The 144,179-nt window shown below is 42.7% G+C and overlaps 1 protein-coding gene across 1 annotated transcript; it reads right to left on the bottom strand.

Annotated features, from left to right (window-relative positions):
• Window positions 1-40,487: 40,487 nt before the first annotated feature.
• On the bottom strand, window positions 40,488-129,090 carry LOC126426509 (uncharacterized). Its single transcript, XM_050088415.1, has 5 exons — window positions 128,922-129,090; window positions 105,524-105,791; window positions 89,145-89,323; window positions 73,748-73,875; window positions 40,488-40,615 (listed from the first exon to the last, which is right to left on the bottom strand). The coding sequence occupies exons 1-5, from the start codon at window positions 129,088-129,090 to the stop codon at window positions 40,598-40,600; spliced, it is 762 nt and encodes a 253-aa protein (XP_049944372.1). The 3' UTR covers window positions 40,488-40,597.
• Window positions 129,091-144,179: the final 15,089 nt, after the last annotated feature.

Genomic DNA, 144,179 nt, shown 5'->3' with positions numbered 1-144,179 from the left:
TAGGTATTTTGCACGAAGCCCATAGTGAGACACACAAGATGTAAGCTACAAACCATGTCGCGCCATACATTTAGTAGCTTATGTGGAGTCACCGACGCATCAGAAATGTGCGATTTGTGCTCTGGAATGGTTTTCGGCAAATGTGGCATATACGCAAGGTATTTCGCAAAACCCCACGAAAAGAAATATGTGGGTGTCAGGCCCGGAGGTCTAGCTGGCTCAGAACACAATGCCGCCATGGCAAGGATGACCGATTCAACGTTTTGGGAGATGCTGATTCAAAAGTGTGCAGTGCTTTCCGATTCACTGCTCTTCTACAACGATGGAAATTCTGAACCACACTTTCCGTTTTTCGATCTGTTTATCGACAAATCGGGATGTGTCGTCTACAGCCACGTGTCACCACTACAGTGATTTTGGGTCGGGCCGTACGCCGGGCCCCCTACTGCGTGGACTCGGCCCGTGTCCCCCGCTGGCCTCCCTCGCCCTGTGTTGCTGTGACGCCCGCAGCCGAACTGGCGGAAGTGGGAAGCGGCTCAGACCACAAACGGGATGTTAGCTGGCCGCTAACCGCTAACCGCATGCCTTTACAGCAATGATATGACGCACTTTTCACTCACACACACACACACACACACACACACACACACACACACACACGTAAACGAGTGGAGTATTTCTGGTGCACATCTGCAGTGGTCCACTTACGCAAATAAAACTTGGAGGCGACAAATCACCTTCCTGCGATCGTAGTTTCCCACTAATCTAAAGATTTATATCAAATATATTAATAAGAAACGGCACTATTTTCCTATAGCGCACAAAACAGGTCACCGTTGAAGAAGAAACGATACAAAATTATGGGAAACTGAAAACAACGTAATATCACCGAGATGGGCGATGTTTTATAAAAACTCAAAATTTGGAGCGGACTTCATTGCGGCATGCTTTTAATAGTTTCCACAACGGAACTTTGTGTCCACATCTCACAGAAAACCCAAAGAGATTCTGGTCGAATGTGAAGAACGCCAGCGACAAGACACAATTAATACCTTCTCTGCACGATGGCGGTGCTAACGTTACTCATCAAAGTGTCGCTAACGAGGAGTTACTAAACGCGGTAAATACACTACTGGCCATTAAAATTGCTACACCAAGAAGAAATGCAGATGATAGATGCGTATTCATAGGACAAATATATTATACTATAACTGACATGTGATTACATTTTGACGCAATTTGGGTGCATAGATCCTGAGAAATCAGTGCCCAGAACAATAACCTCTGGCCGTAATAACGGCCTTGATACGCCTGGGCATTGAGTCAAACAGAGTTTGGATGGCAAGTACAGGTACAGCTACCCATGCAGCTTCAACAGGATACCACAGTTTGTCAAGAGTAGTGACTGGCGTATTGTGACGAGCCAGTTGCTCGGCCACCATTGACCAGACGTTTTCAATTGGTGAGAGATCTGGAGAACGTGCTGGCCAGGGCAGCAGTCGAACATTTTCTGTATCCAGAAAGGCCCTGCAGAAATGTAGGGTTTCGCAGGGATCGAATGAAGGGTAGGGCCACGGGTCGTAACAAATCTGAAATATAACGTCCACTGTTCAAAGTGCCGTCAGTATGAACAAGAGGTGACCAACACGTGTAAACAATGGCACCCCATACCATCACGCCGGGTGATACGCCAGTATGGCGATGACGAATACATGCTTCCAATGTGCGTTCACCGCGATGTCGCCAAACACGGATGCGACCGTCACCATGCTGTAAACAGAACCTGCATTCATCCGAAAAAATGACGTTTTGCCATTTGTGCACCGAGGTTCGTCGTCGAGTACACCATCGCAGGCGCTCCTGTCTGTGATGCAGAGTCAAGGGTAACCGCAGCCACGGTCTCCGAGCTGATAGTCCATGCTGCCTTAAACGTCGTCGAACTATTCGTGCAGTTGGTTGTTGCCTTGCAAAAGTCCCCATCTGTTGAGTCAGGGATCGAGTCGTGGCTACACTATCCGTTACAGCCATGCGGATAAGATGCCTGTCATCTCGACTGCTAGTGATACGAGGCCGTTGGGATCCAGCACATCGTTCCGTATTACCCTCCTGAACACACCGATTCCATATTCTGCTAACAGTCATTGGATCTCGACCAACGTGAGCAGTAATGTCGCGATACGATAAACTGCAACCGCGAGAGGCTATAATCCGACCTTTATCAAAGTCGGAAACGTGATGGTACGCATTTCTCCTCCTTACACGAGGCATCACAACAACGTTTCACCAGGCAGCGCCGGTCAACTGCTGTTTGTGTAGGAGAAATCAGTTGGAAAATTTCCTCGTGTCAACACGTTGTAGGTGTCACCTTATGTGAATGCTCTGAAATGCTAATGATTTGCATATCACAGCATCTTCTTCCTGTCGGTTAAATTTCGCGTCTGCAGCACGTCATCCACATGGTGATGAAATTTTAATGGCGAGTAATGTATTATACAATTCGAATTAATAACAGGTGCTGACGTGAGTAACTTACAAATAGATACCCTCGATGTAGAGGATCAACTTAAACCACTTAATAGAGGCAACTTTTTCTGCCAAATTGTATACCAGTCAGGTGCCGTAACGAGTATGACCCACACCAGTATCGCCGATTTGCAGTAAGATTTCGAACATACAGTGGGTCCCAACATTATGAATTATCTCGAAGAAAACGGTCTATTGAGAAGTACTCAGCACTGATTCAGTAAATATCTTTCTTGTGAAACACAACTAGTTCCTTACTCATTTAATGAGTGCTTAAATTGATTCCTTTCTAGATTTCCAGAAAACTTTTGATACCGTTCCACAGAAACGGCTTGTAATTATATTGCGTTCCTATGGAGTTTATTTCCAGTTTCGCGACTGGGTTCGTCTTTCCTCTCGGAAAGGTCACAGGGCGTACTAATTGACTGAAAGTCATGGAGTAAAACAGAAATGACATTTGGCGTACGAAAGAGATTTGTTATAAACCGTCTGCAGTTCCCAACTTTGATCAACGATATAAGAGACAATTTGAACAGCCCTCGCAGACAGTTTGCACATTACGCTGTCAATTACCTTCAAGTAAAGTTACCGTAATATCAAAATCAATTTCCAAATACCAAATTATTTAGCCAAAAGTGAAAAATGACTGTAAACATCGCACATGAATAAAAAAAAGACCTTTACGTACCAGATACACGATAAATCACACAAATCTAGACACTGTTAATTCACCTAAGTACCTAGGAAAAACAGTTGGGAAATATTTGACTTTGAACGATCTTACAGATAAGGATGTGGGGAAGGCGAACCAAAGACTGCGGTTTATGGGCAGAATACTTAGAAGACGCAACAAATCCACTAAAGAGACTGCATGCACTACGCTTGTCCGTCGTCTTCTGCAGTTTTCCTGTGTGGTATGGGACCCTTACCCGACTGAGTTGGTGAAAGACATCAAAAAGTTCTAAGGAGGGCAGTTCGTTCTTTACTGTCGCGAAATAGGAGAGAGAGTGTCATGGATATGTTCTGCGAGATGGGATGGCAGTAATTTAAACAAAGATGATTTGTGTTACGGCGAGAACATCTCACGAAATTTCAGTCACCGACTTTCTCCTCCGACTGCAGAAATATTTTATTAATGTCTACCTACACAGGGAGAAATGATCATTGTAATAGACTAAGTGAAATCGGAGCTAGCATGGAAAGATGTAAGTGTCGTTCCTCCTGCACGATGTTTAGGAGTGGAACTGTACAGAAATTGGCTGGAGATGCTCTACTAACCCTCTGCCAGGCACTTAATATGAATTACCCAACACCCTTCCTCGTGGTCAACAGCGTAATAGGGAGATTGGTCTGATGAAGCTCTCCTCGCTGGTACATCTTCTTCCTCTGTACAGCCACTGCCATGATATGCATTTCAACCTCCTTACGGTAATCGGGCATTGGTAACCCCCGCCCAACAATTTTAACCTGCAGTAATTCCCTTCTTTAAAAACTCTACGATTCCTCGACGTCTCTGTGCGACCTCTCAACCCAAACTTTGTTTTAGGTAACTCAGCACATAAGTTTCTGTTTTTCCCATTGCAGTTTGTTCCGGTACCTCCTCATTAGTTACTCGATCAACGCATCTAATATACTGCAATCTTCTGTAGCGCCATTTTTAAAAAGCTTCTCTTTTCTTCTTGCCTGAATCGCTGGTCGACACAACTGCCTACCGGAAATGTTCGTAACATTTCTATATACATTCGCTGTTAAATATTCCTGTTCTTAGAAACACTTTTCTCTTTTTCATAAACTTGTTTTTTGCTACTGCGTGTATATTTCACAACCCCTCCATTTCGTCCGTCGTCAGTTACTCTACTGCGCATCAGCAATTCTTGACCTAAATGGGCTATGTTCTATTATCGTTCATTTCCTTTGATTGAAACTCATTCATAAACGTTTTTCGAGATATTATCAATTCGGTTAACTGCTGTCCCATTGTTTTGGCGTCCCTGGCGGAATTACAGTGCCATATAAAAAATCTTGAAGATTTTACTTTTTCTCGCTGAACATTCATTTCCTCGCTAATCTCCTCATCCTACTCATTTACGTTTTGCTCAATGTACAGGCTGAATGGCATTGGGGTAGGCTACAATTTTGCCTCACTCCCTTCATCGTATTCGACTCTTGTAACTTCAGTCATGTTTCTCGTTTACGTGCGAGTAGTAGATAATTGAAAGACATTGTTACAGTCAATGTGGTCAAAAGCACCTCTCCCACATCCGCTGCATAGAAAATTCCCTTTCCCCAGTGCGAGGTGGAGACGCTATTGGCCTCCTCAAGCATATCCTTCTCTGGGCACAACCTCTGCTCCATGTCCTGACCGAACACCTCACCCTGCTGACATCAATAATTCAAAAACAGTATTAATCGCATTTATTATTGTTACTATACCGCCAACTGGTTTCAACCCGACGTAGGGGTCATCTTCTGGGGTCATCTTCACGAAACTGCCGTTATGTAGACGGGAGTGACACCACCAGCAGTCGACCAATGGTGTAAACGCCCAGAGGATGACGCCTACGTCGCGTTGAAACCGGTTGGCTGTATAATAATAATAATAATAAATGCGATTAAGACTGTTTTTGAATTATTGATTAATCATACTAATCGCTGCTTCTCTCCACAATCGTGTTGTCCAAAAATCTGCTGACATCAGCCATGCCTCGTCCTTCCTCCAGAAGATTGTCACTGACACCATGGAAGCCCACATTCCTACCAAACTTATCCATACACACCGCCCTACTCTTCCTCTACAGGCCATCCTTCTTCTCCACAAATCCCACAGGCACCACCTTCTACATGATGACTACTCCTTCCCTGACAATCTCAGTAAGGTTAACCATATTCCTTCCCACCTCTCCAATGTCTTCTCAATTCCAGAAGACCCCCACTCTGATTACTCCCTCTTCCCTACAGTCCTTCAAGGATCTCTCTCCTGTCACTCGCCCACAGTTTCCAGTAATTGGATCAGGTATCCCCCCCCCCCCCCCCCCCCCCCGATTTAAACACTCCCATTACAGCACACAACTTCTTGCTCATATTGTGCTCCAAAATCAACACCACCCCTGGTCAAAATTGTAAGCTATCGCCATCTTAAGGAATCCTCTCCCTCCTTCCTGGCTGTCCTGTCTATGTTGTATAATGTCATCTTCTCCACTGGCTTTCACCCTGATCTTTGGAAGACTTCCCACATCCTGATGTTCCCTGAATCCAAGAAACCCTCTTTGACGCCTCTTCCTATCATCCTATCTGCCTCATCTCCACGTTTATTGTGTTCTTCAAGTCCATCCTCCCCTGACCTCAATCAGCACCACCTTCTTCCCCTTACCCAGTGTGGCTTTCGACACTCCTTCTTTACTGACAACCAGCTCCTCAACCTGACCAGTGTTCTTTCCCTCCAGCTTAACACCTGCTGACCACTATGTTTCCCTCGACCTACATGGTGCCTATGACCATTTCTGGCATCCCAGGGTCCTGTTTAAAGTCCAGACCTACGCCCTTCCTATTAATTTTGTGCATCTCGTTGCTTCATTCCTCTCTCACCGTCCCTCCTATGTCACTATCCATAAAATACTATCTCCCGTACATTTCATCCAACCACAGGCATGCCCCTAGACTGTCCTTTCCCATCTCCTCTATCTTCTCTATACTGCAGACAAACCCAAACTTCTAGTGCATGTTCACCTCCTCCAGTTTGCTGATGAAAACTCCGTCCTAGCCCTCTATCCTACCCTTCAACTGTCTCAATGTACCCTTCAAACCCACTTCTACCAGATCACCACTTGGTGAAACCAGTGGCTCCTTCTCATCAACTGTTCAAAGACCCAGGAAATCATCATAGGTGGTGTCACCCCCTCCTCCTGGCCCCACGATTTTTACGCTACCATTTATGCTCTTCCTGACCATCTCACTCCTACCCTGAAATGCCTTGGTCTCACCCTCAACGATCATCAAACCTGGACTCTCCATCTCCTTACAGTGCAACACAAAGTCTACAATAGACTACACCTCCTGGAACTCCTGTTTGGCGGGAAATGGAGACTGCATCCATCCACCATCCTTCACACCCACAAATCCTTCATACATTCCATACTTCTGTATGCTAGCATAACCTGGATTTCTATCCCACTGAGGTTCTACAAAGCCCTTCACGTTCTCGAATGCCATGCACTCTGCCTTGTATTCCATATCTGCCTGCCATCTCCCACACAGATCCTATATGACCTCATCCCCTTCCCACATCTTTTCCTTCTCCTCAAACACATCTGCGCCCTGAACATTGTCTGCAGACTCGATCCTCTCCACATGCTGGCGTCTCGTATCATCTCTGTCCCACATCCATTTTTCCACCATTACTGCACCCTCCACCCTCTTTATTACCATACCTTCTAATGGCTGACCCTCCTATATGATGAGCTCTGCCCCTCCTACCAACTCTAATCCCACCTTCCTTCCTCCTCAGTGTTCGCTCTCCCCTCCTTTTCCCTTCTCCTGAGCTGCATTTTCCTCCCTCCTACACCCTCTCCATTTCCAGCACACTCCTTCTGCATTTCAGCAGCTTCCTCCTGGCTTGCTTTCCCTCAACCTTTCGCACCCTGCCAATCACCTGCCCCTTTGTGGACCACCCAACCCAATTATTTTCATCCCATCCTCTCCAGCCCCTCCTCCCCCACTGCCCCCCCTCTCTGCCCCCCCTCCATCAGCAGGTCCCTCCCAGTAAATTTTACTCTTTGTCATGTGTTGTCCATCTCGTGCAGTGGGTTTAATAATGTCACCGTTCTAGTGAAGCCAACTTTTATCTTGTAGTTTTAATACTGTTAATTACTTTTAACTTGTATTTGTGATTTTGGTGTACTTAAGTGCTATGCAGATCACCAACTATGCTTTTATCTTCATATGGACATTTTTAACTGTCTCTTCCAATGAACAACATGTAAATGTATGTTTTAACTGCCATTGTCTCTCCCTTTATTATGTTCTTATTTATATCGCCTTTTTATATGTCACACCGATAACTATTTATTAGTGTTCTTTGCTATAACCCTTTTTACCACTCTTTCAAACCGACCTACTAATCAGCCCAGCAAATGGTGTTACTCCTTCATCCACACACTGCTGCCCACCAGCTGTCTTCATTTCCCTGGTCCTCTGATTTTACGTTGATATAAATGTCTCTTGGCACAGTACTTGAAATTAAAAAGCATATACATGTACGACTTTATGACATCTGTTTAAAATTAGATTATGTCACATAACATAAATCATATTAATTAACAAAATATAAACATAAAGAATTGCGCAACGAATAATTCCGTCTCACCCTGCAGCTTAATGTGGAACAGTGAGAGAACTTTCTGGTTAACGAAGCCTTGAGAGAGGTGAAAATCATGTATAGCTGCCTGAAAAAGATGATTCGTAGGATCAATAGAAGATCGAATCTCCGGCTGTTCAGTGTGGAGTGAGACCCCTGACGAGGCACGATTGTGCGATTAATAATCAACCAAATGATCATGTAGTTTTAAATTTAGAGGTCTGTTAGAAGCTACATATGAATCAAGGGAAAGCAGAAAACTTCCGCTAAATGCACTGTAACTGTACGTTTTCGTGCCTACACATTAGAGAACTATAATTAAAATGATTTGCCTCAGACAGTACTTGCACTGTTTTCCTCTTTGGCATGTGTGAACTATTATAAAATGTTGTTGTTTACATTTTGGAGTTCTTCATTAATGTTTCATCATATAACTGAGGAAAAGGAGTAGGGTAAGAACTTCCCTTTTATTATCATACAGTTTCAATTTTAGTAAGTAATTGCTAAATCTCATTGCATTAACGTATGTAGACAGAGGATACTATGCACAAATACTCACGCGATTATAGATAAAAAATAAATTAGAAAACTGAGGCACTCTTTTCACGATGTATCTTTCAGTTAATGTTGCCACATCAGCTGCATTCTATGTTGAAGTGTGATCACAGACTTCAGTACACAGTACAATGAAGATGGTCTGTGACAGAGATTTTTCTCCGTAATAAAAGTATATAATACTTTCATTCATGACTTAAGATTTTAATGCAGAATTCAGTGTAATGCATGTTTTATATTTCTAACACAAATCTCAGATGGCAACATTAATATAATTGTAAACAGTTATAAAGTAACATTTAAACATGTGTATTGTTGTATGAAATGTTTCCTCCACCGGTTACTAACAGTAAGTGGAAAGTGCTTTCATCTGTTAGGTAAAAACTTACCTCCGTAATTTTATCGGAAAAGAAGAGGCAGTTGACGAGAGGAATCTGGATTCGAAAGATGGACAGATAGGACATGCCCGAGATATGAATTGTGTTTGAGGAAGGGAAGTTGTTTCCTTAGAGTAATGGTGGGATGGTGAGGAGCGGAGAGGAGAGGGAATTTATGGAAATAGTGAGAGACGCTTTTGGAAGACTGGCTATGAGCAGAATGAAGGAGTTGTCAGAACTGGGTGATGGTGTCATTGTTGTGATGAATTACTAGATTTTACGACTAAACATTAACGTTTTACAAATTTCGTGCTAACAACGACATGGGACGAAAAATAATTTAGCGGTTTTGGTCAAAGAGCTGCGAGTATGTGGAACAATCAATGACTAAGTATGGAGTACATAAGAGCCATTGTTTTGACTGAAAAAAGTGATGACGATGTGAACTATAGTGGAGTAGTGGGCTGACTAAACGGGGAGGACAAGTGCGAGAACTTTGCGCCAGGGAAGGCGATTTTGAAACTGTGTACTTTTTATCCCAGCGTTATTGTGAGGGTCAAACACAGAATTAGTCCCAGAGTCAGAGCCTTCAATAAACTAACATCATGTCACTAAATAAACTGTTATGTGAGTGTCAATTGTTAAATTAAATGCTGTGTGTTCATGAAGTAACTCAACAAATGCCATTAAATTAGCCCATCTGAAGTCTTTAAAGGCGTTCCAGCAGCTGGACAGTAGGAAGAAGCCATAGTTCGAAGCATCACCATTTTCGGATAATTAATTCAATTACGGAATTTCTCATGGCCACTTTGTAAACTTCAGAGGGCAGTGGGGACATTTGCATCACCAGAATTCAGCTGTCATCTTCAGTCACTGTCACAGCTACAAACTCAGGTGATGAGAAGACAAACTATGCGTCTTTAGATTAGCCACTTTTATTACAAACAGACGTGTTTACACAAATTTAACCCAACTCTGATTACTGTATTTCAGTATAGTCAACAGCAAATTGCATCAGAACTGCCTTAGTAATTCCAAAAATTAATAATAGAACTAAGTAATTTCTATCAGGTGCATCATGGAGAAGTTAAAGACCTCACCCACAGTGAGACACTTTACATTGCTGTATAACTCGAGTAGGAAAATTTTGTTTTCCTGAAGAAGAAGTGTAAAATAATTCACAGCTGGTTAGTTTCTCCAAGATAACATCGTTTGGAAGTCGGCTCGATTGTGACACTACATTGCTATATTAATGAAAGATTGAATTTGCAAAATTACATACATTGCAATGAAAACATTGTCAAAACTGTTCTAAAATACAGTTTCAATTCAGTTATAATTGTTTAAACGGCAAATAGTTTGACACAGTTTCAATAAATCTAAAACAGATAAAACATTAATAACATCACATAAGTGTGTTTGTGGTAATGACGATATTACTCAGTGGCTTTGCATGAGTTCAAGTCCAGTCCACTTTACATAATCATGTACTAAACACTATAGCAAATTTTACACATATATCTGCTAATGTATGAGTGGCTAGATGTCTAAGAGTGGACTTTATTTTATTTGTGACTCGAGATATGAGACATTATCACTTATCAGCTCGGAGTAAGCATTTAGTAAATTCTGATTTCTTTCGATAAAACACTAGGAATGATGGAGGTCTTAGAAGTATCAGATACAAAAAGTGACTAGTAAGGGAACTGTATTCCAGCTGTAGGTAGTCATTCATTCGTATTATCGTTATATGTTGTGGGCGTTTTCAGTCCTCTGAAAAGAAACATTACGGAGATCACAGTGAAGATTCTGCAGCCAGGGTTTGCTCGTGGAGTCTCTTCGCCATATTTCTCTCAGCTGATGAACACAGCTCTCTCTCAGCAACGAAAGCGTCCGGACTCCACCAGGCCAGTACTTTGCAGGTGAGCAGAGGCAGCGTGGTTTCGTTACAAATGAAAAAAACAAACAGCAGTGGTCCCTGCGCCATCGTAGCTATATGGACGTAGTACACAAACTGTGCTATGCCCTGAACCTGGTGGAACCCAATTCTAATAATAATCCCTATTCCACTCAAGATAACAGTTTTAACCGACATGAAAAGGAGTTCTTTCTTTGAGGCAAATTTCTTCTGACTGTAAACTCTGAGATGCTGCATGGCGTTCCGAGCACGTAGGTACATATATCCCACGAGTCCAAGAGAAACCAAATTAAAAGCTATCGATAGCGAAATACTCACAAGGAATATTATTCGACTGTGGATCAGATAACGTTTGCTCGTTTTTTGCAAAGTGAAGCACGTTGTGCATACTACACTCCAGGCTATTAATGCATACAGCAGCTGACGGCAGAATAGCTTGCTTACTTCAGTAGGTAGTAGGTCGTTCGGAAGCCTGAGATGACGAACACAGGCGTACATTTGGTAGCAGAACATGTTTAGCCAGATACAGCTGAGCAGTGTGAGGGCGCTATCGATCAGTACTGTAGTGGATAAGTCGGGGACACCTGCCATACGATACACGACCTCAGAACACAGGATCTGGACCAGACACGTGACCTGAAAGCACAAGAATATCTTTCCAGGGAAATTGCGTAACTGGGGAAGATACACGTATACTCCGGCAGTCAAGATGCGGAAAATAATGTTTACTGCTATAAATGATATTTCTAACGGTTTTAAAGTGTCGATTTTGAAATTCTTATATTTTAATGTGGCGCTGTTTAGACTGTCTTTGTAGTTCAGTGTTCTTTCGGTTGGCTTTGTATATCCTTTGAGGCCGCCTCGCCACGTTACATTGAACGTCATCGAGTGTGATCCATCTGCGTAGAAATTGACGCCACACACCTCCGGAGGTTTTTGGAAGGAAAAGTCGCGGCACTTTAGCAATAGCACTGCTCTGGAAACAGAACACAAGGCGTCGGAAGCGTTTGATGCCAGACACGACTGGTCATCAGGACTGTCGAAATAGCAGCGAGCGTCGTGCACGGACCGCATGATACTGAAGGGCACATCCTGACAAATGCCGAGCGAGTTGACCGCCATCCAGGCCAGCAGGCAGAGGTTGACGTCCACCCTCTCCGTGTAGGCCAGGTAGCTGGTGACGGGTATGTGGGGCGACCTCTGCACCACGTCGTCCCACAGCTGCTCGCGGCACTGCTCGCGTTGCTTAAGGGCTTCCACTGGCAGGTCTTCCAGCGGACACGTGCGGTGGTCCAGGGCGTTCGCCAGCAGCTGCACGCAGTCAGTGTCCACGGAGAGCGTAGCGTTGCTTTTGTCCTCCAGCTGCCACTCCCCACCTGCAAAAAAAGATGACAGCAAGTAGATGATACTCATACACTGAACGTCGTTGAACTCCACGGCTGCTCTGGATGTTAAGAATCGGTGTTGTTTGTGAGCCGTGGCGGGAATGGTGCCAGGGCTATCTTGGCTTAGGCACCATCGATTCCCTCTGGCAGACGTTTCTCTTTGGAGCCTGAGCCGGCTCAGGATACAGCGGGCAGTACGGAGTGGAAAGCAACAACAAGGTTGGGCACGGCACCCAGAAGTGCGCGGATTAGCGAGACGTTGGAGAGGCGACAGCGAGTACGGTGTGCTTGAGTGCGGGCGGCAGGTGGCGTTTGGTCGTACTGGGGTCAGTAACGGCCGGCCGGCGCTGTGGCTTCTTGGCAACCTCGTGATGCTATGCATTTGCTCGCTTCCATGAAGAAACACGCTGTTACTATCGGACTAAGCAACGTCTGGCGTCTTCGCCACATCGATACAGCAACTGGCATCAAGTTAAGTAATTCAAGTCCTACCAAAGATTAGTGAAATATAATGATGGTTCCTCTTGAGGCAGCAAAGCGTTGCAAGGCCTGTGATGCGATATTTCATGCCATTTACACTAATGGCCATTAGAATTGCTACACCAAGAAGAAATGCAGATGTAAATGGGTATTCATTGGACAAATACATTATACTAGAACTGACATGTCATTATATTTTCACGCAATTTGGGTGCATAGATCCTGAGAAATCAGTACCCAGAACAACCACCTCTCCCTGTAATAACGACCTTGATACGCCTGGGCATTGAGTCAAACAGAGCTTGGATGGCGTGTACAGGTACAGCTGCCCATGCAGCTTCAACACCACAGTTCACCAATAGTAGTGACTGGCGTATTGTGACGAGCCAGTTGCTCGGCCACCATTGACCAGACGTTTTCAGTTGGTGAGAGATCTGGAGAATGTGCTGGCCACGGCAGCAGTCGAACATTTTCTGTATCCAGAAAGGCCCGTACAGGATCAGCATCATGCAGTCGTGCATTATCCTGCTGAAATGGAGGGTTTCGCAGGGATCAAATGAAGCGTAGAGCCACGTGTCGTAACCCACCTGAAACGTAATGTCCATTGTTTAAATTGCCGTCAATGCGAACAAGAGGTGACCGAGACGTGTAACCAATGGCACCCCATACCATCACGCTGGGTGATATGCCAGTATGGCGATGACGCATACACGCTGCCAATGTGCGTTCACCACGATGTCGCCAAACACGGATGCGACCATCATGATGCTGTAAACAGAACCTGGATTCATCCGAAAAAATGACGTTTTGCCATTCGTGCACCCAGGTTCGTCGTTGAGTAGACCATCACAGGCGCTCCTGTCTGTGATGCAGCGTCAGGGGTAACCGCAGCCACGGCCTCCGAGCTGATAGTCCATACTGCTGGAAACGTCGTCGAACTGTTCGTGCAGATAGTTGTCTTACAAACGTCCCCATTTGTTGACACAGAGATCGAGACGTGGCTGCACGATCCGTTACAGCCATGTGGATAAGATGCCTGTCATCTCGACTGCTAGTGATACGAGGCTGTTGGGATCCAGCACGGCGTTCCGTATTACCCTCCTGAACCCACCGATTCCATATTCTGCTAACAGTCATTGGATCCTGACTAACGCGAGCAGCAATGTCGCGATACGATAAACCGCAATCGCGATAGGGTACACTCTGACTTTTATGAAAGTCGGAAACGTGATGGTACGCATTTCTCCTCCTTACACGAGGCATCACAACAACGTTTGACCAGGCAACGCCGGTCAACTGCTGTTTGTGTAAGAGAAGTCGGTTGGAAACTTTCCTCAAGTCAGCACGTTGTATGTGTCGCCACCAGCGCCAACCTTGTGTGAATGCTCTGAAAAGCTAAATATTTGCATATCACAGCATCTTCTACCTGTCGGTTAAATTTCGCGTCTGTAGCATCCCATCTTCGTGGTGTAGCAATTTTAATGGCCAGTAGTGTATTAAGTGTGTGTTTCGCTCCTTAATAGTATTGTTCTTACATCACCTGGCAAGTGTCTAAAACATTGACGCTTGTGCACAGCCTTACCGAACGATCTATATTCCGCGTCTAAATATTGCCGTGTGGTACCTTACAGGCCCACATAAAGTGCTCCATGTGATGCTTGGGTTTTAATGAGCCAGTTCCGTTTGCATCATCCGTGTACGTGTTTCTGCTTAAAGAAATGAAATCAGTTTTATTATTGTCAATTGCATCTTAGTAGTTTTCTGTATAAGTTTGAGTATTAAGGTGAAGGAAGGGTTGTTTGGTTCCCTGTTGCCGCTTCTGATTTATGTTTCACACATCGGAAGCAGTGGGCCACCGAAGTGCAGAGCCTTCCCTTTTAAATTACTAGCTGGCGTATGAGCGGTGGACTTGGCCTGAGCTCGCGTGTGCCGTTTGGTTCCGATTTCGGTGTTCTGAACGGTGTGGAAGTACAAACGGAGTCCACACCTTAATTCGAAGATGAGTACTCAGTCGCCTCCACCGTCCGTGGCCAAGTCGCGGCCTCACAATCTTACGCCTCAGTTATTGTACAAGCTGCAGCCTTCTAAAACTTGTGGTGGATCTGCAAGGTTGCCCAGGTCAAATGTTTTAAATATTTGTCTTAAGAATATTAAGGGATTTCTAGAAGAATGTGTCTTAATTGAAAACGTTTTCTAAAATTGCTGTGGAGTTCAGCCTTAGTGGCGTATGTCAGTTTTGATGGGGAAATAACTGGGTTGTTATTTTGATCAAACTGTCTATAATGCTGTAAAGTTGTTTGCTAATATCTCGCCTGGGAGGGGCGGTTCTTCAATCTATGTGGAAATAATAATTGATTTCCTGGTTATTTGATGTAAAGTTTATTTTAAATTATTTACTTGGCCAGAGTGGCGGTTTATTTAAATATTTGCAAAGAGATTAATTCATTTACGGTTTTATATAACAAGCAGTTTGTAAAGTTTGCTTGAATGGCGTTTCTTAATGAAATCATTATCTGATTTATGATTGTAATTCTGTTAATGATTTATCTATGATGCAAAAAATTTGTTGAAATGAAATGGTCACTGTATGGGTCAAGTCATTCCACTCCCTGTATAGTAAAGGTTAAGCAATTTGCAATTCAAAAAGGAAAAACCTTCCACTTTGTTTAAATCGTCGACGATCAACGATGAGAACAGGCCACAAGCAACAACTATCCAAGGGCAATCACCCGGTAGGTGCAAGCCGAAATGTAAAGATCCGTTTTAGTATTCAGACAGACAGATGTCACAGATCCACTGAATGAATACTACACTAGTGTGCCTCAGCAGCTTGATGTCCGAAAAGTCCCTGTACGAACCCTGATAGTGTAGAATTTGGGAATAATCTCTGCTGTGAAGTGACAATTGCATTGTTTACGCTGTGAATCTGTGCCGAAACAGTTACAGGCTAATGGAGCGAATGGTGGCTTGTGTGTGGGTGCACGAACGTTCACACACAGGTCAACCACTGACAGACAGAATGTGAGCATTGGCCATGTTTCTCCTCGCCAAGTAACGCTGCTGTATTGAGAGAAATGTGCTGTTTTTGGAGGCAGTGCCACACATGAGGTGATTACTGGACGTAACAGAACGTGAGGGGAAGCGTATATCTTCGTCCTTCAATGATCTGAGCAGTCTCCAATGGAACCCATTGGCCAAAGACTAGCTGTACTGCAGTCACCGCTGTGAAAATGTAAGGATGTAGGCCAATGTTTATGAATGAATTATCTCACAGCGACATGGAGCAAGTAGTTGTATGTCATGCTTTGTTGGTACAATTTCTGCCACATTCAGCATGAGATTATTATGTAATAATAAACGTGCGATACATCCTATTTCATGCAGGACGAATATTGTTTTCTGGTCAAAGGAACACCCTCCTTACATGTAGGAATTGGAAAGGAACCGGCATCTTCTTACATGGACTGGTATGTCATACGGACCACACTATTTAGAAGGATACAGGAATGAACATTTTTTTTATTGCTTGAACAAGAGAAAGCAATCATGGACTGTGCGTAGTTACAGTAGAGCACAGCTACATTATACATTGACAAGCAGGTGCACGAGTTCCTTAACGAACAATGCTGCTCTGGATTGGGCGTGGCTCCACATCTACATCCATACTCCGCATGCCACGTGACGGTGTGTTACGGAGGGTACCTTGAGTACCTCTATCAGTCCTCCCTTCTATTCCAGTGTCGTATTGTTCGTGGAAATAAAGATTGTCGGTATGCCTCTGTGTCGGCTCTAATCTCTCTGAAATTATCCTCATGGTCTCTTCGCGAGATATACGTAGGAGGGAGCAACATACTGCTTGACTCCTCGGTGGAGGTATGTTCTCGAAACTTCAATAAAAGCTCGTACCGACCAACTGAGCGTCTATCTTGCAGACTCTTCCACTCCAATGTCTCTATCATCTCCGTAACGCTTTCGCGATTACTAAATGATCCTGTAACGAAGCGCGCTGCTCTCCATTGGATCTTCTCTATCTCTTCTATCAACCCTATGTGGCATGGATCCCACACTGCTGAGCAGTATTCAAGCAGTGGGCGAACAAGTGTACTGTACCCTACTTCCTTTGTTTTCGGACTGCATTTCCTTAGGATTCTTCCAATGAATCTCAGTCTGGCATCTGCATTACCGACGATTAATTTTATATGGTCATTCCATTTTAAATCACTCCTAATGCGTACTGCCAATAATTTATGGAATTAACTGCTTCCAATTGATAACCTGCTATTTTCTAGCTAAATGATAAAGGATCTTTCTTTCTATGTATTCGTAGCACGTTACACTTAGCGCACTGTTGCCTATATTACTCAGGACTAGAAGCCAGCACTGGGGTGATGGTGTTCTGTGGTCTGGTACACCCCATCCTACATTTGTTACCAGTTGGTTCGAACAACACGTACATGTTACGGAAGTCCACTGGGAATCCCTGGAGGGAAGGCGACGTTCTTTTTTTGAAAAACACTACCGAGAAAATTTAGAGAATCGGCATTTAAAGTTGACTGCTTGACTTCTGCTACTGGCAACATAAATTGTGTGTGAGGACCACGATAATCAACCTTCAAAGCAAGGCTCCCAGTATGAGATCAGCAGCCAACTGCAGACCATTAACGAATATATCAGCATATGGATTAGGTTCCAAAATGTGTGAGTGGCGAAAACTTCATAAGTGCATGTAAGGACAGTAGTATGAAAGGCAAATAGTTCAATTGATTGGGAAAATTTTACGAAAGTGTCGTTCATCTCTAAAGGAGGCTGCGACCAAATCTTGAGTACTGTTGGAGTATTTGGGATTAATAGAAGCAGTTCGGAGGCGAGCTGCTACATACTTTAGCGGCAGGCTCGACCAACGCGAGAGTTACGGAGATGTTTCGGGAATTGCGATAGGAATACCTCGAATGAAGTCGAAGTTCTTTTCGTGGAATGCTAGTGAGAAAATTTAGACAACGGAATTTGAATATAACTGCAAAAAGATTCCACTGCCACCAAAACAGATTTCGCGTAAGTGCCACAAAGATAAGAGGTACCAGGACTCATGTGGAGGTATACATACAATCGTTTTTTCCTCGCTCGAGTTGCGAAGTGGAACCTTTCTGCATATTTCTCCAGATTTAAATGCTGGGGTATCAACAAGTGTCAGCGTGCAAGCCATTCAACAAAACATCACGATGTAGTCTTTCAGAGCCGAAGACCCACTCCTGTACCTTTGATTACTGCACAACATAAAGCTTTATGTCTCACGTGGGCCTGTCAATAGTTTTTTTTTCTTTGGACTATTGATGACTGGAAACAACATGTTGCCTTGTCGGAAGAGTCTCGCTTCAAATTCTGTCGAGCGGATGTACGTGTACGGGTATGGAGACAACTTCATCAATCCATGGATCTTGCATGTCAGCAGCGGACTGTTCAAGCTGGTGGAGGCTCTGCAGTGGTGTGGGACGTGTGCAGTGCGAGTGATATGGGACCTCTGATACGTCTAGATACTACTCTTAAGGGTGACACGTACGTAAGCATCTTGTCTGATCACCTGAATCCATTCATGTCCACTGCGCATTCTGACGGACTTGCGTAATTCCAGCAGGACGATGCGACACCCCACACGTCCAGAATTGCTACGGAGTGGCTCCAGGAACACTCTTCTGAGTATATCTGGGGTACCTTGCAACGTGCTGTTCAGAACAGTTCTCCAGCCCCTAGTGTTGTCACGGATTTATGTACAGCCCTGCAGGATTCACGGTGTCAATTCCCTCCAGCACTACTTCAGACATCAGTCGAGTCAATACCACCTCGTGTTGCGTCACTTTTGTGTGCTCGCGGGTGCCCAACGCGATATTAGGCAGTTGTACCAGTTCCTTTGTCTCGTCAGTGTAATAGAAGAATCATCCTTATTTTTGTGATATTGAACCAGAAACCTCTGTTTTTCAAGTGCATGTCAATGTGAACAATGAAAAATGTCTCGTCTAGCTACACACTTAAGAAATTGTAATTGTTCTATGTCCGTAGTAAGTTGGAATATTACATTAGAAGTTTCTAACAATGCACATCACTTGTGGTCAGATAAAATGCTAGATCTAGTTCGAATGTTTTAAGAAAGAGTGTGAGGAAATTTTGGAACAGATTGGCCAAAGCAAGACATTAGTGATCAGACATAAACTTTAGTACTCTAGTAATGTTCTGTGTTGAAAGAAACGCCACACTTTGCACGCTTCTTTGCTAATCCAGATCTTTGGTTGCTGTTTTTCCACTCATCTTGGTTTTGGCTGCTTCCATCAGTGGTAACTGTGCCTGCAGTAAATCAATTACGCCCTCGTAAGGAAACGTGCCTTTCTTACTGATCAAATTAAACTGGTAGCTGTTGGGGAAATCCTGTCTTGTTGTTTTCAGCTCTTCAGGCTTGTAACATGAGACACATTTTTCTGGAGAGCAGAAAAGAGAGCTGAAAGAATCTATAAACAGAAATGTTATTGTTTCTCTGATAACCCATAGCCACAGATGTAGCGAATGTTTTATGTTTTTCCATATTCATCGCAGTCACAGAAAAAAGGCCTCGATTTATTGCAGTCATTTCTTCAACTCATTTGTGTTGGATGGTAACTATAATATGCCCATCGTAATTCGTCAGGCTGTGAAACACAACACACAACGTATAATTAGCTCTATAATTTAAATTAACTATAATCTCTACCCTCATTAAATCTGAGTGTAAAATGGCAGTGATTTCTGTGTCGCACATCCATCTGCTTGAGGCATTCCATGTAGAAGTGGCAAATTGCAACTGTTCGAAATGTTCCTTCCTCTTCAGCACTAGTAGTCATCTGTTTGTTTCGCAACAAGCATTTTTATGCAGTTTGTAATCTGACACAGCTGACTGCTAAACCATTATATTCAATCGGTACCTTGGTGTAACTGAAATTCTGGGCACATAGATGCAATCTGGTATGATTTGTGCACATCTGGTTATGGCAGGCATTCACTGTCTGCATATACAGCAAATGGTAGCTTTAATTGTTTAAGAGTCAAATCTTATGAACTGTTTCTCTGATGTGGGGACGACACTATTTGTATAAACTGATTTTAGTTGCAAAGAATCCACTAAGTGGACAGCCAACTTTTCCTTGGAATGGAAGTAGCACAGAAATCGTCGGAATGTTGATGAGCACTAATGCTACTATCTTCTAGTTTCAAAAGGTTTCTTATGTGAGAGAAATGGAAAATTCCTGTATGTTCGACCTGTTCCATTAGTAGATTCACATACTTGTCACTTTTATAATGTTTCAAGACATGTAACAGAACCACTCAATTCTTTGTTTTCTTCTGTTCCTCCAATAAGTATCCACTCATGCTCAGTGTACTGTATACCATATGCTTAGACACACTTTCATTTTTTTTTCAAGGGTCTCCACTTATTTCAATTCAGTACGAAATGATTAATTCATGTGAATAAGGAAGAAAACTAGATCAGTTGCTGGCATTGTTGTTTGCTGGGTACATACCAGCTATAATTGATCATTTGAAGCAACAGTCATCTTTCCTTGAAGCAACACTTATCATAGTATATTTCTTTATAATGCCTTTTGGTAAATTTCTGTGCATTAATATAAAGCTCCGTAATTTATTTTAACACCGAACTTGAACCACGAACTTGGCCAGTTTCTAGTTTTTTTGAAAGTCAGTCCGTGACAACTGTTGTATACCATTTGCTGGTGTTATCAAACAGCGATGGGGCCACATTCTTGGTGTTGATACCCATTTATCCAGGTTCATCTAGCTTTGGCAATAAGACACTACGGGCAAGTGAGGCGTTTATATTAATTAGCTGATTGAGCTCCCACACCCTTGTAACGAAAATCGGGAGACATGCACCAAGAAATTCTTTGGGCTCATAAAGTCCATTATGAATGACTATTATGCCAGTACATACCCGATTTTTAAAAGTGGTATCGACAGGTGTCTAGAACTCTACTTAGTCTCTGTGTCAACAGTTCCACGATGTTCAGCATAAAGAAAGGCTTGCCTGCAGTTCCCTGGTGTGTGACCTATGCTCTGATCAGGTATTAGGTGACAGCTGCTACCCTCTCTTCCCCTCCCTCCCCCTCCCTCCCTCTCTCTCTCTCTCTCTCTCTCTCTCTCTCTCTCTCTCTCTCTCTCTCTGTCTGTCTCTACAGCTACTTGCAGATTTAGTGACAATGAATCAGAAAAACTACACCTGAGTTACAGGAAGTAATCAGATCTGTAGGTGAAATACATGATTGCCAAATAGTAATAAACACACACACACAAACACACATATATATATATATATATATCAGAATTACATTTTTTGTTGCACGGAAAATCAACTATTAAATTATGGAGCGATGATGATATCTATTATGGTGCAACATTGATAAAATGTTACTCCCATTGGCAGCCCTGCCTTTATAACCCACTTCCTGCTAAATGATCTGACGAGTATGCAGTAGTTCCAAGTAATTCCGACTAGTTACAACCAGTTCTGAATTGTTCCGAGCTGTTCAGATTTGTTTCAGGGATTATTCAGCAAGTTGTGGCAACTCCTGTCTTGTAGACATACATTTTAATCAACACAAAACTCAATCTTGAAGGCAGGTGTGCCCTCAAGATACGCGCGTACAAGAATCACTAACTCAATAGCAAATGCAGGTACTGCCTCTTCACCTCTAAGCAGCATGACAAGTTTTATAAGAGCAGTGTGTGCTGGCTTCACGGGGAATCAAGCAGCTTCTCGGCAAAGTGTGACGGCACAGGTGATCAGTTAATCTAGTGCTCCGATAAGGGTCTCATATTGCCAGCCAGCTGTGGAGCGATCACTGTCCACCGCCAGCCGCTTGCTGCTGCCTGCCGAATATGTGCTCGTTGCTGCATGTCTTCTTGCCGATTACTCTCTGTCTTTCATGACTGTGTCATCACCAACACTGTATACATTGTTTATCCGTGCTTAAGTATAATTTGTTATACATATTAATCCAACAACAGACTAATTCTCTCTGTGTGTTTGCTAGCAACTGCAAGTCGTGTTCATCAGTAGTGTTATTTCGATGGTGAATATGCTGGAAGCAACAACTTGATGTGTATCCTGCTACAGTTGTAACTTCATATCAACGTGTAAAGCCAGTTGCAGAATATTAAAACCAATGCACGAACACATACACTTTGAGAAAAAACAAAATGAAAGATGATAAGCTGCTGCCTCAGAGATATATTGTGCAGTGTACATAATACCATCCAATGCTCACCCAAGAATGTTGCTTTACTCTGTCACTCTCCGAGAGCACGTGGAAATTTTTGCATTCGAGGTCTGATTTCTCTAATCTCGACGGGCATTTCCCTATTCAGCGGGAGTCGACTCAGTATGTTCACATTGAGAGGAAAAATTCAATGCCATTTCGTGAAAAGATTTATTCGCTTCGAAAGGTGCATTTATTTTAATGATTGCCGACCATACTCAGTTGTCATACCTGTGACAGATTTTCTCTCTCTCTCTCTCTCTCTTTCTATGTATATATGTGCGTTTGCGAGAGAGAGCCAGCGCCTGAAATGTACATAGGGTGATTTCATGATGACGTGACATACTTTCTAGATGACAGAGAAGGATAAATGTATCAGTCTGAGGTAAGATTCCCTGTACTGCAAACTAGCAAGTCGAAAGCCGTAAGCGAAAACATTCTGATAACTCTGGCAGTGGAATACATGTACTGGTAGTGTTGTTGCTATGCGCAGTAAGCAATAGAGGAAATATGTTTAACAGTAGCGAAGATGAAAAAGTGCTCATATGTCTTCAGGTATGCATTTTAGAGCCCACGTTTATTTTTCCTTGCTCTCGTCCATACTATCACCTCTGTTTACCACCTGTCCTACAGTGTTATCAACAATAGTAAAAGTACATATATTTCACTGTTGGAGGTTTTGGCTTCAACTTTCGAATCGTTTGTTTCCAGTACAGAGACCCTTACATCGAATTGACTCTGCGTATGCATACACTTACAAGAGACTGTATCTATAACTTCTAAGCTCTAGAGCGTCGTTAGATGACGTTTCTGGACATGGGTTTCCATGTAAAACGTAATCTACTAAGTCGCCTTCAAAATCTCTGGAAGTGTGTAACAGGTGCTGTGAAACACCCTATTTCGTGATGATTGTGTTAAGCATCGTGTACCACACTGTAACACTTCAGGAAAAGGTGGCCAAGGAAACTGTAGGTAGGCCTTTTTACTAGATTCGTTACACCTTATGAGTGTTCTGCCAATAAAACGTAGTCATTCTTTCGCTATTCCAAATTTTCATCCCTAGGAATTCAGTTAAATCGATAGACTTTAAATTTATATGAACTGTTGTATAACTGAAATGTAACAAAATATTTTCGTAATGATAGTCATTGGGAGAACCTTATATTTTTATAGTTCGGAGTCAGTTGCCACACTTAACAGCATACAGACGACATGTCTAATACATTTTCATCCTCAGATTACTTGACGGTAAACTGTGGCATCATCAGCAAACAACGTAAGGGGGCTGTTCAGATTGTCTCATAAATAATTTATTTATTTTGGAAAATCCAGATATAACATTGATTTCAATCAGTGACTTACAGTCTGTTACTACCAACTGTGGGCTTTTGACAGACCATGAATCCAGTTACCCAACGGAAGCGGTACTCCATAGACAGGAAATTGAATTGGAAGATAACGTAACAATTAAAAATAAGAAACACAAAGGGAAATAATTTCACATATTATATCTTATCTTTCTGAGGAGAAATGGGCACGGAAAATGGTATGAGAAAGTGTAATCATATTGTAACACACTATTTCCGAGGCTGTGTGATATTGTGGGAAACTATGTAAAAACACAACACCATGAAATTACGTGCATGAATTCCGATCCATTTTTAACGGTCTGTGGGAATGAAAATCATGGAGGTGTATTTCTTGACGTTCCGGTTGTTCGTTTCAACGGTCCGTGTGAATCAAATTGTCTGACGAACTTTTCTTTTTCTTTTGACATCCTACACGTCCCGGCTATTACTTTCTTTTTTTGTGCGTGCGGACTGTGAGAATGACTTCTCATATGGTGACCACCATTGCCGCTGCGGATGATGGTCGGTTTTACAGTGTGACTACCACAATCTGTGGGGAGCATCGATGATTAGTTTAGAGGGTGACCTCTTCCGACAAAAACTGCAACTCTTACGTCTCAGTTAGTTGAAGATTAAAAGAGATGGTTTGCAGATAAATATCAACGAATATACCGATTATGCAAACTGCAGTAATTTAGAAGAAGAACATTTCTGCAGGCTGCACTTAAAATTTTTAGTTCATTGATCCATTCACACACATCTCACATTTTGACAAGGCGTATTCACTTGATGTCACATGATTTTTTTCTTTTTGTTTTAGAATTAAAATGAAGAGGTACTCGCAGTAAAGCATCAAGAGGTTGAAGGCACCACTTTTTGGTGTGGCCATGTAATTTCCGTATATCTCCTAAACGTGATCAAATTTTAGGGTATTTCTTACATTGGGACATGGAATCCGCACCTTCTGGTAATTCACTGCATTCCGTTTGTCTTCGCACATAGAAAACATCTACAAATGACGAGGGTTATGCGCTGTGTGTCTTGCTGAACTTCCACCCAGAACCGTTCGGGTTTCTTACCTGCGATAGTGTTAGTAATACATTAATAGTGATATACAGCAACACGATAGGTTTATCAATGTAGACTTGGTAGATAGCTACACTACTGACCATTAAAATTGCTACACCAGGAAGAAATGCATGTGATAAACGGGTATTCATTGAACCAATATATTGTACTAGAACTGACATGTGATTACATTTCCACGCACTTTGGGTGCATGGATCCTGCAAAATCAGTACCCAGAACCACCTCTGGCCGTAATAACGGCCTTGATACGCCTGGGCATTGAGTCAAACAGAGCTTGGATGGCGTATACAGGTACAGCTGCCCATGCAGCTTCAACACGATATCACAGTTTATCAAGAGTAGTGACTGGGGTATTGTGACGAGCCAGTTGCTCGGCCACCATTGACCAGACGTTTTCAATTGAGAGAGATCTGGAGAATGTGCTGGCCAGGGCAGCAGTCGAACATTTTCTGTATCCAGAAAGGCCTGTACATGACCGGCATCATGCGGTCGTGCATTCTCCTGCTGAAATGTAGGGTTTCGCAGGGATCGAATGAAGAGTAGAGCCACAGGTCGTAACACATCTCAGATGTAACGTCCACTGTTCAAAGTGCCGTCAATGCGAACAAGAGGTGACCGAGATGTGTAACCAATGGCACCCCATACCGACCGAGACGTGTAACCAGTGGCACCCCGTACCACCACGCCGGGTGATACGTCAGTATAGCGATGACGAATACACGCTTCCAATGTGCGTTCACCACGATGTCGCAAAACACGGATGCGACCATCATGATGCTCTAAACAGAACTTGGATTCATCCGAAAAAATGACGTTTTGCCATTCGTGCACCCAGGTTCGTCGTTGAGTACACCATCGCAGGCGCTCCTGTCTGTGATGCAGCGGCAAGGGTAACCACAGCCACGGTCCCGAGCTGATAGTCCGCGCTGGTGCAAACGTCGTCGAACTATTCGTGCAGGTGGTTGTTGTCTTGCAAACGTCCCCATCTGTTGACTCAGGGATCGAGACGTGGCTGCACGATCCGTTACAGCCGTGCGGATAAGATGCCTGTCATCTCGACTGCTAGTGATACGACGCCGTTCGGATCCAGCACGGCGTTCCTTATTACCCTCCCGAACCCACCGATTCCATATTCTGCCAACAGTCATTGGATCTCGACCAACGCGAGCAACAATGTCGTGATACGATAAACCGCAACCGCGATAGTCTACAATCCGACCTTTATGAAAGTCGGAAACGTGATGGTACGCTTTTCTCCTCCTTGCACGAGGCATCACAACAACGTTTCACCAGGCAACACCAGTCAACTGCTGTTTGTGTATGAGAAACTGGTTGGAAACTTTCCTCATGTCAGCACGTCGTAGGTGTCGCCACCGGCGCCAGCCTTGTGTGAATGCTCCGAAAAGCAAATCATTTGTATATCAGTGCATCTTCTTCATGTCTGTAGCACGCCATCTTCGTGGTGTAGCAATTTTAATGGCCGGTAGTGTACGTATCATGTGTATTGACTGTTTCTGCAGTGACAGAATGAGTCTTCATTGTTTTGTAGAGAGTTTTTATGTATGTATCCCATCTTTTCAAACAAGATCATTACAATTTTAGATATGTATTCAGCAATCGTGCTTAATCTGATATGAATCTTAATGCGTTGCTCGAAATGCGATCGACTCCAAGTAGTGCAAAGTAGCAGTTTGTTAGCTGAAAAATCTCAAAAACTGTGCCATATGACACCAAGTCTACAAATATTTTGTATTATTCATCCTCATACCAAATCTGTTGTTCCTAACTTTAACAGTAAGTCGCAACTCAAGTTGATGTTAAACGTAGATGAACTGGTAGTAATTGCCGAACTATTGCTTGCAAGATCATAAAGTTTTTGGTTGGTGTTCTTTGAAAATAGTGCACACTAGTCTCAAAATAAAATGGCGTGCAGTCAGAGAACGCAGTTTCAACATCAGGAATGCACAAGGCTGAAGAGTTCTCTTCCTGCAGGGGTCGCAGCAGTGGATAGCGAGAGCCGCGCTTTGTCGTGCGTCGCGCGCTCCTGGGCCTTGTAAACAGTCCCAGGCTGCCGAGCGAGGAAGGTCTTTGTGCAGAGAAATTTGTTGTCTGCGACGCTGGACTCCTCTCTGATCCATACAGCCAGTAGCTGCATTTAAGTCTGGAGATCTGTGCATGATGTGTTCTCCCATGTGTGTGTGTGTGTGTGTGTGTGTGTGCGCTCGCTCGCGTTGCTTACGACGAAGCTTACATATCTTAGATGTGGAAATATAGCCAGTTGCACGTTTTACATAATTTTGCATAAATTCTTTTGAACTAGCCACATAAACTTCAGATCGACACTTTTTTAGAAAATGAAGCAAAATTGAATACTTTTGAAAATGGTGGAAAATTCATACCGTTTGGAGACTTTTGTACTTGTCACAAAATTCATGGGCGTTTCCATGTCTCTTGTAGAAAACAGTGGTCCTGCGATGAATCTTTGATGGTAGGGGTGGAACCCAAGGAGTTATTGGCATGAGCACAGCACTCCATCTTCAGGCCACAAGTGGCCCACTGGGACCATCTGACTGCCGTGTCATCCTCACTGAAGATGCGGATAGGAAGGGTGTGTGGTCAACACACCACTCTTCCGGTCGATATGATGGTTTTCTTTGACCGGATCTCTTCAATTGGCATCATGAGGCTGAGTGCACCCTGAAAAATGGCAACAGCTCATGGTTGCCTCGATGGTCACCCATCAAAGTGCCAGCCACGCCCGACAGCATTTAACTTTAATGATCTCACGGGAACCAGTGTATCCGCAGCATCAAGACTGTTGCCTCATTGGAATGAGAGGGCAGTAAATTTTGTTTAGTGTATGATGCCTTTAATTTGGATTTATTGGGTTGTATGGGGTGGGGATAGTTGTGGGTGATGTTTATGAGGGTCAAAGGTTTCTGTAATTTTGAGTCAGATAATCATAATATAGTTCGGGATTCTGTCCTAGATGGGCCAATTGGGCCTGACTGAACTCTGTGCCATCCTCTATTGATGGCGTCATTGGATGCAGTATGGGTGGGGATGTGGTCAGCTCACCCAACTCCTGGTCGTTGACACTACTAAAAAAGAACAATCCTTGGCAGTAGCAGGAATCGAACATGGGTCTTCCACCAGACAGTCAGCCACACTAACCACTCAGCTATCGAGGTGAACTGACAGTCACCATACTAGATGCATTTTTGACATATCTAAGTTTGTAGTTGAGATTTGAATGATTCTACATTTTGTCAGCGATAGCAGATAGCAGCTCTGTTATTGATATGATGTTCTCATGTGGATGCAGTAATATTATGAATGTGGGATGTCGGGAGAGAACCATGGTGGTTATGGATGGCTATATATATTTGGACTCTGGGAGCCGAATTTAATTTCCACTTGACTTTCCCCACTATGTCTCACATTCACCAACCTGGTTGACAGTGGTTAAAATGACAGGATATTGAAGAGTTTGATGTTGAGAGGGAGTAATAGGGGTTGAGTTACACATTTGTTCTAAACTAAATGAGTACAATTTTGCTGTAGAATGGTGGTTTGGTAATCAGGGTTCATCAATTTTATGATGATGGTATCGTTCCTAGGAATTCGCTATTACATGTTCAGGCTTTGTAATTGCGTCTATGGGTTACAAGCTAAAGATTTAAACCTATGGAATTTGCTGGTTGTATGGGACTCGATTATAGAACCAATCATTGAAGGGTAATTTTGAGCAGAAGTGGGTGTGGATTATTTGTGTGTGATATTATCACATGTATACTTCATTTTTTCTGGGTCAAGACAAATAGATGATGGATCGAAAATATTTTTTTCATCTGCCTGCACAGAAACAAGAGGGGCAGCAGCATTTGCTGAGGTGTAGGGAAGTAGGGGTGTACATGAAACGGTCCATGAACAGCATATGCCCAAGGCGGCAGCAAGCAATGCTACAATGAGGGGAAAGTTGGTGAGAGGTAAACAGCTTGATCACATCACGATGACTGTAGTTCATGGAACCAGGGGTGTCGACTGACTACAGCCCATAGGCACTGGCTCTCAGCTGAATGGGGTAGGGGAAGGAAAACATGTTCATCACTGTGGAAGGATGGGCTGAGGGGATGGGTGAGTGAGATATATGGCAAGATCTGGCACCAATAATAGCCGCTCAGAGTAACATTTTGTCTCTCGGCAACGAGGAGTGGAAACTGCTCCTGATTACCTCAGGTCTGTCACCTGTATTACTCCAAAATCATGTCACACCCAAACTATTTGATATGAAAAGTATACAGAATAAAATTATGCCACAAAATTCTGCTGGGGCCAGACCCCTCTGCCTCTCACAGATGAGCGATCGCTGTTTGAAGTACTAATCGAAGGAAGAAATTGCTGACCCTTTTAGCATGATGCAACGATCACAGTTTTACCACTGGCATAGTTATTCTACAGTATCTTTGTGTCAAAGAAGTACAAACATTTTCAAATAAATACCTTGGTGAAGTTTGTCACGGTGCTGATACTTTTATTAATATTTTCTTTATTTTGTGACGCTTTTGTGTCTAATTCACTGTCATATTTCTTATCAAATTCGGGAATAGTCGAGCCAAAATGCAGGTTACTTGTGATGAGTTCAGATGATGGTCTTTTGTTTCTAAGAGAAAATAAAAACCCATGCAGCAAGGAAATGATAAAATCATCTTGTATAATTATTCTGTGCATGAAATTAAATTTCTGCTTACCTGAAACAATTTGTCCATAAAGATATACCCTCACCTTTCAAAAGAATATTCAGCTGTATTTTTTGCAGTACTTAGACTTTTGAACAATGACATTAGATGTGTTGAATTGCTAACTGTTATCAGTACTCTTCCCAACATAGTGCAACATTCAGAACAAAGACAAATAAACTATTCAAATCTTGGCTGGTTCACTAAGAGGACTCAAATTCCTCCCAGGCATTAATTGTGCATAATTACAGAATTAAATCACAAAAACAAATAATCTGACTTGCACCAAATAATGCTTATCCTAAAGAAAGTCATCTGTATTTCCAAGGATTACACACAACATAAACTAACACAAACAATTATAAGGCAGATGATAAAATGGTATGTTTCTGGGTTCAAACGATCCTTATTATGCATCCAGAATCAGGGCAAACTGTAGCAACAAACGAAATAAATGTGTACTGCAGAGAGATAAGTGAGGGATTGAATGCAACATTAACAGTATTGATTTGGATAAAGTGGGGTCTACCTTAGTGGAAGTTGATGTTAATTGTGTGCATAAAGTTGGGCCTGTGTTTGGTGTTTCAGTGACTGGAAAACAACATAGAGATGCAAGTTTGACTATTGACGCTCATGTTAATGATGTTCAGGCAGTGGAGGCTGTGCCAGGTGTTTTATGAGATGATGTTTGTATTTTCCACCTGTAAGTGCAAATAATATTTCAGTAATAGATACCAAGACTATGTGTTGTGTTTAAAATGGATGCACAAAAGGTTGATTAACTATTCAAATCTTGGCTGGTTCACTAAGAGGACTCAAATTCCTCCCAGGCATTAATTGTGCATAATTACAGAATTAAATCACAAAAACAAATAATCTGTAGAACTGTTGATTGGAAATAATGATATATTATCTTGGGATAAAAAATTTCAAATGCTGGGAGAAAAAAATATTTATGGGTGGGAAAGATTAAAAGAATTGTAGAGTTGGTGATACTCATACGACTAATAGCAAAGTTAATAAAATTGCAAATAGTGAGGAGGATGATGCGATTCTAATTTCTGTAGTTATTGATAGTGAGCAATATATGAGTGTGGATAAACGAGAATTAAGCAATGATTAGATGGAGAAAGATGAGTGTTATTATTAAGTCAAATTTTATTACCTGTTAATTCCAGAGGCATGAGACAGAAAAATTTTGTGTTCCTATTAAATTCGAACAGTTCACTGTAGAAAATAAAAAATGTAAGGACTTTTTAAAATAATGTTTGTTGGGGGTAAAGATACTGAACCATTTAAAGAAAGACAGATGTGCTATGGTTAAAGAATTCGTTCATGAGGTAAAAGTAGAGCTTTGCATGAAACACAATCAAAACATAAGTTTACAGAGAAGGTACAACGTTTAATAAATGTTAAAGAGGTGAAGGTAAGTGAGACTACTCCAGAGGCCAGTGGGAGTACTATATTTGGGACACCTGGAAATTTCTATGACTATATTAAGAATCGGGATAAGGAGTTATTTTCAACCACAAGAAGATTAAAATGCTACAGGAAATTAAAGTAGGTCTGTGAAGAGAGGGGTAGTTATCACTTACCAAGTATTGCTTGTTGTTCCTTGGTTGTGTGTTAGTATAGTCTTAGGAATAGTCTCTCTAGGAAAGAATGAGGCATATATTTATTTCAAGAACAAGATACTAGAAGTGAATGTTGGAGATGGCAGGAAGATAGAGAAATGTAAGAACAATTTGACTGGAAAAGACTTGGTGGTACGTTTATGTGTTAAAATGATAGCAGTAGAAGTGGCAGGGAGGGAAGAAACAGAGTAAAGTCATCGGTAATGGGTACCTGTATATGTAGTAAATTAATTGGTACATTGGTAGGTAAAATCATGTTCCTCATACTTTTGTAACCTTTCTGCAGATTTTCTGAAGAAGAAATTACTCAAATCACATCGATAAAGTTGAGTTTCTGAACATCATGTGACTAAAATTTTTTTTCCTGCGACCTTAATACGAGCATAAAAAAATTTGAAATGTATAGAATGGTTGCATGCCTCTTACGTTACTACATGTCACATTTCAAACCTTCAAATTCCCTAAGCGTGTTGTCCCCAATACGCTTTACCTGCACTACATATTAACCAGAGTGTGACGATTGTGGTGCCGATAGTTTCCTGGCTGAGATCTAATTCTCGCTTGGGAACGACTCCTCACATTAGAAATATACCGAGGCCGCTACTTTGAGAAATATACGTTTTCCCCCCAAGTGGGAGTTTTTGAGGTGTAGAGTAGGATGCGCGTACAAATCGCATACGGGTTGTCTGTCGTAATACACACGAATGATTAGAGACCTCTGATTTCAGATGACAGTCATCAAAAGCATCGCAAATAAATTTGGTGTTTGCAGTATTTACCGACTTAGGACATTATTTTTCACAATATCATCAGATACTGGTATTACTATCTTAGGATATGTTCGTGTTATCAGTGTTGTTCCACAAGTCTTAGGACAAAAAAAGATGCATCAAATGGCCTTAAACCACTACTTATTAAAACATCTGTTCTTTCAAGTGTAGCTTACCTGTTACGCACACAACAAGGAGCAATGGAAATCGAAGGGAAAGCGAAAACTTTGCTGAGTCATGATATCAGCCACCATATCGCAAGGATTTAAACTGCTTTGGAAAAAGGAACAGGCCATTGCAGAAGTGCAAAAAGGATTTGCATACTGTTTGAAAAACAGAATACAGTTAAAATCGGCTACAGCAGGGGAATACAGAACATCAACATTTACTGTAAATAGCGGAACAAAATCACAATGGCTTGTAGTACTTGAAGAAATCTCTCGATTCATGGATGTTTACTAGATTAAGGGATGCACCTATTTTTTTGTATACTTTAATTCACTCTTGGATTCACTTAAAATTGATGGTTACATTGCATCCAAATATGGTGAACTGGAGGTTGTGCACCTAACAGTCTGTGGCTTCATGAGGCAGGTCCCACGTTATGGGGTTGTCTGCTAGGCAAATAGGGCAACACCGGAAATCTGTGGGACAGTGCCGGGGACGGATGATTGGGGCAGGGAATTGGACGATAGCAAACGTAATGTACTGCATGTAAACAAGTGAAAGGGTCCCTTGCTGTTTGGTTATGCTACTTGTAGAACTGTACCTGAGAGAGATCCTGTAGGATCTGAAGTAGGATGACTAAATTAGTAGCGATAATTCACACATGAAAAAAGAAGAGGCTTACAAAACGCTTTTTCGACTGAACCTTTAGTATTGGTTTGTCAGACTGGAACCGATACCACGTTGCGTTAACAGGAGATCCGGTGAAGAGCAGCATACGATCATTTAGTCTGTGCGATACCTGTGGTAAATGCTACAAGAGAGAGATTTTGTATCCTGTGGAGGATTTGCTGTTCCTAATTCGAGCGAGGACCTTTGTGGTACTATATTTATTTTTCCTGTCTAAATCTCCCGAAATGACCACAACAAGAAATGATACATATAGTAAAATTGTTGCAGGTGTTGCACATTTGTTTATAGGTATAGGCACTAGTACTGTCTCGGAAAGCTGTTGCCTTTCTTCAATGGAATCACATTTAAGTGTCTACAAAACATATATAGGCTGCTGGTCATGCGCCAGTGTGATCGTAAATCTCTGATTGCTACAACAGAATTAGCATTTAGGAATCTGACCGACAAGATATGGAGGTCCCTGACCTATTTGATATGGGAGCTACTGACGGGTGTGGATGAACTTTTATAACACGTAGTTTTTCTTTGCTGTAATGCGTAAGTAATAGCAGCTTGCCAGTTTTGTTACTGCGAAAGTAGTTTCCAGCTGTAGAAAAATCAAGAGTGATGAGTACATTGTTGGCCAATTGCCAAATTGTGATGCGAAAATTACAGAAAGAAAAATGCTGATAGCAATAAAGCTAAGTGCATTTCAAAACCAGGAAGATGATGGTTGCATGGATTTGTATCATAAAGACTGGAGTCTTAAAGAAACATTTCTTAATGCCAAGAACATAGGAAAGGCAACATCATGCAGCAATACTATGTAGTAGGGATGAGAGGCATAGCGTAGAAAATCTCTTTTTAGTATAGACTTGTTGCTGAGAATATTACGCAATACCTATTACAATCTGCTTAAGATGGTGGTTACATTGTACTTGCATATGCAGGACTGCTCACTGTGCATCTTGTTATTCGTAAGAGAAAAGCGCCATAAACATTTCTTTTATCACAAATACTGTTATCTGCTGGTCATAAGAAGATAAGGCAGTGTACCAAACAATGTTGCCCTATTAAAGAAGTTACTTCCAGCTTCCAACAACAAATGAATGACATCTGACACTACCCTGCCCTAAAATCAACAGCAAAGTCATTCAGCTCTCAAATAGCATCTAGGAAAAATGAACAATTCCTGTACTGCTCCCCTAAATCTTCACATATGCCGTTGAATGGCTGTATATATATATATATATATATATATATATATATATATATATATATATATATATATATGCTCTAATCTGTCTTCACTTATTTCTGTGGCCTCTACAGAGTGTTTCCGTAAGAGCGTGCAGAAATGTAACTGGACATAGAGAATGACCCACTGAACAATTTGAGGAAGGAACCTGGGGTTGGAGAAGCCAGCTTAAGGAGAGACGGAGGTGAATTTCTCTACCGCTTTGTCTAACATAACTGTTTTCCACTTTGATTACAATTAATACGCGTACAAGTTTACGCATACTGTATTGTTTATTCACATGTACATTCATTATTTTCTGCAAGGAAACAAGGAGGACGAGCGTGATTACTAGGACGTCATGATGCAGGTTTAGTATACTTTGCTTGTCCATAAGGTGGCTCTGTTCTATCTTATTTACGAGTACATTGTGCCATGATACAACGTGCTATGAATCAACGACATACCGATTCATTACTCAGTGCTATTCAGAGACGTACAGTACAATACGATGGAGCAGTACCGGTACAGCCATCATCTGTCACAAGTGTTTATTTCTCTCGATCGACAAATGCTGGAGACTGGTTCATTGGAAAGAAAGACGAGGGACCTGGCAACATGAGGACCATTCGCACACTCGATTTTGAAGAGGAGATGCTGGAATGTGTTGCAGTGGACCCCAATACAAGTGCTCGTCGTATTACACGGGGAATGGGCGCTGCACGTACTAGCGTGTGGCGAGTACTCCACGAACAACAGTGACACCCATATCATCCACAATGAGTGCATCCAATGCTTGTGGCCGACTTTGTACTAAGGGTCACACTGTGTCAGTGGTTGCTCCGACACTGAATTTGTCGACCAAATTTTCTGCAAATCCTGTTGTTTACTGACCAGACCTCACTTCAGCGTGATGGTATTTCGAATAACATGGTCATGTGTGGGATGAGGAAAACCCTCATGCTGTAGTTGAGTCACACCATCATGTACGTGAATATCTGGGCCGACATCGCAGGTGACAATCTCATTGGGCCATACCTTCTGCAAAGGCTGTCTGGAAGGCCACCTGTACTTGACGTTCATGCAGAGAGTTCTACCCGAGTTGTTGTATCCTCGGCTGTTCGTGAGAGGATGTGCATACATGATGGTACATTGCCTCACTTCAGTGTGGATGTCCACAACCATCTCAAGGCTGTATTTTCCGGTCGCTGGATTGGAAGAGGAGGACCTATTCCATGGCCTGCGAAGTCACGTGACCAGAATCCCTTTGACTGTCACTTGTGCGGGAGTGTGTGTCAGAGTCATGTTCGCCAATGTCATTCTCGCATTGAGATTGATGGCTGTCAGTTTCAGTCCATTTTTTAAGGTACAGTACAAATGGTACTTGCAGTGTGTCAACGAAGATACTTGTTGTTAACTGTAGCTAATGTAAATGAAAAAAGCACATAGAAATGTGATTTTATTCCTATTATATCTTTAATCTGGCTTCTCCAGTCCCAGGTTCTCTACCTCAAATTGTTGTGTGGAGCATCCTCTACGTCGTGTTAAATTTTTGCCTGACCTTACTGAAACACACTGTACATGAGATATGCCATAAAGGTACGACAGCATATACTTGTGTCTGAACAAGTCTGACTCTGACCTGTGTAAGAGACAAATGGTCATAAGACCAACATGTATAAGTAATGAGTTTTTTTATGTAGTAGTTCTTTTTCACTACCTTTAATGATTTTCTTATGTTGAACATGTATGATTCGACTGGTACGCACACGCAGTATTAATTTCCACTAGCAGGTGCGCACATGCATTTGCTCATATATAGAGAATTTTGATTGAAGATCACTGAGATGGAAGCAAATTCGCACCTGTACATTTGTAGAATAGATTTTGTAATGCATTATACGTTACAATGGCACGGCAGTTGCTCACTGTGGTGGTTGACTTGGTAGAAAAGAACAGTGGGCTACCTTTTTCCCTTTGAAGAGTTTGTACAGATGCTAAATAGTTGTATATGCACGTGTGCCTACTGGTACTAGAGTACACTACTGGCAGTTAAAATTGCTCCTCCAAGAAGAAACGCAGACGATAAAAGGGTAATAATTGGACAAATATTTTATACTAGAACCGACATGTAGTTACATTTTCACGCAGTTTGGGTGCATAGACCCTGAGAAATCAGTACCCAGAACAACAACCTCTGACCGTAATAACGGGCTTGATGCGCGTGGGCATTCAGTCAAATAGAGCTTGGATGGCGTCCATAGGTACAGCTACCCATGCAGCTTCAATATGATGCCACAGTTCATTAAGTGACTGGCGCATTGTAACGAGCCAGATGCTCGGCCACCATTGACGAAACGTTTTCAATTGGTGATAAATCTTGAGAATGTGCTGGCCAGGGCAGCAGTCGAACATTTTCTGTATCCAGAAAGGTCTGTACAGGACCTGCAACGTCAGGTCGTGCATTATCCTGCTGAAATGTAAGGTTTCGCAGAATGAAGGGTAGAGCCACGGGTCATAACACATCTGAAATATAACGTCCACTGTTCAATGTGCCGTCAATGTGAACAAGAGGTGACCAACACGTGTAACCAATGGCACCCCATACCATCAAGCAGGGTGAAACGCCAGTATGGCGATGACGAATAAGTGCTTCCAATGTGCGTTCACCGCGATGTCGCCAAACACGGATGCGACCATCATGATGCTGTAAACAGAACCTGGATTGATCCGAAAAAATGACGTTTTGCCATTCGTGCACCCAGGTTCGTCGTTGAGTACACCATCGCAGATGCAGCGGCAAGGGTAACTGCAGCCACGGTCTCCGAGCTGATAGTCCGTGCTGGTGCAAACGTCGTCGAACTATTCGTGCAGATGGTTGTTGTCTTGCAAACGTCCCCATCTGTTGACTCAGGGATCGAGACGTGGCTGCACGATCCGTTACAGCTGTGCGGATAAGGTGCCTGTCATCTCGACTGCTAGTGATACGAGGCCGTTGGGATCCAGCACGGCGTTTCGAATTAGCCTCCCGAACCCACCGGTTCCATATTCTGCTAACAGTCATTGGATTTAGACCACTGCGAGCAACAATGTCATGATACGATAAACCGCAATTGCCATAGGCTACAATCCGACCTTTATCAAAGCCGGAAACGTGATGGTACGCATTTCTCCTCCTTACACGAGGCATCACAACGTTTCACCAGGGAAGCCCGGTCAATTGCTGTTTGTGTATGATAAATCGGTTGGAAACTTTCCTCATGTCAGCACGTTGTATGTGTCGCCACCGGCGCCATCCTTGCGTGAATGCTCTGAAAAGCTAATCATTGGCATATCACAGCATCTTCTTCCTGTCGGTTAAATTTCGCGTCTGTAGCACGTCATCTTCGTGGTGTAGCAATTTTAATGGCCAGTAGTGTAGATGCCTCTCTCCCGCAGTGCTGCTAGCAGCAGCGATATTGAAATAACTTTACACCTTTGAAACATCAAGAAGTAGTGGGCTGTGTACAGTTCTTTCCAAGAAAGTCATACCGGTGGTTGTTGGCCTGACCTATGTGAAGTGATGCCCACGCAACACATGTCCAATGACGTGACAGCTGCAGGCATAGTGGTGCGATTGGTACATGGAAGACGGTTTGCCACATTTTCTTTGTTTATAGATAATGGTGTAGTCATCCCTATCCCATTCTACCCCAGTCTTGGTTCGTTGCATTGCTGGTGTGAAACTTATTAAACATAGAATAGCAGTGTAATGTTACAATGTCTTGTGCGTGTGTGTGCGCGCGCTTTAACATGTTTATATACCTGTTGTGGTGTCACCGCCAGACACCACACTTGCTAGGTGGTAGCCTTTAAATCGGCCGCGGTCCGTTAGTATACGTCGGACCCGCGTGTCGCCACTATGAGTGATTGCAGACCGAGCGCCGCCACACGGCAGGTCTAGAGAGACTTCCTAGCACTCGCCCCAGTTGTACGGACGACTCCGCTAGCGATGGTTCACTGACAAAATACGTTCTCATTTGCCGAGACGATAGTTTAGCATAGCCTTCAGCTACGTCATTTGCTACGACCTAGCAAGGCGCCATTATCAGTTACTATTGATATTGTGAATCATGTACTGTCAAAACCGACGTTCATCATTAACGGATTAAAGTTAAGTATTCCACCAGCTACGTCCGTTTTTCTAAATTCTAATTTCCTTGTCATGTTCCAGACCTCACGCCAGCCTGCGTGAGCTAAAAAGCGTGCATTTCGGCCTCGTCTAGTAACACGGTGTTGGCTCTCCTGCCAACCACAACACCTGTACAAAAATTTAATACAAGGATTTTTTAATTTCTGTAATATCCAACAACCTCACAGTGTCATACTCCTCTATGTTAGGCTGATAGTGACTTCATAGTTCGCAGATCATATTTTCAATAGGTTCAGATCGAAGTATTTTAACACACCAGTTACGCAGAAACAAGCTTCTTACTTTTTTAAGAGCTATAATTACACATTAACACTGCAGTGGTAGATGAATGTCATCCACTGTAATGTCGAAGTGTCTGAGCAGCCATGAGACATTTTGGGATCATACAAAATAGCAATTAAAATAATTCTAAGTATAAGGGGTAGTGTGATAGTGGATTATAAATGAATACCAGATAAGAGGACAAGTAGTTTATTTGTTTCATACAGGTGATAAATTATTATACATCCAAATTATTATACATCCAAAATCTTGCAACCGTGAGGACTGGACTTATATCTCGAACGAATGGGATACACACATTTGAGCTTACCATTACCCAACTGATTTAGAGGATTAGGGGAGAGGGAGTAAAGGAGTGATCAGGGGGGGGGGGGGACTGGGGAAGGATGCTCTGGCAACAATGTAGAGTGGGCTCAGACACAGTCAGCTCTATTACTAACAGCCATATGCAGTTAAACACCAGAATTTTTAAAGACAGCCATGACTGCTTGCACCCTGTATACTGACAGCTAACAGGGAGGGAGGGGGACGTTGGCTGCTGGCTGGACTCGGTGGCACTGCGCACCCTGGTCCCAGTGTTTGCCAGGAGATGGCGCAAAGGCTTCAATCACTCAGTTCAGCACAGATTTCAGACTCCGTAATTGGTGGACATGGTAGAATGAGAGTGTCCACAGTTGCAGGAATGCAGTAGATAAACTGACAATTTCTTATAATGTCTGGAAATGACCAGCGTTCTCTGCTGGTGGAGAAATTCATGGAGGGGCAAGCCACACATGGAGGAAACAAGACTCTTGAACAACCCAACATACAGTAAGGAGAAGTGTATGTGGCTCTAATTCTTCACCAGACCAGCAGTTTTGAATTTATTAATTATCAAACCAACTTTAAAAATTAATAACCCTCTAACTCGTTGGGTGATTTTTATAAATTCTCTCCCAACGGATAAAGCTTGAGGTTCTGTATGAGAACATACTGATACAATGTGTTTACACATTGGATTATAAGCCACAATGTGGTTTCCAAGGTTCAGAAAGCATGTTTTCACACCTAATAAATAATAAATACGCAAAAGTAGCAGTAATATAATAAACTATTCTCACATATCTATTCAACATGTTAGTAATTTATCAACATCAAATTATCATAGCAGAACTGCTGCACCAATAAAAAGTAACTATAGCAAAAATTTAAAAAGTCAGCAAAGATCTAAAGACATAATCCGAAAACTGAGAAGATTTCGATACATATTAATTATATATGTTTATTAGTTCTCTGAGTATTTACAAAATGAAAGACAGACTGCATAAGTTTCTGGCAGCAATCTTGGCCTGCTGCATTTGGTTTGGCATCTTGAAAGGGAGCAGATGCGGATATCATTGAGCTGTATGTGAGGTGCGACCTGAAAAGTGTTTGTGGTTCTTGAAAGAACGATTCTGGGGACTTGCGAGAACATCATATGACAGTGCCGAAAACAGAATATTTTCGTGAGTTGGCGTGAGGTGGATTGTACTAATTTTACGCAAGTTACCAAATGATTGCACTTGCCAGACAATTAAGTGTGATTTGCAGAGATGTAGATGTAGTATTTATGCTGGTTATTCATTGTGGCAGTTTATCCTACGAGAGCAAGAGCTGGTCTTCCATTACTGTTGGCAGGTAATTTTACACGAAACTTATTGCACTTGTAATAATTTGGTAGTCTGCCGGAAGTGCTTAGTAGTTACTAACAAGGTGCACAGCTCTGAACAATATATTAACTTTGTTAGTTCGGTAACAAAAAGAATTAGTAAACTTTATTTATTGTTAACTAAAATCCGTGTTATTTGAGAATGTTATTTAATATTATCGCCGTTGACCAACACTGCCTTCATTTGTGTGAGTTACTGTATAGTCAATACAACAATTTATTGGGTGTTGTGCAGTTACATTTGTTATCCCTTGAGCGCTGACGAAGGCAAATAAATTGATATATCGAGTATACATCTGGAAATTATAACTAGTATTGTTGTTACTATTATTATTACTATTATTATTATTACTTTGGGGAAACGATGATCCTGTGACATATTTGTCACATTAAATATGTTTCTTTTTATTTCCTCTGAACTCTCCAACATTTTGCATGCATAGTTTTTTTACAATGTGTACTGCAGGAGCCAATAACACTTCTAAATGAAGTATTTACCTGACATGGAAAGCTACCAACCAGTCGAAAACGAGACGATGAAAGAAACACCAGATTTTATCTATCGGTGGATTGAAAATCACGGAAGATCTAAGATTGGATATCCAGACAGATTTTGGAACCTCATTCATAGAATAACAATATATCAACAGTCAGCAGTGCATATACAGTACATATAGTGAATGAGTCGTAATACTGAACTTACCGTTAATGTCGATAACAACTGTCAACTTTGAAGTGAAGTACCGCAGTCTGTTGAACCAGTAGCTGTGATAGAAGGAGTAGAGTGCGTCGGCCAGGCCGAACACCTGGTATGCCTGCGGCTGCTGCTCCTCACACTGCGCACTGAAGTCGCCACGGAAGGAGAGGTAGTGCTCGTGATAGGACAGCAGGCCGTCATTCAACAGCGGCTGCCTGCAACACACAACCAGTGAGCTTAGAAGTCAGAAACCAATAAAATTAACGTGGCAAATCATATACAGTGTATGCATGATTGGAACATTATCAAGGATGAATATTCACTCAGCGCTAAAGAGTATGCTGATTTGAAACTTCATCCCATATGAAAACTATGTGTCAGACCGGGACTCGAACCCAGATCCTTTGCCCCTTTTAACTAAAAATCTTAATTGTAATGAATTAAAAATTCTGAGCTAAGGCTTAATCATTATTAACACATCCTTCGAATTGCTTGCATAAAGCAAGAAATGAAAAAAATGACAGTACAAGTATACCCATACACCTTGTACCGAACATAATATATATATATAGAGAGAGAGAGATATCATTTTATCTGTTCTGTGTTGATATGTGGAGTGAACTAAAGTAAATCATACAAATAAAACTGGAGAATGCATCAATAGCCACAGAACATATATCTTAAAACAAAGAATTTTGCTTGTATTGCAAGAAAGTCAACATGTGATATTTATCTTAATGATGCAAGTAATTTCTTTAAAGTTTTTGTACATGAAGGTGATTTGTACAAATCTGTGTTAACTTTACGTGTAATAAAATTATGACTTGAAAGATGAGACAGCTTGAGATATACAGTCACGAATCGCAGCCCATCGTCACAGCTTTACTTCTGCCAGCACCTCTTCTTCTGTATTGCAAAGTTAACAGAAGCTCTGCTGAGAAACTTGCAAGAGTGGCACCCTTAGAAGGAAGGATACTGCAAAGAACTACAGCCTGCAGGAATGTTTGCTGAATGGATTTTGTACAGAGTATACGCTAATTTGAAACTTCCTGGTAGCTTAAAACTGTGTGCTGGTCAGAAGTTCTGGAATAGAGTTCCGGTCCAGCTTACAGTTTTAGACTGCCTTGAAGGTTCAAATCAGCTCGCACTCCGTACACAGTGAAAATTCATTGAGGAAACAATAACTCAACTTGTGGCTACGCCATTTCTCCTGAGTATTTTTTCTTCGAAGAGTGTTAGTCCGGCATTGTGCAGGAAAGCGTCTGTCGAGTTTTGCAGTAGGGTGCCAGTCCAGTTTCGATTCCAGTCCCACTCCAATACTCATTTTTGATCTGCCAGTTGGTTGTTCTCTGGATTAACTGATGGAACAGTTCCAATAATGCTATTTATCAAGACTGGGACGACAGCTGAAAGCAAGGTGACGTTTAACTGATGAACGTGAATGTAGCCTAACGTCAAATAGTTCCGTTTCTCCCGTCCACTGTTACTAATGCAGCAGTTGAGGAGAGTACGATTTGATTACGTAAAGTATTTAAAGATCGTCATTGCAACTCCAGCACACCTGAAAGTCCAAAGATGCACCATGTACGAGGTTTGCTTACCTCGCGTCTTGCAAAGTTCTTTCAACGTTCCAACTGGTATTCCTACAATCCAAAACTCGTGATTCCGTGTAAACAGACAACCGATTTACGAGGAGTTGGAACGCCCTATCCCGACCATCTTAGATTTAGTGACTTGGCTTCCCTGTATTACACGAACCACTGTACCCACTGAAATGAAACTTTTACAGGGCATTAAACTGTATGTTCCGAGTCTACTGAACTACAGTAGTTGCATTTCAGCCACTGCTTTCGGAAATACAATTTTTTAACTACACAGTTAAAATTTTGGGTACTTTTTTTGTACGTTATCCTAAATAATTTTAATTATACATATCTTTATGTTCTTCTTTTAGTTCAGTATGTATGTTATTAGTCCCTGAAAATTTGAATACTCTCCTCGAAATAGTTTCTGACTTTTAGAGAACAATGCAACAGAAAATGTAAACTTTCAGGAACGGCTTCTAAAGTTTCAAAAGACTGTAACTCCCTTAACATACGCTTTTTTTTTTGCTTTTAGTCACTCAGAGGCACCCTGCACCATACTGTATATCATCTTCTCGATCATTTTCCAAGTTTTTTCCTCTTTTCTTCTTTCTGGACTCCTTATTGGTCAACTGAGCTGCATACTCAATGCGAACCCCGTCCATCCATTCAAGTTCTCTGATGCAGCACGCGCCAGGATTAATTCCCACATGCTGTAGCACTTTCACCCTACCGATGTTGCCATCATTAAAAGCAATAACAGCATCACTGAGCCCCCCCCCCCCCCCACTTTAGTGTCTTCATTCCGACAAAAACATTTATTGTTATGCGATTCCATATGAGATTATTAAACTACTCTTTGGGATTTTGAGTCTGACCATGCAGACAATTGTTCAGTAATTCAAGATTTGCCAGGTCTCTGTAAACAGGTTTTATGATGTCCATGACTGCTGCTGGGATGGAATGTTTAAGGCTGTATGAACTGTTTGAGTACTGCGCATTGTGGTAATTGCACCATGAACCAGGTCCAGGAGGCAAAGGTGATGTAGTGGTTTCTCTTAAGTGGACAATCTGTCGAAGAATGTAACCGATAATGCCTGCTTTAATTTCAACAAATCGTTAGTATTATTTCTAATGGCCATCCCATAATACTGCTGTAGTTAAGCAATCATTTTGTCTCTCATCCTGCCTCCTATGGTTTTACCATCAGAAAGTTTCTTGTCTCTAAAACTGTGTTTCAACTTCCTCAACCTGGTGCCCATCCTATTCTGCCATGACCTTCATAACACATAAATCCACAGCCTTCTATATAAGAAATTAAAAATTTTACTAGATCTTGAAGTAATGCATGCAAAAATGCATAGATTATATTCAAAAAAACAAAATAAAATACTTCCCATGTGAGTTTATAAATTGCTAATTTTATATTGATATAAAAATTCGAAATTGTGAAAAAAGTTCCGTTCTAACTCCCCTTAAATAACGGAATGGCAAGCGAAAAGATCTCAATGTAACCTTAAAGAAATCCTCGAAATAATGCGATGCCACCTTGTCTTTTAATAGAAAAACCAAGGAGAAAACAGTCTTTAGAGCCAGTCTAAAGGTAAATCTTGAATGTAAGTTCACGGAATCTAGTCATCAAATATCGAATACCATTTCAAGTTCATAAAATTATCTGCACAAGACTTTAATCATAATTCGAACTCGCACATACCAATTCACACACAAACGTTTCCCGCAGCACATTTAACTCACTAAATCACTTTTACAAGAAAACGTAATCAGTCCTCTGCACATAGACCTACGTGGTGCCTCTCCAGCAACTAGTCACCTGCTGCCTAGTAAACGTTTCTTGAGGCTGATTCGCACTTCAACTTCATTTGAATAATATAAAGTATTCACTCGCAGCGAGTGCACGTTCAAAGTCTCAGTACTAGTCGACGTCTAACTGTAAAGCTGTCTTCAATTTTTTGCTCTTGAGCGCACAGGGTATATTTCTGGCTGGTTGGTTTAGTCGTCTGATGACTGACAACCTCAGTGAAATTCTAATTAAAATATTAGCTAGCTTGATTTTGGGGTTACTGAAAACATCGTTATGAAGCTGTCGGTGTGGATAATGCCAATAGCTTAGTTGGAGTCGCGTATAAACATTTAATCACTCAATATTAACAACCGAAGTAATAGTTTCGATGCCTAGCGTCTCAGTGTGAATCACCACACTCTCTGACTGCTCCTGGATGACAAGAATCCTGCTCGCATCTCCTTTCTTATCCTCTGTGACCCTCCGTCGTTTGATTGGGTGGAAGTTACTAAATGCTTGTTGGTGTACAGCAGCATAAGCCTTTATGCACTGTATGATGAAATCTGATGAAATGAGGATCGATGTGAGTGGCCATCTTTCTGCACTCGTCACAGAGTACTGGAGTTTCCAGAGGCTCTGCACAAATGCTAGGGAGACTACTGCTACGATAGACAAGCGTCGTCAATGTGCCTAGTTTAGCTAGTAGTGCTGGAACCCTTACTATGGATGTTATGCGCCTGTAGGAATTAAGTGTACCGGTGGAATTTTTCGATGACCTGCAATAAATGATGATACGAGAACTGTAGCAGATACATCTAAAAAAGTGTTCTGTGAACCAGAGGAATGATATCAAAGCTCCACTGTTGCTATTGCCGCTGTGAGGCCCTAGATACACCTCTCGTCTTCGACTTCACTTTGACATCCAACCAACAATAACCACAGTAACGTATGCCACCACCTCAGCTCCTTCATCTGCAGTCACCCAGTGATCCTTCACCGACAGTCTCCTATCCTTTCCCGTCTTCTACAGTGTTATACCGCCCACAACGAACTTCAATTTTGAAACCAACATTACCGCCGCCAAATGCACCATCGCCATCACCTCCACCATCACCTTCACTGTCCTTCCATCACTAGTGATGTCGCCAGCTCTATCACCAAAACCATAGCCACCCCCAGCATGGTGATCAGCCTCATCACCACCACGATTTACCAGTGACAGAAGTTCCAGTCATATACACCGCCACGGCACTGATACCACTGCTATAAACTCCTGCCAACTTCCATACCAAAACACAAGTAGAGCTACCTCCTATTGGAAAAATCCCCATCCATGCACTCATAAGACTACACAAACGATACAGAGAAGATACTGATTCACTCTACAGCCCAAGAAAGACAACGAACTCACAAAAGAATTCACAAAATTCATGGACATGAAACCAATACATGCACTCAACCACCATCTTCTACCTACTTCCACTTTTCAGTTCACCTTCCAGAGCAAAACACCTTGATGCTGTCGCAAAAGAGATGTATATTTCAGAAGCCGAAAGTCTATCACAGGAAGTTTAAAGATATTCCCCAAACTCATAAATATCCTAAATCATGCCTAGGAAAGGTGTTCTGATTATCAAATCCCTCGATCTCCACGGGTACACCCACCTGCTTAGCAGTCCTCCTACATTTGGTTCCCATGCATTCATCACATCTATCCCCTCCTCTCCACAAACAACAATATGTTCCATATGGCTCACCAACATTTACCGTCACAGTTAAGAATGTCAACCTTGAGGTCGTGGTCGAGAAGATAATGCAGAAAATCAACTCCTACCTCAACTTACAAACTCGAAGTTTCATCCTCATTGGCTACAATTATGGTCCTGCTAATTTAGCCTTTTCTCAGAATCCTCTAGCAAAATTGATCAACTAGTCAGAAACAGAGTCTACATTTACTTCAAGCACTCCAATTCATCCAAATCAAAACTACATGCAATCAATTCCCTCCACTATTTTGACTACAGAGAGCCCCACGAACCAGTGTAAAAACCCATCAAGCTGTCATCACTGTAAATCTTATCATCTCCACCAAGAATGTCTTAACTTACAGAGATATAGTCAGATTTGTTATCATGGCCTTCCAAAGCATCCCGCTTTTCTAGCATCCCCATACCCTACACCAGTTTTCCCCATCTGCCCAGTCTGTGCTCCATATCAGTATAACCACCACCTACTACTAAAATTAATTCTGTGTTTGATATTTTATCAACTTCAGCAATATGGCTTCAAATTAACCTTAGTTACGTCTATCAACTCCACTGGTCTACATTTATGAATCCAAACAGTGTCTCAACAGTACTTACACCCTACGCACATTGTCCCTAGCTGCTCTATGTTTATTCCCTCTCGATGTAACTGCTACCTACACCTACACCCAAGTATGCTTTCAACATTTAAACAACCTCATTTAGGCCTAGCTACTTCCATATCCTACTTTTCTTAATCCAAATTCCGTCACAGTAGTTTATTATCATTTACTTAACAACTATTTGAAAATAGTCCAACTGACAACTTGCCCATTTTTTTCCTGACCTCTGTGTTTTCCTACAATCTGCATTGAACCAATAGCCCACACACAGTAGCCATGCCAGATATTGAGTATCGAACCATAATTGGCACATAGTAGTGAGATACAGAGTAGCAAGTGGATACCTTTTGTGTACATACTCTGTTCAGTTTTGCTGCTGTACACTTCATCCTGAGGATATATTTCAGCATCCTATTAGTCAATTGTGCAACTATCTGTATTTGTACAAGCTGTCCTATCCAATGTCATTTCCTTGGCCCCATTGACCAATACTTTTCCACCCACGAAATTGTTGCTGATCTGTATGTACATAGCAGTGGACATGCTGAAATTAAGGAGACCTAGTCTGCTTCCTTGACACACCAACCCCAAAGTAACTCCTCTGTCAACCTCCTCAGATGCATAACTGCAGAAATCCTTGTCCCAGTTTGCAATGCTCACGATTCAAAAAAATGGTTCAAATGGCTCTGAGCACTATGGGACTCAACTGCTGTGGTCATCAGTCCCCTAGAACTTAGAACTACTTAAACCTAACTAACCTAAGGACATCACACACATCCATGCCCGAGACAGGATTCGAGCCTGCGACCGTAGCAGTCGCACGGTTCCGGACGGCGCGCCTAGCTCACGATTCAGTCCAACCATCAATCCCATCCTACCCACACTCTCCACTTTCACACCCACTCCACAATAACCTACCTGCGATAAAGCAATAACACCACGACAAAATCTGGGATGCCTACTGGGAGATTATCTATACCCAAATTGGGAGCAACCTAGCGACCCTCCACATCACGAGGATTTCCAGTACCACTTTCTTCCTGCAAGAAAGCTTGACTGAAGCTGCCACTACCTCCCACACACGCATACAAACACATAGAAATGAAGCAGTAATCTCTCTTCTTCTGCATCCAAGACTGGGACACACAACACATCATTGGCAACTATGAAGACACGACCGCAACATCCTTAATGGAAAAAGAGGCCTGCGACAGACATGCTTTAAACTCATTACAACACCATCCACAAACTCAAGTGAGCACTGGGCGGCTTACCACACACTTACAAGTCATAGTCCTGTGAACTCCATCTCGGAAATCAACACCTCCTGACAATCTACGTAAAAGTAATATTTTCGCCTGCTATTTCCAAGACAAACTCACTGTCCTGCCAACTTGACCGTGACATGGCACCATATGTCCACTAGTGGAGGGATGTTTCCACTGCGCTCTCGCTTCCAACTTGCAGTGTTTACGCACTGTAACAGACGTGGGTAATCTTTGGTGACTCGTAGACGCTATTCACATACTTACTTAAGCTCACGGGCAGGCTGGTCCCGTGACGTGACAGCAGCGCTCGTAAAATCAAAACTGTATTGCCCATGACACTGTTCGTGGAATAAAGCACTGATATGAATGACACCGGTTTTGCGATACGCCACACCAACAAAGTGGGTCTCAAAACATGCGTTTTAGGGAGCACATTTATTTTGTATCTACGCTACTTTCAGACGTTTACGTTTACTCACACGTCGAGTGCGAAGTTTCTTTACTTACGGTATTTTACAACTGCTATCTTAAAAATATCCGTCGCAAAATTCTGTAGCGCTGCTAGTAAAGATACAATTTTGATGACTCTTAAACAAAAGTAAACATCTGAAAATCGGATGCCCTGCCTCTTGAAATGGCACCATGGAATAATAAACGCCTAAAACACAACTGACTGCAGCTAATTCACTGTAGGTATCAGGACTTGCAGTGACCAATTACGGGCTCAATGGACCAGAACTATTAACTAATGTTAACAGGCCATTAGAACGTTTGAAATTAATTATATTAATGTTCACAAACCCCTATTAGCGAGCCTTTTTACATACTTGTCCAAAAATAGTTTTGACGGTTGATTTCGTATACATAGGTTTTGTCTCTTACACTAAAAATGAAACGGTTCAAATGGCTCTGAGCACTATGGGACTTAACTGCTGAGGTCATGAGTCCTCTAGAACTTAGAACTACTTAAACCTAACTAACCTAAGGACATTACACACATCCACACCCGAGGCAGGATTCGAACCTGTGACAGTAGCGGTCGCGCGGTTCCAGACTGTAGCGCCTAGAACCGCTCGGCCACTCCGGCCGGCTCTTACACTAAATAATCTAAGTCACCATTTGTTTGCTCATTTTAAAATGTTAAAAAGTCTGAATTACTTGAACTTGGCATATATCGGCTAAGTTAGGAAGAAGTCAGACTGGAAAAAAGCGAACAAGAGAATGTCGAATACCCGAAAATGTATCACGGGCGGCCCTTCACTGTCTTTCCCTGGAGATTCCACCACAGGCCGGACTGAAACCAGACGCGCGCTGACAGCTGTATGTTGAGAACAGATTGAAACACTGCAGCAAAAGCACAAAATAAAAAAATTCGTGGCCGTGTCCTACCTCACTGCCCATATTTTTCCGACATCTCCCTATTTTTGGTTCACCCCTCATCGCTGCTCAGCCATTCCCTTTGTTTATTGGGAGAAACATGGCTTGTGGACTTCCTTCCTCGACAAACTGGAGCCATTGTCTATGGATGGAGATGACGGTAGCGTATTAGCGTCGCTTCTCCTGGAGGTGATAACTTTGTTTCCTCGTGTGGTACCTGTATACAGGTTTCGAGTCAGGACCGCAGGTTTCCGTAAATTAAGTGAATTTAGCTATCCAGAAAGGTGTTATTTGTAATCAGTGTTATAACATCGTTCACTGTCACGATTTGCTCTGATCACCTGTTGCACAGTACGTCGCCCATTTTCAGATAAAACACCAAGCCAAAAATTTAAGACTAAACGGAATTCCAAAATTTTGTAAATGGCTATTTGCAGTAATCCCCTCCTCCACTACTGTTCACCATATTTTGAATCGTATACACGTACGTCCAACTTTGGCACAGAGAACAGCAGCGACGTGATTTTGAATGAAAGCAGTGAGGCCTTGGTAGGTTGCTGGAAGGAGTTGGAATAACATCTGCACACACAAGCCACGAAATTCTCGTAAATTCCAGGGAGGACGGCGATAAGCTCTGACGCGACGTTGAATCACATTCCAGGTGTGTTCGATCAGGTTCAAATCTGACGAGATGGAGGACCAGCACGTCAACTGTAAATCGCCATCGTGTTTCTCGTACCTAATACTTTTTTAATATTTTGAAGGATCAGCCTCAGTTGCTCAAATTTTCTGGTCTTTGCCTGGTTTCGGCTACATTATCCTAGACTTCTTCAGAAGCATAAAATTACTATAACATGCCAGAGTAAGGATCAGTCAACATTAAAATTAAAACCTATAGTGAATGTACCTTCTGTGACAATATCATACCAACTGACTCTGTGTACCTGCAGTGTCATAAACTGGCCTTCTTTCATTCCAGTTTGCATAGAGCGCTCGGTATTCGCCTTTCTGCTAAGGCATTGGAGAACGAATTATTAACACTCAAAGTGATAGCCGAAAATAAAGGGTATAAACCAGACATTGTAAGACAACTCTATAAGAAGAGATTAAATAACAAGAGAAGCACGACTTCCTCTACTTTAGGTACCACGTCAGATGATAACCACGCAAACGTAATCTCCATTCCCTTTACAGGTAAAGCTTCATACAGAATAGGGCGAATTCTAAAGAAGCATGGTTATAAGGCAACATATTCTACCAACAACAGTCTTAAGGAAAATTTAATCCACTCTTTAAAAAGAGCTAAGCACAAACTGCCTCTCTCCGGGGTATATAAAATCACATGCGGTGAGTGCCCTAACTCTTACGTTGCCCAAACAGGGAGAACGTTGTCAGCAACATATAAAGAGCATCTGCCAACGAGTGGTGATGACGGCACACGGGGTTCGACTTTCTCCGAGCACCTCGTCCAAATGGCCCACGCACCCAATCCTCCAACTAATAGTGAGCTGTTGCACTGCGGGATAAAAGGAACAAGGCTAGATAGTCTAGAGGAGATGCAGATTTTTAAATACTTGCTATCCAATGCAGAAAACCTTCTGAACGATGAGCTGCTGCTGAGAAATAAAAATCTTTTTCGAAGGTTTCAAATCTTTGTTACGTCTGGTTTAATTTATCTGGTTTAATTTACCGCATACCATGTTCAGACATCAAGCCTCGCGGTTCCCTTTAAATTTAAGTTTGGCCCACTACTCTTTCAGGAGAGTTTGGACGCTATTTAACAATTATGCAGCACAATAAGTAAAATTTATCTGCTTTAAATACTTCTCCTTTCTATGATACTGTAACCTTACGAGCATATCGCGTTACTTACAATGATACCTGTGGAAGAATATTCCCGTCAAAGGTACATTGTAGATTATATGTTAGTACACTTGACCTATGTCGGTCAATAGCACATAAGCGTGATGACGGAGATGTTGTAACCTCCGCCACACTCCAATTGATATGCACGACCCATGTCGGTCATTAGCATAGATGAATTTAAGAGTTGTGCAGCAAAGTAAAGTAGAACTTAGTTGCTCTAAATATTGCCCTTGTAATGATAACGATAACGTTACACTTGTATCGTCTTACTCACAATGTTACCTATAGAAAATATTTCCCTTCTAACGTACATCGTAGACTATATTTTAATATACTTGACCTATCTCGGTCAATAGGACGTAAGCTTGATGACGGAGACGTTGTACCCTCAGTCACATTTTAATTAATACGCTTGACCTGTTGTTGTTGTTGTGGTCTTCAGTCCTGAGACTGGTTTGATGCAGCTCTCCATGCTACTCTATCCTGTGCAAGCTTTTTCATCTCCCAGTACCTACTGCAACCTACATCCTTCTGAATCTGCTTAGTGTATTCATCTCTTGGTCTCCCTCTACGATTTTTACCCTCCACGCTGCCCTCCAATACTAAATTGGTGATCCCTTGATGCCTCAGAACATGTCCTACCAACCGATCCCTTCTTCTGGTCAAGTTGTGCCACAAACTTCTCTTCTCCCCAATCCTATTCAATACTTCCTCATTAGTTATATTATCTACCCATCTAATCTTCAGCATTCTTCTGTAGCACCACATTTCGAAAGCTTCTATTCTCTTCTTGTCCAAACTATTTATCGTCCATGTTTCACTTCCATACGTGGCTACACTCCATACAAATACTTTCAGAAATAACTTCCTGACACTTAAATCAATACTGGATGTTAACAAATTTCTCTTCATCAGAAACGCTTTCCTTGCCATTGCCAGCCTACATTTTATATCCTCTCTACTTCGACCATCATCAGTTATTTTGCTCCCCAAATAGCAAAACTCCTTTACTACTTTAAGTGCCTCATTTCCTAATCTAATTTCCTCAGCATCACCCGACATAATTAGACTACATTCCATTACCCTTGTTTTGCTTTTGTTGATGTTCATCTTATATCCTCCTTTCAAGACACTGTCCATTCCATTCAACTGCTCTTCCAAGTCCTTTGCTGTCTCTGACAGAATTACAATGTCATCGGCGAACCTCAAAGTTTTTATTTCTTCTCCACGAATTTTAATACCTACTCCTAATTTTTCTTTTGTTTCCTTTACTACTTGCTCAATATACAGATTGAACAACATCGGGGAGAGGCTACAACCCTGTCTTACTCCATTCCCAACCACTGCTTCCCTTTCATGTCCCTCGACTCTTATAACTGCCATCTGGTTTCTGTACAAATTGTAAATAGCCTTTCGCTCCCTGTATTTTACCCCTGCCACCTTTAGAATTTGAAAGAGAGTATTCCAGTCAACATTGTCAAAAGCTTTCTCTAAGTCTACAAATGCTAGAAACGTAGGTTTGCCTTTCCTTAATCTTTCTTCTAAGATAAGTCTTAAGGTCAGTATTGCCTCACGTGTTCCAGTGTTTCTACGGAATCCAAACTGATCTTCCCCGAGGTTGGCTTCTACTAGTTTTTCCATTCGTCTGTAAAGAATTCGTGTTAGTATTTTGCAGCTGTGACTTATTAAGCTGATAGTTCGGTAATTTTCACATCTGTCAACACCTGCTTTCTTTGGGATTGGAATTATTATAGTCTTCTTGAAGTCTGAGGGTATTTCGCCTGTTTCATACATCTTGCTCACCAGATAGTAGAGTTTTGTCAGGACTGGCTCTCCCACGGCCGTCAGTAGTTCCAATGGAATATTGTCTACTCCGGGGGCCTTGTTTCGACTCAGGTCTTTCAGTGCTCTGTCAAACTCTTCACGCAGTATCATATCTCCCATTTCATCTTCATCTACATCCTCTTCCATTTCCATAATGTTGTCCTCAAGTACATCGCCCTTGTATAGACCCTCTATATACTCCTTCCACCTTTCTGCTTTCCCTTCTTTGCTTAGAACTGGGTTTCCATCTGAGCTCTTGATATTCATACAAGTCGTTCTCTTATCTCCAAAGGTCTCTTTAATTTTCCTGTAGGCGGTATCTATCTTGCCCCTAGTGAGATAGGCCTCTACATCCTTACATTTGTCCTCTAGCCATCCCTGCTTAGCCATTTTGCACTTCCTGTCGATCTCATTTTTGAGACGTTTGTATTCCTTTTTGCTTGTTTCACTTACTGCATTTTTATATTTTCTCCTTTCATCAATTAAATTCAGTATTTCTTCTGTTACCCAAGGATTTCTACTAGCCCTCGTCTTTTTACCTACTTGATCCTCTGCTGCCTTCACTACTTCATCCCTCAAAGCTACCCATTCTTCTTCTACTGTGTTTCTTTCCCCCATTCCTGCCATTTGTTCCCTTACGCTCTCCCTGATACTGTGTACAACCTCCGGTTCTTTTAGTTTATCCAGGTCCCATCTCCTTAAATTCCCACCTTTTTGCAGTTTCTTCAGTTTTAATCTACAGGTCATAACCAATAGATTGTGGTCAGAGTCCACATCTGCCCCTGGAAATGTCTTACAATTTAAAACCTGGTTCCTAAATCTCTGTCTTACCATTATATAATCTACCTGATACCTTTTAGTATCTCCAGGGTTCTTCCAAGTATACAACCTTCTTTCATGATTCTTAAACCAAGTGTTAGTTATGATTATGTTGTGCTCTGTGCAAAATTCTACAAGGCGGCTTCCTCTTTCATTTCTGTCCCCCAATCCATATTCACCTACTATGTTTCCTTCTCTCCCTTCTCCTACACTCGAATTCCAGTCACCCATGACTATTAAATTTTCGTCTCCCTTCACAATCTGAATAATTTCTTTTATTTCATCATACATTTCTTCAATATCTTCGTCATCTATAGAGCTAGTTGGCATATAAACTTGTACTACTGTAGTAGGTGTGGGCTTCGTATCTATCTTGGTCACAATAATGCGTTCACTATGCTGTTTGTAGTAGCTTACCCGCATTCCTATTTTCCTATTCATTATTAAACCTACTCCTGCATTACCCCTATTTGATTTTGTGTTTATAACCCTGTAGTCACCTGACCAGAAGTCTTGTTCCTTCTGCCACCGAACTTCACTAATTCCCACTATATCTAACTTCAACCTACCCATTTCCCTTTTTAAATTTTCTAACCTACCTGCCCGATTAAGGGATCTGACATTCCACGCTACGATCTGTAGAACGCCAGTTTTCTTTCTCCTGATACGACATCCTCTTGAGTAGTCCCCGCCCGGAGATCCGAATGGGGGACTATTTTACCTCCGGAGTATTTTACCCAAGAGGACGCCATCATCATGTAATCATACAGTAAAGCTGCATGCCCTCGGGAAAAATTACGGCTGTAGTTTCCCCTTGCTTTCAGCCGTTCGCAGTACCAGCACAGCAAGGCCGTTTTGGTTATTGTTACAAGGCCAGATCAGTCAATCATCCAGACTGTTGCCCTTGCAACTACTGAAAAGGCTGCTGCCCCTTTTCAGGAACCACACGTTTGTCTGGCCTCTCAACAGATACCCCTCCGTTGTGGTTGCACCTACGGTACGGCTATCTGTATCGCTGAGGCACGCAAGCCTCCCCACCAACGGAAAGGTCCATGGTTCATGGGGGGGGGACGCTTGACCTATGTCGGTCAATACCAGCTACGTGTGAAGACAGGGGCGTTGTATGCCCAGTTACACCCAAATTAAATTTTAGATAGTGGTTAAGGTTTTAAATAAGTGAGACAAGTAAGGTGCTCGCTATTAGGCATGTTCGGTGGAGATACTTTACACGATGACCATATGTGTAGAGGTAATCCTTAAACTTTATATACCCAACCAAGTAAATTTTCTACCATTTAATGCAATTTTCGTATAGATAATACACATAGGGACTTCATCTACATAACGCCTAGTTTACTTACAATTACAGTTATCAGCTCCCAACACGTGATATACAGACAGCCAAAGATATACAGCCTTGATTCTCCGTATGCGCACGCGCACGAGTTGCTATGTGTTCAGTGCAATTCCGCGTGCAACGGTCAGTGCCAACCTAGTTGCCGCTGCTAACTGACCGTATGGTGAAGAGTTGCCACGGTACTATAGGTTTTAATTTTTAATGTTAACTGTGCCTTACTCTGACATGTTACAATAATTTTATGCTTCTGAAGAAGGCTAGATTAATTTAGCCGAAACCTGGTAAAGACCAGACTGAGTATGATCCTTCAAAATATTAGTCTTCCACAGTTGCCGACGGGGCTGCAATAGGCTAAAAATTCTTTCTCGAACCTCTCCATCACACTCCTTCACCTGTGACACGGCGCATTATCTGGTTGAAAAATGCCGCTGCTGTCGGGAAACATGATCGTCATGGGTGGGTGCTCGGCAAACAGTGTACTATACGCCTTGGGCATCGTGGTGCCTCTTAAGAGCCCCACTGAGCTATGGATGTCCAGGTGAATATTCTCCAGGGGATAATGGAGACGCTGCCAGCCTGTCTCCATGCCACCATACAGGTGTCAAGTAGCTGCTCGTCTGGAAGACGACGGAATCGCATTCTTCCATTGGCGTGTGATGAGGAAGGTATCGAAATTCATCAGACCATACAACACTCTGCCAGCATGAAACGTCGAATGCGATATTCCCGTGCCCATTTCACTCGTAGTTCATGATGTCGTGGTGCTAACATTAGCACATGTCTACATGTACATCCATACTCCGCAATCCACCATACGGTGCATGGCGGAGGGTACCTCGTACCACAACTAGCATCTTCTCTCCCTGTTCCACTCCCAAACAGAACGAGGGAAAAATTACTGCCTATATGCCTCTGTACGAGCCCTAATCTATCCTATCTTGTCTTTGTGGTGTTTCCGCGAAATATAAGATGGCGGCAGTAAAATTGAACTGCAGTCAGCCTCAAATGCTGGTTCTCTAAATTTCCTGAGTAGCGATTCACGAAAAGAACGCCTCCTTTCCTCCAGAGACTCCCGCCCGAGTTCCTGAAGCATTTCTGTAACACTCGCATGATGATCAAACCTACCAGTAAAATCAAGGTAACACTAAAACAATAACTTAGTATAGTATAGTAGAATAACCCCCATAGTGGTGAAGGATCACAATAGAAACCTGTAATGTTAAACATAATAATAGCTGCAGATAGAATATTGTAATAGTTAAAAATAGGACCTACTAATGTATTTAGGTAGTAGGTTACATTGTATCATGATAATGATAAAAAAACTACCAGTAACAAATGTAGCAGCCCACCTCTGAATTGCTTCTATGTCCTCCCTCAATCCCATCTGATAGGGATGCCAAACGCTCGAGCAGTACTCACATGGGCCGGTTGGGGTGGCCGAGCGGTTCTAGGCGCTACAGTCTGGAACCGCGTGACCGCTACGGTCGGAGGTTCGAATCCTGCCTCAGGTTTGGCTTGGTTGTCTGGGTGAAGAGACCAAACAGCAAGTCATCGGTCTCATCAGATTAGAGAAGGATGGGAAAGGAAGTCGGCCGTTGCCTTTCAAAGGAACCATCCCAGCATTTGCCTGGAGCGATTTAGGGAAATCATGGAAAACCTAAATCAGGATGGCCGGTCGCGGGATTGAACCGTCGTCCTGCCCCGGGCATGGTGTTTGTGATGTCATTAGGTTACTTAGGTTTAAGTAGTTATAAGTTCTAGGAGACTGATGACCTTAGAAGTTAAGTCTCATAGTGAAATAAATAAAAAAATAAAAAGTACCCACATGAGTGGGTCTGCGGGCTGTGCAGGACCATCGTTATGAGTGTTCAGTGCACCGTGTTTTCAGAGACAATAGTACTCTCCCCAGCATTAAAGTCTGACGTCAGTTTCGCAACAGTTCGCCACCGATCCCATTCTATCAGTCTGCCCAGCCTACAGCGACCAACATCTGTAATACGGGGTGGCCGCCCAATCTCCCATCTTGGTTTCGCCACGTTTTATAGACAATGGCTACAGCACGGATCGACCACTTGACAAGTCGATCAGTCTCCAAAGCGCTTGTTCCATCACAATCTGCCCTCGGTCAAACTCCCCATTCTGCACAGAGGCAGCCAGCTCACAGCCACTACGCACACTGCGCGTGTATGTGTCTAGCAGTCATGCCTCGCCACGTGACGCTGTTGTCGCCTAGACGGGCTTATATCCACAGTAGGTGGGTGGTCATAATGTTCTGGCTGATCTGTGTATTCTCAGTAGTCTGCGTTACAGGGAAGTATACGTTTCAGTGACAGTGAAATAAACATTCGCAAATTATAATGAGTTCCACAAAAGCTTGAATGTATTTTAGTTTATACCTGTGTATATGCTTTCCAGGCCAGTTCTTAGATTCTTCCACCTTGCCATGCGCTATCAGCTCGCTGACGGATTGCATGTCGAGTACCCAACCGCTCAGTTTCGTGTGCAGCATGTCTCTCACACGTTCCATGCCCTTAATCCATCTGTCGAGTCGGTGATCATTTGTTTGGTTAACCTGAGGCAGAGAGCAAATTGTTCAAATCCTTTGCATAACATTCACAAGCAGCAGCCGGTCTTAGCTTACACTTACAGACTGCTGTTACATAATATTTAAATTATTGTCAGCGAATGACTATACATTCAGTTTTATGTGGCACTTTAGAGAGCAGAAACTTTCGAAATGTGGTGCTACAGAAGAATGCAGAAGATTAGATGGGTAGATCGCATAACTAATGAGGCGGTATTGAATAGGACTGGGGAGAAGAGGAGTTTGTGGCACAACTTCACTAGAAGATGTTGTGAGGCGACAAGAGATCACTAATTTAGTATTGGAGGGCACCGTGGAGGGTAAAAATCGTAGAGGGAGAACAAGAGATGAATACACTAAGCAGATTCAGTTGGACGTAGGCTGCAGTACGTACTGGGAGATGAAAACGCTTGCACAGGATAGAGTAGCATGGAGAGCTGCCTCAAACCAGTCTCAGGACTGAAGACCACAACAACAACAATGGCACTTTCAACAGTAATGCACAGTAAATTCCAACGATCTCTTACAAAACACACACAAATCACAGCCTATACCGTCAGGGAAGGTAGCAGCAGATATTTTTCGATAGTTACGCTACAAACATTTGAACCTAAGAGAGCACGGCACTATGTCTACATAAAGTGTTCTACGGCTGGCAACTGTGTCACTCTCCACCTAACGCGATAGGGAGACTTGGAAGATTTTATTCGACCTTTTGAGCGATTTTCGGAAATATGAAGGTGAGATCGTTGACTGTTGTGCCAAAATCTTACTCGGTACTAGTGCTGTGAGGAACACCGAAACGTCTTACGACGGTGTGGATACGTAAGCAAAGGGAAAAACCGCACCACATGAGAAAAGTTATGTGAACTATTTGTGCACGTAATGGATTTAAGTTTGGCATTTTTGTTGCTTTTGCCTGTCGTGTTGTTGCTCGCTTCTACTCAAAATTTTCGTTTGCTGTTCGCCATTTGCATGTTAACGCCCATTGCTGAACATGTCTCTAGTCTTGCACATTTGAAGGACTCTAGCTGGCATCATTGATCTCACGAGTTACAGATAGGCAAAATGAGTCTGCCCCACTTTTTGTGTCTGAGGTTGACATAAAAGTAAAATCAGAGGAGATATCTTGAAATATCTGGGTCGTTTATAAAGAAAATTTTACCGAATGAGGTTTTTTATATTCACTAGGAACATCCATTACGTTCTCCTGGACGGTGAGTGTTCTACAGAGAAGCGTGTCAGGACTGCTCTTGTTCTGTGCATCCACGAACGGTCTGACGGGCGGGGTGAGCATCAGTCTGTGCTGTTTGCTGACAGTGCTTTAGTATACAGGAGAGTGTCGTCGGTGGGTGACTCTTGGTGGATACAGGACGACCTAGACTTATGAGCCGTGATCAGTGCCAGTCAGCTCTAAATGTAGAAAATGTAAGCTAATGCAAGTGAGCAGGAAAAACAGTCCTGTAATGCTCGAGTACAGCATTACCGATGGGCTGCTTGACACAGACACGTTGATTGGACATTTGAGCACAACGTTGCAGAGTGATATGAAATGGAAGTAACACAGAGCCTCAGTTGCAGAAAAGCCGAGTAGTCGATTTCGCTCTACTGGTAGACACCTACTAAAGTGTAGGTAAGTGGTAAGGGTCCCCACCAGATCGGATTAAAGAGAGCCATCGAAGCAGTTCTTATATTAGTTACCTGTAGAGCTGACTAACGCACGAATTTTACAGATATGCTACGTGAAAAATCTGATGAAATCGGATAAGAAAAGATTGTCTGAAGAGTACCTCAGTATGTAGTGGCGACACAAGAGTGCAACGGGTATTCCATTGTTGAATGCTGAGGAGAGAGCGGATAGGTGGAAAGAGTACACTGAAGGCCTCTATGAGGGGGAAGTCTTCTCTTGTGTGATTGAAGGAGAAACAGAAGTCGATGGGGAACATATAGAGGATCCAGCATCAGAGTGAGAATTTAAAAGAGCACTGCACGGTTTCAGATCAAATAAGGCAGAAGGGATGGATAACATTTCATCAGAATTTGTAAAATCATTGGGAAAAGTGGGAACAAAACGATTATTCACATTGCTGTGTGTAAAATATTCAAGTATGGCGATATATTATCCGACTTTCAGAAGAATATCGTCTACACAATTCCGAATTCTGCAAGAGCAGCCAAGTGCGAGAAAGGGGTAAGCTATAGGAAGAGATGGTTAAAACACAACATGTACAAGAGCCATTTGGGGATAATAAAAGCGGAAGATCAAGAACGAAGTGCTCTGACTAAAAAGGATGTAAAACAGGGATGTAGTCTTTCGCCCCTAGTGTTGAATCTGAACACTTAAAAAGCAATGATGGAAATAAAAGAAAGTTTCAAAGTGGAAATTAAATTCAAGGTGAAATGATATCAAAGATAAGATTCGCTGACGACACTGTGACCCTCAACGAAAGTGAAGAAGTAAGACAAGATATACTGAATCTAATGAGCAGTCTACTGAGTACAGAACATAGATGGACGAGAAATAGAAGAGGGACGAAAGTAATTAGAGAGGGCAGGAATGAGAACAATGAGAAACTTAAAATTAAGACTGATGGTCATGAAGTAAATGAAATTACAGAATTATACTATCTAGGTAGTAATATAACAGATGACAGAAGGAGCAAAGAAGACATCAAAAGCAGACTAACACTGGCATTAACGGTATTCCTGGCCATGAGAAGTCTACTAGCATCAAACATAGGTCTTACTTTGAGGAATAAACTTGTGAGGATGTACGTTTGGAGCACAGCATGTAACATGGACTATGGAAAAATAGGAACAGAAGAGTGTCGAAGCATTTGTGGTGCTACAGACGCATGTTGAAAATTAGGTGGACTGATAAGGCAAAGAATGAGGAGGTTCTGAGCAGAATCGAAGAGGAAAGGAATATGTGCAAAACACTGACAAGAATAAGGGACAGAATGGCAGGACAGCTATTAAGACATAAGGGAATGACTTCTATGGTACTAGAGGGAGCTGTAGAGTGCAAAAACTGTAGAGGAAGACCGAGATCGGAATACATCCAAGACATAGTTAATGACGTACGTTGCAAGTGCTACTCGCGTATGAAGAGGTTGCCACAGGAGAGGAATTCGTGGCAGGCTGTATCAGACCAATCAGAAGACTTATGACTAAAAAAAAAATGAAACTAGGATTAATGCCAACGATAGCTCGAGCTATGCAGAAGAAAACCACTCGAAATCAGATTTGCAAGTGAAGTTGTTCCATTACCATGACTGGAATTGAGGAGGTGCGCGTGCCATCAACCGTTCATACCATTGTAGATTATTGGCTTTGGGGTTACCTGAAGTCGCAAGTGTACCGTGATCGACCGACATCTTTAGGGATGCTGAAAGGCAACATCCGACGCCAATAACTCCGGACATGCTTTACTGTCCTGTTCACAACAGATGATAACTGTTAATTTATTGATAAATTATTCCGTCAGGCGTAGTACAACACAAATATTCAACAACAACAAAAATTACGAATGCCCCACAATAATGCAAAACTGCTTTGCATTTCTGTTCTGAAGTAGGTCAATAGCAAATAAGTTTGGATATGTAACTCATCTCAATTTCTTATTTGTATGTTAAAATTGGTAAATGTAAATAAATTTACACTTAGGGATAGGACCTGTTTACTCACACGGTTTTTATTTTTTTCGCTAGACTGCGTGATTATGGCGACCACGGTGCAGTACGCCACATCCAGCAACATTGCGAACAGGCCGCATGAACTGTCAATACCCTTTGTTCGTCTGGCAGACTATAAGGGGTTTTCTTTTTGCTGAAGAATAATATTAAGGCAATAGTGAGAAACCGTTTCGAATAACAGAATGAAGTGTCTCTACTCCAAAACGTTAAAAAGATTGGTACCGTCGTAAAATCGTGTAAAATACAGCAGCTTAGACTACAGCAGTTCGAAACGACCAACACGACAACGGACTGGGAGCAGCCCAAGTTCAGAACCACTTCACTGCACAGCTATCAAAAGGTGCAGAAAGAGAAAGAAGTATTGCAGACGCACCAATTTCACAGAGCTTGAAATCGCTGCAATAGAGGAAACTTTTGAGCCATTACGTGTGTGACCAAGTCTGTGCATAGAGAATGTTAGGCTTCATTTAAATCTTAAAAAAAGTAGTTGATAAGAAATCAAATACAAATGGATAATGTGGGAGCTTGTCATGATAAAGAAGGAGAATATGATAGTGCGGTATTCAAACATTTCGATTTTGAGGACGTGACTGAGAAAGAATCGATAGACATGGAACTAACGATGGAGTTAGGTGTGAGTGAAACCGAAACAGCACAGATAGAAAAAATGGAGCATCTAAAGAGATCCACACATAGTAGTAAAACCGAGCATAAGCCCTCTTTAGATAACAGACAGTTGCTGCTTACAGTGGCGCCACTTAAAGTGATGAAAGAATTAAATGGCTGTCAAGAGAACATTACGAAAGACTTGAACCAAAGGGAAGGAAAAACTGCGAAGGAATTTCAGGAAAGTAAAGAAGAAAATAATGATGAACTTAGGGAAGAAATTAAAAACACTCAGGAAAAAACGAGGATATACGAATAATTTAAACTGTCTGTTTCAAAAAGCCAAAAGAAATTTATCGCAAGTCTTCATCAAAAGCAACAAACGGTAGTCAAGGAGCTCAAACAGGAGAAGGGAAAGAAACACGCAGCTATATGGGAAAAGGACAGAGATCGGAGGGATGTATAATACGCATTTAAGTAAGACACAACAACACATGGAAAAGAATACCAAGTCATTGACACGGAAGGCCAGAAGAAGTAGTTCTACTGGTAGAAGATGTGACAAGAAGGCTAGATACGTTAACATAGCGCAACTTGATTTACAACATACGCCTGACAGTGGCATTGGCCAGACAATTAACAAGAAGCTAAGGAACGAAGTGAAATGTGTTGCAAACCATTAGGAAATCGAGATGCAGCGCTTAACGCTTCAAGTACATAGTTCAGATCGTCCAAATGGCTCTAAGCACTACGGGACTAAACATATGAGGTCATCACTCCCCTAGACTTAGAAGTACTTAAACCTAACTAACCTAAGGACATCACACACATCCATGCCCGAGGCAGGATTCGAACCTGCGACCGTAGCGGTCGCGCTGCTCCAGACTGAAGCGCGTAGAACCGCTCGGCCACAGCGACCGGCAACTTCATAGACATATAATTTGCACGATAATGGAAACTGTGGAGCAGGTGCGACCACATTTTGCTCTAAATGAAGGAGAAACAAAAGAGAGACGTGAGAAAACACTGGCGTAGGAAGCGAGCACCACGAACGCGTGCGAGATAATTTGGCTCATCTAACTACTGACACAGACATGGAGCAGTATGGAATGACAGTAGAGGACATGGCAAAGGTCAGCCGCATGCTTACAGTTTGCCGCGAAACATGTCAGTCAGATACATGTGGTGTCTGGTCGCTCAGGCATGTCCGAACGAACAGACACCATATGTGTGGTTAAGGCGAGAATGGTCAACGAGCCCTACAGTGCAGATGAACACCACGTTCGAATTCTTATGGGAATAGGCGAAACGCCGGGAGTAACGAGTATAATGGGCAGGGGCGCTATGCTAGTAGTGTGCACATAAACTGAGAATTTGGGTCTGGCGAGAGGCGTGCTAGGGTAGTCCATATAGTCGCGATAACCACCGTGTCTGGATGGCTCAGTGGTCGGGGCATCTGCCTAGCAAGCAGGAGACCCAAGTTCGAATTCAGGTCCTACACAAATTTTCAACTGTTGTCATTGGATATCAGTACCCACTAGCATGTCGTAATTCTTATGTATTTTGATATCAGAAAGAGTCAAAGGGGCGCACTTCCATCTGATTGGTTACGAAGAATGGGATCAAAACAGTCCTAAAAACGTGACAACCAATATCGTAATGGCCAAGTCCCATCAGTTTTGGCCGAGAGCCGTCTTGGAACAAGTAATGTAGTGCCAATGGAGATAAATCCAACAAGTGGCTGTGTGAGATATGGACAGACATACTGAAACAGCTGAGAGCTCACTAACAGATGAAGAGGAAGGCAATGGTGAATGACAGGCAGTGACTTAGATTATCCTGCCAGAGGAATGTGGTTACAGGACTAATTTGGTGCTGCATTCTGGATTTCAGATGTGAATCATTTCAAAAAAATCCATGTGAAGAGATGTTAAGGTTGGATATGAAAATCCCCAGTCTTCGGGTTAGCGGATTAAAGGTAAAGGAAGGTATTGGTGAATGTGCAGAGGGTAGTAAATATCTAATGTTATTGGAGGAGAAAGCCGATGACGAAATATTTAGAATGGATGCCACAAGAATGCCTGATTTACAAGCGAAAAATTGCTGCAGAAATTAAAAGGCATTAAAGTGTTTATGAGTATAGACTTGACTTAAGGGTACCGAAATGTGTTATTGGACCCGAAATGCAGAAGATGCACCGCCCTCCTGTGCGGATGTCAATACTGTCAACATCAGATGCTTCCCATTGGGCTGAATGTGCCACATCAAGTGGACAGAGTTCTCAGCGAAGATTTATTGAGAAGAAATAACTTGTATGTAGATGACATTTCGATCACAAGCAGTAAGAGGAGAGAATATTTCGCAACATTACAGGAAATTTTTCATAAATTGGAAATTGCTGGAGCTAAATGGAGCTTAAGGAAATTTGAATTCGGTATGCAGGAAACAAAAATTCTTAGGGCAAGTATTTGCGCTGGGAGAGATAAAAGTACACAAGGAGAAATTGGAGGCAGTATTCTGATGCATATTAGCAAGAAGCACTTATGAATTTTTATGGGCTGTGTGGCTTCTATCGCCGTTCTAAACACAATGAAGTGCGAAACGGCAAATCGTTACATGAACTGCTCAACAAAAGATCTTACTTATTCCTTGGTCCCTTCTAGCAGTGTTTTATCGTTGATCGCTCTAGCAGCAAAAGGTACCTAACGGCTGGAAAAGAGCGCAGGAGCCGGCCAGAGTGGCCGTGCGGTTCTAGGCGCTACAGCCTGGAGCCGACTGACCGCTCCGGTCGCAGGTTCGAATCCTGCCTCGGGCATGGATGTGTGTGATGTCCTTAGGTTAGTTAGGTTTAATTAGTTCTAAGTTCTAGGCGACTGATGACCTAAGAAGTTAAGTCGCATAGTGCTCAGAACCATTTTTTTGAACCAGAGTGCAGGTCATTTCCGTTTTTAAGAAAGGCTGTAAGACAGGTCCATGCGATTATAGACCTATATCGTTGAAGTCAATCTGTTGCCCAGTCATGGAAGATGTTTTATTATCAAGAATTATGGCGGTTTTGGAAAATGAACATCTCCTCTATAAAAATCAACATGGACTCCACAAATAGAGGTCCTGCGAAACTCAGCTCGCTCTGTTCCTCCACAGCGCAGTGGACAACGGCGCTCAGGTTGATGCCGTGTTCCTTGATTTCAGTCAAACATTTTACACCGTCCCGCATTGCCGTTTAATGATAAAAATACGAGCTTATGGAGTATCGGAGCAGACTTGCGACTGGATTCTAGACTTTCTTGCAGATAGAACTCAACACGTCGCTCTTAACGGAATAAAATCGAGAGATGAAAAGGTAATGTCCGGAGTACCACAGGGAAGTGTGGTAGGACCGTTACTGTTTACAATATATACAAATAATCTAGTAGAAAGCATAGTAGCTCTTTAAGGCTGCTCGCAAATGATATATTTGTCTGTACCAAAGCTGCAACACCAGAAGATAGCAAGAATTTGCAGAACGACCTGCACAGAATTAATGAAAGGTGCATGCTGTTGCAGCTGATACTGAACGGAAATAAATGTAACATATTGCGCATACATACCACAATAAATCCACTACTGCACAGCTACACTGTTGATGGCAAACAGATGGAGACAGCGTTTGCCGTAAAATATCTAGGTGTAACTATCCAGAGCTACCTTAAGTGGAATGATCACATCAAACACATAGTGGGAAAAGCAGACACCAGACCCAGATTCATAGGAAGAATCTTAAGGAAATGTAACTCATCCACGAAAGTTGCTTATAAGGCGCTTGTTTGCCCAATTCTTCAGTATTGTTCATCTACCTGGGATCCCTATCAGGTAGGACTGATAGAGGAGGTGTGGCCTAGCGGTTCTAGGCGCTTCAGTCTGAAAACACGCGACCGCTACGGTCGCAGGTTCGAATCCTGCCTCGGGCATGTACGTGTGTGATGTCCTCAGATGTTAATTCCCATAGTGCTCAGAACCATTTGAACCATTTTTGAACGGATAGAGGAAATAGAGAAAATCCAACGAAGATCTGTGCGTTTCGTCACGGGATCGTTTAGCTGGCGAGAGAGCGTTACGGAGATACTAAGCAAACTCCTCTGGCAGATGTTACAAGAGAGGCGTTGTGCATCACCGAAAGATTTACTATTAAAATTTCAGAGCGAATACAGAGGCTCACCGACAATCATTCTTCCCACGCCCTATTCGCGAGTGGAAGAGGGTTGGAGGGATCAGATAGTGGTACCGAAAGTAGCCTCCGCCACACACCATTAGATGGCTTGTGCAAAGTGATGTAGATGTAGATCCAGGCCATGAACGGCCTCGCCATCTCTTACAGGGTGTGATAATGACTGGAAGATGGTGACGAAGCAAGTTAACAGAATGAAATACACTCCTGGAAATGGAAAAAAGAACACATTGACACCGGTGTGTCAGACCCACCATACTTGCTCCGGACACTGCGAGAGGGCTGTACAAGCAATGATCACACGCACGGCACAGCGGACACACCACGAACCGCGGTGTTGGCCGTCGAATGGCGCTAGCTGCGCAGCATTTGTGCACCGCCGCCGTCAGTGTCAGCCAGTTTGCCGTGGCATACGGAGCTCCATCGCAGTCTTTAACACTGGTAGCATGCCGCGACAGCGTGGACGTGAACCGTATGTGCAGTTGACGGACTTTGAGCGAGGGCGTATAGTGGGCATGCGGGAGGCCGGGTGGACGTACCACCGAATTGCTCAACACGTGGGGCGTGAGGTCTCCACAGTTCATCGATGTTGTCGCCAGTGGTCGGCGGAAGGTGCACGTGCCCGTCGACCTGGGACCGGACCGCAGCGACGCACGGATGCACGCCAAGACCGTAGGATCCTACGCAGTGCCGTAGGGGACCGCACCGCCACTTCCCAGCAAATTAGGGACACTGTTGCTCCTGGGGTATCGGCGAGGACCATTCGCAACCGTCTCCATGAAGCTGGGCTACGGTCCCGCACACCGTTAGGCCGTCTTCTGCTCACGCCCCAACATCGTGCAGCCCGCCTCCAGTGGTGCCGCGACAGGCGTGAATGGAGGGACGAATGGAGACGTGTCGTCTTCAGCGACGAGAGTCGCTTCTGCCTTGGTGCCAATGATGGTCGTATGCGTGTTTGTCGCCGTGCAGGTGAGCGCCACAATCAGGACTGCATACGACCGAGGCACACAGGGCCAACACCCGGCATCATGGTGTGGGGAGCGATCTCCTACACTGGCCGTACACCACTGGTGATCGTCGAGGGGACACTGAATAGTGCACGGTACATCCAAACCGTCATCGAACCCATCGTCCTACCATTCCTAGACCGGCAAGGGAACTTGCTGTTCCAACAGGACAATGCACGTCCGCATGTATCCCGTGCCACCCAACGTGCTCTAGAAGGTGTAAGTCAACTACCCTGGCCAGCAAGATCTCCGGATCTGTCCCCCATTGAGCATGTTTGGGACTGGATGAAGCGTCGTCTCACGCGGTCTGCACGTCCAGCACGAACGCTGGTCCAACTGAGGCGCCAGGTGGAAATGGCATGGCAAGCCGTTCCACAGGACTACATCCAGCATCTCTCCGATCGTCTCCATGGGAGAATAGCAGCCTGCATTGCTGCGAAAGGTGGATATACACTGTACTAGTGCCGACATTGTGCATGCTCTGTTGCCTGTGTCTATGTGCCTGTGGTTCTGTCAGTGTGATCATGTGATGTATCTGACCCCAGGAATGTGTCAATAAAGTTTCCCCTTCCTGGGACAATGAATTCACGGTGTTCTTATTTCAATTTCCAGGAGTGTAGAAACAATCAACCAACGCGCTAATAGTGTTCTACCCAGATATTTACAAACATCTCATTCAGCTTGTGAGGGATCTGATCGTAGATGGGAGTCCATCTGTATGAAATAGACAAAGTGCAGAAGGAAGATCATCGCTTTTGGGAAAAGCGTGTTACGACTAGAGAACAGAAGTATTCAATGACAGGAAAGGACGCACTGCCAGTACTGTTCTGATTCACGAAATTCTGACATTTTATAGCCAGCTATAAACCTTTAGACGTAACGAACCACCAATCTTTATCATCTCTGTTAATAAGCAAACTGCAACATAAGAGATTAGCAATATGGGCTTTAGCTCTGTGATTTGAAGGTGCAGTACATATCGTGACAATAGAATTTCGTCGGCTGGTGTGGCCATGCGGTTCTAGGCACTTCAGTCTGGAACCGCGTGATCGCTATGGTCGCAGGTTCGAATCCTGCCTCGGGCATGTATGTGTGTGATGTCTTTAGGTTAGTTAGGTTTAAGTAGTTCAAGTTCTAGGGGACTGATGTCCACAGGAGTTAAGTCCAATAGTGCTCAGAGCCATTTGAACCATTTTTTTGAATAGAATTTCGTGCCCAAGAAGTCTTTATGCTTACTGCTTGGCCTAAAATGCGAAAAGCACAACTACCGATAACTGAAAGCAGAGTACTCGACATGAAAGATATGCCTGACGAAGGCAGAGTCCGCAACAAACTGAAAACGATACGTCGTGAGCAAAACACTGATTAATTTCTGTCATTGGTGTAAAAGAGTTACAGATACACTGGTGAAGAGAAAATCCTAATGTATCATCGAGTGCATAAATGCAACAAACGCAGGCAACGTGGAGTGCTGTAGACATTTTGGACCCAAGAGGTTTCTGAAAATATGGAGACTGGATTGCATAGTTTTTAACATGACCAATATGATTTATCTACAACATGTGAAATTTGTCAGAAAATCAGCTATTAGTGCTAAAAATAAAGATTTAAGCGACTTTTCGTTGCAGAGAGAGCCTAAAGAGATAGTAGCGGCCCATCTACTAGGAAATTGATGAATGTCGACAGGAGCAGTAACGCAAGTTCCAGTAACTATCAAGCTTTTCTCCAAATACGTAAAACTGTACACCTGAAGAAGGTCACCGGCATTATGGTAGCTGAGAAAATGGGAAAGGTCTGCTTTGCATATCTAAGTCCACCAAAATGCGTTAGCCATGACAACACAAACCAGTATCTGTGTGAAGGAGATACCTTGCACGTTTCGGGTGAACTGTCATAAAAACATAGGAAATGGGGCAGTTAATACACAAGTTTGAGGAGGTACAGGCTGGTACAAATTCTTTTTAACCGAAAGGCTGACAGTTTGGTCAGAGATAACGCCTGATGAAGAAGAGAACATGTCTGAATCAGGCAGCCAGATGTCCTGGAATACAAAAATATACGAACTGGCAAAGTTATGGTAGCGATCATGTTGAAAATGTGGATAAATTTTGTACGTCCGTAGACTAGAAAAGGAACATGACGAGGATGTCGACTGCAAGGTGCTGGAATACAGAGTAAGATAGCAAAGAAGTGTGAGTGGTGCACAAAAGTGAAAAGAACTCTGAAATTCCGTGAAAGAATGTTTTCCCTTAGTATCTGGCACTGATACATCTACGACGGTAGTAATGCTATGGTACATTTGCTATGGCGACAGAAGAGTGTGTATAACGTCATGACGCAGTTCTCCCATTCGCAGCTAAGAACGGCCGCAATAGCATTGCTGAGGTTACACCTCAATGCACGTGCCGTTGGCCGAGGATTGTAGGACCTTTACGCAGGAGAGTTGCACAGTCGTCGCCTTTTCACTTTCTACAGTTCTACCAGCAGCCGGGAAGCCGACGACGTCGTCCTCGTTCCGGACCACCAGAACAGCCCCAGATGCCGCAGAGGACGCCGCTCGCCGCGCCACCGTGGAGCGACCCCATTGACGCTCAGAGCAGGTGCCCTGGCCAGAGGGGTCTCAACCGGTGGTACCAGACGTCAGAATCAGCTGTTCCACCCGTCTGTCACTACTTATGATTGTGGTTTGAAGTGTTGCGTGACGAAGAAAAACGTCGTTTATGTCCTGTGGGAGGAGTTAATTCGTCCAGAAGACTAATCACCACTTGTGTCCGCCCCGATAGCTGAGTGGTCAGCGTGACTGGCCCGGGTTCGATTCGCGGGTGGGTCGGAGATTTTCTCCGCTCAGGGACTGGGTGCTGTGTAGCCTTCATCATCATTTCATCCCCATCCGGCGCGCAGGTCGCCCAATGTGGCGTCGAATGTAATAAGACCTGCACCAAGGCGGCCGGACCTGCCCCACAAGGGGCCTCCAGGCCAATGACGCCAAACGCTCATTCCATTCCATCACCACCTGTATTCCTCCTTCTTAGAATCCTTATTAATTACAAACACCATCTTTTTTTCTGTTTTACAGTACCTGCTCACCTCTCTAGCTAGTAAACTTGAACGCCGATCATACTTTCTATATCGTTGAACTTTCACATTCATCACTGAGGTATATACACTGACGGAAAAAAAAATCGCAACGCAAAAAATAATAAATGTAGAGCAACGGAATTTCGGAAATACATTTGTCTAGGTAACATACTTAAGTGAAGACATTTCAAGATGACAGGTTAATGTAAGCCGGAGATAATGTATTACCAATGTGAATTGCAGATAATTAATAACCGCTGGAAGCACCAGAATGCTGAATTCAAGCATGCAAAAGTGCGTTGATTGTACTGTGCAGATGTCGGATGTCATTTTGTGGGATGGAATTCCATACCTGTTGCACTTGGTCGGTCAGTACAGGGACGGTTATACTGTTTCTGGCCGGCCGCTGTGGCTGAGCGGTTCTAGGCGATTCAGTCTGGAAGCGCGCGACTGGTACGGTGGCACGTTAGAATCCTGCCTAGGGAATGGATGTGTGTGATGTCCTTTGGTTAGGTTTAAGTAATTCTAGGGGACTGATGACCTCAGATGTTAAGTCCCATAGTGCTCAGAACCATTTGAACCATTTTATACTGTTTCTGGATGACGCTGGAGTTGTCGTCTGATGATGTCCCGTATGTGCTCAGTATGAACAGATCTGGCGGTCGAGCAGGCCAAGAGAATATGTCGTCAATCGGTGGATCATATTGAGCTACACGGTAAGTGGACCACCGTTATCTTGTTGGAAAAAAACCAGGAATGTTGTTCATGAATGTCAGCACAACAGGTCGAATCACCAGACGGACGTACATATTAGCAGTCGGCTACACGGGACAATCACGAGAGTGCTCCAGCTGTCATATGAAACCGCACCCCAACCATGGCGCCAGGTGTGGTTCAAATGGCTCTGAGCACTATGGGACTCCACTGCTGAGGTCATTAGTCCCCTTGAACTTAGAACTAGTTAAACCTAACTAACCTAAGGACATCACAAACATCCATGCCCGAGGCAGGATTCGAGCCTGCGACCGTTGCGGTCTTGCGGTTCCAGACTGCAGCGCCTTTAACCGCACGGCCACTTCGGCCGGCCACGCCAGGTGTAGGTCCAGTCTGTCAGCCATGCAGGTAGGTTGGTTGTAGGCCCTCAACCGGCTCTCTCCTAACCTATATCCGGTCATCACTTACACCGAGGCAGAACCAACTTTTGTCACAAAACGCAACAGATGTCCACCCTGCTCTGAAGTCGTAAATGGCGGTGGTTTGCGTCAATGCAATACACACGCTACACGGCGTCTGGCTCGGAGCTGTCCTGGAAATGACCGACTTCTGACAGTTCGTTGTGCCACTGCGGTGTCAACTGCAGCTCAGATCGCTGCTGCACGAGCGAGATAAGCCAAACACGATGGCCTTCCCTATCAGTAGTGACACGTGACCGTCTGTAGCGCAGTCATTTCGTGATAATAAATTTTTGTGAACACAGCTGTCAGCCATCTGCAATTTTTACATTCCTCCCAAGCCTTTCTGCAATATCGCAGAAGACACATCTAGCTTGTCATTGCTCTATTACATGACCTCATTCAAACTCAGTGAAGTGGTAATAATGGTGTCTCTCTTGCCTTAACGGCATGTTTGACGAACGTTCATTTACCACGTCTAGTCTGAAAGGTAAGTGACGCTCACGAATGTTGCAGCGTGTATTTAAGGCAGACCTGATTTGCATCCTCATAGTAATGCTTCTGGTGGCACACTTATGCGACTGGCGCGAAATTTGAATAGATATCGTATTTCATATGTAGCAACCCACCAACCAACTTTCATTTATGTCGCACAACTCCTTCTTGGTGTTGAGCTTTTTTTTCGGTCAGTCTATTTAGGTTAATTAGAAGATGCCGATTGGATACTCCTTCACGTTGAAAAGACGTAATTTGACGAGCCCAGATGTCAACTTACACAATTTCTATGGAAGCAAATTGATAGAGTAGATGTTAGCACTTGGAATGAATCATAACAGATCCCATTATAATTGTAATCAGATACTTAATGCACCAACACGAATGAACACCAGCTCCTGTGGCACAAATGAAGTTTCATCTCTGAGCTATGTCAGTTGAATGAGAAGATCATTGTTAGGCGTTTTCTACCGTTTTCAGATTTGTAAACTGAGTCAGTCAACATTTTCCCTTATTGCCGCAGATGCTTCTCATCGTTGGTAGTTAACTGCAGCCTCGTCACAGGATTAGGCAGACGGTTTCTAAAATTAGCTGGACGCGATCTGTTTCTAAGTTGCACCCATTTATTTGTAAGATCTGACCACCTTCAAATTAAAATTGCTGTTGCACTACAAGGAAAATGGAGGGGACCTTATATGACACACAATTACTCATAGGTAAACAGATCTGTTGAGTAAATAACATTAAGAAGTAGACATTACTCTCTCTGTACACGGGTGATCATACTTAATATTTAGAGAAAGTATCATACGTGTGTATTGAATTCTTTACTTACCATAATATTATGGCACCATCAAAAGTAATTAAAAAAGATGCAACTACATTTGAGTGATACACGTCTCGGAATTATAACCTCAACCCGGAATTTTGAAAGTGAAACTGCTACATTCACTAAAACATGCCTAATTTTTCTTAAGATTAGCGAAAATCAAAATAAAGATATTAACATATGGTATAAAGCAACTATCATTTACTAAGTAATGACCTTTTGTCAAATATTTTCCCATCAGTTTTAAAAGAGTGCAATAGTCTCCTCAGCCGGTTGGTGTGGCCGTGCGGTTCTAGGCGCTACAGTCTGGAACCGCGTGACCGCTACGGTCGCAGATTCGAATCCTGCGTCGGGCATGGATGTGTGTGATGTCCTTAGGTTAGTTAGGTTTAAGTAGTTCTAAGTTCTAGGGGACTGATGACCACAGAAGTTAGCTCCCATAGTGCTCAGAGCCATTTGAACCAATAGTCTCCCTTTTTTCAAAAGAGAGTATTTCATAGTGGTAAAAAGCTGAATTATTAGGTATGGTTCAAATGGCTCTAAGCACTATAGGCCTTCTGAGGTCATCAGTCGCCTAGACTTAGAACTACTTAAACCTAACTAACCTAAGGATGTCACACACATCCATGCCTGAAGCAGGATTCGAACCTGCTACCGTAGCAGCAGCGAGGTTCCAGACTGAAGCGCCAAGAACGGCTCGGCAACAGCGGCCGGCTATTAGGTATGAACAGAATGTCCGCTACCAGTAACTCAGATGTACTCGACAGTTCAACTAAAAGAAAACGTGTGTGTTCCTTGCATTGTCGGTATAATACAGACGGCTACAGCTTTTCTTTACGACATCCAAACCACTGCAAAAAAAAAAAAATCATCTGACACATTATTAAATACTGATGGCTACGTAATATCTGACCCCCCCGTTCCCAACCCCTTCCCCCGCCCTCCCACCTTAATATCCCGTTAGAGGAAGAGATCATGAATCAGCAAATTCGGGAGATGAAGATATAAAATACGAGAGGGAAGAGCCAATACATATCTACACATATCCACTGAATATGTAGCCAAGAGGCTTAGGCTTGTGTAGCTTGATGTGATATAAAACTTCCCAGATCTGTTAAAGAAATTCTGGGAAAGTACGAAAAAGTATACAAAGGACCTTCTTTCTATTCGCGCCTCTTCTGGGTTTCTGTTCTTCATTTAACAAAGTTCGCAGGCATTGAGGTGGGTCAGAACTCTTGCAGAGAGTTATCATTACTATCGGAGAGTCAAACAAAACGACAGTGTGAGCCAGTTAAATCGGGAAGCATATTCGAGTACTGACAACTTATTTGAGGCAATGTGTGCCATTTCCTCATACCTCGTTCGTATGATACAAGTCAAAATAGGAAAAACAGAAAACAATACTTACCACGTGTTCAAATGCCATGGGAACGAACAGTTGTGAGATATGCGTCACACCGAGCGAGAGCAGCTGGACGGAGTCTCGCCAGTAATTGGAGAGATACTCAAGGAACACCGGTACCTCAGCCTCGAGTTCTGGAGAATAACACATAAAATACTAGTAAACAATTCAATGGACCCAATTTTTGTAGCAGCACAACGTGCACTTCACCAGGTCAAAGAGTGTATAAACATAGAGTTTACTTTTTGGAATTAGATCAATGTACGCTATTGGAGATAATGAGAGTTGTAGTATGGACACTTTGATAGAACATTACCAGTGATTTGATAGAACATTACCAGTGATAGACCTAAATAGGACATCAGGCAGACAGAGAGTGGTCTGTGGTAAACATGAAATCGAGAGCTAATACACAGATGATATTAGTTTGTCAGTGATATCAACCAGACACACTGCATTCCCCATCCCTCTCCAAACTATCAGAGCCTACTATTAAAATTAAAGGAGCAAATCAAAATCTCACCCAGTTATTCTTGATACCCAACATACCTTTCCCCTACCCCACCACCTCATCAGCCAATCATGGCCCAGTATTAGAATGAAACAGCCAATTAAAGTGCTAGGAGACAAAACTAACACAGCTCTGGCAGTGAGAAATATAAAAACCAATCGGTCACGGTGTACTGTTAAAATTTAACAGTCAATCAAAATCCAAGATGGTGAACTAACACAGTCTTGATTTGCACTCTTCACCAGTCCGTCTGCAGCCAATCACTGCAAACTATTAAACTGATACGTAAAATTATGTAATGTTCTAGCACCAAGATGAAATAATTTCCATAACATTTGCACACACACACACACACACACACACACACACACACACACACACACACACATAAACATGCTTAATCAGCGTAATATTTAAAAGATGCAAGAAAAGGCTCCCATTTGGATTTTTTCCATGATATTTACATAAAATGGCGTACTGATCCATGCACACATGTGCATATGTGCATGTATGCATGCACACACACGCACACACACACACACACACACACACACACACACACACACACACACACACACACACACAAACAAACAAACAAACAAACAAACAAACAAGCACATGCACACACACACACACACACACACACACACACACACATACTTTTTGATGAGGGCAGTGGTGCTCATTTGATGAAACTCTATTGAGTGGGATAATAATCACCATTGTAATGGGAAACCACTACCTCCCTGAGTGATCAAGAAAAGACACCTATCACCATTTAAAAATGCAATGGGTCATCACTTCCAGAAACAAAATGTGTCATAGTTTCAAAAACACTATGGGTCACTGCATGGAGAGCTGCATCAAACCAGTCTCTGGACTGAAGACCACAACAAGAACAAACTAATGGGTCACTGTTTAAAAAATGAAATGGTTAGTGTTTGGAGAAACGAAATGGGTCACCAGTTAAAAAAATGTGGCACAGGTCGCTCTTTAAAAAAATTAAATGAGTCAACATTTAAAAAATTAAACAAGTGAGTGTTTAAAGAAACAGAATGGTTCATTATTCATAAGAAGAGTGTGGTTCACCATTTAAGAACATGGAGCTGTAACGATTTATAAAAATGGAACAGATCACACTCTAAAGAAACTGACTGAGCCACCAGTAAAAAAATTGTAATGCTTCACTTTTAATAAGAATAGAGCACATCACCTCTTAAAAAATGGAACCAGTTACCATTTAGAAAAAGGAATGTTTCAGTGTTTATAAAAATGGAATGATGGGAATTTATAAGAACGAAACATGTCCCTGGTTAATGAGACACAATGGGTCATCATTTAAAAAAAGTAACATGTTAGGATCTATAAAAACGGAAAGGATTACTGTTTCAAGAAACTGAATGAGTCACCATTTAGAAAAGGGCAAAGGTGGGCCACTGTTCATAGAAATTGAATTGGTCAACATTTCTAAAAACGAAATTGGGCGCCATTTAAAAAAAAAATGGAATGTGTCACCATTAAAAATGGGACAAGTTACCATTTGTAAAAAATGCTACTGGTTGGATTTTAACAAGTTGGAATGAGTCTCCATTTATAAAAACAGAAGTCACCATTTATAAAAATCGAACAGGTCACCATTTAAAGAAAACATAAGTTTCACTATTAGAGAAATGGAATAGTCACGAAGACTGCCACAAACTATAACAAATTACTTTACAACTTTAAAAAACCGTTACAAAAATATACCAACTTGTCCCAGATACTCTAAAAAGTTACCGCAATATTGTGAAAAATTGATAACCAAATTATAAAAACTTGCCCTGAAACTGTACCAAATATCCCTAAAAGCTGTAAGAAACTGTTCTCTACCTTACAACAACACTGTTCAAATTGGCCTCAACAACGCAACACATTTCCTCAAAATTGTAAAGTATAATCTCCAAACCTTCCTTTCATGTAAAAACTTGACCATGTTACAACGAAAAGTATAACAAATTTCCTATAACATGAAAGAAGTTACTCTCAAAACTAACAAATTTCCCTCCATAGCACAGAAAACTGTGACACACTGTCCTCAAAATCTCAACAGACTGACTTGCACGTAACAAATTGCGTATGTTACATGAAAATTGTAAGAAAAATCCCTCAAAACTATATAATAAATTGCCCTCAAAGCCCAACAGATTTCCCCAAATCTGAAATAAATTTCCCCAGAACTGTATTAAATTGCCGCAACAGTAAGAAACTGTTCAGCGATATTGTAACAAGTTTCCCTCTCAATGGTCTCATCACTGAAATTAATTGTTTTTCTTATCTCCCCTTCTAGCACTGCCCTGTCATTAAATTTCTTCTGACATATATCTGTGCACAAAATATTTCCACATTTATGATTTATATACAAAATATAATTTGGCATCTCTCCATCTCCACATTGTCATTAAATGTCATCACTCATGTGTGTGGTCACACACCATTTTATAAATATCTGACTCCAACTCCACCCAAACACACACACAGAAAAACTCGCACACACACACACACACACACACACACACACACACACACACATGCTGGGGTTGATAGTGAAGACCCACCTGCTATGTGGGAGAGATCACCTCATGTCTCAATTTTCTAATGATATAGCTTGTTAACTTTAAGCTGTGTGAAGCATAAATTACGGAATGAATAAAAAGGAAAACCTAATCAAACCAAACCTTAGGCATAAAATTTATTATATTCTTTTTTCACTCAATGTATTTATATGCAGCTTTCTTGTATGCAATGTTTCTCACTAGCTGAGCAATTATTATGGATCATTAAATTTCCATCAGAAACTAAAGCATGATATTCACCTAAAGTTATCGTCTACTATTTACACTTTTTCGATATTTACATTATTCACCGTTTTTCCACTATTTACATATTTTACAATAAAATTACTTATAATTATTTTTCGTGTCATAATGGTCTTGATCCAGTGCATTTACCTTATTGAGAAGTATATGATGCTTATCATCATATAAGGCAAGTTTGTGTTGTTTAACGGTAGAAACATGTTCCTTTGCGTAGATTGTGTGTGGAGAGTCGTTCAGACTTCCAAATTCACTATACAACAATTATAACAAACTATGGTTAATCTATTAAGAGGCAACTGTTTTATATCTTTTGCTCTGCGTATTACACACCCAGACTCGGTCTATTGAGCAAACATTTTTGTTCATTGGGTTAAAAAATCTATAACAGGTTCATCATTAAATGCGTACTTCATCAGAACAACCATTTCTTTGTTTATCACGCTGATGAATACTGTAGCTGTTGTTTTCAGGGTATCCCTACTTATCGAATCTTGTGTGCATATATCTCCTGAAATGCTAGTAAGATATTGGGAGATTTGATGTGGTAAGTTAAGCTATCGGTGTGTATGTAGCACAGTGTTACATGTTTTTTCATAAACTTGATTAATATGTACCCATGGTGAAAGTTGGTAAGTAGCATTTTCGAAGTATCCAGTATGGCTATTCCCACTGTGAATGATTTATGGAAGACTACATTGAACCCATCCAATTCAATCATGACTAAATTTTCTTTCAAACTAACATCCCTTAGATTTAGCTTGTCTATCCCAAATCTATCTTCCCAGGGGTAGTATATGGATATTTAGCATTACTATTATTATTACTTTTCTAAAGCATATGTGTTAAAATATTTGTGTTGGGCTCAGATATGCTAATTTATACCTCAAATGTTGTCATTTATTGTATGTAGATCACATATTAAAAACAAACAGAAAATAAATAAATGTCCAAAAACATGGTCTTTCATATCATATAAGATAGAAAGTAGTGTTTTGCTTTCTTATTATAGGATGGTGGTGGCACTTTTCCGAACATAAGAGCACATCCAAATGCAAATGATGAAGTAAATACTTTAGCAATATTAGAGATCCAGTCCTAAATCGTACACTATGTTGGAATCGTCTGGTACGTTTTCAATCACGAAATTCGTACTCTACGGAGGTAGCAATACCAGACACAATAAGGTACTGCAACATGTAGGGGATATTCCAGTAAATTCGATTCATTGATCACATATTCATATAGAAAATTACCCTTGTAATTAACTATTTCAGAGTCTCGACAGTCTCGATCATTGGTCACATTGAGTTCATCTGTTTTCCGGTCAGAGGCTCACCTTTCAACCAATCATATCAACAAATTTAGTGAACTGATATGTCAGAAATTTACGTTGCAGTACCACTTTTGGTGCAATGTAGCAATTCTATTCATAAAATATATATATTTCTCCATATTCGAAAGCAGAAGAGAAACATGAGCTGGATTTAATTTAATCTCTTTGTTGCCATCAGTTGTCTTTTCCTCACAAGTGTTTGTGATCAAGAAATGTCTGTTACAAATGCTCAGATTATGGAATGTGACGGGCACTGTATACTGAGACCTGTAATTCACACTGCAACTTGCATGTGATGCAAATCGGTATGCACCAGGGAGTTGGTGACAATTTTCATCACCTTCGTCAAATAGCTCCAGGCCAATACACAGACCTCTGACGAGTGAACAGCAATTCTTCTTCAGAGCTCATTTCCATCCTTTTATTTTGTAATAAATTCTTACTCTCGGCGATTGCATGGAGCTCTTCAGTGAACCATTATGCAGTCGCTGACTCAACACAATTTAAATTCGGAATAATCCTGCTCATAGCCACAGTGCTGAATGAGTTCTGCAAGTGTTCTGATCCGAATATGAATCAGAGTAAGTGCTATGATTACAAGCAGTAACTAGTTCTAACTTGCATGCCATTCCGGCATAAATTACGAGATGTAGTTCCAGTTTGTTGCTTCACTTTGTAAATTTTACAATCTAATTTTTGCCAGCACGAAATATGCTGCTGACCATTTAACTAAATTTGCATCTGACTTTTCCTGGGAATGATAACAGCACAGGCACATACTACAGTTCAAATCTAATAAGCAGAAAAAATGTGCTCTGTTAATTATGGTAAATTTATGTATGACATTTATTTATATCAGTAAACTACAGCATTAATAGATTCACATGCTTGTCACGATGGTATTGTACGATAAGAAACAGTACAATTCGAAATTTTTGGTCCTCTCTCTTATTTTCTGTAATCATCCATTCATAAACTGAATAGTGGATGTGGTAGACATTTACAGTCGTATTCACTGTGTACTTCGAAAATGTGAACATGTCTCAGCTTTTCAGGAAATGATACCTTGGACAAATTTAATTTCTTTCCATATAAAATACATTTATTCGTAAGTACCATATGTTGATTAACAGGATACAATGCTGCTAGCATTGACCACTTGAAGTACGCATTGTTCTGGGACTGGACAGTTGTTATTGCACGGTTATCTGCTATCATTGTAGACAGTTTCGTGTATGCTTCTGCATACACTTTCTTGTTGTCATTTATCTTGACATGCTATTGAACTACAGAGTCCGCTGTAAAAATGTACACATCCTTTAAGAAACTAAAAGTATTACTTATGTGCTTATTTCGCATTTCATAATTGATCGCACGTGTTGTACAACCTTCAGTTTAGCACATGATTCCTTTAAATGTTAAAAATGTTCACCGTTGGCATCTACACACATAACAGATCGACGAGCGGTCGCCGCAACTACGTCAGTCAGTGCTAGAGTGGAGATAGCTGCACATGTCGCTGGAATCTCCTGGCGAAGTTCCTCCAGTGTGCGTGGCTTATGTCGATAGACGCTATGTTTCACAGTCCCCCCCCCCCCCCCCAAACAAAAGTCCAAAGGTGTGAGATCTGGCGACAGTGAAGGGAACTTAAAGGGCCCTCTTCGTCCAATCCAGTGCCCCAGAAAATGGCCATCCAGCAAAGCTCCTATGGCTCGGTGGTAGTGTGGTGGCGCCGTGTCCTATTGGTAGAAGACCTCTTAGTCAGCTCCATAAAGCACACGTATACCTGGCAAATTTGTTGTGCGTAACATGCCCAGGTACACTTCCCCAGTGACAGTAGCATCAAAGAAAAAGTGTCCTAACAGGCCCCTAGATGAACCCACGCATGAACCCCTGGTAGATTGACCATTTTATCCACATAAACATGAGTATTTTACAATTCCCAGTGCACACTGTTGTCTCTATTCACGGTTCCCTTAATTTTAAATTGTGCCTCATCACTCCACATTACCTTCATCACAAATTGTTCATCATCACTTTGCTGATACCATTCACAAAATTGCATTCCGCGATCGGGATCGTCTTCATTAATCGGGTTCAGTAATCTTCGAACGTAAACTTTCCACTTTGCAGCTTTCAGATTTCATCGTAAACTTGCACTGCTAACCCTCACATCACATGCAGAATTCTGTGGAGAATTAACGAACGTTTCCAACACAAGAGCCGACGAAGGAGGACTTGTAGCTGTACTCTGTCTTCCTGATCTGAACATCACAAATCGTTCCATGCACTTCAAACGTGTCAATGATGCGTTTGTTAGGCGGGTTGGCGGTTTTGTTTCAAACTCCCGCCTCCATTGACGTTGCAATTCAACGGTATTATCAAACCTGAAAAACCACTTCACAACACATTTTCGTTGCTCAAATGTCCAACCATCGTGTTTTCTCAATACCGAGAAGAAAGTACTTACACCTGTTGAACCAGAGACCATACTTCAACACACTCGTAACTCGAATCGAATGATAATATCGATATCTAAATAGAGGCTCACAAAGAACGTATACATTTTTCTGGCGAACTCTGTGTTTTCGTCAAGGCCTGTCTAGTCTCTCTTTACCATAAAGTCTCCAGTGTCCTTATCAGCTTGTGACTGACATTAATCAGGTAACAACCATCAATGATTTTGGATGGTATTAAAGTCGCATTTTTGGTACTGAGATACAGTTTTCTTCACCAGATGTCTGCAAAGGAAAGATTCAGACTGACGAAAAAGTGAGTTGAAAGTGTTGATTAATCAGACGAACTTTGCTTTCAAAAACGTGATAACAGGCGCCTAAGAAAGTCCTAAGTTCCTTAAAACGAAGCCTGTGGTCTACCACTCCCCTACATATTCAGCTTCTAAAAGCAGACTCTACAACTAGTCATTTGAGGTCATTGAATTTAATGCCAACAACAACAAGAGAAATAGGAAAGATAGCTGATGAAAGCTTTCTTTACTGCTAAGGATATAAAATTCCTTCAAAAACCGACAACGAGGGAACACAAGCGAATATTAATGGAATGCAGTTCATTCATGGTCACCTATGTAGAGAAGTCATTGCTCATTCACCCAGATTGTTCAGAAACCTGACTGAAAATCTCACCCTCTGAAATTCATTGTGGGTGTCGAATATCATGTGGTTTGCATGTAACTAAGTGTTCACTTTCTGATCCAGTTCACAACGATTACCTTTAAAATTCTGCACAGAATGCTGCCTGCTTCTCAAAGGGTGGAGATAACGTGACAGCACACATACTTTCTTGGAAATGAGGAAGAGAAAGAGAAGGACTCTTCTGTCGGGATAGGTTTGGTGGTAAAACTCGAGATACGAACGTGCATGTGCAGTCCCTGATTCAGCGAGAATGTACACTTTAATTAAGGAATTTTGGGAAACTCCTCACTAAAAGTTACAGACGGGTTTGACGTGAAACCAGAGATTTCACATACAGAAGACATTAATGCTATATCACCATAGCTGCCAACATCATTTCAGCTTCTCTACAACGGGGGTATGTAAGTCTTGCAAATAAATAATTCGATTACTCTGATGTTTTATATTTTATTATTTTTATCTGTATTTCACTCATTACTCTTCCATTTCTTTGTTTCAATATTGCAGTTCCTGCTAGTAGTTGGAGTGAGAGCACAGTCGTTCCACCAAAATTCGACACAAGCGGTAACGCACAACAAAATAAATAAAAAGTAGGAAGTCTTCCCTTGCGCATGCATTCCTTTACGCAGAGACCAGTAATACATGTTTCACATCCATGAAATCACTAAGACATGTTTTTTTTTTTCATTCAGTGTACAGTACCCACAGGGAATATGTGGTTTAATAACCTCCTCCTCATCGAGCAGAAGAAAACTCGCAGTCAGCTGTTGCAGCTGAGGGTCTTGAGTTGTAGAAGACCTCTGCAGGCTGAACATCACCGATTAACCTAACACTTTAAAACAAAAAATGAGTGTACTTCTGTTACTGAATGTATCGAATTTTGGATGAATGAGCAACTAATTCTGTGGGTAGGTGAACATGAATGAACTGCATTCCACTAGTATTCGCTTGTGTTCCGCTCGTTGTCGGATTTTAAAGGAATTTTATATGCTTAGCAGTACAGAAAGCTTTCATCAGCTACCTTTCCTATTTCTCTTATAGATGTTGGGATTGGTTGGGAAAATGTAATGTCACTGACACAGACTGTCAAAGCACTCAAAGTTTTCAACTGGAGACATGCATATTAGCACAATCTTTCTAATTTAGAACGAAAATTCCCTTAACTTTCATTGAAAGTTGACAAGGGTAAAGATGTATCTGATATGCTGATTAAAAACACATGAAAAACCTGTTCACTCTTACGTTATGATATCAGTAATCACACAGTTGATGTTTCTCTAGAGATGTTTTGATGATTAATGATCTGTACAACGGAATTTATGAATCAGCTTATGTGACAGGTTGTATGTTCATATCAGATTCCATTTCCTTTATGTTATCTTCCATACACATAAAATCCTTGAAGACTGTTTTGCGCTATTGAAATGCAGGAAATTAATCCCACTATTGAAAACCAGAGTGTAAATTCCATTTTTCTGGCTATATATTGCAATACATCAACCGATATTTGTTCAAAGTTGTGGACTCATGCTAGTGCTGCAGTTCAGTGTTAGTGCATTTTATCCACACTTTTCCTACCTACATACAGATTCAGACACGAAATTAATCTCCATTTTGCTCACTTAGTCTAAAATATCGCAAAACATAATCCATGGAAGTTCTGTGCCATGGCTCAAATCTATAGTGTGCCAGTCGCTTGCATCAGAGAAAAACAAAAACTCATCGTTCATAAGCTTTGCTAGTATTCTGTTCCATCCCTCCAGTGTAAACACTTGTACCATGTTGTTAATTGTCTGCATGTTCTCTCCAGCTGAATGTTTAGAATAGTTAGTTACGATTATTGCTTCAAGTTTATGATGGATCGTTTGCAGAACATTCCAGTGCTTAAAACAGGCATCATGCAAAATGTGTGGACTGATCTCACGTAAATTTGGCACCTGAACCATACTGAGAGAGCATTCAGCTGGAGTACCACCTTTTTACAGGAGAGATCTGTGGGCATTGCAAAGCCATGCGTGGCATGGTCAAGATTATTATACGTTCCTTGCAGAGCAGAAAAAAACCTTTTGCCGCAAAATTTTTTGTACCACAGTGAAGATGGCAGAGAGATGCCAGATCTGCTTATATGCCGCCTAAGACTAAGTTTTCGGGATATCCCGGGCCTTCGATGATATTCTTCGGAAATGTCGAAAACGAAATATGTAGCTTGTGTCGACAACAACATAAAACTTGCTGACTAACACGCACTTCTCAGGTGACTCAGCGTGATGACGCCTTATAAAAGCTGGAAGACTCCCTGCACAAACTTTTAGTTGACACTGTTCCATAATAATGTCACTGTCATCATAGTAGTCGCTGTCATCGCAAATTGTGGAGTATAAAATGCAGTGCATGATAGGATCTGTATGTTTTTCTTGTTGTAATACAGGAACTCAGGGATTCCACGTCAAGTAAGTCGGAGGATATGGGTGAGAGTGATAGCGCAGAACGCAGTGTAACGGCGTGTTTACACCTGTGGGCGCCTCCAGAACTGCGGCTGTAGCTCGCCACACATGCAAGTAGAGGTGCCCAGTGTGAACGCAGGTGTGAATGAAATCACTCCTGTTGCAGAAAAGGCAGACACCTTCACGCTCTCTACTTGCGTGTGGGGCAAGCAAAGCCGCGCAGCGACTATACGCACATGTGTAAACGCTCCTTGAGACTGCCGACGTTATGCAATGGCAACGCTATTTGATACTGAGTGTGAGACGCACGAAATTCCAGGCAGCGGTGCTAGTTCGTCTGAAAGAGTGCAGGATATATCTGCCGTCTAAGTTCTCGACTATTAGTCGTGCTGGACTTAACTTTCTGAGCAGTTACGCCACGTGCATGATACATTTCGAAAGCATGAGTAACACAGTCACAATTTATTTCGAAAATTTTGTTGTGTCATTGTGTCTATTGTTTACATAAAAATGTTACTTTATGTACATAAACTATTACGCGGTGGAGGAACATAAATATTAATATCGGAGCTATAAAAGAAGTTTCTTGTGGTTCCTTGTTTACTCTGAAGTAGTGTTTAATAAAGTACTTCCTCTGAAACTTTTATAAAAGTTCAGAGGAAGTACTTTACAGTTTCTGAACATTTTCTTGTTTTCTAAGTGTATGATACGTACAATTATATATTTTACATCGAAATTATTCTGTTCCAGTAAAACGAGCCAGTTCATTCTTACATTAAGAATATATTATTCATAATGTATCTATAGAGTTAGTTTATAAAATGCGATTCAATGCCATTTAGAATTTATGAAAGCAGATGGAGCAGTCGAAACTGGGACGTCTAATGCAGTTGTCTCTAATATTTACTCAAACTTAAAAACATATAGTTTGCAGTAGATGATGTTCTAAACAAAGTGAGTGACAAAGGGTACATTCATAATTTTACACTGTGTGTTATACAATGACAAGACAAATTTTCATGCCAAAATATTTACAATAAAATTTATATACGTATGACTTTTGGTTTTTCTTTCATCCCCTGTGTAACACTTGTGTGAATAAATTTGTACACAAATGTATGTGAGATGAAATTTAATATTGAGGCAGAAGTGGAAAGAGAGATTGGAAATATTTGTGAGATGGAATTTAAATGATGAGGAAGTGCAGTGTTTATACAAGTCGTACATTACACAAGGTGTGTGTGTGTGTGTGTGTGTGTGTGTGTGTGTGTGTGTGTGTGGGTTCGTGCATTACAGTGATAAAATACAGAGATATGTATGTGTACGCAAATACTGCAGAACTGGAGCCATTTTCACATCTCATTTTAATATACACTCCTGGAAATGGAAAAAAGAACACATTGACACCGGTGTGTCAGACCCACCATACTTGCTCCGGACACTGCGAGAGGGCTGTACAAGCAATGATCACACGCACGGCACAGCGGACACACCACGAACCGCGGTGTTGGCCGTCGAATGGCGCTAGCTGCGCAGCATTTGTGCACCGCCGCCGTCAGTGTCAGCCAGTTTGCCGTGGCATACGGAGCTCCATCGCAGTCTTTAACACTGGTAGCATGCCGCGACAGCGTGGACGTGAACCGTATGTGCAGCTGACGGACTTTGAGCGAGGGCGTATAGTGGGCATGCGGGAGGCCGGGTGGACGTACCGCCGAATTGCTCAACACCTGGGGCGTGAGGTCTCCACAGTACATCGATGTTGTCGCCAGTGGTCGGCGGAAGGTGCACGTGCCCGTCGACCTGGGACCGGACCGCAGCGACGCACGGATGCACGCCAAGACCGTAGGATCCTACGCAGTGCCGTAGGGGACCGCACCGCCACTTCCCAGCAAATTAGGGACACTGTTGCTCCTGGGGTATCGGCGAGGACCATTCGCAACCGTCTCCATGAAGCTGGGCTACGGTCCTGCACACCGTTAGGCCGTCTTCCGCTCACGCCCCAACATCGTGCAGCCCGCCTCCAGTGGTGTCGCGACAGGCGTGAATGGAGGGACGAATGGAGACGTGTCGTCTTCAGCGATGAGAGTCGCTTCTGCCTTGGTGCCAATGATGGTCGTATGCGTGTTTGGTGCCGTGCAGGTGAGCGCCACAATCAGGACTGCATACGACCGAGGCACACAGGGCCAACACCCGGCATCATGGTGTGGGGAGCGATCTCCTACACTGGCCGTACACCACTGGTGATCGTCGAGGGGACACTGAATAGTGCACGGTACATCCAAACCGTCAACGAACCCATCGTTCTACCATTCCTAGACCGGCAAGAGAACTTGCTGTCCCAACAGGACAATGCACGTCCGCATGTATCCCGTGCCACCCAACGTGCTCTAGAAGGTGTAAGTCAACTACCCTGGCCAGCAAGATCTCCGGATCTGCCCCCCATTGAGCATGTTTGGGACTGGATGAAGCGTCGTCTCACGCGGTCTGCACGTCCAGCACGAACGCTGGTCCAACTGAGGCGCCAGGTGGAAATGGCATGGCAAGCCGTTCCACAGGACTACATCCAGCATCTCTACGATCGTCCCCATGGGAGAATAGCAGCCTGCATTGCTGCGAAAGGTGGATATATACTGTACTAGTGCCGACATTGTGCATGCTCTGTTGCCTGTGTCTATGTGCCTGTGGTTCTGTCAGTGTGATCATGTGATTTATCTGACCCCAGGAATGTGTCAATAAAGTTTCCCCTTCCTGGGACAATGAATTCACGGTGTTCTTATTTCAATTTCCAGGAGTGTATAACTGGGATTGGCTGAAGAGAAAGAGAGGGGGGGGAGGAGAGTGTGAGTGGGTGGTTTACAAACCACCAGTGGGCTAATTTCACCATCTTAGATTTCAATTGACTGTTTTGTCTTAATAGTAAGCTGTGGTTGACTGGGAAAAGGGAGGGAGAGGGAAAATGAGTTATGAGGTGCAAAGCACAATTGGATTTGATCTTCCATGTTGGATTTTGGTAGGCTGTTTCACTTTAATGCTAGGCTGTGATTGGTTAGAGTAGGGATATGGAGTTAGTGTGGCTTCAGGTCACTGACAAGCTTGATGATGACGTTGATAAGCCAGTGCTATCTTGACAAAGTCAAGCATTCTAGGTCGTTTCATAGAACCATGTGTGTAGGCAACTTGCACTAACATTTCCATTTGTTAGGGTCTTTTAAGTGCATATAGACCCAGAGTCAGAACAGATATACTGGTCTCGAGCTAATTATGAGTGAGTGTACAAGATACACGTGAAAAATTCCAGTTTCCTATGCTCAGATCACATGGATTCCGCCAGACAGGTGATGTCATTTCCACACGATCCACTTGCTTCATTGGTTTTATAGTCACTCATGTCCACAACAGCTCTCCTTATACAAGTATATGAAACAGCTTTCATTTTTCCATACCTGCAATACCAGATCAGATATGTACAGCACTTTGCATATTGGTTGTACCCTTGGACAACACTATACCTTTCTCCATCTCCTTCTCCATTTCATCTGTACGGCTGTGGGACAAACTTTCATGTGAATTACGTTTTATCCAAAACGGATCTGCATACAAGACGGGATTAATGGTTTACCAGTTATCATCAGCTTATCATCCCCTTCAGCATATCCCATTTACCTTGCTTCCATCAGGCAGTGAGCTAGTATTTCCTCTTTATTGTCAACACTATCAACATAGTCCTCACCCCTGTCTATTTTCTACCTTCCATGCCATCTACTAATAACACGCTAACCTTTCTTGCCCTTCCTGTGTCCAGGGAACTTCTGTCCCACAATATTCCTTTTGCACTGATGCCATATATATCTGTTGCCAGTCATTACCCAGTTTCGATAAGAACATAAAAAGGGAAGGATAACGGAAATCTTAAATGGCAGCTATCCATTACTATATCTCTCACTACTGTTAATATTATTCTCGTTATCGGTGTTATTATTATCATCATGTACCTCTCATGTGCTATGTGTGTTGTAATGTTGTGTCACTAAAACCGTTAGCTTAGATGTTAGAAAATGCATGAATGGCGCAATCTTATCAGGTGAAATAAATGTGTGGATAAATAAATAAATAAAATGTATTTAAATTCGCTATGGATTTAACGTTTGTTAAATTATATGTAAGGACATGTCGCCTAATCTTACTTTCTTTCAATTCGTGTCGTCTGTTCTGATGGTGTTTACGTTGTTTAGCAGATCCTTGTTCCTTACTAAAATGTGTGTGTCAGCAGGTCTCGATAAATTTCCAGATGTGCCAAGCATGGCACAAGATCGCCTAAAAACCTTTACAAATTTAGGGTGAAGCGTACAGGACCTTTCTGCATCATTGATATCACCAGAACGACAACGGACGAGACTCTTAAACTGTCATGTGTCAGACCTTTGTGGAAAAGTTATTTGTAGTCTAGACCACATCACGTTGTGTAGTAATATTTAATTCTGGACGTATTCCAGACCTTCATGTTGAGTATACTGTGGACACTCCCATCTTCCAAGCCATCAGTCATGTTCTCATGACTGAATAGATATGTTAATGCCTTGACGATCACCCAGGTGTACTTAGACACCTTGACTGGCCCCCATATCATGTGATATTAATGTCACAGAAAATGCCAGAGACCAGTGTGTGAATTGTAGCATTCAACATCCCTGCAATTTGGTAGCTTTGTGGGACCTGATGAGTGGCTTCAGCTGGGTGTGATATAGCTGGATGGCTTTGTGGACCCTCTGCCTCCCCATACACTGTGTTGTGATGTCGGTGTGGTCTCTCACCTAGGGGGGGGGGTTCACATTTTTTCTCTAGTATACTTATTTGACATCAATTACAGTTTTTCTTCAATATTTATGGTAAGCAATATTATCAAGCATAAAAGGTACCTTATGTGCTACCCAGTTATCATGAAATATTGCTTTCTTCGTGCAATGTGGTTATTATTTAGTTCTAAGTTCACTTTTTCAGGGTATTTTGATTAGGACACAGTTATCTGCTCTGACACAACCACATCATCTGCATGTTCACCAGCTTAGATGAGATTTTCTTGATAGCATACTTCCAAACAAACTACTCACCAGTTTTGTTCAAGTACTGGTAACTCCGAAAAAAATGCCTGTTGTATGTATAGGCAAGGTCACTCCTGGAGACTATGGCCTGCGTGATGCGACGAGCAGCCTGGAGTAACTGGGAGAGCAGAGGCTGCCTCCGATGATCGGTTGACAACGTCTCCAGATTCCATTCCACGTCGTTGAACCTTTCAAAATAAAATGGAGTTACCTGACGTAATAAATAATATTCTGAAATTTAATTTTTTGCCAGAACATACTCTAATTGTACTCTCTCAAAATTTTACATTTCCCTATGGCAGAGGTGACCAGATCATAGGTCGTTAGAGATCAATCAAGGAATCAGACTGAGTTATTCCAGCCTAAACTGTGAGAGATATGTGAGTCTTTAGTAAGCTGAGCGGTCTCTGTTGAAATACAAGAATGCCTGTGCACACATTCATCTAAAACTATGACAGGACATGGAATGTGCTCTGCTGCAGAAGGATCATTACTGCAGTATGGCTTTAGGGAGCATACACAGTGTACTAACGGTCAGTATTTGAGTTCGATGAAGCAGACTTTGGTACTCAGTGTCACTTGATGCAAGTCGTTCAGACCACCTTCAAAAACATGGTGTAGGCAGTTCTTCACAACATGTCTCACACTCTGCTCCTCTACGCCACTGACACACCTAGCAATTTCATTATATATCCCACTTCCTCAGGATATGGCCACTTTTCCCTTGTGCCGTTTGAATACCACGGAGTCCAGAGCTTTCGTGATGAGGAAGAGCAAACACAGAGTTTTCGTCAGTTAGGCGATTCTAAAACGCGACATTTAGAATTGTCAAGGGTGCTGATCGGTGCCTCAGCCAACCTGCTCAGTGACAGCTTCGTTCAGTGCTGGATAAATGAGAGCGATAGGCGTAATGATATGTACTGCTACGGAACAATTTGGACATGGAAATAGCATTCTGGAGCATAATTTAAGAATCCACAGCCAGGTTTTAGGTGTCAAGTGTAAGATAGAGAATAATTACACTCTTCCAGTGTCTGCCATTATTTTAGCTAACATGTCCTTTGCAGGACAACAGTACACAGTTTAGAGCTGATAATATAAGTGTGAGTGTGGATACCTTGTGTGTGTGTGTGTGTGTGTGTGTGTGTGTGTGTGTGTGTGTGTGTGTGTGTGATTAAGAAATAATTTTGTAACGATTAGCAACAAGTCTGCTACATGCAGAATGTTTTCCTCCCATGCTACATTGTGAATATGGATATGCGAGAGACTAACAAAATCTCACACTGGAGGCGACGTTTCACAGATGACAGTTGCCAAATTCTACAGATAATGGATGTAACAGCAACAGATGAGTTCGTCGATTTGTGCCAGCACATCGAGGAAATGCAAGAGAAAACAGTTAGATGAAAGGAGTAATGTGGCACACCATTGCTGTCGTCCGCTACAGTGGCCCACATGGTGTCTAATAGATCAATAGAGACCAGGAAAGTGATACTGAGATCTGATTCTGGCTCCAGTCTTCACGAATCGCAGGTAACCAGATGCTGGATCACTGCAGAAACAGTTCAGGGTAGTTAGCCGGAGGTGTTATGGCTCAGCTCTTAGGACACGATGCAGTTAGGGAGACCTGTGAGGTGTGAAGGTGAGATGTCCACTGCATGCATGGAGACGTCCACAAGAAAGCATTACAGTTTCTGCCAGGCAAAGTTTACAACAAGTTCCAGCTCTTTCAGAACTGAGAGGTCAGCCAGTGGCAGGTGCACATGCTGTGAAGAGATGCTGATGCCTCGTCAGTGTGTCGTGATGCTGCTGGCGCAGGTCAATGCCTCAGCTGCATGTAGAGTTGGCATCGGCAGCAGGCGCGGCATGCGTAGCCCACAGGACGTTATCAGCTCCCAACTCAGTGCTTTCGATGATCACCCCATCCTGCACTCATGCAGTGTCTGCTGATGGTGATCCAAGATGCGAGTTGCCGTGCGAGTTGCCTGGTTATCCACAGTGAGTCGAGCAAAACTGCTGCACATGTTCACGAGTCAGCCAGATGTATCTAGTAGACTGGCCGGTGCAAAGATGGCAGCTTGTAGATCATCTATGATGACCCAGTGGAGGGGAGAGGCTGGCTGTTCACCAGTTTTCTCATTCACGATGACCCAGCAGGCAGCAGCAGGAGACCACAGCTGTGGTATGCATCAGTTGTGGCTGCCCCCAGTATTGGAAGTCAGCAGCACGTAGAAGGGTAAACATAGCTATTACCATAGTTGTACTTGCGTAACAGTAGTTTTGTGATGATGAGTGATGGTGAGTAAGTAAGTTATCGTATGTGCAATAACATTATCTGCCCTCACATGTCTGTCTGTTTGGGTAAGCTTAGCATGTGATGTGCACCTGCTCGTCCCTCTCCCAAGCCGTCCCAGTACACAGTGCATGGCATCGTGCAATGTCACTGCTGAGCCGTGTGTATGGAGAGGCATGGGCAAGAGCATGCGTCTAAGTATTTTCCCTTAGGTCACGTAATGTTATTAAATCAATAGGTATATTGTAGCCTGCCTTCTTCTTCAAAGTTAGTAGTCTCCATACCCGTTTTCATCGAAATTAGTTGAGTAGGTTAGTATGAATAAAACTTTCGGTTATGGTTTTTTTTGTGTTGGAATAAAGCCTTCACAGAGCCCCAAGCTATGCTCTACTTACCTGTGAAGTCAAGAAAATTCATCTAGTAATTTTGGAGAAGCGTGTTCGAACAGACAAATAGAGAGACACAACTGTAATACAGATTTATTCTTAGTACAGAATGAAGCAATGGCTGGGTTAGAAACTGGGACCTAGGGCCCAAGACGCTATTCCTAGACTATGGGTGAACTACTGCTTACGAAGCTGAAACCCAGTATGCGATTAAATGAATATCAGCTGCAGAACAAATGTTTCCCTCGTGATATTAAAATACACTGAAGAGGCAAAGAAACTGTTACACCTGGAAAATATCGTGTACGGCTCACGCGAGCACACAGAAGTGCCGCAACGCGACATGGCACTGACTCGTCTAATGTCTGAAGTAGTGCTGCAGGGAACAGTCTCCATTAATCCTATGGGGATGTCCATAAATCCGTAACAGTACGAAGGGGTAGAGATATTTTCTGAACAACACATTGCAAGCCATCCCAGATACGGTCAATATTGTTCATTTCGGGGAGTTTGGTGACCAGAAGAAGGGTTTAAAAGTATAATAGTGTTCCTGGAGCCACTCTGTAGCCATTATGGACGTGTGGGGTGTCGCATTGTCCTGCTGGAATTGTCCCCGACCGTCGGAATTCACAATGGAAATGAATGGAAGCAGGTAATCAGACAGCATGCTTACCTACATATCACCCATCAGAGTCGTGTCTAGACGTACCAGGGCTGCCAAATCACTCCAACTACACGCGTCCCACAGCATAACACAGATTCCACCAGCTTGAACATCCTCCTGATGACATGCAGGGTCCATGGATTCATGAGGTAATCTCCATACCTGTGCACATCAATCCGCTCGATACAATTTGAAACGAGACTCGTCCGACCAGGCAACATGTCTCTAGTCGTCAACACACCAGTGTCGGTATTCATGGCCCCAAGCGAGGCATAAAGCTTTGTGTCTGCTCCGAAAGCCCATGTCGATGATGTTTCGTTGAATGGTTCGCACGACTTGCTTGATGGCCCAGCGTCGAAATCTGCAGCAATTTCTGGAAGAGTGGCACTTCTGTCACGTTGAACGATTCTCTTCAGTCGTCGTTGGTCCCGTTCCTGCAATATCTTTTTCCGGCCGCAGCGATGTCGGAGATTGGATGCTTTCCCAGATTCCTGATACTCACCGTACACTCGTGAAATGGTCGTACGGGAAAATCCCCGCTTTATCGTTACCTCGAAGATGTTGTGTGCCATCGGTCGTTGTAGCATTAACCGATCTGTCAACTGCACCAGACACTTGTTATCCTATATAGGGGTTGCCGACCGCAGCACCGTATTCGGCCTGTTTACATATCTCTGTGTTTGAATACACACTCCCGCAGCAGTTCCTTCTGAGTAAAAGTATGTTGAAATGATCTAGGACTTGAGATTTGTAGATATTCAGTGAAAGTTGTGGTGGCAACATCCATGCAAAAATGTCGCTAACAGTAATGACAGACTCCGTGTTCCATCCCTGATGGGTCAATGGGGATTGAAGAACCACTGTGTCATCTTCTACTAATGGTGCGCCTGGATGTGGAACTGAGGATCGTGGGGTCAGCACGCCACGCTCCCAGCTGTCGGCTTTCATGAGGCTGGGTACGCTCTGTTCTTGTTCTCTGACAAAGAAAAGATCCCTGCCAGTATCGGAAATCGAACATCACTCCATACACATGCCAGAAACACTGACCAGGTCTGTGGAGGTGTATAGTAATCATGTGCGCGGACTCTGTGCAATGCCTGATAATGGTAGCAAATTTCTGAGTGAAATTAAAAACGAACGAAATGTGTTTATATCAGGTCGGCCACTATAACTAAATTTCCAACCAGCTGCTTACTTTTAGATGAATTAAAAGTAGTCGAAAAGTGCAAGTCTCAAATCATCAAATGCACGTGCATCGAAGCACGAAATAAGCTCTCTGGACAGAATGTTATTCACCGCCTTCATGAAGTACATGGGTTGCTTTGGATTGCTGCAGGTGGCACAGAACTTGTACCAGGTGGTCACGTGACCCTCCACAGCTCACGTTGGTGGTGGCAGTGAGGTGGCAATCGCGGTTTGTTTGTGGCAGACGGCTGTATGTGGGTGGACGTACTATCGTCTTGGGACATGCACATGACCAAGGTCAGAAATGAAGTTATCCAGTTTCTTCGTGTATCATTTCGGACTGTCAGAGTGTCTCACAAGGAATGATGTACCACTCACACTGATGTAACACAGCCTGAGAACAGTCGTCAAATAAACACCCTAGCCGTCAGGACCAGAGGCGACTGTCACTTGGAGTCAGTAACAGTGGGTTTCAAACCCAACGTAAATATCTGCTCTCACTGAATGCAGGTCCTTCTCAATGAATTAGCGAATGATCGACGAGAAGGCACCTGCATAGATAAGAGATTTCGAGTCGGATGCACTGCAAAAGGCCGTTGCCTATAGTGGCAAGTAAAAATACGCGTCTTCAATGGAACAAGCCATACAGAAACTGGACAGCCTATCCTCAGATGATCAAGGCACTTTGTGCACCGACATTCCAGTTAAGCGTCTAATGTTCAGTGTGTATGGGGTGTGTTATCGGGCTGAAGGTGCTTGTGTAATGTTTTGCGTGTGGTTTCCGCACCATGACTTTGATCCACTCATTCAGGACACCATGAAACTAAGCCAGGATGGTTACTTCAACAGTCTCTCCCTATCCTCAACATCTTCGTGATGAGTATGCCGTGGACACTTCCATCTTACGAAATAAACCATGTTCCTGATTTGACAAACAGCCAACCTACTCCGCCTGTACATGCCGACTATACGGCCTAATCTTAAAGTCATAGACAATGTCTGATGCTATTTATAGCAGCAGCTGACGTATGCCATAGATGCAGAGTCGTAGTAGATGTGTAGTGTACTATCCAGAACAGGTTGGCTGCTCTTGAAACATGGTGGTGTCACATGAGAACACTGATCTTCAATGCATGACATCATCAGTGACCTTGACACATGCACATGTCACCATCAAAGACCTAGAACTCATGATGTTGTAAACTTGGAGGGTGGGAGAAATTATAAAATACTTATGATGGCACGTGGCACAGAATTTAATAAATTTAAGCTTGCAGATGGAGGTAAATTTAAAAATATGACAGGTGAAATGGTGGAAATGTAAGAGTGCAAGTTGACATAGGTGTGAAATAGTTTTTCAACTAGTCACAGTGCAGTATCTATTTATTGCCAATGAACATCATATTCCAAACTTTCGTAAGTGCACGACCATACACAGACACACACTAATGTTATATTAACACTGTACTGTTTTGCCAGTAAATTTCATCTCACATTCTCTAATGTTCTCTCTGTTTTCATACTTAACGTTTATGTAAAATACTGTAACCTCTTGCTAGTAAAATTCGTCTTATTTTACACTCCACTAATGTTTATGCCGAATACTACACTGTTTCATCGTCAGTGTATTTAATCTTTCTCTGTCTCTCTTTCAGTTTATAGCAGTTATGGCAAACACTGTACTTCCCAGTTATCAACAAATTTAATCTCTGTCTTTGCAATATACTTGCGAACGCATAAAAGCTTGGCAGTTGCTAAATTTGTGTGGGAATACTTCCAAGTCACCTTGTCCCCCTCCTCTCTCTCCATCTCGTCCTCTTCTCCCCTCTATTTATCCATCTCCTCCTCGTGCTTCCTCTCATTGTCCATCTCCCCACTCCTGTGTCTGTGCATCTCCTCCTTCCCCCTGACCCTGCCCATTTTCTTCCCCTCCCTCTCTATCCATTTCCTCTTCTGCTCTCTCTCTCTCTCTCTGACCTTGAGCTGTCTATGTTGCTACTGCAAACGAAACCTTAATTGGGAAATGAAGTCACCTTAAGTGAATGTGTAAATCATTGGGGATCATTAAATAAGCTGTACAGGAGAGATCTCTACATTTGCTGGATCTGTAAGGACAGTATCTTCCACGACAGTATTCATCATAGTTTTAATATGTGAATGGGTATGGGTGCAAGTTCTTGGATGATTCAGATTCCTTACTAGTATCCTAATCACAAATCGATAAGACAAAACTACAAATACCTATTTCCTCTTAAAACTGGCTTTAGTGAAGGAAATAAATCAGCTCACAGTTTTTAATACAATTTCTGTTTAAAACGATATATAAGAAGAAAGAATATACTCGGAAGAAACAATTTGGCTAATGGTTTAGATGCACTGATAAGAAAACCAAACTGCACATATTCGAAGTGTAGCATTTTCTATCTCTTAGTCAGTTGGAACAGAAAATCTATACATTATTGTTGAAAAACTGTATTGCCTGTGTCTCTCTAGATGCTAGTAGAGTATTGTGTCAAACGTTGTATTACTTCTTGAGTTTTAGCTAACAGCATTTCCCATTTATGTATTACATATATATTTATTTCCCAAATATTTGAAAAATATGTAGCCTATAGCTGTCCAAAATTTTATGAGTACTTCTTCTAAAACAGTTGAGGTAAACTGGTCAAGAATTTTTCTAGATATTTACGAAGTTCATTTATATATATATATATATATATATATATATATATATATATATATTCTATTGGAAAAGGGGACCAGTTGCATAGCCTGTTCATTCCCCAAATTTAAGAAAGTACGATTTCTGGGTATGGGGCCATCTCATAAGTATCGTTCATGCAGAGCTCATTCCAGATGTGGAGACACTGGAGCAGCATATTCATGCTGACACTGTTCAGACGCAGCCTGGCCGATGTGGATGTGTGGAACACAACATGCTGCATCACATACACGCATGTGTTGAGGCACGTGGAAACCATTTTTAACACATACTGTAACTGTGGCTGCATCGCACAGCACATATTAAACGGCGTTCTCTGTTACAATGTGTGATATAGCCTATGTCCATCTGAAGGTGTATATATATAAAGTAGGTGTGTGTGTGTGTGTGTGTGTGTGTGTGTGTGTGTGTGTGTGTGTATGTGAGTGTCTGTAGCCTTTGTCCATCTGAACATTTAGTACAGTACCGTGTAAAAATTTAAGGTAAACTTGTCAACATTTTTTGTAGGATTTTGATAATATCATAAAACAAAGACTGATAACTGAATCGCCTAAGAAACTGGTATAGGCACGCGTATTCAAATGCAGAGATATGTAAACAAGCACTATATGATGCTGCGGTCGGCAATGCCTATATGACACATCAAGCATTCAGCGCAGTTGTTAGATCAGGTACTGCAGCTCCAATTGCACTGCTTTATGGTTGACAACGAGCGCAACGTAGAACCAATTATATACTGCAGAACTGATTTTTGAGTAAGTTAACATGCATTTCCAGGAATTACTGATTACATGTCTTTTACTGATGGGCGTTTCACAACTTCTGCTTTATGTTTTACATGTTGTGACTCAGTATCGTAAGAGTATATGTTTATTCTCAGTAGTATCAATTCAGTAATAATTTAACGTGATAATTCAGCTTTTATCAAACCAACTATCTGTTTGTTGATACATAGTATGTTATATGTGTTATCATGAGAGTAAGCTTAAGGGTCAAACCACCTGTGCACATCACCTTTATCAACAGCATAAATATTTGTCGTGGTTGCATGATGTATTAGGCTATCTGTGTATGAATAACGCTTTTTAACTTTCTTTGGATCAAATTTATTCAATATATAGCTATAATAAAAGTCTGGAGACAGGCTCTTAGGAATATACAAAATAGATACTCCTGTTGTAATATTGTATCAAAACAATATTAAGTCCACTGAACTGAACTGCAAGTAAAATTTCGTTAAGTATGAGACTGCACTTGCAATTCGCTTTTGTAATCAGTGCAGAAGCTCCTTACATACCATCCCAATTCGCTACTAACTTCACATCACAGATGTTTCTCACATTTTTTCGAAAATTGCTATTATTCATGAGCTTGAAGAAGTTTCTCACGCAATCGTTTTCTTCCTTTTATACATTTCTCAGCATTAATGTCTATATATGGTTTTGGTCAGATTAACAGAAAAAAAAACAATATTTGATGATCCTTTCTCAATGCCATATTGTGATGCAGGCACTGTTTTAGATTCCTGTAGTGTCTCACATATTTGTTTCATCATGTAAATAGAAATTTTTTTGTAATACCTCTGCCACTTATGCAGTTAGTTGGTGGTACCATTTTCTCAGGGCATAATGGTAGTCAGCGAAAAGGCACAATGGTAGTCAACGAAAATTGTGGATCGTTTTGGGATATTCAAGATGTACTTCTAAAATATATACCAAATCTGAAACATCTGGTATGATTTTCTCATTTAAAGTTCCAAATGTTTCTGGGCTAAGCCAAGCAAAGTTAGAGACAGGAAGGTGTTGCAACACTGCCCAAATGTAAAGGCTGTTGAGATCAAGATATATAATGTAAGGCATATTCTTATTCTTGTCACAAATAGGCATGAAACATTTGTTGCAATTATGTGCCTGTAAAAGCAATGTACAATACCATCTCTGAAGCCATATTCAACAAATTGTAGCTGTTCTAGGACCATAATAGGCTGCAGTTTCATATTAGTACTTTTCAGCAATGCATTCCGTGTCAAGGCAGTTGATGCTGAATAATAGGCCGGATTTAGTACATATTTTAAGGCATACAGGCAATATGTCTATTTTTAAATATATCGGAGGAATCTCCTAGGGTCCTACAGTAAAATAAACTCCATAATTCTGATGCTTCTTATAGTGCATTTGTTTGACTGCTGTTTCACCGCTCAGTAATCTTTCGAATACTTGCATTGGTGGCAGCTGTTCCTCCAAAAAACCAGATCCATCACTTACTGCTTGTAAGGAAAGACACATATCTTGTTGACGAAACTGAAGTGCTTGTTTGTGGAAACACTCTCATGTTATTTTTAACCCTTCACGCTTTCTGTATGAGAAACATTTTTTCATTTGAAGGGATCCATAAACTGAAATTTTATACCACTGCAATATCCTCCTGCAATAGATTTTGTGAAAGTTTTGTATGTTTCCGTGTCCTGTATTTATTTTAGCTGCTTTTCCACTTGTTTGCAGCAGTTTTTAGTATAAAATACGAAGCACGATTCATTAGATTCTTACACAAAGGGCATTGTAAATTTAAAATTGCGGCTGTCATGTTCTGCTCCAAAAAATCTGCCTGTAAAATGACAGTTATGTCTGTATTTCACATATGTTCCCTTGAAGCGGTTCTTGCAGATGTGACAAATTTCTTCTGTTTCAAACGATCCTTCGTGTCACCATCATTAATCATTTACTTCTTTTCCAACAAATAATTTTTGTACGCTCAGTAATCTGATATGGCTGGTTGGTGAACCATTCAATTCAATCTGCACCTCAGTACAGTTGAAACTCGAAATTTTCGTTAGTGTACCTGCAGGACACATACAATATAATACTACGGAGTTCGCACACTCGACCACTGTTAGTAGCACCCAATAGTAGCAAGGATTCGATGCTTGTATAAACGGCAAATAGTTATTCGGTTTCTTTGGCGTCTTGATTTTTGTGAACCATTTCTTTGCTTTGGGGCTGACGCTGTTGATTGGTGGACACTGTGCACAGTCAACCAAGTAAGCATCCAACTTCTCTTCGGATTAGCACAGCCACGCTAAAGCGTGAAGTTCTCACCAAGTATACAATACAGTAAATGAGGTAGTGTACATCACATTTATATGAATTATCTGCAGATAGACTCTTAAGGCAGATCTGTATGCCCAGCGTTTGGTTGTGTAATATATGACGAAAGTGTATTTTTGATCCATTGGTGCCTAGTGTTGTTATCCTGTGAAGATTGTTCTTATAACTGAAAACGAAACCGGTAGGGAATTAATGCACATTTGTACAGCTGATAACGCAAATATGCTTTTATAAAATAAGCCATCCATATACTTTTGCAAAGGTGATGTAGATATATGCGGAGTACTGACATGGTGGAAATTGCTTGTTTTCTTAATCACCTTGAAAAGCACTCTTCAGGCAACTGTGCTTTTAATATTCTTGCAGTGTGTGCCTCACCAGATACCATATGCTGGCGGCAGGTTTTTGAAGGGCAGTTATCAGCAGAAAACTCAACTAAGCTACCTCGTGTGTGTGGCACATACAGTACATGTGGACTATTCTTTCAGCTGAGTCTCGATCTAGGAAAGACGTACCTCTGTATCCGTTCTCTGATGCTATTCAGAATTTTTCGCATTAAATAAGCAAGATATGCCATATTCATTCTCGTCGGAGCTGTGCTGCTTATTCTACTAACATTGAAGTAGAATTTTAAGTCATACTCATAAAATGCCGTTTCTTCTGTAAAGGGCTGAACTTCAAACTTACATTGTACCAGAAATGACGAAATTCTAAATATATCAGATATGTCCAGTACATTAAAGTAACAGGCAGGCAGCTGCAGAAGTAAAATTTCTTCCACTGATGTTTCGGCCGCGTATCGTTCTACCATCCTCACACTAAACTGAAGTCAGACAACAATGTGTTAACGCACCCTTACGTGCTCCACCGCGACGGTACGCGCCTACGAGTTACAGACACTTGTCTGTCTGTGATAAGCGTTTGTATCTTCGATATTCCACAGATCTCTCATGAACCGTGCGTGTTGATTCACCTATGAATGACTTCTCATGTGGGTGCTCTTTCCTCGAAGATGGGTGGTGCTCTCTAGGAACACAGTGTTAAGGTGATCTTCCGGCCTCCTACGAAGACTGCAGCTTTACTCGGCTCTGTAAAGGGCGATTTATTGCTTCGGAAGACGAGTGTGTATAGGATTGCTCGCAAAAATTGTGAGAAGTCACACATAGGTCAAACAACTCGCACCGTTCATGAGAGATCTGTGGAACATCGAAGATACTCAAGCTTAACACTGCCAGGAAAGTCAGCTGTGGCCGAACATTGTATTGATACAGTTTTCAATCAACTACAGTCATGTGAAGATTCTAACATGCGCCTCTTCCTTTTGGGGTTCTGTCTTCAAGGAAGCTACAGAGATTAGATTAGCTAATAATTTAATAAATGGAGATAATGGTTTTAATTTGGGCAAAGCATGGAATCCGGCTCTTGGGATAATTGCGGAGTAGTCGTCATGGTGTCATAGCCGCCGAGCATACATCAATAAGCGAATCGTATATCTCTACGCCTTCGCCACAGGCGGTGCGTGTGTAAGCGTATATCTTTGCTATCGAGCAGCGCCTGTAACTCGCAGGCTCCTACCGCCGGTGTGGAGCATACAACGCCGCGCTTGAGACACTGAAGTTCGTCTTCAATTTAGTGGGACAAGGTCTTCAGTCCAGAGACTGATTGGATGCAGCTCCCCATTCTACTCTATTCTGTGCAAGCTTATAACCTGTGCGAGGTTCTTCATCTCCCAGTACCTACTGCAACATACATCCTTCTGAATCTATTTAGTGTATTCATCTCTTGGTCTCCCTCCACGAGTCTTACCCCCCGACGCTGCCGCCCAATACCAAATTGGTGATCCCTTGATGCCTCCGAATATACCCTAACAACCAATCCCATCTTCTATTCAAGTTGGGACACAAACTTCTCTACTCTCCAATTTTGTTCAATACCTCCTCATTAGTTCTACCCATCTAATCTTCAGCATTCTTCTGTATAACTACATTTCTATAGCTTCTATTCTCTTCTTGTCTAACCTATTTATCATCTACATTTCACTTCCATACGTGGCTAGACTGCATACAAATACTTCCATAAACGACTTTCTGACAGTTAAATCTATACTCGATGTTAACAAATTTCTCTTCTTCAGAAACGTTTTCCTTGTCATTGCCAATCTACATCTTATATCCTCTCTACTTCGACCATCATCAACTATCTTGCCCCCCAAATAGCAAAACTCATTTACTACTTTTATTTTCTCATTTCCTAATCTAATTCCAGCAGCATCACCCGATTTAATTCGAGTACATTCCACTATCCTCCTTTCTCTTTTGTTGTCTTTTGTTGATGTTCATCTTATTTCCTCCTTTCAAGACACTGTCAATTCCGTTCAGCTGCTCTTCCAGGTCCTTTACTGTCTCTGACAGAATTGCAATGTCATCGACGAACATCAAAGTATTTGTTTTTTCTCCATGGATTTTAATTCCTACTCCGAATTTTTCTTTTGTTTCCTTTACTGCTTGCTCAATATACAGATTGAATAACATCGGGGATAGGCTACAACCCTGTCTCACCCCCTTCCCAACCACTGATTTCAATACCCTCGACTCTTATAACTGCCATCTGGTTGCTGTACAAATTGTAAATAGCTTCTCGCTCCCTGTATTTCACCCCTGCCACCTTCAGAATTTGAAGGAGAGTATTCCAGTCAACATTGTCAAAAGCATTCTCTGAGTTTACAAATGCTAGGTTTGCCATTCCCTAATCTATTTTCTAAGATACGTCGTAGGGTCAGTGTTGCCTCACGTGTTACAACATTTCTACGGAATCCGAACTGATCTTCCCCGAGGTCGGCTTCTACCACTTTTCCCATTCGTCTGTAAAGAATTCGTGTTAGTATTTTGCAGCCGTGGCTTATTAAACTGATAGTTCGGTAATTTTCACATCTGTCAACACCTGCTTTCTTTGGAATTGGAATTATTATATTCTTCTTGAAGTCACGCGAGCGATACGCTGGCGAAATATTAGTGGAAGGTATTTTACTCCCACGCATGTGTGCCTGTAATATAACGTACTGGACAAATTTCATGTGTTAAGTTTTTCATAATTTTTTTGTTGCAATGTAAGTTCGGAGTTCAGCTCTTTTCAGAACAAACGGCATTTTATGAGCGTGGTATAACAATACTAGGTCAGTCTTAGTAGAATAAGCAAGACAGTAAGGATGTTACAGCGGAGCATGATGTAACCTAACCTACAGTTAAACATTTAACCGTTTTTGTAATGTATAATTCGATTGGGAACCATGTGAACCACGACTATATTATTGTCAATGTATTTTGTACGAATGGCGACATCGATCACAAAGACTGAAATCCTTTTAATTTACAGATAGGTTTCGGTCAGTGTGACCATCTTCAACGCAAATTGTTCGAACCTTGTAGGACCATGTTATGACACACAACATTCTCTATGAGGTGCAATCTTTATGACCAATGCCGCTTTCTATCCAAAATGTATTTTGATTTAAGCGTTTGCCATTTACTGTTTACTGTTTGGCATTTGCCCCAGGCCGTTTGCCCTATTAATATTTACCCTTTAAAATCCACTAGCAGAGACCCACAGGATCTGACATCAGAACTGGCTGAAAAACCAGCAATAGACGTCACCCCCAACACGTGACACCTCTTTGCAAGTGCTGGTAAACTGCAGAAAGTTCCTGGAATGGGTCTGATACATAAAGTTTCTGGAACATATCCAATTCAAAGAGAGTAGTTTTCGCAATGTGACAGCATGATTTACTATTACCGACACAATTGCTAATGCAAGACGAAGTTAATAACCTAGAACGCATTATCTGACATAAACGTTAAGTAGGGAAACAAGAGTGAGAGATGGAATTGCAGAGGTTGTAATATTATTGAGATTTCCGTCGTATGAAAGCTGTGAGTACCCTTGGAATGGCATTCACCCATCTGTATATTAAATGGTCAACTTATGAGATGAGACCTATTCTTTGCAAGACATTTGTTTTATATAATTTACGTAACTGTAAAGATGCGCATCTAGCGCGAACGCTAATACATCGATTGCGCAGTCAAAGAAACTTTTTAACAGAAGCAGAACTGAACGTTCCGCTTCGATCTGAATAAAAGATGACAATAAAAACTTTTGTAGATCGTCAGATTTTATCGTACTTCTGCTTGTAATGTGAAAGTGTAAAGAAGGTCGACTTTAAGCCATAAAAGTGAGCGGTCTTGCCAGCGTGCAGACAACATTATTAATTAATAAAATTCGAGTTATTTATGTTCGATAGTGTAAACCGGCGAGTTATTGTTATGAAGGTGTTGAACGGTGCAAGAATTGTCTTGAAGAAAGGAGAAAAGTAATGACTATAATGAGTGACAAAAACGTGAACCAAGAAGCTAGTACAGGACAGGCTGAAATCTGATCACACCATACAGTTAGAAAAGTACTTATGTAACTTATACTGTTTGTAAATAAGGCCTAATTGCTTGTGAGAATTGTTTGAATATATTTAATGTTTACCAGATTTCTTATTCTATTATTTTCCTTTATTTTTTTCCCTCCATACCATATTATTTTTGTAAATATCAAACAGCCTTTACTACAGCAGAGAATACTGCGGCATCCTTGTCGTAGACAGAAGGCCTCTCCTTGTCTTCTATGTAACTCACAGCTGCCCCATTTATTAATGATTTCATTTGCAAATGCAGTTTTTTTATTGTTCATTGTTAAACTTCCCTTAGGTGATTATTAAATTCATACTGATTACGTAAAGAAATCCGGGTTGCTCTTTTCCAAATAATAGAAGCTTTTGCGGAACCAAAAACTAGCCTCCTTCTGACAACGATCAGGAGCCGACGAGAAGGCGGACGTCTTCGACCGCTTTCGTGTTTCCTGTGGCAAAGCTGTGCCAAACTCGGCACACACGACATTCTAGTATATATATATATATATATATATATATATATATATATATATATATATATATATATAAGATTAAAATTAAAAGAACTGAAATATATTTAACTTATTTGTTTTTTTCTTTCATTATACTAGAAGGAAGAACATTATGCAATGTGTGTGTGTGTGTGCTTTTTCATCAAGAAAGTTGTGGATCGTTTTGAACATGGTGGGATTCAGAAAATATACTGCACTGTGTTTGGTTGGAAAACATTCTTGCATTGCCTTTTTTTTCGATTTTTTATAAGCACGAACTTGCATATTTTTAAATCTAATGCCATCCGCCATCTTTGACTTTTTATGGTCTGCAGCTATGTACAATTTTTAATTCTTTAAAACTCCCACAGTCCCGTATCTTGAAAAGTCATATGTTCCACATCATTGTTGACATCACGTGTGCATGAATAATTGATGTTGTCATCCATTCAAGAGCAATGACCCCATGTGATATCATCAGTGGTCAACAGAGGTGAAAGTGGTCTGGAATCGCAGTAGGGGCTAGAGGCACTGTCACCAGTCTTAGCGTACTGTCTTGTAGGGGTTGACCATGAGCTGTCCGGTAAGCTTGCTAACAGATATCAGTCTTAGAAAAGGGGAGAAGTAGAGGATAGCGTACAGAACAGATTTAAGCAGAGGAGTAAAGGGTTAGGTATACAATTACTGGCTGTGGCCTTCAGTGCTGTACATATCATTGATGACATCATGTGTGCATGAATCATTGATGTTGTCATCCATTCAAGAGCAATGATCCCATGTGATATCATCAGGGGTCAACAGAGGTGAAAGTGGTCTGGAATCGCCACAGCATTCCTACCGTAACCTAGCAGGATGTGATTATCAGCGAGTGGATTCAGCAGTACACGACATGCCTACGGGAACTCATGGACTTTTTGCCTCAACTAGCTGAGGTTGCTGTAGGGGCTAGAGACACTATCAGCAGGTCTTAGCGTGGTGCCTCGTAGGGATTGACCATGAGTTGACCATGATAAGTAGAGGATAGCATATAGAACAGATTTAATCAGACGAGGAGAGGGTTACTGGCTGTGTCCTTCAGTGTTATACATACCCCTCCACAGAGCAGGAGTCGATGCAGTCGGCAGCAGCGCGGCGCATGAGGGCTCTGGCGCTGGCGAGTAGGCTGGCCGTGGCCTGCGTGAGGCCGGGAACCGCCGCCAGGGCGGCGCCACACGTCTCATTGTCAGCAGGCTGCGGGGCTTCCCCTCCAGGGAGCGGCTGTCCATCATTCCGGACGTCCGGCACCAGGTGGGCCACAGCTGTCACCGCGGTGGACGGCGGCGCCAGGATCTTGCACGTTTCAGTCAGGAAATACCTCCCTGCGAAACGTTTTTCGATCATCTCGAGAATATAGGCTTTAGGTAGTGACTTCTGTCTACATCAAGACTACTCCCCACTGAAATCGCAAGGCTACAAAAACGGCCATCAAGAAGTGTCAACATGCTGCCACGATTTTTTACCTTTCCTCTCCTCCCCCCCCCCCTTTCCCCCCTTTTGGTCCCCCCACCCCCATCTAGCGCAGTGTCGCCTCTACAGTGCTTTTTTAAGTGAGTGTTCAGTGTTGTGTATCCCCTGTCAGTGCTGTGAACAGCCACCATATTGTCGCTAGTTTTATCTCGTGCGAACAGAAACCAGACTGCCGCCGTGTTTTTTAATTGTGCCTCTCTCCTGCCCGTGTGTCTCCATCCGCAACGACAACGCCATGTTTTTGTATTTTAAGTTCCGCAACTTTCCGCCATTTTACTATTATCGCCTTTTTTATATCTTTTGTTCTCCCACCATTCTTCGTTTAACTTTTCTCTCATCTGTAGAGCAGCGTATTAAGCAGCTGTCAGTCCACCCCTCCCCAGGTGGGGGGGGGGGGGGGGAAGGAGGGAATCGAAATCGAAAATCAATAAAGGAAAAAAATATCAATGTTGTATCTGGTGTACTAACCGCGTTGACAAGAATGTGATCGAGCAGTGTGGTGCAGTGGTTAGCACACTGGAGTCAGTTCGACTCCAGCATCTGGCCATCCAAATGTAGGTTTTCCACGATTTTCTTAAATTTCTCCAGGCAAATTCCAGAATGGTTTTTTTGAAACCACACAACTGATTTCTTTTCCCATCCTTGACGTAATCCGATATCGATTGGACATTAAGCCCAATCTCCCTTTCTTTTTTACGACAAGCTTATGATCGGCTGACTGCCAGCACAGCGGCCACTGGTGATGCCTTCCTTGCCAAGGAGTCAGGGAGAGGCACACAGAAAGCATTCATCACGGCAGCCGCACCACTTAGTCTTTTGTGATGGATCCTGGTTCTGATTACAGCATCTCGAAGCCAGAATGCACGTTTGGAGGCACCGAGCAGACTGAAGGCTGACCGGTTGAAAAAGTGTTCAAATGTGTGTGAAATCTTATGGAACTTAACTGCTAAGGTCATCAGTCCTTAAGCTTGCACACTACTTAACCTAAATAATCCTAAGGACAAACCCATTTCCAGGGGAGGAGCCGAACATCTGCTGGGACCAGCCGCACAGTCCGTGACAGCAGCGCCTTAGATCACTCGGCTAATCCCTAACAGGTTGCATTTCTCAGATGGTAGGGCTGGTCCCTGTGCCCTATGTTCAACATATGTGTGAGGTTACCTTCCAACGAAATAATTCGAGACTGCATGTTGTCCTCAATGCCGCGACAAACCTCTGTATGGTGGGTTTCAACTGCTTCTGTGACTTTGGCATTCTCCGAATCTCTGGTCACAAGTCGCGGAGCGTCTGGGACGTCACTGCTCACTCTCCACTGAGTCGAGGCAGCCTGGAATGGCAGTTGCAGGAGTCATTCTAGAAGTCGGTCAAGGTGGGGCTAATGGCGGGGGGGTGGGGGTCGGGGCGGTCGGGGATGGGCTTGAGTGAATGGAATAACGCTTAGCAAAGGGAGAGTTGGTGTCCTCCACTGACAAATTTGGTGTTGCTTAGAGTAGTTTTTGGTATCTGTTTTGGAGTTCCCGGCATAAACGTCTCTACAGAATGTGTGTGGCTGGGAAAGTAATACGATGTGACGTAGATGTCCGGCGATTTCCAAATTTTTGTCTGGGGTTAGCAATTTAAGTGTTTGTAGTCATAGCCGGCATATTTAGCTTTGTTGAATATTGTAAGTGGTGTTTGTACCTTAATATACGTGTGATGTATGTTAATAAATAATAAGACGCCCATTTTAAGTTAAATGATATTTGTTGGTTTAGACAATAAGCTATTTGCCGCCCCTATCCTTTTGTTAAAATGTTTCGAGTTAAATTTACATTTATTGGTTTAGACAATAAGCTATTTGCCGCCCTTATTCTTTTGTTAAAATGCGTTTGAAATACATTGCAACCTGAATTGCTACGTAATTATACAAAAAGTCATTGAATCGGTTGAAGTAATACATTCGCTGATGTATAAAGTCATTTTATACAGTGTAATATGATAGTCCATGGGGAGGGGGGCCTATAGCCCCCATAGCCCCCCCCCCCTTTCCACGCCCCCCTCGCCCCCCTCTCCACTGCCCCTGGTCAGTTGGCAGCTGGACATGATTACCCAGCCAGACTGGAGCTACTCTTGATGCACAGGTGGCACCACTGTTTAACTCACTCTTCACATTAATAACCCTCTAGTCAGCAACAAATGCTATCTACTATACCGGATACACCCTATCAGAAAAACTTCGTTATTTGCTGTCCCACATAGTGCTATAACTCTAATGGCCTAAAGCGTACTTCTGCACTCATAGTTTAGCAACCACTGTGAAGTAGTTTGTAGTGTACTACTTACTTGCCATTCTTCCACTTTTGATTGCGTGTCCACCATGGGAAGAATAACGTTTTCAAATTGTTCTGTGGTTGCAGTGATTAGTCTGATCTTGTATTAATGTTACCTAAACGGACGATATCTATGTAGCTCTACTTCACTCCCACACTCGCCACTTAGTACTAGTTCTCGATATTTTGTACGCTCTTACAGCACAGCTGAAATACGTCTTCTGGCAGTTTAGCTTTCAGAGCACTCCCTCCACGATCTTCTGAGACTCAAACAATCCTGTGACTACTCTTGCTGTCGTCTTTGGATGCTTTCGATATCCAACCTTTGCCCTATTTTGTACAGTTCCTATACAGCTGATCAATATTCCGTCGTGGGTTGCACAAACTTTTGCTGAGCAAGCTCCTGTGTACACTAGCTACTACTTCACCTATAATTCAACCTGTATGATGGTTCGTTTCATACCTCCACAAAATGTAACACACTAGTTTTTCTATGAGTCTACTGATTGTAATTTTTAATGTGTACAATTTTACATTTATGAGCATTTACGACACGTTGCTAGTCTGCACCACACTGAAATCGTATATAGGGTGGTCCATTGATAGTGACTGGGCCAAATATCTCACGAAATAAGCATCAAACGAAAAAACTGCAAAGAACGAAACTCGGCTACCTTGAAGGGGGAAACCAGATGGCGCTATGGTTGGCACGCCAGATGGCGCTGCCATTGGTCAAACGGATATCAACTGCGTTTTTTACAATAGGAACCCCCATTTTTTATTACATATTCGTGTAGTACGTAAAGAAATATATGAATGTTTTAGTTGGACCACTCTTTTCGCTTTGTGACAGATGGCACTGTAAAAGTCGCAAACGTATAACTACGTGGTTTCACGTAACATTCCGCCAGTTCGGACGGTATTTGCTTCGTGATACATTACCCGTGTTAAAATGGACCGTTTACCAATTGCGCAAAAGGTCGATATCGTATTGATGTATCGCTATTGTGATCAAAATGCCCAATGGCATGTGCTATGTTTGCTGCTAGGTATCCTGGACGACATCATCCAAGTGTCCCGACCGTTCGCTGGATAGTTACGTTATTTAAGGAAACAGCAAATGTTCAGCCATATGTGAAACTTAACCACGACCTGCAACAAATGATGATGCCCAAGTAGGTGTTTTAGCTGCTGTCGCGGCTAATCTGCACATCAGCAGCAGACAAATTGCGCGAGAATCTGGAATCTCAAAAACGCCGGTGTTGAGAATGCTACATCAACATCGACTGCACCTGTACCTTTTTTCTATGCACCAGGAATTGCATAGAGACGACTTTGAACGTCGTGTACAGTTCTACCACTGGGCACAAGAGAAATTACGGAACATTGACAGATTTTTTGCACGTGTTCTATTTAGCGACGAAGCGTCATTCACCAACAGCGGTAATGTAAACCGGCATAATGTGCACTACTGGGCAACGGAAAATCCACGATGGCTGCGACAAGTGGAACATCAGTGACCTTGGCGGGTTAATGTATGGTGCGCCAATATGGGAAGAAGGAAAGTTGGCCCCCATTTTATCGATGGCATTGTAAATGGTGCAATGTATGCTGAATTCCTATGTAATGTTCTACTGATGTTACTACAAGATGTTTCAGTACATGACAGAATGGCGATGTACTTCCAACATGATGGATGTCCGGCACATAGCTCGCTTGCGGTTGAAGCCGTATTGAATAGCATATTTCATTACAGATGGATTTCGTCGAAGCACCATACCACGGCCCGCACGTTCACCGGATCTGACGTCCTCGGATATCATTCTGTGGGGAAAGTTGAAGGATATTTGCCATCGTGATCCACTGACAACGCTTGACAACATGCGTCAGCGCATTGTCAATGAATGTGCGAACATTACGGAAGGCGAACTACTCGCTGTTGAGAGGAATGTCGTTACAAGTATTGCCAAATGCATTGAGGTTGATGGACATCATTTTGAGCATTTATTGCATTAATGTGGTACTTACAGGTAATCACGCTGTAACAGTATGCGTTTCAGAAATGATACGTTCACAAAGGTACATGTATCACACTGGAACTACCGAACTAAAATGTTCATACGTACGTACGTTCTGTATTTTAATTTAAAAAACCTACCTGTTAGCAACTGTTCGTCTAAAATTGTGAGTCATATGTTTGTGACTATTACAGCGCCATCTACCACAAAGTGAAAAAAGTGGTCCAACTAAAACATTCATATTTCTTTACGTACTACAAAAATATGTAATAAAAAATGAGGGTCCAATTTTAAAAAACGCAGTTGATACCCGTTTGACCTGTGGCAGGGCTATCTAGCGGGCCAACCATAGCGCCATCTGGTTTCCCCCTTCAAGCTAGACTTCATTCTTTGTAGTTTTTTCGTTTGACGCTTAGTTCGTTAGATATTTGGCCCAGTCACGATCAATTGACCACCCTGTATCTGGCTGCATATCTGTGCAGCTTTTTTCAAGTACTGCTTCATTCCAGATAACAGCAGCGCCTGACGTTACTTTCTGCTGGATAATTAAAGGATCAAAACATAGGTTCCTGTGCTTCGTTCCACATGTGTCGGATGGCTCTCCATCCATGCTGTGTCGTCCCTATCTGAATCAAGTCACATTTTTCATTTCATATCTCTCTATTCACCTGTAATTGGTGCGATAGTTAGTCAAATTCTATTAGAAAGTCAATAAATATTTCACCTGATAGCCTCGAATTGTGGCTTTCGTGATGACATGTGTAAAATGTATTAGTCTGGTTTCGCATCACCCACGTTGTAGAGGCTCTCTGCCGGTTGAATGGAGGAGTTTGTTTATTCGAAGTTCTAATGGTTCAAATGGCTCTGAGCACTATGGGACTTAACGGCTATGGTCATCAGTCCCCTAGAACTTAGAACTACTTAAACCTAACTAACCTAAGGACAGCACACAACACCCAGCCATCACGAGGCAGAGAAAATCCCTGACCCCGCCGGGAATCGAACCCGGGAACCCGGGCGTGGGAAGCGAGAACGCTACCGCACGACCACGAGATGCGGGCTATTCGAAGTACTTTGACTTTCCGACACAGCGTGCAACAAACATTAGACAATCTTAGACGGAATACCTGGAACTCACTGACTCGGATCGCGCAGAGTGTAAGAAGTTGACAGGTGCCCGTTCACAGAAAAATACTTTCTAGAGTGGATTAATAGAGAACTGGTGTGAATGTGGATTGACGAACCCTCTGCCTGCTACTTGAGTGTGATCTGCAGAGTGGCCTTGAAGGTACAGAAAAACGTGCACCTGTTACTTGGCGCCTACCAGTTCTGAACTTCAGCGTCGTCCGAAATGAGTCCTACCAGAGCAACGCAGAATGTACTTCGCTAAGCACGGACACTGTTTTTCAAGACAAAAATGCACTTTCATGTCAAGAATGCACTTATTGTTAAATGATTTGATTGGCCAAATGGAGAATGTGAGCCGGCCGGGGTGGCCGAGCGGTTCTAAGCGCTACAGTTTGGAACCGCGCAACCGCTATGGTGGCAGGTTCGAATCCTACCTCGGGCATGAATGTGTGTGATGTCCTTAGGTCAGTTAGGTGTAGGTAGGTCTAAGTTCTAGGGGACTGATGACGACAGATGTTATGTCCCATAGTGCTCAGAGCCATTTGAACCTAGATGAATTGGATACTCCAAGAAAATTGATAAGGGTTGTAAGAATGACAATGAGAGAAATGCAGGATTGAATGACAACTGGAGGAATGTTGTCCAATACTTTGGAAATTAAAGACGAAGTACGGCAAGGTGAGGCGAAGGCATCCCTCCTATTCAACGCCGCCTTGGAGAAGACCATGAGGTGACCTGTGCGGATGACATCGACAACGTAGCAAGAACTCTGACGGCAATGGAAGAGATATTCACTGCACTTGAAAAGGCCAGCAAGAATATAGGACTAAATATCAGCGAGCGGAAAAAATACCTGGCTGCTAGGAAAACACACAGGGAAAACATGTCAGCCGAAATAACGATGAGGAAGTTACACCTTTGAAAGAGTCGATCATTCCAAGCACCTGGGTTCGATTGCAACTAACCTAAACGATACCTCTTATGAACTAAAGCAAAGTCTAATTGCAGACAATAAAGCTTACTTCCCTTAACAAAGCTTATATCTTCAACTCGCCTGACTTGGACCACAAAACTGACCATTTATAAAACACTGATCAGACCACTGCTTACATACGCCTCTGAGACAGCAAAGGATGCTGAATCAGCGGATGCATTCGAAAGAAGTACACTCAGGAGAACCATAGGCTCATTTGCGAAACGGAAAGATAGAGGAGGAGGTACAACCATGAGTTGTACGTCCCTACAAAGACCAGGCTGTTAGAAGAATTGTGAAATCATCTAGGCTGAGGTGGGCTGGGCACGTGACACTAACGATTGATACAGAAATACTAAAAAAGATACTACAAGGAAATCTAGATGGATAGAGAGAACGTGGTCGACCGAAAACTGGTGTCGTAGAAGACCTTCGGAAGATGGGCTACTACAGGAACTGGAAACTTCCAGAAAGAGACCGGGACAAATGTAAGAGATAGTTGAAGAGGTCAAGACTTATCATGAGTTGCAGAGCCGCAGAAGAAGAAGTAATTCGTACAGCTGAGATACAAATGCACACTGGATACATAGCGGAATCAGTACCATAGTAGATTCATAATCCGCTACAGTTCACGGATCGCTGATTCAACTCTCATCTTGGTCATCCTTCGTTCGATTCCAAATACGTACATCTCATAATTGTAAAATTCATTATCATTTTTTATGAGTAATGCACAGCTTCTTGTTCCTAATTACGTGTTGCACGCGAAATTCCTGTTTTCATTTCAAATATAAATTCTTATCTATCGATAATTTACGAAAGATAGTTAATAAAGGTTGTTTAAGTTAAGAAAACGTATCAATTTAATTGTTAAGGGTAAAATGAGAAACCAAATGCGACAGACGTGGTCTGACACGAACCAGAGTGGTAAGTGCGGTAGAAAAACGAAAAACAATCATTTGCACAGCATCGAGCACACCTTAAAAGTGGTGCATTTTTACATTTGCCGCTGTACCATTGCAATATGAGCCAAAAAAAAAACATATCCGGAGACAAGTTAAGGGATTTGTCGTGAGAAATAACATGATTGTTAAGCTGCCAGACGTACTAGAACTAACGCACGCAAGTTTTTCACATGTCACTCCCGAACGTTGGCGGGATACAGAACGAAAGAAGAGAAGAAAATACGGTGCCTGGTTGTCATCGTGGATTCAGCTGATGATCGATTCGTTACCAATCTAGCAGATGACAGTTCCAGAACTGTTCTCGGATTCGGATAAGGAAGGAGCTAAGAGGATACCAGACAACTGACATTTTAATAAGTTCATTGGATTCAGTATTCAGCAATACAGTTAATCTCCTGCAGTATGCTTTGGCAACTCACATAACTCGCTCACAGACATTACCCTGCGTTTAAGTTAGCAATTTTCATCGCTCTTGCTTGTTCAAATGGCTCTGAGCACTATGGGACTTAACATCTGAGGTCATCAGTCCCCTAGAACTTAGAACTACTTAAGCTTACACTACTGGCCATTAAAATTGCTACACCACGAAGATGACGTGCTACAGACGCGAAATTTAACCGACAGGAAGAAGATGCTGTGATATGCAAATGATTAGCTTTTCAGAGCATTCACGCAAGGTTGGCGCCGGTGGCGACACATACAACGTGCTGACATGAGGAAAGTTTCCAACCGATTTCTCATACACAAACAGCAGTTGACCGGTGTTGCCTGGTGATACGTTGTGATGCCTCGTGTAAGGAGGAGAAATGCGTACCATCACGTTTCCGGCTTTGATAAAGATCGGATTGTAGCCTATGGCGATTGCGGTTTATCGTATCACGACATTGTTGCTCGCCTTGGTCGAGATCCAATGACTGTTAGCACAATATGGAATCGGTGGGTTCGGGAGGCTAATTCGGAACGCCGTGCTGGATCCCAACGGCCTAAAATCACTAGCAGTCGAGATGACAGGCATCTTATCCGCATGGCTCTAACGGATCGTGCAGCCACGTCTCGATCCCTGAGTCAACAGATGGGGACATTTCCTAGACAACAACCATCTGCACGAACAGTTCGACGACGTTTGCAGCAGCAAGGACTATCAGCTCGGAGACCGTGGCTGCGGTTACCCTTGACGCTGCATCACAGACAGGAGCGCCTCCGATGGTGTACTTAACGACGGACCTGGCTGAACGATTAGCGAAACGTCATTTTTTCGGATGAATCCCGGTTCTGTTTACAGCATCATGATGGTCGCATCCGTGTTTGGCGACATCGCGGTGAACGCACATTGCAAGCATGTATTCGCATCGCCATACTGGCGTATCACCCGGCGTGCTGGCATGGGGTGCCAATGGTTACACGTGTTGGTCACCTCTTGTTCACATTGACGGCACTTTGAACAGTGGACGTTGTATTTCAGATGTGTTACGACCCGTGTCTCTACCCTTCATTCGATCCCTGCGAAACCCTACATTTCAGCAGGATAATGCACGACCTGACGTTGCAGGTCCTGTACGGTCCTTTCTGGATACAGAAAATGTTCGACTACTGCTCTGGCCAGCACATTCTCCAGATCTCTCACCAACTGAAAACGCCTGGTCATTGGTGGCCGAGCAACTGGCTCGTCACAATACGCCACTCACTACTCTTGATGAACTGTGGTATCGAGATGAAGCTGCACGGACAGCTGTACCTGCACTCGCCATCCGAGCTCTGTTTGACTCAATGCCCAGGCGTATCAAGGACGTAATTACGGCCAGAGGTGGTTGCTCTGGGTACTGATTTCTCAGGATCTATGCACTCAAAATACGTGAAAATGTAATCACACGTCAGTTCTAGTGTAATATATTTGTCCAATGAACACCCGTTTATCATTTGCATTTCTTCTTGGTGTAGCAATTTTAATGGCCAGTAGTGTAACTAACCTAAGAACATCACACATATCCATATCCGAGGCAGGATTCGAACCTGCGACCACTCTTGTTTGTAATTAGAGCACTGTTTTAGGTGAGAACGAGAGAATTTTATGCTTTCCGTCAGGTCGCCTAAGAAGCGTGCCAGTACTGGAGCTTTGCCTAATATTACTTCATTCTCTTTAAAAATTAAACGGTATTCGAATCTATATTGCTTCCCTCCTCGTGTTTTTTTATGTCTGAAAGGCAACTGCTCACATTTTTGGAGGTTAGCTAGCCGAGCTGCCTGGCCGGGGCTGTCCAAGTTTAATGCGCCGGTATAGCTGTAGTTCTGCATTTTCGCCCAGACTTTCACCCAGACTATGTGCTTGTAATATACAGGGAGAAAAGTACTTAAACCGACAAACTCGGGGAGGTTGTATGGGAGATAAAAACAAATATTTTACCCTAATGTCATTTTTTCCTATGAGGAGTATTTAAACCGTTACAGGAAGATTTCTCTGGCGGCAAATTAAACCAAGAAACACTTCTCCTTTTTTTATGACCAAGAGACAACACAACCCAATTTCAATTACAGTAGATTTTCAAAAATGCCTCCATTGACACGTAAACAAAGGTACACCGTCGGATCATGTTCTGTCTGCCACGGGCAAAACCCCAGCAGTATCCTAAATTTTTCCCACTGCTGCTACTATCCGGGCAACCAGAGCCTCTACTGATGCAACAGGGGTTACGTAAACGAGGTTGCCCATCTCTCCCCACACAAAGTCCAGAGGGGATCGAGCAGGCCACGGTACAGGACCACCTCTGCCAATCCACGTTTCTGGGCAGAATTCGAACCTGCTACTGTAGCGGTCGCGCATTTCCAGACTGAAGCGCCTAGAACCGCTCTGCCACAAGCGGCCGGCAATATTTCTTTTAATGTCCCCTACAACCTACCAGAGTTTGTCGTTTAAATACTTTTCACCCTGCATCATAAAACGTATCATTGTGATCGTAGTGGAGACAGCTTGCCTTCCGTTTCACGAGAAACGAAGTCCAACGACATTCAAGCAAACGCGGAAGGATACATGGCGTTATCAGGTTTGTTCCTATGATGAACAGAGTATAAACCGTGCAACGGACGACCCATCCTCAGTGTAATGGGCACTTCGTTGTTTTCGTGTTTTTATCGCCGTGTTGCGCCTCTGAACTGTATTTCGCCTGTAATTGTAGTCGTCTTCCTGTCGGTATCTAGCCAGTTAAGCAACAAACGCGCTGCCATTCGCTGTTTTGCATTCGTGTGAGATAGTCGTCGTAATACTGTTTGTCGTTTTGTGTGTGCGGTAGGAGATGGAACAGTTACAGAGAAGGAACAAATCAAATGTGACATCTAGTTACTCAACAGTGTTGGGATGATTTTAAAAATAGTCCAACTGAATTTGTGCACCGCTAGAGCGATGTTGCTGACACAAGAGACAGAGCCGGCCCTGCAGCAGCACTATAGGCAGCAGGTCTGTTTTCATCAGCCGCAATGTTTACAAAAACAAAACAAAAAGGTGTGTGAAATCTTGTCGGACTCAACTGCTAACGTCATCAGTCCCTAAGCTTACACACTACTTGACCTAAATTTTCCTAAGGACCACCACACCCATCCACGCCCGACGGAGGACTCGAACCTCCTCCGGAACCAGCCGCTCAGTCCATAACTGCAGCGCCTAAGACCGCACGGCTAATCCCGCACGGCACAATGTTTACAGCTGGAGTTTTCTGGCCTACAGAAGGTGTTCTCTCCGCTGATAAAACAATTACTGCCGAATGCGACTGGAGTCTTTTCGATCAAAGGCACGAGAAATATGCAATGAGAGACCTAGGCTACAACATAAAGGAAAACGGAAGACAACTCATCGGCTGTTTACAAAAACGAACGGGCAGCGTATGAACAGTGACACTGAAGCCGTACAGATACTGGGGCCAGTCAGCTTCACTAAGGGGATCCGAGGTTACGTTACCTCGGCCCTCAGCTAACCTCACCACCGGACATTTAAGCAGCTTCCTCACTGCTCCCTGTTAGTGACATTTCCAATGATCTCCCTCGCAGTCTGTGGCACTATTATGCTGTAAACGGCCGGAGTGGCCGAGCGGTTCTAGGCGCTACAGCCGGGAACCGCGCGACCGCTACGGTCACAGGTTCGAATCCTGCCACTGGCATGGATGTATGTGATGTCCTTAGGTTTAAGTAGTAGGTTAGGTTTAACTAGTTCTAAGTTCTAGAGGACTGATGACCTCAGCAGTTAAGTCCCATAGTGCTCAGAGCCATATTTTTGTGCTGTAAACTGATGAAAATTGGCTGCTTATAGGATCGTTGACAGCTACCATTAGGAGCAGAAAAATCAGGATGCAGCACCGTGTGTTTGTTGTAATTAAGCATTCTGAACTTTATACTGTAATACACATCTGATATCGGCAAACATAATCTGTCGTAACTTCTCGTATGTTCTCGGCAGAGTCTGTTTCGTCATTTATTCAGAAACATTTGAAGTTCACTGCACTGGTACATGGTCAGCGACTGAGGGACTTTACCTCATGTTGCCCATAACAAATATGAATTATTGTTATTAATATTAATAATTATAGTTTTCGCTGCGTGGCGCCCTGTTCTCCGAGTGATCCCCGACAAATACGGCTGAAAGGAGGCAAGAAGTCTTCTGCCTGGGTGCTTGAAACAGCATATACGACGGTGAGTCAAATGAAAGCCTTAAAGTTGTAATAACAAATCGAAATTTCGCGCCGCTATCCTGTAAGTTGGCTGGTTCAAATGGCTCTGAGCACTATGCGACTTAACTTCTGAGGTCATCAGTCGCCTTGAACTTAGAACTAATTAAACCTAACTAACCTAAGGACATCACACACATCCATGCCCGCGTCAGGATTCGAACCTGCGACCGTAGCGGTCGTTCGGTTCCAGACTGTAGAGCCTAGAACCGCTCGTCCACTCCGACCGGCCTCCTGTAAGTTGGTAAGCGTGCTACAAACAGCGTGCAGAATGGCCTGTAGGTGGCAGCATAGTGCAGATGCACACATACCGTCGCAGTATCAGTATAAAGATGGCCGCCCCACTTCCGACTTGCACCAGGGAAGAACAGCGTTCTGTTGTTCGGTTTTTGCGTAGTGAAGGTGTGAAACCTACTAAAATTCATCGACGAATGAAGGTTCAGTACGGTGTTGCATGTTTGTAGCAGCAGAAAGTCTACGAATGAAGTAGGAAGTTCGCGAATGGTGTGACTTCAGTGGAAGATGCTCTTCGTCCGGGTCAGGCACAACGAGTTGTGACTCCACAGAACATTGCAGCAGTTGAAGCCATAGTGAAGGAAAACCGCCGAGTGACAATGAATGACATTGCAGCGTGTTTACAGATTCGTCATGGGTCAGCACACCACACTGTGCATGATGTGCTCCAGTTTCACAAAGTGTCTGCAAGATGGGTGCCACGGCAGCTGACTCCTGAAATGAGAGAACGACGTGCGGATGTTTGTGAAGAACTTCTTCGGCGCTTTGAACGAGAAGGTGATGGCTTCCTTGCAAGAATAGTTACTGGGGACGAAACTTGGGTTCACTTCCACCAACCGGAAACGAAGAGAGCGAGCAAGGAATGGCGCCATTGATCATCACCAAAACCAAAAAGTTCCGAACAGAACCATCAGCAGGAAAGGTTATGCTGACTCTCTTTTGGGACGAAAAAGGAGTCGTTTTGGAGCATTACATGCCTACAGGGACCACTGTCACCAGTGTATCATACACAGATCTCCTAAAAAATCATCTGCAGCCTGCAATCGCCAGACCTTGCCCCAAGTGATGTCCATATGTTTGGATCACTCAAAGACGCAATGGGAGGAAAGAAGTTCCGTTCTGATGGAGAGGTACGCTACGTGGCGTATGAATGGTTGCACGAACTACCAAAGGAATTTTTTTTCTAAAGGAATTTATGCAATTTGTAAGCGCTGGAGGACTTGCATTGAGCGTGGGGGAGATTATGTTGAAAGTGATACAGCTTTGTATCACTTCTACATAATAAATAATATTTTTAGAAATATTTAAGGTTTTCATTTGACTCACCCTCGTCGTATTACAAACAACTGGCGATATTTTGGTAAGAACTGCAGGAAATACGACGGTCGTCCACAAAGTAAGTTCCCTTTGGTTATATAAAAGAAACTTGTACAGATACAGAAAAATATTAATTGCAGAAAAATCTAGAACTGTTAAACTACTTTCCTACGTAGCTTCCGAAATTTCTTAGGCACTTGTCATAGCGGGGCAAAAGTTTTTCTATGCCTTCTTTAAAGAAGGTTGCCGCCTGTGTATTCAACCATGTGGTAATACGTTCCTTCAGCTCGTCATCATCATTGAAGTTTTTACCACCAAGGACAGGTTTTAGGTGAAAGAAGAGATGAAAGTCGCTAGGAGCCTGGTCTGGACTGTACGGAGATTGGTCAAACGTGTCCAGGTGAAATTCCCGTCAGAGTTGTTTGGTCACATTCGCCGTGTGGGGTCGGGCATTATCATGGGAAAAAAGAACAGACAGTAATCCTCGGCGTTTGTTCTGTATCGCGCGGGGCAATATCTTAGTGGTCTCGCAATAACCTTTTGCATTGATTGTTTGGCCTCATGGTAAGAAATCAGTCAGCAAAATGCCTTTTCTGTCCAAAGAAAACGGTACACATGACTTTTTGAGGTGTGAGGATTTGCTTTGGCTTAAGTTTCGTTGGCGATGAAGTGGGCCTCCATTCCATTGATTGCCGTTTTGTTTCAGGGATGTCATCCCCCTGTGACTATCCGAGAAAGAAAACGATCGCCTTATTCATTATAGCGTGTCAAAAACTGAAGTGCACTGCCCACCCGTTGTTTTTTGTGTTGTCCATCAAGAATTTTGGGTTCTCAACGTGAGCAACGTTTTCAAAATTTCAGTTTCTCAGTAACAATTTCATAAATTAGTGATTGTGAGGTTTGCGGAACATCCATAGCTAGGGCACTAAGTGTGAACTTACGGTGCTGCTTCCATTGTGTGAACCAGTTCATCAGTAACCACAGACGGGCTTTCACTTCGTTCTTCATCTTGCACTTGATCAGGTCCTTCATTGAACAGTCTGACTCACCTTCTAACCATTGAACCACTCGTTGCATTTCGTCCGTAAACCTCGCACACGCGGTGGCATTTTCAACTACGGCGACATTACAAAGATGCACTACAAAGCACACGCCGGCAGCAGCGATCTGAAAACGGCGTACATGTCTCCTCCTTGAGTCAGAGTAACTGCCGCGCGTGCTCGGAACTGCGATCGTAGAGCTGCCGCGGATAGAAATAGAAACGGAACTTACTTTGTGGACGACTCTCGTATAAATGAAAGTTTAAAAAAAAAGCACGTTTCAAACAGGTGTTCTATATGACCTCCCTAGCTCAAACGGACAAGATATCAGCGATGGTCAGTTTCACACCGGGCAGTATTTCTTCCATTGCCGAAACATGTGTTGCCCCAAACTGCCGACACCAACCGCCATTGTCGACATTTGGAGAGGCCGCTTAACTGCATCGCTGCCAGGAGCTTCTCTGCCATGGGATGACGAAACGACTGTTCTTAAATTATAACACAGAGAATGTCCTCATTTCGCCTTGTGACTCTGCACCTTCGAGTTAGAGGAAATCGGAGCCCAACGGAGTAGCGGGACACGACGGGAATTCGCGGTTTTCTAAGCTGGAGACCGGTGCTAGCTGCTGTATTGACGTGGAGCTGTGTCTTTCAACGGAAGAGAAGCTGCGACAGCCATTTCGACTTTTCCAGGAGCGCGATTTGTAAGTGAACGGGTATTCTTTACGTTTCCAGTTGCGTTCTTAGAACTTTCGGTGAATTTGGAAGCACGATGAACCGTTAACTGTTAGCTTTATGCCACTGAATAACACGTAATCTTAAAGTACATGCAATTCCCTGTACGTCAGCCACATAATACGTCTAAATCCGTCAGTCCATAAAAGTTTCTAACCTGAAATCTGCTCTTGGAGCGGAAATAATGCTACAGCGTCACCTCCTCCACAGTCATTCTTTGATACAAGTAGATGTCAAAGTAATTACTAATTTTTTTCCCCTTGCTTTACTAGATAGTGTGAACTATATCACAAAGACTGATATAAAGCAATGGGACAGTAAATCAATGGAACTGACAGTTTCAGCCCCTTTACCTTCTGAATTCGGGTTTAAAAGTATCTGAGGAGTTTAAATTTGCCGAATCAACTCCGAAAAGAATAATTCATAAAGCTAAGAATAATAACAAGTACAGAGATGGCAAATGAAACGGAAAATTTAAAGATTTGTTCATTGCCGAACAATAATACGAAGTGGCAACAGACCTGTAGTCAATGGAGAGCAGGCTATTTAGTCCAACAGTCATTCATCTCATTCCAAGGTCATTAGCCTAAGCACTGCCAGTAAGAACTGGCTCACCACACAAATTCGACAGAGAGACTTGTTTGCCTGGTCAGGAATATGTTGTAGGAGTTATTACTAGGCATCCTGTGTTCTTTATTCGAAAGTCAGAAAATACAGCTGGTGCACGATCGATGGGCTTTAGTAACGTGACGGTAACAGTAGGATGGTACAAGGCATTAAAAATAATTACAGTTTTGCAAAATGACATTAAAATCTTTTATTATTGTAAATGACTTATTTTAAACATTATATGTCACTTACTCTAAGCAGTTCACTATAGAACTTTGTCATAGTTTTAACATGATATTCCGTACAATTTCACGCAGCCAGTTCGCAACAAATTTGCCTTATCCCATTCTGGTCTGTGGGAATATGTAAGCATTACTTTGAAACAAAAAATGTGAAAATACGTATCATACAGTTTTAACCGATTTTCAGGTTAGGTCCTTTAGGCTATACTTCAAGGTGCTTTTTTATACGCTTGAGAAATGTTTTCCCGTATCACTTTATTTTATAAACATTGCCGAATATTCTGTCGCCTGTTCCGCACGGAGTTCCGTTATGTATCACCGCGCATGCGTCAGCTTCCGGTTAACTGCGCTTGCGGAAATGGGAAGTTCTTTCTACATTCTGTGTAATACTTGGGGATGTACCGCTATACATTAAATTTTCTCAGCCACTTGTCATCGCTGTATTTGTTTTGAATTGGCCTGTATTGTGATGTCTGAATCTCAGTAGCTGAGTAAAACATAAGGTACGTCACAACCGCACACGATCTTCTTTTGTTAATGTAGAAGCTATCCATCGTATTTGCCACCCTCCACCTTCCACATATTCTCACTCACATCTGAAACCTTCTATCTCTCTCTCTATCTTTCTAACTATCTATCTAACTATCTATTGCTTAGGTGGCAGATACGGCGCAATTAAACAGCCCCCAACAACACCGACCCACGCATTAACGAAGAACCGCACTTGATGAACGCTAGTAACTGTGGCATTTGGGTTATCTTCACTCCAAACATGCGAATTGAGCATGTTGAAGACTCTATGAAGCCCGAACGTTGCTTCATCGGTAGACAAACTGATGAAGCAGGATGCATTTCACACTGTTCCAGTTGCCTCTGTGAAAACTGTGCTCTGGGTGGATAACCAACTGGTTCCAGGTTGTGGACACGCTGTATGTGAAATGGACGTAACAATCGGTCTCGAAGCACTGTTCATACATTCGTCTGATTCGCCCCCATGTTACGTGCAATTGCACGAGTGCTGATTGAAGGATTCCGCTCCACATGCTGCAAGACAGCTTCCTCAAATTGCAGCGTTCTTACCGTGCGACGGCGTCCCTGTCTAGGTAATCTGCTAAATGACCCGGTCTCACGCAGACGTTGGTACACAGCAGCAAAGGTCGTATGATGCAGGATACGGCGATTACGATATTGTTGTTGATAAACCCGCTGTGCAGCTCGTCCGTTGTGGTGCGCTACGTAGTACGCACCAATCATGTCAGTGTACTCAGTCCAGGTGTATCGCTACATTAGTAAACAGAGACAATGCACTAATACACTGGTGGACAGCAGTTGCCTACAACTGAAGAGCGTAATACGACCTCTAACAACTGTTGAACGAAATACGACCTCTAACAGCTGAGAGCGTAATACGACCTCCACTGGTTTAAATAATCCTCATAGGAAAAAAATGATGTTAGGGAAAAATATTTGTTTCGATGTCCCCTACAACCTCCAAGAATTTTGTCGTTTAAATACTTTTCACCCTGTATCATAAAACGTATCGTTGTGATCGTAGTGGACACAGCTTGCCTTCCGCTTCACGAGAAACGAAGTCCAATGAGATTCAAGCAAAGGCGGAAGGATACATGGCGTAATGTTTACATCACGTTTGTTCTTATGATGAACACAGTATAGACCGTGCAACGGACGACCCCCCCCTCAGTGTAAAGGGAACATCGTTGTTTTCGTGCTTTGATTACTGTGATGCGCTTCTGAACTGTATACATATATATATATATATATATATATGTGTGTGTGTGTGTGTGTGTGTGTGTGTGTATATATAAAATTCCAGGCAATATATATATATATATATATATGTATATAATATATACTTGAATTACAAAAAACAAATACTAAAAAAAAGTGGCATGAAGCGAGATTCGATCCGGCCACCTTCGGATTACGACCCCGAGCGCTTACCACTGCGCCACAACGCTGTATAAAATTATAAATCGTAGAGAGTATTTCACGGCAACGGTTTCTTTTAACTGTCGATTTTCTCGACAACGGTTGAGAAGTGCATCTTGGTGCTTTGCCACATTACACCTCTGGCCATGAGCTTTTATTATGCGCAGTATGAGTCGAATCTGAATTTCACAATTGGCGGCCTCCCCTTGTAAGATGAATCGTAGGGTCACTATTGCCTCACGTGTTCCAACAAACATTTTCACATCTGTCAACACCTACTTTCATTGGAATTAGAATTATTTTATTTCTGTTTGCTCGCTAGATAATATAGTTTTCTCAGGGATAACTCAACCAAGGCTATCAGTAACTCTAATGAAAAGTTATCTACTTCTGGGACCTTGTTTCGTCTTAGGTCTTTCAGTCCTCTGTCAAACTCTTCACACAGTATCATATCTCCCACATCATCTTCATCTACATGCTGTTCCATTTCCATAATATTGTCCTCAAGTACATCGCCCTTGTATAGACCCTCTATATACTCCTTTCACCTTTCTGCTTTCCCTTCTTTGGTTAGAACTGGGTTTCCATCTGAGCTCTTGATACTCATACAAGTGGTTCTCTTTTCTCCAAAGGTCTCTTTAATTATCCTGTAGGCAGTATCTACCTTACCTCTAGCGATATGTGCCTCTACATCTTTACATTTGTCCTCTAGCCATCACTGCTTAGCCATTTTGCACTTCCTATAGATCTTATTTTTGAGACGTTTGTATTCCTTTTTGCCTGCATTTTTATATTTTCTCCTTTCATCAGTTAAATTCAGTATTTCTTCTGCTACCCAAGGATTTCTACTAGCCCCCGTCTTTTTACCTACTTGATCCTCTGCTGGCTTCACTGTTCCATCCCTCAAAGCCACCCATTCTTCTTCTACTGTATTTCTTTACCTCATTCTTGTCAATCGTTTCGTAATGCTCTCCCCGAAACTCTCTACAACCTCTGGTTCTATCAGTTTATCCAGGTCCCATCTCCTTAAATTCTCAAATTTTTGCAGTTTCTTCAGTTTTTATCTACAGTTTATAGCCAATAGATTGTGAACAGAGTCCACATCTGCCCCTATAAATGTCTTTCAGCTTAAAACCTGGATCCTAAATCTCCATCTTACCATTGTATAATCTATCTGAAACCTTCCAGTATTTCCAGGCCTCTTCCATGTATAAAACCTCCTTTCATGATTCTTGAACGAAGTATTAGCTATGATGAAATTATGCTCTGTGCAGAATTCTACGAGGCGGCTTCCTCTTTCATCCCTTATCCCAATTACATATTCAACTACTGCGTTTCCTTCTCTTCCTTTTCATACTTTTGAATTCCAGTCACCCATGACTATTAAATTTTCGTCTCCCTTCACTGTCTGAATAATTTCATTTATCTCATCACACATTTCATCAATCTCTTCGTTATCTGCGGAGCTAGTTATTCAGCAATATTGAAGCTCACTTGACTGGTGGCTTTGCCTGACGTTGCCCATAACAAAAATGAATTATTGTTATTAATATTAATAATTATAGTATCCACTGTGTGGTGTCTCGTTCTCAGAGTGATCCCGGGCAAATACGACTGAAAGGAGGCAAGAAGTTTTCTGACTGCAGGCTTGAAACTGCATATAGTATTGCAAACGACTAGCGATATTTTGGTGAGAACTGCAGAAAATATAAAAGAAAGTTTAAAAAAAGCCGTACGTAACCAACAGGTGTTCAACGTGATATCCTTAGCTCAAACTGACAAGATGGCAGCGGTAGTCCGTTTCACACCGGCCGGTATTTCTTCCATTGCCCAAACATGTGCTGCGCCAAACTGCCGACACAATCCGTCATTGTCGGTATTTGGATAAGCCGCTTAATTGTATCGCTGCCGGGAGCTTCTCTGCCATGGGATGACGAAACAACTATTCTTAATTTCTCGCACGGAGAACTCCCTCATTTCCTCTTGTGACACTGGGCCTTCCAGTTACGGGAAATCGGAGCAGAACGCGATAGCGGGACACGGCGGATGTGTGCGGTTTTCTAAGATGGAGAGCGCTGCTTGCTGCTGTAGTGACGTGAGGCTGTGTCTCTGAACGGAAGACAAGCTGCGGCAGCCACTTCGAGTTTGTGTGGTGGGCGAGTTTTAAGTGAACGGGTCTTCTTTACGTTTTCAGTTGCGTTCTTACAACTTTCGGTGAATTTCGAAGCACGATGAACCGTTAACTGTTAGCTTTACGCCACAGAATGACACGTAATCTTAAAGTACTTGCAATTCCCCGTACGTCAGCTACATAACAGGTCTAAATCCGTCAGTCCATAAAAGTTTCTAACCTGAAATCTGCTCTTGGGGCGGAAAGAGTGCTGCAGCGTCACTACCTCATCAGTCATTACTGGACGCAAGTAGATGTCAAAGTAATTACTTATTCCCCCCCCCCCCCTTGCTTTACTAGATAGTGTGAAGTACATTAAATGACTGATATAAAGAAATGGGATATTAAATCAATGGAAATGATAGTTTCAGCCCCTTTACCTTCTGAATTGGGGTTTAAAAGTATCTAAGGAGTTTAAAGTTCCCAAATCAACGCTGAATAGGAACATTCGTAAAGCTAAGAATAATACCGAGTACAGAGTTGACAGAACAAATGGAAAATTTCAAAATTTGTTCAGTGCAGAACAAGAATACGAGGTGGCAATGAAGCTGTAGTCAATGGAGAGAGCAGACTCTTTACTCCAACAGTCATACATCTCTTTGCCAGGTCATTAGCCTATCGACTGGCAGAAAGAACCGGCTTACCACACAGATTTGAGAGAGAAACTTGTCTAGCTGGTCATTAATAGGTTGTTGGAGTTATTACTGGGCATCTGTGTTCTTTATTCGCAAGTCAGAAAATACAGCTGCTGCACGATCGATGGAATTTAGTAACGTAAAGTAACATTAACTTGGTACTAGGCGTTAAAAATAATTGTACATTTTTCAAAATGACATTACAGTGTTTTGCCGGCCGCGGTGGCCGTGCGGTTCTGGCGCTGCAGTCCGGAACCGCGGGACTGCTACGGTCGCAGGTTCGAATTCTGCCTCGGGCATGGGTGTGTGTGATGTCCTTAGGTTAGTTAGGTTTAAGTAGTTCTAAGTTCTAGGGGACTTATGACCTAAGATGTTGAGTCCCATAGTGCTCAGAGCCATTACAGTGTTTTATTATTGTAAATTATTTTTTTGAAGATTCTATTTTACTTACTCTAAGCAGTTCATTAAAGAACTTTGTCATAGTTTTAACATGATATTCCGTACAATTTCACGCAATAAGTTTTCAACAAATTTGCCTTATCCCATTCTGGTCTGTGGGTGGGGCGCGAAGTAAGCATTACTTTGAAACAAAAAATTTTAAAAATACGTATCACAGAGTGTTAAGCGATATTAAATTAAGGTCCTTAGGGCTGTACTACAAGGTGATTTTTATACACTTGAGAAATGTTTTCTCGTATCCCTTTATTTTATAAACATTTCCGAGTATTCTGTCTCCTGTTCCGCACCGAGATCCATTGTGTATCACCGCGCATGCGTCAGCTTCCGGTTAACTGCGCTTGCGGAAATGGGATGTTCTTTCTACATTCTGTGTAATACTTGGAGATGTACCGCTATACATTAAATTTTCTCATCCACTTTCCATCGCTGTATTTATTTTGAATTGGCCTGTATTGTGATGTCTGAATCTCAGTAGGTGAGTAAAACATAAGGTGTGTCACAACCTGACACGATCTTCTTTTGTTAATGTAGAAGCTATCCATCGTGTTTGCCACCCTCCACCCTCCACATATTCTCACTCGCTTGCGAAACCTTCTATCTATCTGTCTATCTGTCTACCTATCTATATATCTATCACTTGAACTATGTCCCGCTGTTGCGTAGGGTCAGCCATCGTGAATTCGATTTAATATGTTAATCTTTAAGGGGTGGCCAGATGCCCTTCCTGCCGCCACCCCGTACCCCCTGGGACAGAATTAGTGCAGCCGAAATGTCTGCATCGAGTGTAATCCATGGAAGAGTGAGAATGTGTTGAGATGTCAGCGAGCCGTGTAACTGAGGCTGAACATGGTGACCAGCCCGGTATTCACCTAGCGGGATGTGGAAAACCATGTCCAGGCTGACCAGCACATCGGCCCTCGGGGTTAGATCCGGAGCCGGACGTGCGATACCTTCTCTGCTCATGAAAAGGGTATGAGAGCTCTAGATCGATAATTTAAGACGTTGCAAATCGCAGCTCATGATATGAAACTTCCTGGCAGATTAAAACTGTGTGCCCGACCGAGACTCGAACTCGGGAACTTTGCCTTTCACAGGCAAGTGCTCTACCATCTGAGCTACCGAAGCACGACTCACGCCCGGTCCTCACAGATTTACTTCTGACAGTATCTCGTCTCGTATCTTCCAAACTTTGCAGAAGCTCTCCTGCGAACCTCGCAGAGCTAGCACTCCTGAAAGAAAGGATACTACAGAGACATGGCTTAGACACAGCCTAGGGGATGTTTCAAGAATGAGATTTTCACTGTGCAGCGGAGTGTGCGCTGACATGAAACTTCCGACAGATTAAAACTGTGTGCCCGACCGAGACTCGAACTCGGGACCTTTGCCTTTCGCGGGCAAGTGCTCTACCATCTGAGCTACCGAAGCACGACTCACGGCCGGTCCTCACAGCTTTACTTCTGCCAGTATCTCGTCTCTGATAGCTCATGAAACATTCTCTCTGGAAGAGGCTTCGACAAATTCCATAGACCTAAAAGGGTGAAACCAAAGAGCATTTTAGCCCGTTCCAAACAAAGTCCTGCACTGCCGGGCAGAGAATGTTTCATCGTCCTTCATAAAAGTGTGCGCAAGCCAAGCCGCCTGTTAGTAGTTGCAAAACTGCACGGTCCGTAACGTGGCGTGAACGCCTACTGTAGGTCAGAGTACTCACTCTGGTGGAGACAGTAGTTTGTCCATATCTCCGCCTGACTGTGACTGAGTCCGCCTCGGCCGTCGACGTCGGTGACGTTGGCGAAGTGGTCGCAGGCGCAGCGGAGCAGCGAGGAGTGGTTGGCCGCCAGCAGGACCAGCAGGAAAGCGGCCGCGCTCCCTGGATGCATCGCCGGCTGTGGAGGTTGAGCCACGAACGCGCCGAGTGCGTGAGGCCTGGTAAAGGGGGGGGGGGGGGGGGCGGCGGAAGCCTTTCCGCAGGCTGAGTCAACCACAGCGGGTGTGGCGTCACCCGCCCGGATCACCGACGCAGTGACACTGACTGGCGGCTGGCGCGCTTGTCCATTCATCCGAGCGTCTGCCGCACGCTTTTAGGGTGACAACTAGTTCCACTCTCACACGTGACGAAGGATCTCAAAAAACGGTTGTTTACGCATAAGAAATCTGCAGGCGTGGCCTTCTTTAGCGTCGAAGTGCGACCTGAGGGAGATTATACGTAACTTCATATGTAGCAAAATGGTTCAAATGGCTCTAACAAGGGAACCTCCCCATCGCACCCCCCTCAGATTTAGTTACAAGTTGGCACAGTGCACAGGCCTTGAAACACTGAACACAGATCAGTCGAGAAAACAGGAAGAAGTTGTGTGGAACTATGAAAAAAAAGCAAAATATACAAACTGAGTAGTCCATACCCAAGATAGGCAACATCAAGGACAGCGTGAACTTAGGAGCGCCGTGGTCCAGTGGTTTGCGTGAGCAGCCGCGAAATGAGAGGTCCTTGCTTCAAGTCTTTCCCACGAGTGAAATTTTCTCTGCCTCGTGATGACTGGGTGTTGTGTGATGTCCTTAGGTTAGTTAGATTTAAGTAGTTCTAAGTTCTAGGGGACTGATGACCATAGATGTTAAGTCCCTTTAGTGCTCAGAGCCACGAGTGAAAAGTTTAATTTTTTATTTTCAGACAATTATTATCTACCCGTGGGCCCGTCCGATGCGAGGTAACTGCGCCGTAGTATGGGGACGCTACACCTAAACAAACATCGAAACATACGACGTCAGTCGACTACAGCGCAAGGAAAAGTGAGTGTTCCTGCTAACGAGGCTCCCTGGCTGCCAGTTGACTGTTCGCTACTTTGGACGACAGTGCATTAAATACGTGAGATGTATTCCGAGGGCAATATGAATCCAGCAAATATAGCTCGCGACTTCAATAACAAGGTCAATGAATATTTCCTGTGGAGGAATCGGTTGACCTGTGACGTTTCGATCAAATGTTTTCGGTTCCCATTGGGGAGGCACGCCCTTTCGTCTACTAATCGCACGGTTTTCCGGTGCGGTCGCCAAACACAGACACTAAACTTATTACAGTGAACAGAGACGCCAATGAACGAACGGACAGATCATAACTTTGCGAAAATAAAGAATGTAAACTTTTCACTCGAGGGAAGACTTGAACCAAAGACCTCTCATTCCGCAGCTCCTCACGCTAACCACGCGACGACGGCGCTCCTGAGCTCACATTCTCCTTAATGTTGCCTATCATACAGATGGACTACTCAGTTTGTATATTTGCTTATTTTTTCATAGTTCCACACAACTTCTTCCTCTTTTCTCGATTGATCTGTGTTCAGTTTTTCAAGGCCTATCCACTATGCCAACTTATAAATAAAACTGAGGGGGGTCTGATGGGGATGTTCCCTTGTAAGCACCCTGAATATGGAACTAATAGGAATATAAGAAAAAGGGAGGAAGGTTTATCTAAAAAAATGTTTCAAATGGCTCTCAGCACTATGGGACTTAACATCTGAGGTCATCAGTCCCCTAGAACTTAGAACTACTTAAACCTAACTAACCTAAGGACATCACACACACCCAAGCCCGAGGCAGGATTCGAACCTGCGACCGTAGCGGTCGCGCGGTTCCAGACTGACGCGCCTAGAACCGCTCGGCCACACCGGCCGGCGAAGGTGTATCTGTTTAGCAAGAGTAATAGGAGGCAGATTTCAGACTACCTAACAGATCAAAGCGAAAATATCTGTTCCGACACTGACATTGTTGAGTGTTTATGGAAAAAGTCCAAGGCAATCATAAAATGCGGTCTAGACAGGTACGTGCCGAGTACAACTATGAGGGACGGGTAAAACCCACCGTGGTTCAACAACAAACTTAGAAAACTACTGCGAAAGCAAAGAGAGCTTCACTGCAAACGTAAACGCAGCCAAAACCTCTCAGACAAACATAGGAATGTAAAAACAGGGATGAAGGTTTATCAGGTTAGCAAGAGTAATAGAAGTAGATTTCAAACTACCTAACAGATCAAAACGAAAATTTCTGTTCCGAGAATGACAATGTTGAGTGTTTATGGAAAAAGTGCAAGGCGATCGTAAAATGCGTTTTAGACAGGTACGTGCCGAGTAAAACTGTGAGGGACGGGAAAAAACCCACCATGGTTCAACAACAAAGTTACGAAACTACTTCGAAAGCAAAGAGAGCTTCGCTGCAGACTTAACGTCTCAGACAAACAGAAGCTAAACGATGTCAAAGTTAGCGTAAGAAGGGCTATGTGTGAAGCGTTCAGTGAATTCGAAAGCAAAATCCTATGTACCGACTTGACAGAAAATCCTAGGAAGTTCTGGTCTTACGTTAAATCAGTAAGTGGATCGAAACAGCATATCCAGACACTCTGGGATGATAACGGCATTGAACATTGAAACAGAGAATGACACGCGTAAGGCTGAAATACTAAACACCTTTTTCCAAAGCTGTTTCACAGAGGGAGACCGCACTGCAGGTCCTTCTCTAAGTCCTCGCACGAACGAAAAAAATGGCTGACATCGAAATAAGTGTCCAAGGAATAGAAAAGCAACATAAATCACTCAACAGAGGAAAGTCCACTGGACCTGACGGGATACCAATTCGATTCTACACACAGTACGCTAAACAACTTGCCCCTTTTTAAAAGCCGTGTACTGCAAGTCTCTAGAGGAACGGAAGGTTGCAAACGATTGGAAAAGACACAGGTACTCCCAGTCTTCAAGAAGGGTCGTCGAGCAGTTGCACAAAACTATAGGCCTATATCTCTGACATCGATCTGTTGTAGAATTCTAGAACATGTTTCTTGCTCGCGTATCATGTCATTTCTGGAAACCCAGAATCTACTCTGTAGAAATCAACATGGATTCCGGAAACAGCGATCGTGTGAGACGCAACTCACTTTATTTGTTCATGAGACGCAGAAAATATTAGATACAGGCTCCCAGGTAGATGCCATTTTCCTTGACTTCCGGAACGCGTTCGATACAGTTCCGCACTGTCACCTGATAAACAAAGTAAGAGCCTACGGAATATCAGACCAGCTGTGTGGCTGTGTTGAAGAGTTTTTAGCAAACAGAACACAGTCTGTTGCTCTCAATGACGTCTACAGAGTTAAAGTAACCTCTGGCGTGCCTCAGGGGAGTGTTGTAGGACCATTGCTTTTCACAATATATATAAACGACCTAGTAGATTGTGTCGGAAGTTCCAAGCAGCTTTTCGCGGATGATGCTGTAGTATACAGAGAAGTTGCAGTATTAGAAAATTGCAGCGAAATGCAGGAAGATCTGCAGCAGATTGGCACTTGGTGCAGGGAATGGCAACTGACCCGTAACGTAGACAAATGTAATGTATTGCGAATACATAGAAAGAATGATCCTTTAGTGTATGCTTATATGATAGTGGAACAAACACTGTGAGCGAAAGGGGGTTGATCTGCTACTCTGTTATTCTGCACAACGAATTAATCTGAGATGTACCCTTTACCCTGTGGCTCCTGCAAGATGCAATTTCCACCCTCACACTACTACAGAAGTCAGAAAGACGCTCCTAACGTTCTAAAGAGAAATGCCTCAAAAACTTTCAGCAATAAATATCTTCTGGAGTCGTCCACTCTAAGGAAATGACACAAAAATTCACAAGATTTCTTACGTAACTAATGGGATACTTGGGTACTGGAGTAGTGCTAGTTAGTGTAAGAAAAACATGAAACTAACGAAAATTATTATATGTTTGCAAAAATTCTGAAAAAATCACATTGGCAATCTTAGTTATGAACTGAACAAGTTATTTCCAGGTTCTTTTCAGAATGTGAAGTTACCTCTCAAGCATAGGATTCGCTAATGAAATTTATATACAAAGTTTAAGATTATTATTGACTTGGCAGAATGGCTCAGAGCCGTGCCTACTCAACTTGAATTGCTAGGTACGGTTGAGGCTGTCGCGTGTGAAATGCAGTGAAGTGTGCTGTTGTGGAGGAAATATTGGGCTCGCAAGAGCTGTAGCGCACAATACCGTAAGCTGCGATGACTGCTGTCTGCACTGCTCCCTGCTGACAAATAAGATAACTCTCGTTCTATCTGGATTGACCTTCGTCAATCAAACTCTCCCTACGCCATGATGAAGTCAAGGACTCCTATTCGCCCCTAGTTTAACTATTGGCGTGGTACATCGGTCAGATAACCAGTCCACCACAATGCCATGCAAAAATTCGCTCGCAGGAGTGTAACTGTCCGTTCACACATCACAGTAAGTGTGGCGGCCAACACAGTGAACAACACTTAATTGCAAGGACTCAATATACAGTTGCACTTCGACTCGCTCTCGACAGAGGTGCTCTCCCAGTGAAGTACTGAGGAGAGACTTGTTCCTCACTCCTTGAGTACATGTACGAGCGCGCACTCTCTCGTTACGTGTTCTCGCTCCAAGAGAGATAACGGAACGGCGCCTCTCCACGCCAGACGTGAAGGGGTATATCTTTCAGTCTCTTCCATTACTTCTTCAGCTCAAGGCATCAGGATTATCGTCTGCCAATCAGCACTGCTCTTCTAAAACGGGAGAATGACGTTTCGTTTAAGGCGACCAATCAGGAAATCTGTAGCATTGGCGTTTGGCGTTTGTTGTCTCCCTGTGAAAACCTCTGAAACTGCATGCTATATTTATACAGAATGCGTAGGCTGGGCGCGCCCACGCAATGTAGCGGAATTTTCTTTTAAGCCGAACATGGGGTTGTTCTTCCTTTCACTCGGGGAAATGCTGTCCGCTCCATGGCCGGTTGAGGTTGACTCATTCTCTGAATGGACCGGCCTCCCAGCGTGTGGTCTGCCTCTCTTCAACTTAAAGCTCCTGTGACCGTCTTGTCTGGAATGTGTGTGTGTACGCCAGCCTCAAGTATTTCAACCATTGCATATTGCATATCATTAACATGAAGACATACAACATTGAATTTATTTTATCGAGTTTGGGTTCGAATGAAGCATCTTGATGTGTGGAATATGATTGTGGGGGAAGAATATGTAAGTAATGAAGTTCAGGAGACCACGACATCTTACACTACTACAGAAACACACACAATCATCAACCAGTGTCATTGTTTACACATCAAATACTCGTTCACCCAGAACTTGAACATGCAGTGCAGGGATGGATAATGACAAGCAATCAATCTAAGAAGATCATGTCTAACAACAAGAGGATCCTACGAATAATTGAAAACCTAGCATAGAGTCACGTAGAAGAAGGTGTAAGTAGATGAATAACGAACACTGTCTTCACTTAACGAAGGTATATTCAGCACTTGCACTTAGAACAGCATGGAGCAAACTGCCTCTGGCCAGAACACATACAGTATACATAATGCTACAGAACATTCCAGTACAACGATTCTTCACATTTGTGGATACTTCTAGAATGTACTCGAACCGAATGTAGAATTTAAAATTGTACGGCGCACGTGAGTTTTGAACTCATGACCCTTCCTGCAACAGTTTAGTATCATAACAAACACACCACGCTGCTACTCAGCTTCTTCCGCGACATTTCTCCGTCCTTGAGTGAACATCGTCTCGATGTTACATCGTCCTAGTCCGAGAACGAATCATCCCGATGACCGATTCTCGCCCTTGCGGTGATCTTCTTAGAACTTCGTTTGCCGCTACGCTCTTCGTCACCTTTCTGCTTTTTGCTGGAGCTTCGAATTTACCCTGGGTTGCAGGATCCTTATAGGGCTTCATTCGAAGGACGTGCAGCGTATCTACGATCTCTCATCGTCTTGTGTCGGGGTTGAAATCTTCAACTTCATAAGTAACATCAGACATCTGTCTTACAACTTTATAAGGTTCCTAAGTAGGGCCTGAGTAGCTTCTCAGAGAGACCAACCTTCCGAACAGGAGTGAAGATCCAGACGAGGTCACCAGGCTGGTAGACAACAAGGTGCTGGCTCGCGTCGTACCCTCAGTGATCGTTTTCTTGAGCCTGCAGCGTGCTGAGTCAAGCTAACTGCCGAGCTTCCTGGGCTCTGCTTAACACCTGGCTGATGTAGTCGTCGTCCACGTCATCAGGATGTAACGGAAAGACGGTATCGTCCATCGTCGTAGTCACCTCACGCCCATACACCAGGAAGAATGACGTAAATCCTGTGGTCTCTTGTTTGACGGTGTTGAAGGCAAACGCCACGAAAGGTAGCACCTCATCCCAGTTGGTCTGCTCAACATTGACGAACATTGATAACATGTCGGCCAAGGCCTTATTAAGGCGGTAAGTAAGCCCGTTAGTTTTCGGATGGAAGGCATTCGTCATGTGATGAGTAATGTTGTACCGAAGGTTTATCTGTGTCACCAGATGCGGTTGGAAAACTTTCCATCGATCAGTAATTAACGACCTTGGGGCACTGTCTTTTAATACAATGTCTTCCACGATGAATGTGGCTACCACGGGTGCTTCGGCTTTTGTAATGGCGCAGCGTGTCAGAAAATCAATGCAAACAATAATCCATCTATTGCCACTAGCAGACGTTGGAAACCGTCCGAGGAGGTAAGTCCCAGCACGCTGAAAAGGTGTTCCGGCTGGTGGAATTGGTATGAGTCGGCCAGGTGCTTTCGGAGGAACTGCCTTTCTCCTATGGCACTCTCGACAGTGGGACTCATAGTGACGGACACTCGTAAATAAATCTGGCCAGAAAAATCTTTTGCGGATTCTATCGTACATGAGCATTAGTAAAGTTAGTTTTGAAACGCGCGTCGCAGCGCGTAGCGTGAAGCAGTCGCCCTCCGTTTTCTGGCGGTGGCGCCGCTGTCGCAATTGAAGGCTGCGGCGTCTCCCTCTAGCGGGAAAGGGGAAAAGTGGGCTGTTCGCGTGGGCTTAAGGAGTGGCTGTGTGGGTTCTGGTGGAGAGGTGGCAGTCGGGGCATCGAGAAGCGACTTCTCTGCCGGTGCTAGAGGGACAGCGCGCAGACCGCGGCATCAGCGTAAGCGACGCAAGCAGCGGCTCCGTGGTATGGGGCGTTAAACTGCTCGTCGCAGAAGGAATCTTCCTGGGAGTCGTAAGGCACCTCAAGTTGAGTAATGACTGTTGACGGATTTTATGAAGTTTAATTGAATTCAATTTACTTATTCTTGTTAATCATACCAGCCGTATATTTTGGAGGTTTCCCGCCATTCATTCTCGTCTGACCATCCGCGGGAAGGTGGTAATATTAGAGAGGGTGTTCCGTTTGTCTCCTTTTGAGGACGGAAGGGGGGGGGGGGAAGTTCAAAAGGCTCTGAGCACTATGGGACTTAACTTCTGTAGTCATCAGTCCCCTATAACGTAGAACTACTTCAACCTAACTAAGGACATCACACACATCCGTGCCCGAGGCAGGATTCGAACCGGCGACTGTAGCGGTCACGCAGTTCCAGACTGAAGCGCCTAGAACCGCACGGCCACACCGGCCGGACGGTGGGGGGGGGGGGGAGGGGAGTCAGAGTAAATCTGTGGTTCGGATTGCTTCTTTCCCCTCCCAGCTTACCTACCGGTTATTCGACTGTTAGCCTCGGCCATGTCTATGAAAGTCTAAGGCACCAATGGCTGTACTGTTTAAAATGCAAGGCGCTAAGACCTGATCTATTCTCTCGCCTGCCATAACTAGTATTACTAGACTACGTGTAAAAGGTACTCTAAGAAAGAAGATAAATTCCTTTTTGCCTTATGGTAAGAATTAGTCGATTGTATAACGAATTCCTGCTCATCTGGAAGCTGTAACTTACGTAAATTTGTGTTTATGTACATTTGGCCACTATCAAGCAAGGTTGTTAATGTACGCTGTAGTGGATTTTTTATGTTGTTTCTAGTCAACAAATACTGTTGTGTGTTTTCTCCAGTTCAATATCTTTTAGGCTTTTACTCAACGTGCTTATGTGTTTTATACAGGTAGTTGGTTATTACTGTGTTTTCTTGCTATGCAAAAGTTTGCCACTTCATCACGGGTACAAATTGTTGTCTTGAAAGCAGAACGCTGTAAGATTTCGCAAGTCCTACCTTGAGAGCTTGTGTCTTTGCCGTAAATTAACTGGCAGAAATTTGTAATATTTGTTTCTTTATGTGTTTCGGAAATGTTAATGTTGTTAACTGCGAGTGCCCCCCCCCCCCCCCACCTCCCCGGTGTGCATGAATCATGCGTTTTGGTTTTTCTATTTTGAGAACTTTTGTAAACAGGATTGTCTTTACATTTTGTAGACAAGTTAGATTCTGCGCCATTTAATGAGCGTGAGTGAAGCTGTTGTGGGCGTCCGTAGCTACAGCTGTTGGAAGCAAATGGGAAATTTGTCTGCCCAAATGAAGTCATATATTCAAATTGTATTCATTTATTAATGGAGGGAAAATGACCTGTAATTTAGCTGAGCTTGAAATATCATACAACGTCTCGTTGTATACGTTAAATTGCTTGCCTGTACTTTGCTTTTACTGGCGTGACATTTTTTATAATAATTTAATAATTTAAAAGTCCCATCGTAAATTGTGACTTATTCGTTAAATGATTGTTGGAGTTTTTGTGGTGTCACCGCCAGACACCACACTTGCTAGGTGGTAGCCTTTAAATCGGCCGCGGTCCGTTAGTATACGTCGGACCCGCGTGTCGCCACTGTCAGTGATTGCAGACCGAGCGCCGCCACACGGCGGGTCTAGAGACACTTCCTAGCGCTCGCCCCAGTTGTACAGCCGACTTTGCTAGCGATGGTTCACTGACAAATTACGCTCTCATTTGCCGAGACGATAGTTAGCATAGCTTTCAGCTATGTCATTTGCTACGACCTAGCAAGGCGCCATTATCATTTACTATTTATCTTGTGATGCAAGTACCGTCAGACCGATGTTCACCAATTATGGATTAAAGTTAAGTATTCCAGAAGCTACTTACCTTTTTTGCTAGTATAATTACTTTACCGGTTCCAGACCTCACGCCAGCCTGCGTGAGCTTAAACGCGTGCCTTTCGGCTTCCTCCTCCTAGTGGCTTGGCTGTCTTACCAAGTCACAACAGTTTTTGTAAAAAATATCGTAAAGTCTGGCACCAAATTTGAATAAAGAGTGTTACTGAAAACTGTGTGTAATTTCACCAGTTATTCCTTGGCACCTACTTCCATTTTACATTTTGTGTATTAATTGTGATTAACAGTCTTTCGTGAACCAGTAGTAATTTTACGGTTCAATTATTTTCCTCCAAAATTTCTTGTACCGTAACGTTAGTTTTGATTGTTTTCCTAGCAGCTAGTGAGAATTTTCGTTCGGAAACTACTCCATCATACTAAAGACTAAAAATAGAATTGCCCAATAGTTTTTTGAATTTTTACGAACATTTGAAATTATCGCTATAAAAAAACTGGAAATGCTCTAAGACGGCGAGGTGACCTTTCAGCTCTATTTTCGTGCCGGCCACTATAGGCAAATCGTTCTCCTGTGTTTCACAATATTCAGACACTACTCATTCTACTTGAACACAGCCGTACTTTTCTTCACGCCTACACTGCCGCGAGCCCCCTGCTCGGCGCCCGCCTCGCTACTCCTCTGACGACACAACTCCCGCGCTCCTCACTGCCAGGCAGCCATGACAAAAACAAGCACATCTTACAGCGACATGGCTACTCTGACCAGAGACTGCTTGCGAATAGTAAGAGATTAAAAATTGTCGTTTAGCGTCAGAGGTATACATAGTAAGTATAAATTCCTTAAATACAGACGACAAACTTCCACTAGGTTTATTTCATTGTCCCACAGCCTGTTCGGCAGAATTTTGCAGGAGGATTTTTACACATCCGAAAGAATGTACTGAAAAATTTATGTAATATTACACAAAAATAGTAGTAGGCTAGGAAGTAGTATAGTATAGTGTAGTATATTATGAAGAAATATGAATAGATAACGGAATATGCAATTTATACATGAAAAGTGCATATATGCACTGTAAAGAAGTCATGAAAAACTTTCTTGTTTTGTACGCAGCGGTGTTACGTCGCTCATAAATTAATTTGAAAAAATGTTGGTACATTTAGCTCTCAGGTGCACTCCAAATAAAGTTAAAAATGTTGATTACATTGGTGCTCAGGTGTATTTAGAATACGCAACATTTCGTTTGAAAGCAGTGTCCAGAAGTTAAGGAAAATTGTGCACTAGTTATACAATCATCAAGTGTGGGAAAAAATGACATTCACGGCATTTTTCTTTGCAGTTATTCTGCACAAAATCTCGTGAGACTGACTGTGATTGAGTTGTCTTTCAGTCGTAGCAAATATGTATCAAAGCAATGTATTTTCGTGGTTTTTATACACGGAGCTGTTTGCATGAGTGTACGCAGTAAACTATGTAGCACGTGTTGAAGTGCGTCCTAGCACTTATACCGTTGTAATGTCTCATCAAGTGAAAGCGTCGTATCATGATTGTTAGGGAGGCGGCTAAGAGCAGATTTAGTGGATGCAATACGTGTCCATAATAAATCCAGTGACATCTCAGAGCCGGACCGCTCACAAAAACGGCGATAATCGATGGGGCATGTCGTGGTACAGACTTTCTCACTGTGCAGAGAATAACTCTGCCGAAGCCTACGTATGCTTTCACAAAGTACGCATGTTCTCTTCAATACAGTGAAACATAACAAAACAAAGCTAAGTCATTTGTCTGAAACTACATATCGTTAATTCTAAGATCACATGACAAAGAATGATAAACATTTCTACAAATATCGAAATTACAATTTATACAGATGTGTCTTAAACAGAATAATCGGAACCGAAATCTGATTTTTACTGTGAGAGGAAAGAAACATCAAAATATAGTAATCATTACATCTACAGTGGATTGTAAAAATATCAGTGGGCAAACATTGTCATCAGTCTTCTTACCTCATACATGACCATGAGTCGACCATACATGTTGTTATGCAAGGGTACAAGAGTGATTTCTGCAGAGTGTATGTTTTCATATCTTCGAGTAAATGCACATAAGGATAGAAGCTAAAGGGAAGGAAAGGAAGGGAATGTGAACAATATTTTACCGCTTCCGCGTAAATAAGAAATTATTACATTTGTCTGTTGTCTGTGAGTCACAAAGCCGGCCACAGTGGCCGAGCGGTTCTAGGCGCTACAGTCTGGAATCGCGAGACCGCTACGGTCGCAGGTTTGAATCCTGCCTCGGCCATGGATGTGTGTGATGTCCTTAGGTTTGTTAGGTTTAAGTAGTTCTAGGTTCTAGGGGACTGATGACCTCAGCAGTTAAGTCCCATAGTGCTCAGAGCCATTTGAACCATTTTGAGTCACAAAACATAAAGCACACGAAAGTGTGTTCACAAACCCATGACCTATGCACGTGTCAATTACTTATAATTACCGAAAATGCAAAATTGAGTGTTATCACAAAGATTAATTAATATCTATGTGCAAGTAAAGTCAATGTACAGAATGAAAATACACTACTGGCCATTAAAATTGCTACACCATGAAGATGACGTGCTACAGACGCGAAATTTAACCGACAGGAAGAAGATGCTGTGATATGCAAATGATTAGCTTTTCAGAGCATTCACACAAGGTTGGCACCGGTGGCGACACCTACAACGTGTTGACATGACGAAAGTTTCCGACCGATTTTTCATACACAAACAGCAGTTCACCGGCGTTGCCTGGTGAAACGTTGTTGTGATGCCTCGTGTAAGGATTAGAAATGCGTACCATCACGTTTCCGACTTTGATAAAGGTCGGATTGCAGCCTATCGCGATTGCGGTTTATCCTATCGCGACTCGGATTGCACCCTATCTTGCAGCCTATCGCGATTGCGGTTTATCCTATCGCGACATTGATGCTCGCCTTGGTCGAGACCCATTAAGTGTTAGCAGAATATGGAATCGGTGGGTTCAGGAGGGTAATACGGAACGCCGTGATGGATCCCAACAGCCTCAAAAGTGGTTAAAATGGCTCTGAGCAGTATGGGACTTAACTTCTAAGGTCATCAGTCCCCTAGAACTTAGAACTACTTAAACCTAACTAACCTAAGGACATCACACACATCCATGCCCGAGGCAGGATTCGAACCTGCGACCGTAGCGGTCTCGCGATTCCAGACTGTAGCGCCTTTAACCGCTTGGCCACCACGACCGGCCAACGGCCTCGTATCACTAGCAGTCGAGATGACAGGCATCTTATCCGCATGGCTGTAACGGATCGTTCAACCACGTCTCGATCCCTGAGTCAACAGATGAGGACGTCTGCAAGACAACAACCATCTGCACGAACAGTTCGACGACGTTTGCAGCAGAATGGACTATCAGCTCGGAGACCATGGCTCCGGTTACTCTTGACAGACAGGAGCGCCTGCCATGGTGTATTCAACAACGAACCTGGGTGCACGAAAGGCAAAACGTAATTATCTCGGATGAATCCAGGTTCTCTTTACAGCATCATGGTGGTTGCATCCGTGTTTGGCGACATCGCGGTGAACACACATTGGAAGCGTGTATTCGTCATCGCCATAGTGGCGTATCACCTGGCATGATGGTAAGGGTTGCCACTGGTTACACGTCTCGGTCACCTCGTGTTCGCATTGATGGCACTTCGAACACATTTCAGATGTGTTATGCCCCGTGGCTCTACCCTTCATTCGATCCCTGCGACACCCTACATTTCAGCAGGATAATGCACGACTGCATGTTGCAGGTCCTGTACGGGCCTTTCTGGGTACAGAAAACGTTCGACTGCTGCCCTGGCCAGCACATTCATCACATCTCTCACCCATGGAAAACGAGGAACTGTCTCGCCACAATATGCCAGTCACTACCCTTGATGAACTGTGGTATCGTGTTGAAGCCGCATGGGCAGCTGTACCTGTACACGCCATCCAAGCTCTGATTGACTCAATGCCCAGGCGTATCAAGGCTGTTATTACGACCACAGATGGTTGTTCTGGGTACTGATTTCTCAGGATCTATGCAGCCAAATCGGGCGAAAGTGTAATCGCATGTCAGTTCTAGTATAATATATTTGTCCAATGGATACCCGTTTATCATCTGCATTTCTTCTTGGTGTAGTAATTTTAATGGCCTGTAGTGTAATTAATAAGTTATCTATTTCCGATAGAGTCGGTTACCTATAGTCGAAAAAGAATTAGAAACGATATTATTCTGTGGATGAGAAAAGATCCATTAATGCAAGCAAAGTCACAAATCCATCAAAGCAAGTACATGGCAATAAGCGTCTTCAGTCCTTCACGTTGCTGTTCACAAACAAAAAAATGCATATTTTTGAAAGAAAGTGTTTACCTTCCCGTAACTTCATAGCCTTGTATTATCGTTTTGCAACACTGTATCGCAAACCACTAGAAATACTCGTCGTCCGAGAAACACTAAAAACAATCAGAGAAGCATGCACCAAGGGTAAAATCCTCACGCAATCCTTAACAATCCCTAAGACCAATATGCCACACCTCATATCACAAATCATTAACGTCTACATAATAATCATAAAAGGTTTGCCATCCTCACTTCTTATTATCTCATCATATCCTTCTTATAAAAATCCATTAATTATTGCTACACAAACTTCGTCTATAATTAATCCTTAAGTCTTCACATACGAATGGTTCAATTGGCTCTGAGCACTATGGGACTTAACATTGAGGTCATCAGTCCCTTAGAACATAGAACTACTTAAACCTAACTAACCTAACGATATCACACACATGCATGCCCGAAGCCGGATTCGAACCTGCGACTGTAGCGGTCGTGCGGTTCCAGACTAAAGCGCCTAGAAGCGCTCGGCCACTGAGGCTGGCCTTCACATACGACACCTTTAGTAAGTTTCATACAGTCAATGAAGAAACCTTGCTTATATCTCAGGGTTAGCGTATCTCAGTGCAAGACACTGAAATTAAATATCTCCTCCGATTATTGACAGTACATGTCATACCTGTGAAAATATATATACTGTACTAGTTTTATCAGCACTATCTGGAATCCGTTATGGACTACTTCTGTACGTAAGCCTGTAAGAGAAGATGCATTATGACGTGCTAAATTCTATGTTATTGTTTCTCATGTTGCATTTTTCTTCTGTGACGCCTCTGCATTTGACATCATAGCTGTCTTCTTTTACGTAATATCTACTTGTAAAATGATGTGTTGTAAAGAGCTGGGTCCGTTATGTTAGAAAATGACGTGGTATATGCTCCGTAAAAATCATTGAATCTGTTACATAAAAGTGATGACACTGTGAAAATAAACATACGAAATGGCTTGTACTTATAGTACTGCATGAGAATAATTGTTATTGTCATATGGGTACACACATCAATAAAAGAATACCTGTGGAAGAAGCTATTACATACAAATGGCTGATATCGTATGAAGATAAAATACGTCTTGTCAGAACGTAACTGTTATCTATCAGTGGTGTAGAAAGTCAAATAATTACGCAATGAAAGGTTTCGTATTGGTGATGTGATGAGGACCTCTCGAAGCTTTCGTTCTGGGTGTTTCAAGATGTACTACGTTTGGAAGTGGAACTCTTCGAACCCGAAATAGTCCGTTATAAAGTAATACAAATTTCTGACATTGTTCTTTGCTTTACAAAATAGTGGGTGTGCTCGAACTAAAACTTTTTGTCCAACTTTCAATTTTGTAGTGTGAGATATCTTCTTTTGTAGCATTTTCCTCTTTTCAGCTGCCTTTTTTATATTAGTAATTTCAGTGTCAATCAATGACATAAACAGTATCACTTGGAGAAAGAAACAAGTTATTTCATTTGTCTGGTGGATTTTTATCATTCGAAGCTAAACGTTTCGAGAGCAAAGTTGACTCATTAGGAATTGAATTAATGGTATTCTGAAATATCTGTCCCATTTAGTGGGTTATTTGGTTCGTCTGTTGCTGTCTACCTTTGCTTTGATTGTCTGCGAAACATCAAAGTTAAATTCTTCATCTCCACTGTCGG

This window comes from Schistocerca serialis, chromosome 11 (assembly GCF_023864345.2).
Source record: "Schistocerca serialis cubense isolate TAMUIC-IGC-003099 chromosome 11, iqSchSeri2.2, whole genome shotgun sequence".
Classification (NCBI taxonomy): Eukaryota; Metazoa; Arthropoda; class Insecta; order Orthoptera; family Acrididae; genus Schistocerca; species Schistocerca serialis.
The sequence above is the reverse complement of the archived record's forward strand: the minus strand, read 5'-3'. Positions and strand labels throughout refer to the sequence as shown.

Coding starts and splice junctions, on each gene's coding strand:
- LOC126426509 (XM_050088415.1), bottom strand. CDS start 129,090: ATGCATCCAGGGAGCGCGGCCGCTTTCCTGCTGGTCCTGCTGGCGGCC. Junction 105,792..128,921: donor AAACTACTGTCTCCACCAGA/GTGAGTACTCTG, acceptor AACGTTTCGCAG/GGAGGTATTTCCTGACTGAA. Junction 73,876..89,144: donor CCAGTACTTGAACAAAACTG/GTGAGTAGTTTG, acceptor GTTATTCTCCAG/AACTCGAGGCTGAGGTACCG.